Genomic DNA, 144179 nt, shown 5'->3' with positions numbered 1-144179 from the left:
TAGGGTCAACCACTTCCTCAGACACAATGGGTCTAGGATGGAAAGAAGATGGTTCTACCCCCACATCTGCCATCCTTTCCACATGTTCGGGAATGAAACCAGAAGTTAAAGGTATATCTAAAAAAGAAAGATTCTGAGGTACACCAACTTTCATGGCAAATATATCCTAAAAGAATGTAGCTTCTTGAAGCTCAACAATAGAGTTTACATCTATGCCAGATATCTCAGACTTAATTACTAAGAATTTATAGGCATAATCGTTCTCTACATAACCCAAAATGACAACTTCTACGATTTTAGGACCCAGCTTCTTCTTGTTGTGCTCTAGGACAAGTACATTTGCAAGGCACCTCCACACTTTAAGGTATTTCAAGCTAGATTTCCTGTTTCTCGAGAGTTCAAAAGGGCTACTGTCTTTATGCTTCTGAGGAACTCTATTGAGAATATGACAAGTCGTATTTAGAGCATCCCCCCATATATAGGTAAGTAATCTAGAACTCTCATGTAGAGCATTTATCATGTCAGTTAGGGTTCTATTCTTTCTTTCTGCAATCCCATTAGATTGAGGAGAATATGGAGCAGTAAACTTATGAACTATGCCAACAGATTTGCAATATTCATCAAGTTTATTAGAGGTATATTCTCTCCCTCTATCAGACCTCAATCTTTTAAGTTTTCTATCAGTTTGTGTTTCTGCTTCATTCTTAAAAATAAGAAACTTATCAAAAGCTTCATCTTTTAATTTTAGCAGATACACATAACAATATTTAGTATCATTATCTATAAAAGTGATAAAATACTTTTTATGATTTCTGGTTAACACTCCATTAAACTCACAGATATTTGTGTACACTAGATCCAATATTTCAGAATCTCTAACAATCATATGAAAAGGTTTCTTACATTGTTTTGCTTGCACACAAATTTCACATTTTTTAATTTTATCAATGGAATGCTCAAGAATCATTTTCAAGTTCATCATGTGTTTCACATAATTGAAATTCACATGACCTAATCTATTATGCCACAAATTAGATGATTCTATGTTATATGCAACATTAGACAATGAATCAAAAGAAACATCATTCTCTAATTTATCACTGCAAACATGTCCAACACGAAGTTTAAACAAACCATCATCTAAATACCCCTTGCCAATAAAGGTTCTAGAATGTAAAATAACAACTTTATTACATTTAAAGTTGAATTCATAACCCTCTCTAACTAGACATAAACCACTTACAATGTTCCTTCTAACTACAGGCACATGGTGCACTCTGTGTAAAGATATAACTCGTCTTGAAGGACACTTCAGATCCACGCGTCCAATCCCTAACACCTTTGCAGTCGTTGAATTGTCCATAATCATGGATCTGCTTGCAACAGCCTGGTATGAGACAAAGACAGACTTATCAACACAAACGTGCACATTAGCCCCAGTGTCAACCAACCACTTAGTTGACTCATAAACGTGATAGATTTGCGGGTTAACAGAAACATACCCAGTACTGGTCCCAACGACCTCAGTCACCATGTTGACTTGAGGCGTTCCATCTGTGGTCCCATGAGCTTTGGCCTTCTTGGAAGGACATTCCTTAGCCTAGTGCTCAACCTGCCCACAGTTCCAGCATGGTTTGTTCTTTGCCTTTTTCTGAATTTCGGCCTTAAGTTAAACTGTTTTTTCATTGCAGATTTTGATTTTTGTCCCTTGCCCTTAAAAGATTAGGTCATCATATTTACTTTAGGTTGTTCAATTGGCATCACAACCTATTTCTGGCTCCTATGCATTTCTTCAATGACAATGGCTATCATAAGATCATCTAGGGAGATCTTCTCTCTACGGTGCTTGAGAGACCTACCAAAGTCTACCCAAGACTTAGGAAATTTCTCCACGATGGTCATTATTTGAAACTTCTCAGGAAGTTTCATATCACCCTCAGCCAAACTGTGGAGCAAAAACAGAAACTCGTGTGCATGCTCAGTGACCGACATGCCTTCTACCATCTGATATTTCAGAAACTTGGCAACCTAGTACTTTTCAAGACCTTGGTCTTCGGGATTGTATTTCTTATCAAGTTGATCCCATAGAGCCTTAGCAGTGGTAGACGAGGAGCAGTATACATCGAACAATGTGTTGGACAGAGCCAACAGTATGCAACCACGACATAAATTGTCCTTTTCTTTCCACTCTACAGCCGCAGTGACCGCAACAGGGTCGGGGTCAATATCAGAAACTGAATGGCAGTCGAGTTCCAGAACAGATAACAACCCTATCGTAGTGAACCAGATTTTCATACATTGCTAACAACGCTTGAAATTCTGACCGACAAATTTTTTCAGCATACCAGACATGTCCACTTTTGGTACAAAAGCGGAAGAGCTCGACATGCTTAGAATCTTCTCTAAGACTGTTGGATCGTTTTTCAGATCACACAGTTTCACAATCAACAACATGATATGATTTAACAAATTAATCAAGATAAACAGTTGATCGAAACATAAACCGGGAGCAAGCATGTCGCTTTCTGCATAAAACCAAAATTCAAACCATAACACATGAACAAACAGATGCACAATACACAATAAAAACAATGAAAGCATGTTAATACTGTATAAATGGCTAAGGCGTACGAAAGTACTCCCCTTAGAGAAGATTCGACCCCACATACTATGCAAATAGGGTCCGACGTCCTTCCCCTAGGATACAATAGCCTCGACAATCAAGATCGGTGCACTCTGACGGATCGTCCTTCGAAGACAACCTCTACGAACCGCTGTTGCAGAAAAAAACCCTTTTCGGGATAACTCAGGAGAGAGAGAGAGAGAGAGCAACAGGGAAAGAGAAAACTGCAGAGCCTTTCTTCCTCAGAATTATGTGTAAAGCATATCTCCTCTTCGTAACCCCAGCCCTAACCGCGTTTTTATAACCCACGAACGGTTACGAAAACGTGAAAGGGATCTGTTACGGAATCCGAGGAGCCGAGTCCCGTTAACAGAATCTGAAGAGTCGAGATCTGTTAATGGAATCCGAAGAGCCATTAACGGGCATAGACTACGAGGAGTCGTGACCCGTTATCATTTCTCATAACCCATTAAAGAATCCAAATATCACCCGAACCCGAGCCTGGCCCGACCCGGCTCGGCTTGGCTCAGCTCGGCACGGCACGACGGGCGAGCGAGCGAGCGCGTGTGTGTGTGGTAGTCATCCTAACCCCTTGTTTTTAGGAACAAGTGTAAGAGTTTACATGTGGGTTATAAAGCGCACAACAAACTCAAACCTCATCAATATGGGACTATTTCACATCATCAAAACCAAACTTTTTCCAAACAGCCAATGTTTCTTCTTTTGAATTCTCTCTCCACTTCCTTCTTACACCTAACACACCATTCACATTACCACAATACATCCAACAACAGAATATTGGATGAGAGAGGAACATAAGAGTAAGACAGCCACAATCTAGATGGTGATCGTGCACAGTTCAAAATACAAGCAGATCCAACCCCCTGTCTCTACTATGTAATTTAAGAGCCAGATACACATCAGCCACAATCTAGATGGGGACGAATGGCATACTGAACTGGGCGTCGAAAGAAGGGAATCAGGTAGACTACCATATTTTTGCCTAACAAACGTAGCCCAAGGAGATGAAGATGTGGAAGCGACCTAGGCCCACCTCAAGACTAAAACAATGTTCTTCTTTCTCAGAGCCGGAATCTCCAAACCGTCTTGCTGCCTGAGAAGAATGATCTGTTGTCAAGAAACAAGCGGGTACTTTTTGTGAGACATATTTCTAGACCAAAAAAAGTGCGAAAGCAAACGATTAATCGTTCGTTCTACTGTCGTTGACATAATGAACATGCTCATACAGAAATTTGGTAATCGAGCCAAAATATAACGACTTAGCGTCAATCGTCTCACAAGATAAATATTAGGTCTTTCAAAACTGCAATTTTCCTTACACCGTAGACATCCAAGACAAAGTTCTCGATGACTGCACTAAGTGCAATGATAAACCCAAAAAATTATCAAGGTCGGATATGGGCAGCTGAAGACCGAGACCGGAATCACTAGATTTTGCCTAATAAAGCTGCTTTTCAAAACCACAGTTGGGTGGGACCCAGATGCATGCTACATTGCTACCTGCTGACAGCCTAATCGTTGATCCATGGACAAATATGGATGCCTTTTTTCAGGTTGACCATTAATGTGGGGTCCACATTTCTGTCATCTTCCGCAACCAGGCTTGATTGATGTTTTAGAAATTTCCCTAATTGCTGGCCCAAAAAGAGGGGCAAGTATTCAACATGACAAATTTCATCACTGAACGTTGACAAAGAACAGGAAACTCATCATATGAAGCATAAAGTAACCAAATTATAATGATACCAATCCACGCATGCAGCATGTGGTGTCCATATTATGCTTTGAACGTGTTAAGCATTCCGAAAAATATAAGATTTTGTACATATTGGATGCATTGTCATGAGGCACAGGTAAATGTGGCTTGGTCAGCTTTATGTAACCATACAGGTCTGCCCAGATCTCAAATTGAGGCATTACCTTGTGGGACCCAGTCACTGTGATGGATTTGAAAATAATTATAAGAAACAAAGGATGTGGATGTCATATCAAGTAAGCTTTCAGGTAGTTCTGGGAAACGACATAAGTTGCCCGGGCTGGGCTCATGTTCGGCTTGTAAAGGGCTCGTTTCAACTTGTGAAATAGGTTCGGTAAGCCCAACACCAACAACCAATATTCAGCTGGGCTCGACTTGTATAGGGTGGTTGATTAAAATAAACACATTTTACATATATTTGATGCCATGCATAGATTAGAGATGGCTGAAGTGTTTGGCTTACAAGTTTGAGACAATTATTTTATTTGTAAATGAGTCAGCTCAAGCTTCATTCAATAGACTTATAGTCCAAATTCTACCATTTTCAAGTCTGAAATGTACTTTTTTTTTATAAACCAGCTAACTCAAGATGGGCTCATTTAGCTGGGGCTCTTAATTAGTGCAAGCCTGCAGTTGTTGGTCCAACGCTCTTCAGACATTTTCTATATGGTCTGTTCATTCTAATATGGTCTGTTTATTTGGCAAAATATTGGCTATACTTACCAGTACCATACTCTCTGGTACGAACCACCAATCCTTTATTTTTTAGAATCAAGCCTTATACATATGATCTATGTGGTTTGTTGGGTAAAAATATTGTTTAAAATCATCTGATTGTGTTGTGTCTTCAACAATCAACGGGCACACAATTCCCAGAAGGTTCGAGATAAAAAAATGTTATTTTTACATCAAAACCATTCAATTGAAATTGTGATCATCAGTAGGTCAGACTGATCATGAAAAGCTTGAACCCATGAGTTTTTGCTAGTCTTGTACAGCCAAGTGCAGGGAATAATTCCCTGTTTATGATTGTGGTAGTATCCATCTAAACCGTTTGCTTTTCTATATCAACATTTTGGCAAAATTGGCAACGTTATGTCTGAACTCAGATATAACCATGCATCACCATTAGCCTTCATACTAATTTGGATAAAACTTAGCAAATAGACATCATTTTTATTTATTTTCTTATTTGATTTTTTCCATTAATTTCTCAATTGTTCATTCACAGCTCACATACAAATGCATGAAGAGGCAGTATGCTTAATAAGATGTGACCGAAATTGAATAAATACAATAGTTTTTAGGATGGCAGTTTTGTGGTTAATTACATCTAGTTTAGGAAGCCATTGGAGCACCTTGGTCTTTCCCATATATGTATTCTATATTGTTCAAACCACCCTCAAACACCCAGATGTTGAGTGGTATAGTGACTAAAGAATACTTTGACGGCCAATTTTTTTTTATTTTTTTCTCATTGCGTATATATTTTTTTCTGATAATAAAGCTGGGGTTTCTCATTGCCTATAGGGGGGAGAGAGAGAGACGAAACAGAGTTGAACCCAAAGAGAACAAAAACAGAAAAACAAAAACAGAACAGAAACAATTAGCAGGAGCAAAACAAACAAAAAACAAGCAACACAGGAGCCGCAAAACCAATAAGGTCCGAAGGGAGCGGAGCGACAGCAGGAGACATTAGATCGGGAAGATGAATACGCAGAATCGCGTAAACGTCCACTAAAATTTAGAGTTGCATTTTAAGAGAGAGAGAGAGAGTTGCATTATCTTTTTCAGACACTAAAAGCTAGGCAGGCTTTGGACTTTTGAATTTTAAGATGAGATCAACAATATTAGCTTAGTAAACAATGGGAACCCTCTCAAACCTTTGGACTAGAGGGTCCATTTGTTTCACGAGAAAACGACCCATGTTCGTATGAAAGCCAGTCAATTTTCAATTGTAGGTGAAAGAAACATGTGTGCCCCAGTATACGCAGGCTCCATGTTTTCATAAGAAACAAATTGTTTCTTTGTGGCAACGCGATCAGGTACGTGATTGCATACTTTTAGTGGGCTGCTGCACTTGATCACCCTTCATCTTTGAGATACAATTACACCCGATCCTTTCTCCTTCCAACAGGGGGCGGGGTCATACCTTTCCAAAGGGAGCGTACCTTTCATAGGAAAGGCATACCCCTGGAAACAAACGGGCCTTAAGCGATTTTTTCACACGCTTTTCAAGGCCCACTGTTTATGCACCTACCTCCCAAGGGCTACAAGCTTAAAGTCAAATTATTAGGAGAGAGAGAGAGTATGATTCATTCTTTGAAATTCGTCATAAAAAATTTATTCTTTGAAATTGAATTCCTGATGCGAACTCTTTGTTTGTATACAATATGGTTACGTATATATATAAATGGCAAAACACCTAGGTCTCCACTTAGTGCCAGTGGAAGTGGGCAGTGGGACCCACCACAAAACGTGGCTTTATGATTGGAGCATCCACATTCATTTATTTTACTCAAAAGAACAATTGTGTACGTATGAAACCACGTCCACATGTGAAACCAAAGGCCAAAAAAACATCCATCATCATGTTCATCCTTAGAATAAGTAGTAACAAATATTCCACAAGAGCTAATGGAATTGGTTGTTTAAATGGGTTGGATGTTGCTTGGATCTGATAAGTCCTGGCTGGATCTTGGTTCATCAGTAGGCCCACTAAACAATAGAACTCTTGATCTTGGTTGGACCTGTGTTTAGGTCCAGATTTGGATTTAAGAAAATGGTAAATCTGTAACCCATATGTTTTGACATTTTTTTTGCATGGTTTTAGACAAGTTTCCTTTGCCGTAGATATGCTAAGTATGACTAGAAATACCACCGAGGTGGCATCTCATGTGGTAAGCGAGGTTCTGTGTCAAGCTGAATGCCCAGGTTCGAATCCCTCTGTCACATGGGGCTTAAGAGATATCTGGGGGAGGTCTGCCTAACCCCACCTTGCCTTTCAAAAAAAATGTATGACTCTAAATAATCTATTCTTCGTGATATGGTCATCATGTAGAATCAGCTTCAATTAAACCTGCTATAGACAACCAGGTCCTCCAAGTGTGTTGAACTGAGAGCTTTCAGGTCTGGGTCATTGTCAAATGTGTCACACCTGCAATAAGAGATCTAATCAGATCCATTAATGAGACCTGATCTGGATCTGGATTTTCATCTCATCAGAGAGCTGGGATGATTTGACACAAAAAATAAGAGAATGGGCCGTATACACAGGGTCCGAACAATGTTGTCAGTATCGGTGGGTATCAGAAAATCGATACACTTCACCCTTAATCAGTTATTTTTAAGTAAATGTAAAAAGTACTTCAAATTATTTTTAAATATTATTTTAATGTCTTTTACATGTGTCACGTACTGATTGATACATAATATTTTTTAATTATGTCACGTACTGATTGAGTATCAATATCCGCAGATTCACCTTTTGGCCAACAGCATTGGTCTGAACAACAACAGACATGACTACGAATCTGTCTTATCGGCATGGCAACAAAAGTTTAAAACGGGAATATAACACCTCTTCTTCATGAGAAATTGAATTTTTTTTTCTTGCATTTTATCTGTAAAATATCGGCAAAAAAATTAGTTACAAATAAAACACACAAATTTTTAAAAAGGAATAAATAAAAACAGAAAATTTAATTCCTGTCAATATTTACATCTTGTTATCAGCTAAGCAAAATACCACATTTTTTTGTGTTATTTTTTTTTCTAAAATATGCCAATATTTGTCACAATCACACCGCCTAGACGATACGTGTAATTCCACTTGTTTCCCTTTGCAGCCTTTTTCTTACTTTCCCACAACCGTTTTTAGTTACTTTTAGTTTTAGTCTATTTTGCAAGGGTAATCTCACCAATAAAAAATAAAGTTGACCCTTTATCACAACCATGATTGCTCCAATGGATGGTGTAGATTCGCCTATCCAGATCATAATCATTTCTTACTTTTCTAAGATTATGGGTATCATTTCTTTGAATAGATCATGGCTCCCACAAGGATCACTTTAATTTTGTATAGATAGGGTTAACAATGCGGTCCTTATTTTGGGGGCCAAATCAGATATGGTAGTTGGTGAATAGACCCACTTAGAGGCCAAATTAGCCCTTGATAAACCACAATGTAAGGTTGTAAAAACCTGAGACCAACCAATTTGAGTAGAACATTGGGTTTTAAGTCATACTCATGGTAAGTGGATTAAGCACCATGGGTGATGGATTAGATTGATGAATACAAGTCGGTGGAAATTTAAACTGATAAACAAACTGTGGGTATTAAAAAATTACAGCAGTATCTGTTTCACTACTTATAGTCAACTTTCAATGATTCTTTTGAAGGCTTCTAATTCATTATGAATAAATTTAAAAGTAGATCGACATGAATACTTTGGATAGAAAATGGAAAAATATCCTTTTCTGTTCAACATAAGATGTTCTGCTGCAATAGCAAGTTTGTAGAATATTTGAAGAATACTGAGAAAATAGCAGTGGCTTGGCCTAATTTAACCAACCCATTTTCAAGGCTAAATATCCCGTTTGTAAAGGATCTTTAAGAGGTTCACTATCTCAAGGGAAAAACCTGGCTTTGCTATAAATTTACAAGAAAGATTATGGTTAACTACCCATGACACTCAGTGTTCTTGCTATTTTGTGCATTCTTTTCTTTCTTCCAAGTCATCAGAAACAATCTAATAGCAGCTTTCAGATCACCATTGAAATTTCAAATGAATAATTTGCTCAAGATTCTTCAACACCAATAGTGTCAACTTTAAATAATGATTAGTGCCCAAAAAGAATAAAGAGAATCAAAGTTGAAGAGTTGCTGTAGAACACTCAACAGATGATAAAGGCACAAGAATCTTTTAAAGTATAACCTACAAATAAAAAAATTTAGAACCTTTTCTTCGTATGAAACTCCTTTCATAACCCCCATGATAGTTGCTTCTTGCAAGGCCTTCGTGAAGTTATCTCAATGTGCAACAATAACAACAATACACACCTGTCTGGGTTGCCTGAGTGGCAGCAGGTCCGGGGAGAAGGTACTGACCCCTTCGTCCGAGGTTCAACTCTCACCTGGTGCGCAGGTACCTTTAACTAGTGGGCTCAATAATAATAAAACAAAAAATAACAATACTACTACTACTGCTGCTAATAATAATAATAATAATGACCATCACTTTGATCATGGTGAAAGAGAAGCTATTGGGAAGATAAACACGAAACTGGGTCAGGGTCAGTTAACCTAGCCGCACTGAACAGACCTGCCGTGCTTACGGTTGCCTCATCACAGAAAACTCAAGGGCGCCAATACGGTCTTAAGACTAGCTAATAATCAAAGAGATGACAACATGCAGGGAAAGATAACCAAGAGATGAAGCTGAAGCGATCCTCAACTGATTCGTGCATGCCCTCTATATCTGCCAGGATTGTTTTTGTGATAAAAGTTTAGTTGCTGCACTTTGAGTAGGATGGCCTAGAGTTGGTACTGATAATCCTGATGACATTAAGCAGTATGAAATGATCAAAGATGGTAGAACAAGAAATACCAGCTGTAGGGAAGGTGTTGTGTGTTCTCCCCCGAAGATGCACAGTTTGCTACAGTGCGTGTTCGGGAGTCCGAATGAGCACCACGCATATAAGCACGTGGGGCTCGTATTCCCATGTGTACCGGCATCACTTAGCATCGGAGTCTGATGCGATTGCAAAGACTTAAGTAACCTTTCATGCTATTCTCGCCATGAAACGACGGTTCGAGAAAATGACAAAAATGTCCTCCATTCAAAAAATAGGAAAACAATGGTTCGAGAAAAGGACAAAAATGTCCTCCATTCAAAAAGTTGAGGATGATGTTAACTCTTCAAAGTCCAAACATTCCATTTTCGCCCTAAGCAGTAAACTTTTGCACCATCTTCTGTAACAGAAGCTCCCTTTGACGACGCACCCTTTACCGTCGTTTGCTGCCGCCGAAGCAACCTTTGCCGTCATCTCGAGTCCAGGTTCCCGCCTTGGTTTTTAGCTTGTGTTACAACACATTGCTGCCTTCTCGTTCCTGCCTTGTGTTATAAAACATTCCCGGGTTCGCGATCGACTGGTTCGATCATTGGTGGGCGTCATAGTGGCATTTGTTGGCCATCTCTTTTTACAGTCTTCTCTTCTTTTTCGTTGTCGTTAGGCAGTATGGGAGAAAGCAATGACGCACAAACATTCCAACAAGTGCCATTAAGGCGTCGTGAGTACCTTCCCATGTCATCATGCTATTGTTGAAGAACATATATCATCGTTTGTGCCATTAAAGCGTTGTTTTGTTATTACAGGTAAATCTTCTCCTTTCGACGATTGAAAACTTAACGATATTTAAAAGACGTTGGGACCTGTTGACAAGAATGCTTGTTTACAGATGCGAGGAGGGGCCTCTACCCTATTCGGTATCGTTCATTCACTCATTATATGCAATGTATCACAAATCACGCTTTTAGTAACATACTACCGATTTGTGAGATATCATTTTGTTTGTTAATATCGATTTGTAAGCTATTATGCTAAATTTTCGTATTGATTTGAAATATATTTTACGATATGTATATCGATTTGCAAGATATTATGTGTTTTGTAGTATCGATTTGTAAGCTATTATTATGAATTTCTGTATCGATTTATAAAATATTTTGCGATATGTATAGCAATTTGTAAGATATTATGTGTTTTGTAGTATCGATTTGTAAGCTATTATGCTGAAGTGTCATATCGATTTATAATATATTATGCGATATGTATATTGATTTGTAATATATTATGTATTTTCTACTATCGATTTATAAGATATTTGTAGAAAGAATTTTAAAATGTGTGCGTACAAAAATACATTATTGCGCACTTGCGGTGACAATTTTTGTATTCAAATCGTTGCTCATTTAGCGATTTCTATTGAATTCGCTTCACAGTGTCGTAGATATAATTAAATCGCTATCGTCAACACATATACGATAAATCATTTCTTTTATTGGTATGGTAAGTAATAACTCGATGCATAGTATAAGCAAATAAGAAATCGTTGTTGCTTTTATACTGTGATTCATTCAATCATTTCTTTCACTTGCTTAACCTTATCGATATCCGTTTAACACAAAATGGTATCTTGCTTATGACAATGGTGAGCTTATCACCTGGTTGCAATGAAGATGATTTATCGCAATCATTGGAAAGTTATGGAGAAGTGAACATGTTAACTAATGATCCACATGATAAGAAGGGTGCAGGCATTGGATTCACTCCTCACTTGAATGCTCCAACAGAAGAAATGCAATTCGATAATGAGGTAGACGATCATGACAGTACACTTGATAAAGATGCAGACACTGGAAATGAACATGATAGTACACTTGACTCTATTTTCGTAGACGGAACGCAGATTAATAATGATGAAGCTGCATATAAATTTTATAATGAGTATACCTTAAAACTTGGCTTCAGTCTTAGAAGGTATTCTTGGTCAAAAAATGCATAGGGTGTCATGGTGAGAAAGACATATGTTTGTTCTAAGGAAGGTTGGAAGAAGTCAAGTGAAAATCCAACAAGGAGCAAACCAGATTCAAGATGTGGATGTCCAGCAAGAATGGTGTTAAGAGGACTTTCGAATGAAAAATATGTAGTTCGTACTTTAATCAGTGATCATAAGCATGATTTATCTGCTTCATTTATGACTCCTATGTTAAGGTCACATCGTAAAGTAACTGAAGCGCATGCTTCAATTGCTGAAATAGCTGATAGCGCCGACATTGCACCAAAAAGGCATATAATTTGTACGCACACATAGATGGTGGTCGCGAGAATATGCCATTCACACCTATGGATCTAAGAAACCACTTGAAAAGGAAGAGGACAAATAACATGAAAAATGAAGACATATGTTCTTTAGTTGATTACTTACAGAAAAAATCAAGCATTGACTCTGGTTTCTTTAGTGCAATACAACTGGATGAAGATGGATATGTTATGAATATGTTTTGGGCAGATTCAAATTCAAGAGTAGATTATGAATGCTTCAATGATGTGCTTATTTTTTATACAACAGTGAAGATTAATACTAAATAGTGGTTATTTGCACAGTTTGTCAGAGTGAACCATCACTCACAGAGTTGTATATTAGGCAACTCTTTTTTGTATGACCAGACCAAGGAAAGCTTTGAATGGTTGTTCAGAGTATTTACACAGACAATAAATGTGAAGCAACTTGAAGCTGTACTTATAGATGATGATCACGCAATTGCGGCTGCAGTGTCTCATGTATGGCCAGATGCACATCATCGCCTATGTTTGTGGCATATCATTCAAAATGCAGCAAAGAATATAGGACACATATTTAATTAGAAGACAGGGTTTGACAAAAAGTTTACAAGGTGTGTATTTGTGATCATCGCAAAAATTTTCCTCTTGTGGTTTCTCTCTCTTCCTTTCTCTTTTCTTTTCTAACCTCTATTTTCTCCTCTTTGAAGGGGAAAATAAAAGGAAAAAAAAGAAGAGAGGAGAGAAAAGAAAAAAAAAAGAAAGAGGAATTCTTTTGCGAAGGTCTCACTTGACCTTAATTTTGAAAATATTTAGAAAAATTACTCGCCTCCGTTTTTGAAATATTGCAGGAAAAATGGAGAGACGGGATTCGCTCATCGGTACGAGGTTCGACCGTTCCTTGCGCCTTTACCAGAGGTAATTGAACCAAGGAACGAATTTATGCCTTTTTACAACAACAACAACAACAACAACAACTACGCCTTCATCCCAAAACAATTGGGGTCAGCGATATGAACCAAAAAAGAAATTCATTTTGGGTCTTCCACATGAATCCTTTTCCTCCAATCATTTCTATCCAACGCCATGTCCTCGGTGAGGTTCAAAGCATTCATAGGATATGACAAAGTTTTTATGTTGGCTGTCACAGGCCTACCGCAACCCTCCTCCTTTATCCGGGCTTGGGACCGGCAGTGTATAACTACACAGGCGAAGTTGAATTTATGCCTTTTTGCTTTACCTAAATATTATCTGAGAATTTAATCTATGTTTAAAAATGCACAAAGAATCGTGCTTGTGTGAATGCAAGAATGTATGCTCTTTTGAGAAAATGATTTGGAAATTTCCAAGTTTTCTGAGATGAACTTGATAATGGAGTGAAGAAATGATTCAATAGGATTTGAATTTAATTTTTGATTTTGAATCCAACTCAAGATTTGAAATAGATTTAGAAGAAATGACTTGAATTTCCAATGTGCTCATAGTCATAATGAAATGTACACATACCTATCTAAATGTGGTGATATGCTGGGGGTTGGAGAATAACATGGAAGATGGCAGCGAGTGGGTAGTGATTGAGTGAAGGTCATGAGGTGAAGGCGCTGTTAATGTGAAGACAATGGATATAGCAGCTAATGGGTGATGGCGGGAGTTAGATGGAGGAGGAAATATGAGCAGGTGATGATTGTTATAGAAGATGTAGGTATTGCTGCAAAATGAATACAGGAGATTGTAGCAGAGGGGGTGGATGATGTGAAGTGTATAGCAGTGAAGCTACAGGGGAAGATGAAATGTTACAGCAGCGGGTGTTATGTGAATGAAAGTGGCAGTGACATGAAAATATAGGTGAGGTGCTGCGTAACAAATATGAAAGGTGCTGAAGCTTATAGGGTATAGTTTATTGTTGTTCATGTGAAAGTGCTGGAACACAGGGAAGGTAAGGGTGCAGTGATAGGCTGGGATGCACTGCTATAATGGATGAAGTCAGGTGAATATTAGCATGAAGGTGAGGAAAATGACGAGGGGCAGCAGTATACTATGCTTATGGGTATTGCTGTTTGAAGGATAATGGAACTGGAGGTGTGGTTATTTGAAGATGGTAGGTGCGGCTGAAGCACAGAGGTTGCTGTGAAAGATGGTGCAATTGAAGATATGCAGCTGTTGGAGTATATGCACATGGGATGGAACCATAGTGAAGCAATGGATAATCGCATAATGGTGGTAATAGTGACAGTGAAACACAATTTAATATGTAGTGCATGCAGTGGATATGCAAAGTGAAGAAAGTGGGAGAAAGAACAGTAGCTGTGAAAATGGGGGCTGTAGGTGTTGTGGATGATATGACTAATGATATAAAAGGATCACAGTTAGATGGAGAAGGGGCTCACCGATCCACATAACCAGAAAGAAGACAAAATTTAAAACGATGAACTTAAATTCAGAAGACCAATCTTTTATATACAAAATTTAATATTGCCAACTTGAATAAAAAAAATGAGCTCATATAGAGTCAAACTAAGTGCCAACTGCTGCAAACTGTATCTAATGCCTGAACCATAACGTCATATCAGCATTATGCGAAGATGAAGTTCCCCAAAACAAACCTGCAAATTTCCTTGGATGCTTGTTGGTGCAAAAAAAAAAAAACTGGCAGCAGTAATAGAAAATGCTTTAAACAATGAATGCAACAGTGGTTGTTGCTAGCTGGTGAGGACAATGGTGACAGGTAGGTTGTTTAGGAAGAATAGTGTGATTTGCAGGAAATACATACAGGTGAATGATGGTGCTGGGGTTTGTGATGGTATTGTGAATGAGGGTGAAGTAGCTATTGTGTTTGTTGTGATAAATGGAGGAAGTGGATACACAATCTAATGAAGTGAGTGCAACGATGGAGAACATACCTCTTCAACAGCTTTGATTAATATGCAATAAATTATGAGTCTTAGCTAGAATGCCCATCTCATACAGATGAAGATGTAAATCACCAGCAACAGGCTAATTCCTGCAAGCTGGATCTATAATTTCTTGTAGAGGATTTACTGCTGGCAAGCATAACACCTTGAGAGCCTTTTTAGCTTGATGAAAGTCCGGTGATGACCAGACCACGCTCAAAGCTTCCACCAGTTGCAGTGAATCATACTTTGTAGCTGCTTCCTCCACCAACAACTTGCTAATAACATCGATTGTCCTTCTTAAGCCTCCAAGGCCCCTGATGATTGTCCTTTAGGACTAGCACGACAGAATGATCATGGTGACTCCTACCAATGGTGCATCCAGCTCTATCCTTTCACTGTGGTACCAAAACCCATCTAAGTGCAGGAATTTCCTGGGAATAAAATAAATCCTTGGGAATTTTAATCTCCATGAGTATATACCAAAGAAAGAAAACTAATGAGACAATTACTGTCGGAAAATTGACTGCCTAGGAGAGGCCGCTAATCCCCAGATTTATGCAGGAAAACAGAGGTAATAACAAAATTACTTTATCTAATTAGCGGATTTGAGCATAAGTTAACTTTGTAAGAAGAAGCAAGACAATCCGCCACAGACCCTAATTAAAACCTGTTACTATTCAAGCAATATGAAAATTTTGCAGTGGCCGAAAACATTACACAAAGAAGTAAAGGAATGATACATGCTTCCATGATATGCGAAGGCTATTGTAGAACTGACATTACCTTATGAGCTTAATGACTATATAAGAAAAATCACACAGGTTGCTGTAGCGAATGTTCCTCTCTGCTACTCGTTTGGGATCTCTATTAGTCAAATTACTGAAGCAGTTTGTAGGATTATTCTGTCACTAACACATCACAACACTTGCCCCTATGAGTTAGCTTTTCTGTATTACATTTTAAGCCTATATGTACCACATTCTTCAGGTATCTCTGGGATGGCCCGTGTGATCGAGGAAACGAGAGCCTCTGTCAATTTTATGAGAATACCAAATATGTCTCCCATATTTCCAACAAGTGCATTACTGACATCAAAGTTCTTCACCCCATATTCGACATCTTCATTACATGTTAGCTGGCAGCTGAAATATCTCTGACATTTTCGTAGTGACTCAGAGTAAATCTCATAATAAACGGAGTAGAATTTTGCAATGAGTCAAAACAGGAAACGAACCACATAGGTGATTCCCATCAAACCATGCCAATTTTTGTAAAAGCTCATGAGGGAGGGACTAAAACACGATAGCAAAGGTATACAGGTTATGGCATGGAATGGGTCCAAACCAGCTAAACCCCATAATGCTGACACTCGCGCAATGAATCAACAATCAAGATATGTGGAACAAACTTTTGACTGCTGCCGGACTGATGGATTCCAACTTTTTTTTATAACAATGGAAGGGGTCTCTTTATTGGCTTGCAGAAGAGACACCAGAGGGGGAGAAGGATTGGGGGCTCAGATGAGGCACAGAAATTCATTGAATCCGATAGTGTGAATACAATAAATCGCAGAACCAATAAAATAAATAAAACAGAAACTGGAAGAAATGTTGGAATAAAAAAAAACTTCCATCTGCTGTTGTGCAAGGTGGGTTGAGGTTCCCGTAGGCAGCTCAACGTCACCCATGGCGCGTTAAGGGAGTTGAAAACAGGAAAGACTAAAAGAGAATTCAGAAAACGGGGAAGAGTAAAGTCACTGTAGAGATAATATTGAAATTGAAAACGCGGACGAATCGGCGATGCCATCGCGAGGCATCGTCGATCATCAGAGTGTGAGGAAAGCAATTAAACCAAAATTGAAAATCCACCGTGAAATAATAAAAAAAAATAAATAAAATTAAACTATAAACATGTGTTTAAACCATGAAGATCAAAGAAATTTGTGAAATAAACGATGAAAGGGAGGAGGAAAGATGCATGATAACTTACCTCAACTTTGCAGGGTTCTAAAGGAGGGAGGTGTGCGAGGAGCACCTTTTCAGAGTGTTGCTGGTTTGCTTGTGTTGCCGGGGCTGAAGATCCGTGGCTTTTGGGATGGATCGCTCCTGTAGATGAAGCAAACTCCGATTGAGAGGGGAGAAGGATTCTCCTTAATGGCGGTTCGCACTTTCTTCAGAAAAGAGGAGAGAAACAGAGAGAATGAAGGATCAGGAGAAAGGGGGAAGAAGCGAAAGATCAGGAAGAGAGCGGAAGATGGTGGGGTGATAACGGATGAGAGATGGAGTCCCCTGTGCGCCCTATTAAGGAGGGGGGGAGAAGGTTCGGGAAAGGGAGGAGTCGTTGAAGATGAGCGGCTGGAGGAAGAGGGTGCGATGGAGGGAAGGAGAGCTCCTGCAGCTAACGGAAAGCTGTTTTTGGATGTTTCAAAAGGAAACCTCCGAAATTTTTCAAAATTTTCTAAAGGCTCTTAAAAGGTTTTTTAAAAGAAAAAGAGGTTTCTAGTAAAAAGGATCTTAAAGACTAAATAAAATTCTGAGTTTTTGAAAGAAGAAAACCCGAAAACATGAGGATTTTAACAGATTGGGCCAAAACGAGGCATTTGAAGTATTTTTACAAAATATTTGTTTTCAAATTGTAGGATTTTCTGAAAAATGAGGTTTCTGGGAAATAGCAGGTTAAATTTGAAAATTAGGATTCTAGAATGGATCTGAGCCCGATTTGGATCAAAAATTTGGGTCAAGAACAAAAATTGAGTTTGGATTCCAGTGAATCCGAGAAATGAATGAAATTTTGGTTAAAATTGACCCAATTACTCAGAAGACGGAGGTCCGGGACAAAGAAGGAATTTTTAATTTTTTTGAAAAATTTGGGGTGTTCGCAGTACTTGAGAGGGTAGACGATGTCACATTTATGTCTGATTGGGAGGAAATGATTCAGTTGTATGATCTTGAAGACTGCCTGTGATTACAAAATTTATATGCAGAAAAAGAAAAGTGGGCATTGGCATATGGAAGGCAATATTTTTGTGCAGGTATGATAAGCACACAAAGTGCTGAATCTATGCATGCCATACTGAAGAAAACTTTGTATTTATATTTAACAATATTTCGCTTCATGGAATAATATAAATTATTTGTAGACGGTCTTAGACAGAATGAGCTTGAACAAGATGTGAAATGCTTCAATACAAGCCCTGTAACTTTGGGCATGAAAATATTGATGTGACCTATAGATCTCTATACACTAACTGTATTTGAATGGATTAAGAGGGAGGTTATACAGGTCATGAATTGCAACATAGAAGAACGCATGCAAACCGAGAATATACACAAATACCATATTGTATGGGAGGACAAAGAGCATCAAAAAAGGCAAGAAGCATATGTCACGTATAATGTTGATAATGGAACAATTGAATGTATGTGCAAAAAGTACGAATTCAATAGTATTTTATGTCGGCATGCATTAAAGACACTTAATTAAGAGAAGATACAAAAAATACCTGAGTCATATTTAATGCAAAGATGGAATTGCTGGATACAGATAATGTCAATCAATCTGGTGTTGATGAGAAGTGTCGCATAGACTCCTGTTACCAACAACTGTGTAGGTCACTTATGCATGTTATAGATTTGACATCAAAAAGTGAAGAAGCCTATGTATGCATGAGAAAAGCGTCAAGGGAGTTACTTAAAAATGTGCAGTTAATTCACCATCAGTCTGTTTTATCTCATGAAGACCAGTCCAAGAAAATAGGAGCGAACAACGAAGGTAAAAAACATGCTTCTCTTGACACTCATGAGAAGTTGCATCAAAGCGTAAACATCATCTTCAACAAGTCAAGAGTGAACATTGTAGATTATGATGAAAAAAATCACCTAGCGAAGGGTATCAAAAGAAAACTTGTCTCTGATAGCAGTCGTCGGAGGACAAAGGGTGCACTAGAATTGGTTGGCAAGAAAAGGTCTAAGAAAAAGCTAACCTCTAAGCAAAAGCAACCAAGCCCTTCGCATGAACAGGTATGTAATACATTATATTGCTTTCCATGTAAATTGCATTACGTGCAGCTTATCAATATCTAACTTGTGTAATTTCGAACATGCAGCAATACCTTACAAACGTAATTTCCAACATTGTAACCTTCAATCCTCCCGATCAGTTTTTTTCGGAATGATAGCTTCAGTTTTACAAGTCTTTTGATATGTAATCAATGTTCGGAGGATGTTTGCATTTCTTGTGAAACTTAATGTAGTGTCTTATATTGTTTTGTATCATGACAGGCTCAGATCAATTCAAAAGTGAGTTATAGAACACAGGAATCGCGTGTGAATTTTGTTTAAGTCTTACCATAAAGTTAGATGTCATGTCTCTTTGTATGACCAAATTTCTACATTGTCAGATTTGTTAAGAGTTTAACAAAATAAGAGGTGAATATGCTTATACACTAGATGGTCTTATTAAGAAAGAGTTTTTGAGTGAAGCCATTTTTATGAATCGTGAGCCACAAAAATAAAATTGTTAATATTTTTGTGGACCACCGTTCATGAAAATGACTTCATCTAAAAAGCTATGGAACAAGTATGTTATACATTATATTGCTTCTCATATAAAGTGCATTACGTGAAGCTTATCAATATCTAACTTGTGTAATTTTCAACATACAACAATACCCTACAGACGTGCACTACAACATTGTAACCTTCAATCCTCCCAACCAATTTTTTTTGGAATGATAGCTTCAATTTTACAAGTCTTTTGGTATGTAATCAATGTTGGGAGGATGTTTGTATTTCTTGTGAAACTTAATATAGTGTCTTATATTGTTCTGTTTCATGACAGGCTCAGATCAATTCGAAAGTGAGCTATGGAACACAGGAATCGTGCGTGAATTCTGTTTAAGTCTCTTTGCATGACCCAATTTCCACATTATCAGTTTTGTTAAGAATTTAACAAAGCAGGAAGTGAATATGCTTATACACTGGAAAGTCTTATTAAGAAAGTGTTTTTGGATGAAGCCGTTTTTATGAATCATGAGCCACAAAAATAGAATTGTTAATATTTTTGTGGATCACCGTTCATGAAAATGGCTTCATCCAAAAAGCTATGGAACACAGGAATCACGTGTGAATTCTGTTTACTAATGTATCTTTCATATGTATAAATCGTTGTAATATGTATCATTCACATGTATAAATCGTTGTCTCATATACAAATTCACATGTATATCAATTTGTGAGATATTGTTTTGTTTGTTAATATCGATTTTTAAGTTATTATGTTGCATTTTCGTATCAATTTATAATATATTTTGGCATGTATATATCGATTTGTACAACTGGATGAAAACTGCAATGTGCATGACTACAAATCTTGATAAAAGTGTAAAGACAAATTGTTGCAAATCGACGTAAAATTCAATAAAAAAATTAAGTTAAATTCAAAGTGATTTACAGCATGATATCGATTTACGTTTTATACAGAAACAATATTTTAGTAACAGTTACAAATTGATGAGTAAATCACAATATTATATATCAATATCATTCACAGAGACAAACAAAGATATATCGTTGTCGCGTAGCTTCTTAAATACAAATCGACATTATTTACAACCACAATCATTTATCAAAAATATTAGTATCTAGTTACAATACATCATGACCAATGGCCGAAATGGCTGATTAATAAATGGTAAAAAAGAAAAACAATAAACAAAGCCACACGATGTATAGACTTAGTAAAGAACAAATCGAGAATCATTCAACGATACAAATCGAGGTAACTTTATAAATACAAATCGATTTTGTTCACAAAGACTAACAAAAGATATATCATTGTCGCGTTAACTTCATAAATACAAATTGATTTCGTTCATAAAGACTAACAAAGACATATCGTTGTCACGGTAACTTTAAAACTATAAATCGATGTGATTTACAACTGCAATCATTTACGAAAAAAACTAGTCTTTTTTACATGACCACAATGGTTTGGCTTAGATAAAAATACATGACCATCATTATCAAAAAAACAAATATCATCACCAGTAGGTAATTATCGGGATGTTTAATTGTACTTATGAAGTAACTACGACAATGATATGTCTTTGTTTCTCTATGTGAATGATATCGATATGTAATATCATGATTTACTCATAACATTTTGCAACTGTTACATAAATTGATTTATACTTTACTAAGTCTAAACAACGTGTTAATTTGTGTACACGTGCGTAAAACCCTGCAAAATGTAAAACCCTAATATAGATCTATATATAAAACCCTACCCTACCTGACCCGACCCATTGTCCAAGTCTAAAACCCTAATCTATTTAACCTCTCTTCCTCTTTCTTTTCTACGACAGCGCAACTTCTTCTTCTTTTTTCTCCTCCGCCTTCGTCTTTTTCTTCTTCTTCTTCTTCTTCTTCCTTGTATTTTTCGATTTTCTTTGTTCTTTTGTGTTCCTTCTACCTGTGCTTGATAAATGGGATTTGATGCTAATAACGTAGTTGTTTCATACCGTGAGGAAAGATTTGCATAACGACCATAATCATCTTCAATCATTGCCGTCATACCGAAGCAAACACAGATATTCTGCATGATAGGGGTGATGTTGTCAATCTATTTGATTTATTCCTACTGTTGGACCCTCCAATGTTCACAAACCATACTTCATAGTTGAAAAAATATCTGCCTAATTTTTTATATACTTCATGACAAATATGGTACAGTGCCTTAGTTGAAGTTTGTGAAGCATATTGTCAAGAGTGCACCAACGCTAGAGTCTCTAAGAATCAGCCTCAGTCCAAAAAAAATGGTATAATGGGCTGTCATTACTAATGAGCTCGTTTTCTTGGAAAGGAGGTATCCTCAGTTGCATATAGAATCACTTTTCAACAGGAAATGAACTCGACGATAAACGATATGGATGTTTTGGTGATCTCTTCTATAAAAATGGGAGTCTCTAAAAGATAAATATGTGTTTGACGAAAATGTCCTTTCATAGATATTGTCACTAAATACTAATATTTTTATATATGAATGTGGTTGTAAATCATGTGGATTTGTAGTTACGAAGTTACAGCAAGAACAATATGTCTTTGTTTGTTTTTGTGAACGAAATCGATTTGTATTTAAGAAGTTAACGCGTTTTATATCGTCAAAGTAAAACCCAAAATCCTTAAACCTAAACCCCAAATCCCCAAACCTAAACCCAAAACCCTCAACCCCAATCACCCATAAAAGCAATTAGAAAATATTGTTGACATAGACATAGCCTTCATACGACATTGTGTAAATCACGATGGTGCAACTGGATGAAAATTGCACTGTGCATGAGTACAAATCACTGCAAATGTGCACTGTCAATGTTTGTGCAAATCATTTCAGACTTATATAAATACCTGTTCAATTTTAATTTACGAAGGCCGATCTTTACAACGATTTGTTCAGTAACATTTATGTGCTACACTTATAGAATGTCACATTATAGAAAATAGCTCATTTCTAGTGTACACAACGCTAGTCACTTTTACGATTTTCATTTACGAAGGGCGAACATAACAATTATTTGCCTTTACAACAAATCAAAGTTCAACTTATTGGCATGTTTAATAAAATTGAAATTTTATTTATTTCAACCCAGAGAGATTTACATAATTTGTATACACAATCTTACAAAATTTGTATACAAAATTTGGTTGTACAGTCTATAAAATTTGTTAGAAGTAAATGTACGTTATATTACTCCTGGGGGGTCGCATCATTCGTTGCCTTCTAGATATTCTTGTCGGTTGAGTTTTTTTCTCTTTCACAATTAGAAACTCTATCAATTTTTTGCATAGTTATGTGTAGAATTCAGGTATATCATTCTGCAACAAAAATATAATATGACACCAATATATAAATTGAGTCCCCAATAATAGAAGATAATAAAGAGCATACAACGACGAAATTAGGTTATCGCCCATTGTATATTGCTTCAATATACTTCATTACAAATATGCCACAATCGACGCCATTATTTTGTAAAGGAGCATTGTATGTTGAGCGAAACCTCCACTCGCAAATGTTGACACCCAAAATGTCTTTGACAAATCCCACATGTGGTTAATGCAGAAGCAAGTAAATTTCTGACCACCGTACATGATACGATACCCTTATAGATGGAAACTTAACAAATACAAAATGTCACGATGTACACTAGTGTGAAAGTCCAATGAGTTGTAGCACCATATTCATTTTTTCTGTAATTCCATCACGTATAAGACCCAATGCTGAGCAGTTTGCCAGAGTGTAGGAATCAATATCTGTAAATCGATAAAATATCTTACAAATTGATAGTACAAATCGTGTTAAGATTGTTATGCCTAAACCTTGGATAAGAGGTTTCTTCACTTACCTTTTCACTTGACCAAAAGTCTCTGCAGTGATCATCGTTACCCCAGTATGGTAGTCCATCTTGAAATCCAATGAAGTATGGCAATCAGTGGACAAAACTCTGTTAAATGAAATAGTGATAATAGTAAGATTAAAACACAAAGCAACAAGAGTAAATAAAAAAATAAAATAAACATATAAGAGAACCAATATACCATGAAATAAGGAGTGACGATGCGTCTAGTATTGAATATTGTGTTGCTTTGAATATACATGACGAAATCGGATATAGTCTATTTGCAACAAATATGCACATATTGACATACATACCCATAGCATACGTAATATATAACTGATAGTGGTTTCATACATACAAAATTATTGATAGTGTTTCCTTCTGCAAATTCATTTTGCAGTCATTTGGTGTTATCTTGGAGCTTTTTGCTGAGTTTTTGGGCATCGCTTTTTGTGGATGTTCCACTGACATTAGCAAAATATTCAAGAAACAATAATGAAATTCCTTTTTACAGTACACAACACAAATCATCATAAAAGAGACAAATTTTGAAAAAACTCGTCATGAGGTTTAAAAAATATACGCCTGATTCACCATCGCTGGTCGTATAGCTGTCATCTTCTCCTTCCTCATCATCGATACCCCCTTTACGATGAAGCAGGTTATATGTTCGATTCATAAACAAGTTGTTTATAAAGGAAACGTCGGTTCGTTTGTTTCTTGTTCACGAAGCAAAGTGAAGTGACACCGTCCTAAACTTGTGTGACGTGTCATTCATATATAAAGGAAACGTCGTTTCACATACCGCCAGTTTTAAAAAAATACTGCCAGTTTTCAAAAAGTGTGAGCAAATAAATTGCATTACATATTAATTAAATTAAAAAATATCATTTCATCTGCTTTTTATAAAACTAGTCAACGTGATAGGATGTATCAAGCAAATCGCGATAGCGCGTATCGTTATAGTGAAATCGATTTACAACTAAGTCTTGATTTATAGTTTACTAAGTTTAAACATTGTGTTGATTTATTTATTGTTTTTCTTGACATATCATTCGCATTGAGAAAGCGCGATAGGAAAATCGTTCACATTACCAATAAACATCGTGTTGATTTATTTTTGTATCCTCTTTATTGCCTTTTAGCAGTCATTGCGAAAATCGCAATAGGACAAATCATTAGCATAGACAAAGCTCATCAAAGCAAATCGTGATACGACAAATCGTTACAGTGAAATCGATTTTCAACTGTGACTTAAATCGGTATCAAGTTATAAATCGATTTGTATTTAAGAAGTAACCTCAATTTTTACTTTATCTATTCTAAACAATGCCTCAATTTTTTTATTGTTTTATTTTTTCTCCTTTTATTAATCAGTCATTATGTAAATCGTGATAAGATATATCATGCACATAGACAAAGCTTATCGACCCTAAACCTAAACCCCAATCCCTAAAGCCAAAAACCCAAAACACAAAGCTCTTCAATAGCGATATTATATATCAATATCGTTCACAAAGACAAACAACGACCCTAAACCCTAACCCTGCAACCTAAACCCTAAACCCTAAAACCCTAAACCTAAACCCTAAACCCTACAACGTAACCCTACAACCTAAACCCTAAACCCTAAACCCTAAACCCTAAACCCTAAACCCTAAACCCTAAACCCTAAACCCTAAACACTAAACACTAAACCCTACAACCTAAACCCTAAACCCTAAACCCTAAACCCTAAACCCTAAACCCTAAACCCTAAACCCTAAACCTAAATCCTAAACCATAAACCCTAAACCATAAACCATAAACCATAAACCATAAACCATAAACCATAAACCATAAACCATAAACCATAAACCATAAACCATAAACCATAAACCATAAACCATAAACCATAAACCATAAACCATAAACCATAAACCATAAACCATAAAACCTAAACCCTAAACCCTAAACCCTAAACCTCATTCCCTAAAACATAAAACCCAAAAACCTAAACCCTAAACCCTAACTCGTAAATCATGATAGGAAATCGTTCACATAGACAAAGCTCATAAATGCAAATCGCTATAGGACAAATCGTTTTCACTTTATATCAATTGTTGTATTGATCGTGATAGATTTATAAAACAGTGATAGCGATTTGCAACTTTTACTTAAATATTTATATCAAGTTGTAAATCGATTTATACTTTACTAAGTCTAAATGTCGTGTTGATTTGTGTACACGTGGGTAAAACCCTATTCTATGTAAAACCCTAATATAGATCTATGGAAAACCCTATTCTATGTAAAACCCTAATATAGATCTATGTAAAACCCTATTCTATGTAAAACCCTACATGACCCGACCCATTGTCTAGGTCTAAAACCCTAATCTATTTAACCTCTCTTCTTCTTTCTTTTCTGCGGCAGCGCAACTTCTTCTTCTTTTTTCTCCTCCACCTTTGTCTTCTTCTTCTCCTTATTCTTCTTTTTCCTTGTATATTTCTCTCTTCTTTGTTCTTCTGTGTTCCTTCTACCTGTGCTTGATAGATGGGGTTTGATGCTGATGACGCAGTTGTTTCATGTCGTGAGAAAAGATCTATATAATCTTCGATGATGATTATGGTTGTTATCTGTTGTGTATACATCGATATATTCATGACACATACGACTGTGACCTATTTGTCATGAAGTATATCGAAGCTTATATAGAATATAATGACCATAATCATCTTCAATCATTACCGGCATACCAGAGCAAGCATAGATATTCTACATGATAAACAAGGGGTGATGTTGATGTTCATCGTTGTTGTCATACCGGAGCAAGCATAGATATTTTGTATGATAGACAGTTGCACATAGAATCATTTTGAGCTCATTTTCTTGGAGAGGATGTATCCGCAGTTGCACATAATGGTAATTTAGATTTTGATGTTAAGATACTTGGTAGAAGTGGATGTCAAAGGGCAGCTGCATATCTTGGAAAAAGTCCATGCATGGGAAAAGTCAAGCAACTCTTATACATTAGGAGGAACACATGGGAACAAGTATATGCATAATCAAAAGGTACAAATGTGCTGCAAAAAAAACTTGCAAAGAGATAAGGACCTCCATTGGAAGATAGATTTGCCTTCTATCATTCCCAGTGACTAGCGAAGGTCATGTATTGTAACTAAATACTCATATATTTTGTAAATAAAGGTGGTTGTAATGTATTGTTGAAGTTAACTCGATTTGTTTATTGTTTTTCTTTGCCGCCTTTTATGAATCAGTCATTGTGTAAATCGCGATGGACATATCGTTCACATAGATATAGCTCATAAAAGCAAATCACTAGAGAAAAAATATTATTATATTATGATACTTAAAGAATTGTGGTTCTAAGTAGATTTGTATTTATTCGCCTTTTATCAGTCAGTGTAAATCGCGATAAGACAAATCGGTGTACATATAATGTATCTAAATCATTATACCAGATATTGTCCCATCGCGATTTACACAATAATGTCTGTATATTTGAAGTTAAATCGATTTGGTCTTTACTAAGTCTAAATAACGTATCGATTTGTGTAAATTGTGATGAAAGGTATCGTTTGCTTAGACAAAGCTCGTAAAGGCAAATCGCAATAGGATATTCAAACGGGTTTGGTTCAATTATTTGATGGGTTTTTGTGGCATGGTTGTACAAAATGTGATGTAGCAAATCACGATAGTAAGTAGTGTTTATATATACAAATTGTTTTATTATTTTATCAATGTTTGTATAAATCGTGATATAAAGAATGCTCATAAAAGTAATTCATAATTTGTGCAGTACACAATGCTAAACGCTTATTTAATTTTTTTTTTAATGAAGGTCGAACATTATAACGATTTGTTCAGTGGCACTTGTGTGTTACGCTTATTAAAAAAAGAATTATACATTTATAGAATGTCACTTTACAAAAAAGAATTATAGAATTATAACAAAGAATTATAGAATTACAACAAATAAATCTCAAGATAAAAAAATCATATAATGTTTATTCAGTGGCACTTGATGACTCAGATGGACTTTGACATATAAATCGTCTCTTTCTTTTTCTTGATGGACTCTCTTTCCTCGGTGGCCTCTTGGTTCTCGCGATCTTATTAAAACCACCGGTAATCAGCTCTACCAGTGACCGCATTTGTCTCCCCAAATTTCTCACATGCTTTTGTAACTCCTTATTGTCCCTCTCCAGCATCTCAAACCTTATGGCGGAGTCTACCTTCTTTTTTGTGAGTTGTGTTTGCTCCTTATCGTGTACTGCAACTTAGGGAATCGTTGTTATAGCCGGAGTTATGAGCTGTGTTCGCTCTTTATCGTGTACTGCAACTGAGGGAATCATTGTTGTAGCTGGAGGGATAAGATAGACGTATTTTCTTTGCTGGAAGATGACATGATGGGGGACAAGAGGGATGCATGGGTTCCCAACATTTCCACGTTGCTTATTCTCAATCTTCAGATTTTGATGCATGGGTTTCCAATATTTTTTGAAATAGTTGGGGTCATATTGTCGTTCTTTATAATCATACGCTATAGCACAAACACCTCCTTTGTTCCAGCTATACAATTGTTCCCTGAAGTGATTGTGCCAAGTCACGTTCCTGGCCCCACCACTTTTCATCTTCCTTCTCACTTCCACAGGCTGCTTTGGGGTAAACTGTCCCAAGCCAGCTTAAGTAAGCTTCATAATTGCTAAACAACCAAATATCGTAAGCAGACAGTCTCGCAGTCTCAGCAACAACCTCTTGGTCCTCGTCCTCCCTATCTCCATACGGCCTCCACACAACCTATACATTGGAGATTATGGTTTAGGTATAGATATAATTATTCATGCTAATGAATGCTAAATATTAAAATAATTTATAATAACGAGTGCTAAATATATTACGATTGTTACTAATGAGAGCTTTGTATTAAAATGATTTACACTAATGAATGCTACATATTACAACGATTTACAATAACGAATGCTAAATACTAAAAAAATAACGCTTTGTACTAATGAAGAAATAATCTTGCAATGATCATTACTTAAGAAAGCTAATGATTACAATGATTTACACACGATAATGATTTGTAATAAGAAATACAAAATCCTGCACCAATCATTACTTAAGAATGCTAACGATTACAATGATTTACACTAATGAAAGTTAAATGCTAAAGCGATAACGATTTATACTAAGGAATACAAAATATTTCAATGATCATTACTTAAGAATGCTAGCGATTACAACGATTTACACTAATGAAAGTTATATGCTAAAGCGATAGCGATTTATACTAAAGAATACAAAATCCTATACCGATCATTACTTAAGAATGCTAACGATTACAACGATTTGCACTAACGAAAGTTAAATGCTAAAGCGATAATGATTTGTACTAAGGAATACAAAATTCTGCAACGATCATTACTTAAGAATGTTAAACATTAGAACGATTTATACTAACGAAGTAAAAATCCTGCAACGATGATTACTTAAGAATGTTAAATATTTCAACGATTTATACTAATGAATGATAAATGTTGAAACGATTGTAAACGATTTTAAACCATTTACCTCATTTAATTACAGACCATCTAAAATGAACTTAGCATTATCTTGCTTTACATTTATTTTAGCCCACCGACTGATCTTTGGAAAATCACAAATAGCAGGGCCATACTGAGGATGCAAGGCGACAATATGCTCCCACAACTAGGCCTACAAAATCATATATATTAGTAAGAATATAGCCTTCAACTATCTTAGTCTACAACTACAAAATATGTAATAAATAATTACCTAGACAAATGGCTAAAACCCTACAATGATTTTTATACCATTACTCGCATGGTAAAGTTGACTGTACAAGTGTGCGAGCATAGCAGCACACAATGCATAGTTGTCGACTTTATCTAAGTCTTCTAAGAATTGCAGTCACGGGTAACTTATTCTCAAACCAGACAAATTAGAAAATAAAGTAAGTCCAAAAAAATAAAGAAGGAAGTCGCGCAACTCTTGGTCATCTCTTTCAGATGCACATGTAGCAGACCGACCTTCCCATTTATTATGAAAAGAATAAACTTTCATCGATGCGGAATTGCTTTCACCAGAAATACATTGCCTCCAGTCTTCCATCAACATTCCTAGAAGGGCCATGCACTTGTCCCTTGCGGTATAGTTTGAATCCTGTAATAGGACAGTACTTCCATGACACTTAAGGCCCGTAATCCGCACCATATCTTCTAAGGTCATGGTGATCCCAAAAGAATCAAACTGGAATGTGTTCGTCTTATTATTTCACTTATTTACCAGGTGGGTCATGGTGTTCCAACACGTTTCAAAAGAATGCTGGTCCAGAAGGCCGCCAAAGTGCATATTTCGCAATCGATCCTTCTGATATTCACTCAGTTGTCTATACCATGACAGAACTATAGGCCACTGACATCGCCCTCTATGCTTTTCACCTGGTGCTCTACTTCTCTTGTGACTTCCCTGTAACACAAAATAGCATATTATTCGTATCAAATCAAAATCAGTCCTATTTGTACTTCTACATGTCATTGTACACAGTAATCGCTATAAATAATAATCGTTGCACACTCGCTATACATAGTAATCGCTATCACAGTAATCGCTATACATAATCATACTTATAACAGTAAATCGTTCATAGTAATCGCTATCACAGTAAATCGTCCATAGTAATCACTATCACAGTAATCGCTATCAGATTAATCATTATACATAGTAATAACTATCACAGTAAATCATGATAGACAGGATCGATTTATGTACCTTAGTTACATTTTTCTCCTCTTCATCCCCTCCCTCCATCCTCTGACTTTCTTCTTCCTTCCTTCGCTCCTTCGGCTCCCTACTCTGCTTTTCAATTACTTCCTTCCTTTCCATTTCCTTTTTTTCATTCTCCTACTTTTTCCTTAACCTTTTCTTCTGTTTCTCCTCCTGCTTTTTTCTTTCTCTTCCTCCTCTTGCTTTTTTTTTCTTTCCTTCTCTTCCTCCTCCTGCTTCTTCCTTTTCATTTCCTTCTCTTCCTCGTCCTCCTCCTTTCTTTGCCTTTCCTTCTCTTCATCATCCTTCTTCTCCTTCTCCTTCCTTCGCCTTTCTTTCTCTTCCTCATCCTGATGCTTCTTTCTTTGCCTTTCCTCTTTCATCTTCATCATTTGCCTTTCCTTCTCTTCCTCCTCCTCCTTATTCTTCTTCAATTGTCTTTCATTCTCTTCCTCCTCCTCCTTATTCTTTCTTTGTCTTTCCCTCTCCGCCTCCTTCTTCCTTTGTCTTTCCCTTTCCTTCTCCTCCTTCATTTGCCTTTGCTTTTCATTATCCTCCTTTACCTTTCCTTTTCTTCGTCATCCTTCTTCTTTTTCATCTTTAGTTCTTTTTCATGCTCTCTTTGATCTTCAGCCTCAATATCTGATGGATATTGCTTTGCATAATATAATTTCAATGCTTTGTCCCTCTCTTTATCATTCACAATCTTCAATATAGTTTGGTACCTTTCATAACGCTCATATAGATGGGAATGGCGGATCATTTCATTAAGTCTCATGAAATTGAATGGTAGGAGATTTCTTGTCTGACGAGCTTTAGACATTGCTAACATGCACAACACATAAATTTAACTGTATCATTATATGTTATAGCCGTCTCCCCAAGTATATAATATTACAAATTATCTCATTCATTAAACAATCAATCACCAACATTAAAAATCATCACAATATTTGGTTTTATAAGTAAACATCGTTGTAAGATTTAGCAAACATAAGTACAAATTGAGGTAACTTCATAAATACACATCGCTATTGCTTCAAACTTACAAATCGTTGTAGCAATCACAACCTTCATAAGTACATATCGTTGTAACATTTGGGCTTCATGCGTAAATATTGATGTACGATTTATCAAACTTAAGTACAAATTATGGTAATTTCATTAAATCATTATTGCTTCAAACGTATAAATCATTGTTGCTTCATAAGAATAAATCATGCTAACTATTTTTCGATGCCCAAAAGGTGGATAGGTATAAATCGATTTGTTTCAGTATGAAAATATATGTTATTTAGCATGAATAGTAAAATCAGTTGTAAGATTTAGATTTCAGATTTACAAATCGATTTGTTTGCATAACAAAACCTTACACAAAACGCATCAAAACAATACGAGTTTTGGTAATCCAACAGTGGAGGAGAAACACTCAGAAGGTAAATGCAGCCGATGGTGGCAACGATGTTGTCACTGCACAGACGATGGCAAAGGATGCTCCAGTGGCAGCAGACGACGACAAAGGGTGCTTTGGCGGTAGCAAATGAAGGCAAAGGTTGATCTAGCGGCAGCAAACAACAACAAAGGGTGCTCCGGCGACAGCAGACGATGGCAAAGGGTGCTCCAATGAAAGCAGACAATGGCAAAAGAAGGTTTGGTGGCAGCAGACAATGGCAAAGGGAGCTCCTGTTACAGCAGATGGTGCAAAAATTTACTGCTTAGGAAAAAAATGGAACGTTTGGACTTTGAAGAGTTAACATCATTCTAGAACCGGCGTTTTCACTTTTCTAGATGAAGGATCTTGAACTGTCGTTTCACTTTTTTTTTAATGGAGGATATTTTTGTCCTTTTCTCGAACCATCGTCTCTTCGCGGGAAAGGGTACTTAAGTCTTTGCAACCGCACCGAACTCTGATGCTAAGTGATGCTAAGCTTATATATGTGGCGCTCATTCGGACCCCCGAACACGCACTATATCAAACAATACGTCTTCGGGGTGGGGGGGCGGGGGCGGCATATAACCTGCTTCGCCAGCTGTAGACAAGAATGACATGTTTAGTTAACTATATTTATTTTCTTTATAAAGGGCGGGAAAACCACCATCGAGATCCGAGACCTAGTTGTGTTGGCTTAGTCTGCCATACTTAAAGTTGCCTTTTCCAATGGTATAAACCCATGGCGCACCCTTTGCCCCAAGGGAGTCACCCGAGGCAAGGGCTTATCCCTTGCCCTCATTAATGCAAAGGGTTTGACACTCATGGGAATGAAATCTTTACCACCAGTCTAGTGGCCAAAGCTCCTTCCACTGTGCCAAACCCCTTGGGGCTCTTTTAGCTAACGATATTGCTACATCCCATTTTCACTAGAGAGTAGAGAAAATAACTTTGCTTGTGTGACAGATGTATGGATTTTTACATGACTACATCCATACACCCATTGTAATAGATACAAATGTTCGCGACATTATTTTTTAAATGTGGAAGCTACATGAAACAAGATAATAAAGCAGATGATGCAACAACCGGATTGTAACGACCCCAACTCATACCCCTTGAAAATGCATAATATTTTTTTTTAAGAGTTGTGGAAACCTTCCCAGAGACCCGAGGTCCTCACAGTTCCAATTTCCATTGGATAGCCCAAACACCACAAACGAACTTGCAACGATCATCCATAAGATCCAAAACATTTTATTTATTTATGAATAAGAGTAAATTTCAGAGACAAGTTTTATTCGACTGAAAATAAAGAAACAACTGAAATAGTAAGAAGAACTAAAACAAAAGAAAGTGCCACTCTGTCCCCTGCTGAAGCTGTCAAGCTCAAGTATGACTCTCATCCATTCCCAGATGCCTGTCCAACTTCACTGTTCACCATTTCCTGTGAAAAACCAACAAAGTAGAGTGTCAGAACCGAAATTCTGAGCACAGCTACTTCTAAAGAAACCAGGTGAGATAAAGAACATGGATAAGATTTCATGTAATAATTTGAGTGAGTACAGGTATAACCATTTGCAGTGTCTAACAACTCGTACATGTGACATATTGCATCTACTCATCAGTCAAGAACAGTAAAGCAATACCATAAATCAAGAACTAAATAGCTAAACCTTGCAGCATACTTTCAAGAAGTATATTACATATCACCACCATCTCATGTCATGATATAGAAAGCAATTCAAATATATATGATCTAATGCATGATTATGTGCAATGCATGATTCCTTTTGTTATCTTTCATTTAAATTTCATCTTTCCATATGCATGCCCTATTAAATACACGCAACCTTAATTTCTTCTTTTTAATTACTGTGGCCCGCGGATACACCAAACGGGTACAATCCTCGAGGTCAAGTAGGTTCTCAGGGTAGCTTAGCACACAATTTGTATTTTATTACTGGGTTCCAGCTTAGCCCTCGACCGATATCAGGAAACAACACCATCCATCGGAACATTAGACCTCCACATCTAATGTCGGAGACACAAGGGACACCCCACGCCCACAAGTGTCATTTCCGTGATACCATAAACTCACAGTTGTGACTAACACACCACTCCCGGATAAAGTGGCGGACTCTCCCTAAAACTGTGGCCAGGAGAAAGAACCTCAATATCGGGTTTAAGAGACAAAATTACAGCACACGGAGTTTTTGTATCCTCACAGTCTTCCCAAGACCGGATCTCTAAGATTCTCATACTCCAGATGAGATATCCCAGAAAGTATATTACATTGTTCTTATACATTATATTTTTATTAAAGTCAATTCTTTAGGTTTGCAACACCATATGCAAAAGTAAAGTGAACACCCGCATCCTCCCTTGCGGGGACCCTTACGGGACTCCAGCCCGTATAAACAACTAGAATAATGTAGTAATGTGTCAAACCATCTTATGTGGTTTAAGAGATGCAGTAAAAAACATACGTGAAAAGAAACCAAACCCACGACTCTCCAGGCCGATGATGGTGCATTTAGGCCATCGATGCATCCCATAACAAAACCAAAATAGTGTTTTATTCCTAACACTGGGCAAAATTGCCAAATACATGTGTTCAACATCCATGTGCAAGTGCTTTCATGTATTCACTTAACGCACTCGCATTCATCCAAAATTTCATAAGTACATGAGAATATTTATGCATGATTATACATGCCAATACACCTCGATCCCATATATGCACATGCACTTGAAACCAAACCATACATGCACAATAATTAAACATGTCTCATAAATGTAGATACATGAAACCTTTCATTCCTAACATGTGTTATCATCCACACACATGCACATAAACCGGATCTAGAAATTGACATTTCATGGTTGCACGCATTCATATCATGTATGCACCTCTACCAAACAAACTTTGCAATAACATAATAACAGAACAAGACATTCAAGAAAAGGTATCTCAAATATTCATAATTAGGGAAAGGTAAACGATCTGGTGTAACCTAATACAAAACCCATAGTCAATGTTACTTTAATCAAGTGAAGTCAATTCCTACTGTTTCAAGAAAATCATAGTTGTGAAAGCACTTCATAATGGTGCAATAAAAATCAGTATGGCGAAAGCAGGTCATACTGTTGCAATACAGTTCAACTATATCTAATCAAAGGATAACAGGGTATGCTAGTATAAGAGGGTATGATAATCAAAATATCACCAGGTATACAATTTCTATTAACTGATCAACATACACCAAGATATTCAATTGACCCATTAATGCTTACTAACAAGTTTAAATAGTTAGTCCTGCTTCATTTTATTCATTTAATGTCAATAGATTAGAAATCTCAGGCAGATGTTTTTTATTTGCAGCAATGTCGATAGATAGTGTAAGTTCTATTGTTACAAGGTTTTCTACTTGGGGCAACGGCACGGGGCCCATGACCCATGACTTAGAGTTGTTAGTGCACAGGTGTTCTTCTTAGCCCAAATGATCCAACCCCTAGCATACCAACAACTTGACTATATTCATGACATAGTCCACAAACCTGACGACTATGCTTAGTTCATATTGAAATACAAGGCTACCACAAGAAGTGCATGAGCTTAGAAGGCCTTCAGAATTTGAGCAAGGCAGGTTCTGGTGACTAGTCGGGCGGTAGCTCTATGGGATGGATAATGGCCTAAGGAATTGAACTTTAAGGTGGCAAGATAAGGCATGACCACAATATGGGGGCATCAAAGTGCCTAGTTAGGCCATAATTCAAGTAACATCAACAGTTCATAAAAAAGCATCCGCAGTTCAAAAAAAATCACAGCTACTACTCCTAAATCAGCAGAGTTTCTTTCCTCTCCCTTTTCAAATGATAGAAGGCATTTTCAGCAAGTTCAAATGAAGCTTAAGAGAATATAAACAAATATTTCTGAAAAAAAAAATACTTTGGTATGTTAAGAGGTGCGCTTCCAAGTAAGTTCCAGGAGAACATTTTACAACTATTTAATTTGTTGTGAAAAAGATGCATGTTTGGAAACAGCACTGCAAGAAGCCAAAAATGCAATGCAAGCATAATAGTTTTTGCTATTCACGGTAACCCACACACACGAAATCGAACCCCTGTTCGATCCCTCACCTTGTTTCCAAGAAGACCCGTACCTTATCCGGCAATTTTTCCGGCGATCGAAGGCGGGAGACGTGAAGGCAGGGTCGGCTGGTGTCGCTCCACTCACTGCCGTGACAGAGAGAGCTCGAGGAGGGTTTCGATGAAATGGAAGGCGACGCGACTTGTCAGTTTTTTACGAAGCCTCACGCAAACAAGAGAGAGGAGAGTAGGCTGTCGTGTGAGGTCGCTAGCGGCGTCGGACGATCGTCGAGGTACGCCGGACGGAAGGAAGCAAGGGAGACACCCTCCTCGACCGACATCGCACGCAGGGAATGAGAGAGAGAGGAGGAGGCGACGGCAACGTGAGTCCTCCCTCCCCTCTGCGTTGCTCTTAAAGAGCTCAGGGGCGGCGGCGATTGGGGCTGTTTAACGAGAGGTGAGAAGGAGGGAGTGCGGCACAAAAAAAAAGGGGAAAAGAAGGGCTTAACGAAACCCTTCACCCCGCAACCCCTTTAAACCCTAGCGGGTTACAGATCCGAGTCGGGTTCGAATTCGACCCGGGTCTGAAAGGATCCTCTTTTTTTCTTTTTTTTCTTTTAACCACTTAACAGTAACGGGGCACGACCCGGGTCTGGGTCCGAGAATCTATCACGATCAGGGTCAATGGATCCTGCTGATTTGGGTTCGTGAACTGGATCCATGACTTGAAATGTGGATTCAGTGGTTGGATCCAAATGGATTCAATTGTGGATCCCTACACTAAATTTTATATTTATTTATTTTTTTATAATAACATTATCCTCATTTATATTTATATATATATATATATATATGTGACCCTTTATGGGTCCTGGATCCGAAATACGAATCCTAGGCCCATTGTGCACATTTCGCATTATTTTATAAAGGAAACAAACGAAAAAATTCGGTTGTTACACGGATAAAGTTTCACTTCTTAATATCCAAGTTTAAAGGGAAAGGATGTACATTAGTGGCTGATGCTACAACCCAGGCCTGACCCGAGTTTCGACTAAGATCTGCAAATTTTCAATGTAAAAATGATAAAAAATTATTATTTTATCGGGTATGGTCCAGGTCTAGTTCATGTAATCCTTATAGGATTCGGGTATGGTTTTTCTTATGATGGGTTCAATTGGACCCAGGTCCAGACCCGGTACCAGTATCTCAAATCAGGTCTGGGTGATCTGAACCAAACCTGACCTCGGTGATACCCTTTATATTAATGATACTTCTCCATGGGATTTGGCATAGTGGGATGGAGCCTAGGCCTCTAGGCAGGTGGTCTAGGTTCAAATACCATGAGTGTCATCCCTACGCAAGCTGAAGCATGGCGACTCCCTGGGGCAAGGGATACGCCCTCATGTTTTACACTTTAAGTACGGCAGGCAAAGCCAGCGTGACTAGATCACTGATCCTGGGACAGTCTCTCCGAGTAAAATAAAAAAATTATATATTGATGATACCCATTTAGGTAGATGACAGAAATTAACTCCAACTCCCCATGCTAAGTTCGACATTTTCATAGTTTTTTTCAATAGGCAACAGAGGCAAAAGATGGGCCTCCAATGAAAACTTTCCTAGGAGAGAAAATGATGGCACTGAAACCAACCTTATATGCAATATACGCATTGATTGTAAGGATTCAAACCAACCTTATATGCAATATACGCATCGATTGTAAGGATTCAATTTTAGAAGAATGGAATATTTTCTACATTCACAGTCATCATCTTGATGCATCCTACATTGACTCAAGATCTCTTTTAGACTGCTTTTTCTTTTTCCAATTTTTAGCATTCATTGATGCTCTTTATTTGATGTTTCTTACCAATCTTCCTCTCAGAAACTCCCATTTCAACCAAGATTGGAGTTGTTGACACAACAGATGGAATCTTAGGACGGAATCTCTTCCATTTTTTTTTCATGCTTGATGGATTAAGCAGGGTTTAAATCAAGGCTTTCTCACTTCACTTCTACAGAAAATTGAGCCTACTAACATCAATAGTGTATACAATATGACAGAAATGTTTAGATTAGACAAGCGAGGAATGAAAGGAAGATTCCACCATTTGGAGGTGTTTCGTATGTTCCATGATCAGGCAATCTTACCAACTTCCCGTTGAGATAAGCAAACTTGTAACCATGATTGTGTTTTCACCTGCAAAAGCTGTTTTCTCTGTGGATGTGCGTGCATGGGAGCAGGTATGAGTTTGTGTTTGGAGGTCTGGAAGCAGATGAGTTCATTGCCCGCGCAAACAAAGCAACAAAGTCTAGGGACGGTACGTGGTAGAGATGATCAGTCCTCTGTGTTGGAAGCAAAATAACAAACTAGAGAAGAAGAATGTTCTCTAGAGTGAAAACACACACAGAAATGGTGTTAGAGAAAGAGAAGGCTACAACAGGATTCAAAACATTCCAAAATGACTTGACTGAATGATGATACATGGCTGCTATATATATAGCATTCAAGCCCAACCAGAATTTAATTACATAGTAAATTCCTAACATAGAGAAACTAAAAAGACTATTACATTTTCAAGGAGAAAAAATAAATGGGAGAGGAACCCAAAGAGTTTGCATAGAAAACTGCAGATAGCCTTAATGAAAAAACAGGTTCTTAAGACAAGTAAATGAGGGGAGAAAACGATGAGTCTTGCTTATAATTCTAATAGCCCCTCTTAAGCTAGACTATGACGACACCTAATTTCTCTCTTAATTTGTTGAAAGTTTCATTCTTCAATGCTTTTGTAAAGATATCAGTCACTTGGTCTTGGGTCTTGCAAAATTTGACATTGACATCTCCAACTTTGACCAAGTCTCTAATAAAATGATACTTGATTCGAATATGCTTGCTTTTGCCATGAAAAACTGGATTTTTGGTGAGTGCTATGGTTGAACTATTGTCACAAAACAGAGGAGTGCTTTCACATTGAGGATGCTTCAGCTCATGGAGAATCCACCTTAGCCAGAGAGCTTGACAACTAGAAAGAGCCAATGAAATATACTCAGCTTCGGTTGTGGAGAGAGCCACAACAACTTGCTTCTTCGATGCCCACGAGATTGCACCAGATCCAATGTGAAAAACGAAACCTGAAGTGCTTTTACTATCATCTCTGTTTCCACCCCAATCACTATCACAAAATCCTATCAATCTTGAATCTTCGACACTTTTATAATGAATTCCATAATCGATAGTGCCACACACATACCTCAAAATTCTTTTGCCTATGTCCCAATGAGTATTAGAAGGAGCTTCCATGAACCTGCTAATCATGCTGACAGCGAACATAAGATCAGGTCTTGTAGCAGTCAAGTACATAAGACTACCAACAAGACTTCTATAGAGAGATGCATCGATCTTTCTTTCACCATCATTTTTGCTAAGTTTCAATCCAACTTTCATGGGAGTATTAAGAGGAGTAGCACCCCCCATTCTGAACTTATTCAATATATTTTCAGCATACCTTTTTTGAGATATGAATATTCCATCTTCAGCTTGCTTTACCTCAATGCTCAGAAAAAAAATGAAGAAGCCCCATGTCAGTCATTTCGAATTCCTGCATCTTATCCTTCTTGAAATTTTCACACATGCTTACACTAGTGCTGGTAATTATTAAATCATCAACATATAAGCATATGACTAAGAACTCACCTTGAATGCCTTCTTTGATAAAGAGAGTATGCTCAAAAGGACACCGTTTGAAACCATTCTTCAAGAAATATCCATCAATGCGACTATACCAAGCCCTTGGCGCTTGTTTTAGTCCATATAAAGCCTTCTTCAATCGACACACTTTGTTTTCTTCATCCTTCTTCACATAACCCGGAGGTTGATCAATATATACTTCTTCTTCAAGGAGACCATTCAAGAAAGCCGATTTAACGTCCATTTGATAGACCTTCCATTTTCTTTAAGCAGCCAAAGCTAACACCATGCGAATTGTTTCAAGGCGAGCCACAAGAGCAAAAACTTCATTAAAATCGATGTCATACCTTTGCTTGTATCCTTTTACCACCAGCCGAGCTTTGCATTTTTCAACCTCTCCATTTGAGTTGAATTTTGTTTTATATACCCACTTGACGCCAATAGATTTATGTCCATTTGGGAGCTCAGTCAACTCCCAAGTATGATTTCTTTCGATGGAGTCTATTTCTTGATTCATAGCAATTCTTCACTTCTCTTCTTGGGGTGCTTCTTCATAAGTAATTGGATCGGCGTCCGCAAATAAAGCAAAATTCACCATATCTTCCTCAAGATTTCTTCTTGCTGTTTCATAAATTTCTTGAAGACTTCTTGTCTTCATAGGAGGAGATTGACTCTCCTCCTTATTGATGAAATGTGAATTTTTATTTTCATTCTTGCCATCCCAATTCCAAGATTCTTCTTTATTGAATTTTACATCTCTGCTTATGATAATTTTCTTGGTGATTGGATTGTAAAGCTTATAAACCTTTGAGCATTCACTATACACAACAAGGATACATTTTTCAGATTTATCTTCAAGCTTGCTACTTCGTTCATCGGGAATATGAGAATAACATATGCTGCCAAATACTTTCAAATGAGCAACACATGGTTTTCGCCCACTCCAAGCTTCTTGAGGAGTTAGGTCTTGAACACTTTTAGTGGGGACACGATTAAGAAGATAGCACATGCCACTGATTCAGCCCAGAATATGTTAGGCATACCTTTAGATTTCAACATACTTCTTGCCATCTCCATGATCGTGCAATTCTTCCTTTCTGCAACGCCGTTTTGTTGAGGTGTGTACCGAGTAGTCAACTGATGACGAATGCCCTTCTCTTTCAAGAATTCCTCGAACTCATTTGACATATATATTCAGCCCCACGATCAGTACGCAAGGCTTTAATAGAGAGATCGCTTTGCTTTTCAACAAATGTCATAAATTGCTTAAAATATTTGAACACCTCAGATTTTTCTTTGAGAAAATAAACCCATGTCTTCCGACTGAAGTCATCAATGAATGTTAAAAAATAACGATTACCTCCAATAGATGTGGTGCGCATAGGTCCGCATAGATCAGAATGAACCAACTCAAGTGGTTTTGATGCTCGCCAAGATTTTCCACTAGGAAAAGAGTCTATGTGATGTTTCCCAAGAACACAACCTTCACAGATTTTGTCTTGCTGATGAATATTAGGCATGCCTCTGACCATATGTTTTTTGCACATGAGAGATAAAGAACTAAAATTTAAATGCCCATATCGAAGATGCCATAACCATGATGGATCTTTACTAATAGTATTGAAGCAAGGAAGAACTGCACTTTGAAATATAAATGGAAACATTTTGTTTTGAGTCATTTTCACCTCGGCTATGAGAGTATTTTTTTTATCCTTGATTTCACACATTTCTCCTTTGAAATGAAGATCATATCCTTTTAGAATAAGTTGCCCAACACTCAAGAGATTGTGTTTGAGGCCTGGAACATAGGAAACATCGGTAACATGCTTGTTGCCAAGGTTAGTTTTAACAAAAATATCACCACATCCCTGGACCGCAAGTCTATTATCATCACCTGTTCTAACTTCAGTTTGGACCATTTCATTTAAGTCCACAAATAATTTTTTGTTTCCAGTCATGTGGTTACTACAACCACTATCAATATACAATACTTCATCATGTGTTTCTTCTTTAGTATCACAAGCAAGAAAGAGGATATCATCATCAAGAATTTCATTTTTCTCATGCATGAAAGTTACCTCATTTTGGTTTTCTTCTGCCAATCTCTTTCTATAGAACTTTATGGTGTGACCATACTTTTGACAATAAAAGCATAGAACTTGTGAGAGGGAGCGACCACGTCCTCGCATAGAATAGGATGAATCAGAATCATCTTCTTTCGTCTCTTGATTTCTACCACCTCCATATCCTCTTTCTCTTCCTCTTCGTCCTTGAGCACCACCACGAATAGCGAGTTGTGTCTGAAAAGTTTGCTCGATTGGAGGAGAATCAAATTGCTTTATACGAAGTTCATGGGATTGAAGTGATACCATTAAACTATCAATGGACAAGGTGGATAAGTCTTTAGATTCTTCTAAAGCAACAACAATATGCTCAAACTTGCGAGTTAAGCTTCTCAATATTTTTTCAACAACTCTTTGATCTTCAAGTTTTTCACCATTTACTCGCATTTGATTAACAATGGAGAAGACTCGATTGAAAAATGCTTCAATCGTTTCAGATTCTTTCATTTTTAAAGAATCAAATTCACTTCTAAAAGTTTAGAGTCTCACCATTTTTACCTTGTCTTCTCCTTTGTAGGTTGTATAGAGAGTATCTCATGCTTCCTTTGCCGATTCCGACGAAAATATCCTTTCGAAAATGCCTTCATCAACAACTTGATAAATATAGAACAATGCTTTAATGTTCTTCTTTCGATTTTCTTTCAACTCAGTTTGTTGTCGTTGAGTGATGTCCTCCACATTGTCCATCACATCGAAGTCACTTTCAACAATGTCCCATAGATCTTGAGAGCCAAAGAACGCCTTCATTTGAATACTCCACTTGTTATAATTTTTTCCAGCAAAGCAAGGAACTTGTGGTTGCACCATATTGTTAGAAGCCATCCTAGTTCTGATACCACTATGTTGGAAGCAAAATAACAAACTAGAGAAGAAGATTGTTCTCTAGAGTGAAAACACACACAGAAATGGTGCTAAAGAAAGAGAAGGCTACAAAAGGATTCAAAACATTCCAAAATGACTTGACTGAATGAGGATACATGGCTGCTATATATATAGCATTCAAACCCAACCAGAATTTAATTACATAGTAAATTCCTACCATAGAGAAACTAAAAGGACTATTACATTTTCACGGACAAGAAATAAATGAGAGAGGAACCCAAAGAGTTTGCATAGAAAACTCCAGATAGCCTTAAAGAAAAAACAGGTTCCCAAGACAAGTAAATGAGGGGAGAAAACGATGAGTCTTGCTTATAATTCCAATACTCTCCAACTTGAGCGGTTATCCCTCACTGGAGCAGGCTTCACAAGCTGAAATTCCATGGGTGATTTGGTTATGCTTCCTATGCCCATACACTCTAAAATCGACCAGCAAAGTAACTTGACTCGGCAGGGGTTGAGAGAAGTTGTTGAAGTCGCTGAGCCTCACAATCAAGAAGCAATTGTTGCAAGCATATCACAATCACAACAGTTCTCATGACATAGTTTTCACTATTTTCCAAGAAACGCAGTTAATTAGGTCAATAGTTTTCACTGTTTTCCAAGAAACATGGTATATTAGGTCAATTTTACTTTGACTTCAATGGTAGTAGAGACCATGAGGTGAAAAAATTCTCTGAACAATGCTTCATTTCTAGCCGCTTTGATGGATGGATCTAACATGTGAGCCCTTGCTACTCTCTGACCAATTAGAATGTATTTTAATTTATTCTCCACCCACTCTTTGCAACCAAAATAGCGGTGAAGAGAGGTTCATCCATGTCTAATGCCAGATGCGACCACTTTTGGGTAAAGCTGTGGATATTAAATGGGTTGCCAGAGGTTAGCAAGAACTGCCTGGTTATTCTACCCATAGTGACAAATATCGTGAGATTTATAAAAATCTTGCGATAATATCACAAGAAATTGCCTGAAAGTTTAAAACAGCAATTTCCCGCAAGATTTTCAAAATCTCGCAAGATTTATGAAAAAACATAAATACCACTATTTAAACGCGATATTTATGTTTTAAACGGCTATTTATCACAAAAAAACGTGTATTTTTATTTTTAAATAATTTTTATTAATATTTTCTTATAAAAAATAAATTTTATATTTTAAAATTTATTTTTTTTATTGCCAAGATTTTGCCAAAAATGCAAGATTTATAAAAAAAATCAATTTCTTGCAAGTTTTTTTGAGAAACGAAAAATTGCCGCTTAAAAGGTTTGTTACTATGATTCTACCTATCCTTCAATAGAAGGAATCAGGGGTCATTCAAGTTAACTAGGAAAAGCAAATATTTAGATTAACTATTCAGAACAGATATTGAAAATAATGCTGGAGCTACGTATGAACAACTGCAGTAGGTGGGAAAATAGCAGTATCATTGAAAAATGGCACAAAATGGACTACATTCAAAAAATTTCTTTACCACATTTCATGAACAATGTTATATGCCTAATGCCTAGAAATGAAGGCAAACATACATTTTTGTAAAAGCTATGGTCACCAAAACTTAGATCTGTTCCATGGAAATGCTGGGTATGAACTTTCAAACATGGAAACTTACCAAATAGCGATTTTGATGGTCACAAAATGACAGATAAGGAGCAAAGCTTGCCATACTAGTGTCATGTTGCAAAGAACAGATATACAAGTCCCTTCAGATACTCAACAATCTCAGACCCGCCAAGCTTTGAACTACCATATACCCTATCAACAAATGTAATTGGCACCTACAGATAAGAAAAACATACAGAAATGTCTTCATCAACCGCACTGTTGAGAACTGCCTTAGTTAATGCCATAAGATACTAATCACTACCTCTTCAATGCGGTAGCCTTTTCTGGAGGCTCGGACAATCATTTCCATTTGAAAAACATATCCTTTACTCACACAGGAAGTAATCAGATCTTCAAGAACTGATTTCCGATATAGCCTGGGACAAAAAGCATTAATCTCCAGGAGTGCAGGAAATAATTTACGATTAATTTGGTTACAATATGAGTATTATACCTGAAAGAACCTGTCAAATCTGAAACACCTGGCCAAAGAAAAGTCTGAGCAAGCACATTGGCTCCCCTACTAGTAAGTTTGCGCATGAACGTCCATCCATGCACACCACCACCCCTTACATACCGGGTTCCTGTAACAATACTTGCACAAGTCGCCATCTGCTTCCTGGAAAAACAAAATGAAAAGACAGATCAGTGAAGCTAACAAAAAAAAATCCAATAATTTTATAACAATGATGAATAAATAAATATATATTTATGGATAGAATTTGCGACCCACATGGGTAAGGAACTCCCTAGTTGGAACTCATGGGGGGAGGTTGTTTTGACCAAATCTGACCTCATGAATGTGTTCAATATGGTCAAAATAGTAGGAATCAACCCTTGAATCATAGTTGATTGATGTAAAATATGTTTTTTTTGTGGTTTGAAAATTTGGTACATTGTAGTGTTAAAATACATGTAATTCATATATATATATATATATATATATATATATATATATATATATATATATATATATATATATATATATATATATATATATATATATAATACCCGATAGGGGTATTTTTGTCATTTCACAAGTACCCGATAGGGGTACTTGTTTTTTTTATTTTATTTTTCTCTTTATTTTTTGTAAATCATATTTTTTTATTTTTTTTATTTTTGCTCACACAAAAGGGGCCCCACCATGTAGTCGATGGGGCCCCCAACGGTCACATTTGTGACCGTTGGGGGCTCCCAATGACTACATGGGGAGCCCCCTATGTGGCTCTCCTTTTAAGGCCTCTTGGCCCTTCCCCTCTCCTTCCCTTGTGTATAAATAGGGGTGAACCCCTCTTGTATTTTTCACTCTTGAGAGCTCTCTCTCTTTCAATAAGAGACATTTATATTTTTATACTGTGTTGTCTCTTGTGGGTTTGGGTATTAGCCCTTGTTGTTTGTTCATTAGTGGATGTTGTAAGTGCCTAGTGCACTCTTTGCTTTTCCGCATATTTCATTACATGGTATCATAGCCTTGTGTATGCTCTTCTTCTTAATATAGCTAGTTGTGTAGCTATATTTTTTTCTTGTTATATCTCTCTTCTTTTTATCCTCTTGTAAGTGATTATTATGGAAGGAGAACAAAAGATTGATCTCTCCTTCAAGCTCAATGGCTCCAACTACATGATGTGGGCCGCCGCCATGGAAAACAACTTCAAGGGGAAAAAGCTTTGGAGATACGTTATGGGCACTATTCCGGAACCGCAACTTCAACTAACTAAGATGGAAGGTGATCAAGAGAAAGCTCTTGAAGGAGATGCCCGCAACAAGGCCATTGAAGATCACCAATCTAAAATAGAAGATTGGGAAAGTAAGCATGCCAAGATTCTTGCTTGGTTCATGAACAATGTGGAGCTCAAGATTTGCGCCAACATTGCCAAATTTCGGATGGCAAATGAAGCATGGTTCTTCATGAAAGGTATGTTTACCCAAAAAGACCTTGCTCGTCAATTCTTTCTTCAAGAAAAAATCCGAACTATCAAGCAAGGAGAAATGAGTGTTAGGGACTACTTTAGCACTCTTGGCCCTCTATGGGATGAGCTATCTTTACTAGAACCAAAATGGGTTTCTAGTATAGATGTGGAATTAAGAAGAGAACAAATGGAAAAAGAACACTTTTTCCAATTTTTACATGGGCTTAGGCCCGAATATGAGCAAGTTAGATCCTCCCTCTTACATAGATCAAAGCCTCTTCCCTTGGAAGATGCCATAGCCGAAATATGCCAAGAAGAAACCCGTTTTGGCATGATTAAAGGAGAAGATGATGTCTTGGCCGTATCAAAACCCGGCAACCACATGAAAACTTACAAACCTCCACATTTTGGAAGACAAAATAACTATAATGGCAATTATAGAAAAGCCATTTGCCATCATTGTCAAGAACCGGGTCATATAAGACCTAATTGCCCTAAGTTGAATGAAGCACCGAAAAATAAGGTTGCTTCCGTTGAAGAAGCTACTCAAAAGAAAGAGGAAGCAATCAAAGGAAAGGACTCTTTTTCTCTTGCTCAACTATCGGAAGCACTACAAACTCTACTCAAGATTCCATCAACTTCGGGTGCCGCCGTAGCTTCCTCCTCTCCTCCAGGTATGTCATCTTGGATCCTTGACTCTGGAGCTTCCTTTCATATGACCCCTCTTGAAAATGAGTTTTCCGATTTATGTAATAATTATAAAAACTCCTATGTTTCAACTGCCGATGGTACATCTTTACAAGTAAAAAGTTTTTGAACCTTAAACTTTTCAAAAGATTTCTTTGTGCCAAACGTGAGAGTTGTACCTCAACTTAATTTAAATATCCTCTCTGTTGCTCAAATATGTGATCATGGATGTAAAATCTCCTTCTCAACTAAGGATTGCTCTATACAGGATCTCCGGTCCGGGAAGCTGATTGGGCAAGGCCATAGGAGGGGAGATCTCTATTACATGAGCAACTTGAAACTCCCCACTAACTCTTTTTGTAACCATGTCCAAGATAAAAATATTGATATTTGGCATCAAAGACTTGGACATCCAAGTTTCTAAAAAATGTACTCCTTTCCATTTGGAAAGAAATTTTATAATGAGAAACATTTTGTTTGCAAGAGTTGTATTTTTGGCAAAATGAAATCTACTCCTTTTCCAAACCGAACCTTTGTGTCCAAAAGACCTTTTGAGTTAGTCCATTCGGATGTTTGGGGTCCTTCTCCCGTCATGTCTAAAGGAGGGTACTCCTATTACGTCACTTTCATCGATGACTACACTAGGTATGTATGGATCTACTTTCTCAATTTAAAATCCGAAGTCTTTGACTTTTTCAAAAAAAATCATATGATACTTAAAAATCAGTTTTCAAGTAATATCTCTACTCTTAGATCTGATTCGGGTGGAGAATATTTATCAAATGAATTTCAAAACTATTTAGAAGTAAATGGAATTTGTCATCAAAGATCGTGTCCTAGGACTCCCCAACAAAACGGCTTGGCCGAAAGAAAGCATAGACACATCATGGAAACCACTAGGACACTCCTTATTTCCAAAGAAATTCCAAAGAATTTTTGGGTCGAAGCGGCCTTAACCTCAACTTACTTAATAAATATAATGATATCTTCATCCTTACAAAATACATCTCCATACGAATAACTATTTGAAAGAACACCCGACTTCAATAGATTAAGAGCCTTTGGATGTAAATGTTTTGTCCTTACTCATAAACGGGACAAATTATCTCCTAAAGCTATTGAATGCGTTTTCTTGGGTTATGGAGAAAATCAAAAGGGTTTTAGATGTTTTGACTTGAAAAATAACAAACTCTATGTATCCAAAGATGTAACATTTTTGGAAAATGAAAATGGTTTTGTGAAAACTAAAGATATTGATGAAAGTGAATATACTTTTTTATTTGATCTTCTATCTCAAGAAGATGAGACTCCTCAAGAAGAGGAAATCTCTAATGTGTCTTTAAATGACCTAGAGGAAATTCCTCTTGATAATGTTATAGATGAGAATAATAGACCAATCCAAACATATGTTAGGCGTGGTCAACATTCTCAGATGAGCGCCTTAGAAAAATACTCTCAAGGATCCAACATAGAAGAAACCTCTTTAAGGAGATCCAGTCGGATCTCCAATCCTCTTAATAGGTTTGTTTCCTATGAGTCCCTAACTCCAAGATATAGAGCATGCCTAATTGCGTTGCATTCATTTCATGAACCCTCACACTATAATGAGGCCAAAGATATTCCCCAATGGGTTGAAGCCATGAACTTAGAGCTTAGTGCTCTTGAAAAAGCAAAACTTGGGAAATAACTTCGTTACCCACTGGAAAGAAATCAATAGGATGTAGATGGGTCTTCAAAATTAAACCAAGAGTGATGGTTCATTAGAACGTTATAAAGCCCGGTTAGTAGCTAAAGGATATGCTCAGGAATATGGAATAGATTATGAAGAAACCTTCGCACCTGTTGCTAGAATGACTAGTGTTAGGACTCTTATTGCTATTGCGTCAGTGAAAAAATGGCCTATCTATCAACTCGATGTTAAGAATGCATTTCTAAATGGCGAATTAAATGAAGAAGTTTACATGGATCCCCCACCTGGAGTATGTATTGGTAAAAATAAGATTCTCAAACTTAAAAAGGCATTATATGGTTTAAAAAAAGCCCCAAAGGCTTGGCATGATAGATTTAGTAATGTAATGACAAGTTTGAATTTTCGTTCATGTTATACTGACACTGCTTTGTTTGTGAAAAGTGCAGGGTCTTCAGTAGTTATTTTACTACTTTATGTTGATGATACGATCATCACAGGAAGTGATGAGCAAGGCATTAATGATATTAAAAAGGTTTTGAAAGAAAATTTTAATATGTCTCACCTTGGTTTCTTAAGATATTTTTTAGGAATTGAAGTGGCGTACTCTCCTCGAGGGTACATTCTCTCTCAGATGAAACTTGTTGCTGACATTTGTTCCAAATCTGGTATCTCCGATGATAAGAAGACAGAAACCCCAGAAGTCATCAATGCAAAATTAAGGTTGGAAGATGGAACACCTCTCGAGGATCCTACTCCCTACCGGCAACTTGTTGGGTCTCTAACCTACTTATCCATCACACGACCAGACATTGCTCATGCCGTCCACTCTGTCAGTCAGTTTCAACATGCACCTACAACAGTGCACATGAGTGCAGTCTTAAGGATTGTCAGATATATCAAAAATACCATAACTAAGGGAGTTTTTCTTTCTTCTGCCTCGTCACTTGATTTAATTGCTTATACTGATGCAGATTGGGGAGGAAATCCCAATGACCGAGTCTCAACTACCGGATTTTGTGTTTTCTTAGGTGACTATGATTTCGTGGAGATGCAAGAAGCAACACAAAGTATCCTTGTCCTCGACGGAAGCAGAATATCGTGCTATGGCCACTACAACCATGGAACTTGTGTGGCTAAGAAGCCTCCTCAGTGATATGGGCATTGTCATCTCTACTCCTTCGAAGATGTGTTGCGACAACAAAAGCGCAATCTATATTGCAAGCAATCACACCTTCCATGAGCGTACTAAGCATATTGAGATGGACTGCCATTACGTTCGTGATGAATACCTAAGAGGAACTATAGCACTACCTTACGTCACATCAGAGTACCAGTTGGCGGACTTCTTCACTAAGGCTCTTGCGGCTCCTCGGTTTTTGTTTCTTCTTAACAAGCTTTAGGTTATATCCCCGTAAAGCTTGAGGGAGGGTGTTAAAATACATGTAATTCATATATATATATATAATACCCGATAGGGGTATTTTTGTCATTTCACAAGTACCCGATAGGGGTACTTGTTTTTCTTATTTTATTTTTCTCTTTATTTTTTGTAAATCATATTTTTTTATTTTTTTTATTTTTGCTCACACAAAAGGGGCCCCACCATGTAGTCGATGGGGCCCCCAACGGTCACATTTGTGACCGTTGGGGGCTCCCAACGACTACATGGGGAGCCCCCTATGTGGCTCTCCTTTTAAGGCCTCTTGGCCCTTCCCCTCTCCTTCCCTTGTGTATAAATAGGGGTGAACCCCTCTTGTATTTTTCACTCTTGAGAGCTCTTTCTCTTTCAATAAGAGACATTTATATTTTTATGTTGTGTTGTCTCTTGTGGGTTTGGGTATTAGCCCTTGTTGTTTGTTCATTAGTGGATGTTGTAAGTGCCTAGTGCACTCTTTGCTTTTCCGCATATTTCATTACATGCAGATCGTTGGTTTTTCAACCCTCGTAAAATCTGACATTTATGTCAGTAAAACATGATCCAAGGGTCACTTTCCACTGAACTTAATATGTAGAACACATCTAGAAGGTTAGATGTACAAAAAAAAGGGATACAATAAAAAATTACATTTTTCCACTAGGAGGTTTCTTACCAATGAGGATAGTAACCATTACTACATACACATACACATACACATACACATACACATACACATACACATACACATACACATACACATACACATACACATACACATACACATATATGGATTAATCTAACATTAAACTATAGTTGTATTTAACATTAGATGGATTCAACATTATAAATTGACTAAATACCCTTAAAAGAAGGGCATTTTTAAAAAAATGCATGGTTAATTTTTTAGTTCATAAAGGTAACTTGATAGATTCATAAAGTTACTTTTTTGGAAAAGGTGTTTGACCTTTTATTTCCCTCCAAGTTCAAAAGAGATAAAATGCCCAAAAAGTAACCATGCATTTTAAAAAATGTCATTCTTTTAAGGGTATTTTAGTCATTTTATAATGTTGAATCCATCTTATGTTAAATACTAGTTTAATGTTAGATTAACCTTATATATATATATAGAGAGAGAGAGAGTAAGAATTTACAAAATAAGGTATGAGGAGAAAGTCTAATCTCAATTAAAGAATTCATGACACAAGAACGGAATATATCATGCATATGCTGACCTGATGAAGCTTGGTAGATATTTAGGCTGTAGGAAAAGGAAACAGAAAACAAGGAGCTTCAGATGCCAATTTGATAAGCTTCTGAAATAGAGAACCAAACCACATTGTTTATGACTCTAAGTTGCAAATACATGGAAAAGAAAACTCACATGATGAGACAAATCAGCATCCATGATTACAACAAAATCCCCAGATGCAGACTTCAACCCATGAAAATAAGCAGTTCCTAACAACAATACAAGGTTAAGATACTAACTTTGGTCAACTCAATTGAGGATTAAATGATTAGAGCAATACCTAGCCCAAGCTTCCTTGGCCTTGGTCGTAATAACTAAAACAAGGAAAAGCTGGAAAGTTAATTATGCAACTCAAGGAACTTCAATTTGTGATGAGAATGTTTGAAAGCACTTGAAATATGGTCTTCACCATAAGCTTGCTGCAGCTGTCTTACCACATCTTGGGTACCATCAGGACTTCCATCATCCACAATAATTATTTCAAAATCAAAATCCCTGAAGAAAGAAGCAAAACAATTATTTCTATACACGGTGTTCATGCATGCCTAAAGCTTGAGAGATCATATATTTCTATTACAATTTCCATAGAAGACAGAATTTAGAAAAACATTCACAAAATTATAACCATTTCAGCAGAAACCAAGCAAGCAAATGCATGCATCACTGCAACAAAGAACACATGACATGTAATGTCGATGTAATAACAACTGTCAAGTGCTACAAGGCAATGCAACAAGAAAGTAGAAGCACTCCCTGCAAGATATCCTAACATCATAACCACTGTGAGGTGATGCACGGAAATGCAGCAAGAAAGTAAAAGCTTTCCTGCAAGATAGATACTCTTTTGGTTTTCATGCCAAATAATAACTAGATGACCCAAAGGTACATGGGCAAATACATCTTAATGTCACATGCTTCATGCACAGAAAAGTGGGTATTCATGTTGCACAGAAGTGTGATTTTACACATGAAAAAGAAGAGATAATGTCATACAAAGACATCCCACTATATATATATATATATACATATATTGGAGTTGAACACTAAAATGCAAGTGACCGAATCCCTCTTTGTAACCAATCACAAGAATACAACTATTATTGTTCTTATTTTTATCACATTGTTTTTCCCATTTTCATTTAATTTTTTATTTACATTGGTGTACGTATTCTATAATTTACTTTCTTTCCTTTCTCTCAGTCCACGAAACGTCCAACCCCCTCTCCCCCTTCACCCAATACATTTTCCTTTTTCTAATTTCCATTTTTGGTTAAAAGCAATATTCACATACTTGAGGTGGTCATACGTAATTTAGAACAATTACGTATGCCTACGTGTAATATTACTAATCACCTATTTAAATAGGTGATTAGGGTTAATGAAACACGAGCTCTCTCTCCTTCTCTTTTCTTTCTCTCTCTTTTCTTTTCTTCTTTTGTTCACGTTAAGTTCACCAATCTGGTAACGTCAACATGGTATCAGAGCGGGTCTCGCTTCTGGGATGACGCTGCTGCTGCTGCTGCCGTTGCTCGTGGATGCTGATGGTTGTGAAGGGTGAAGAAGTGGGTGATCGGCTCGTGAAAAAATTCTGATCGTGGATCGTGATCAGGTTGCTGGTCGTGAAAGGTGAAGAAGAAGTGGGAGATCGTGGATCGTGATCAGGTTGCTGCTTAGTGGAATGGGGCCTTGGCTACTTAGCATGATCAAGCTGCTGCCAGTCGTGAAGGGTGAAGTAGAAGTGGGTGTCGCTGATCATCGTGATCGGATCGTGGATTGAAAAAAAAAGGTATTTCTTTTCAGGGGCCTTGGCTGCTTAACGTGATCAGGCTCCTGCCAGTCGTGAAGGGTGAAGTAGAAGTGGGTGTCACTGATCATCGTGATCTGCTCGTGGATTAAAAAAAAGAGGTATTTTTTCCAGATTGTGTCTGATCATTGTGACACATAATGAGAAGCACGCAGATCTGAAGACTGCGATTGGATCTGAATGGTGTTGTCTTGATATTGTTTTTATCGTTGTTGAATGTTTGTGATCAGATCATTACCGTTGAAATTAAATGATGATCTGATCGCTATTCAGATCTAGAAGCAAACTGCGTAAGAGTCTCTTTGTTGAGCAGCAATATCTGAGTTATGGTTTTTTTTTTGTCTAGCTGTTCTTAGTGAGCAAGTTTTTTATTATCATGGCTCAGTCACATGCTCAAGATAATGACCAAAAAGAGAGGGTAGTCTGTGAATATAAAGCCTTTGCGAATCCATTTTCGTATGGATCTTCAGTTAAGCTAGATAATACTAATTATGCACGGTGGTCTCGCACCTTCATGATGTCGGTTTCGGGTCATAAAAAAAAACATGTTCTGTTGGAATTGGAGCCTACTAAAAGAACCAGAAAATATGTCACATGGGATGAAGACAATGACATTGTGATGTCATGGATAATAAATAGTGTACAGCCGCATATAGCCGATGGACTGATTTATTATACCTCAGCTAAACAAATGTGAGATAATCTTCGTGATACGTATTCTCATGAAACCAATGTGAGTCGTATTGTACAAGTTGAGCAGAAAATTTACCAGCTGCAGCAAGGAGAACAGACTTTGGCCCAATACTATGCTTTTGTTAAATCTGCCTTTAAGAGGCTGAATGCACACAGACCCTTATGCTACACCAAGCAAAAGACCCATCAGGAGCAGACTATGGTTGCCCGGTTCCTTACTGGGTTATCATCTGATTTTTCTGTTGCCAAAGTTCAAATGCTAACCGGGTTTGATGTTCCTACTCTTGCAGAAGCCTACAATCGTCTGAGTAGGCTTGTCATCACTCTTCCTCAGACTCAATCAGAATCACAGGCATAAGCTCTAGCTATCTCCTCAGGTCGTGGAAGAGGTACTTTCTTGAATTTTCGAGGTAGAGGTCTCGGTCGCAGTATAGGAGGAAGAGGAAGGCTTCAATGTACATATTGTGGTAAACTCGGACATCTTGAAGATAGGTGCTGGGATAAGACTGGTCGACCTCCTATTCCATCGCCCAAACCAAATGTGTCCAAGGCTCAAGTTGTTAAACTCGAGGCAGAGACTACCACTACATCCTCAAGCGATCCAGTTATCCTTAGTCGTGCAGAGTACGATGAATTGTTGTCTCACCGGCTTCCTATTTCGAGTGCTCCTATGCATGTTGTTGATGTTGCATGCTCTACAGATGATAGCCCGAGTTATCAAGGTAGTAGATGGATTATAGATTCAGGTGCCTCTAGACACCTATGTGGGACTCCCTATAATTTTTCGAAGTTACATATTATTGCTGAACCTCGCAATGTTATACTTGTGGATGGGAGGTATTCTCATGTTATAGGCCAAGGAAACATATTTATATCCCCCACACTTCAATTGACAAATGTCTGTCATCTTCTTTATTTCCTCAGAATTTACTGTCTGTCTGTCGTATTGCTAAGGAGCATAACTGTAGGGTGATTTTTTATCTTGTGTTGTATTTTTAAGGACTTGCTGACGGGGAATAGGATTGGTGGAGGACATGAGGAGGGTGGTGTCTACGAATTCTCTGTCTGAAACATCTTCTAGTTCCTATCAGTGGCATCTCCATCTTGGTCATGTTCCTTTGCCAAAGCTTCGTAGACTTATTACTCAGATTTCTAAGTCTGACTCATTCCAGTGTGACGCATGTCAATTCGGCAAACATCACAGAAGCTCCTTTCCATCTAGTCAGAGTCCAACGAGTCAAGGATTGTTTGAGATTTTGCATGCTGATGTATGGGGACCTAGCAGAGTTCCTAGTAGATCTCAGTGTCGTTATTACTTAGTTATTGTTGATGATTTTTCTAGATTGTCATGGGTTTCCTTAATAAAAGAAAGGCCAGAGGTTGCCTCCATTCTTATGTCTTTTGTCATTGAAATAAATACTCAGTTTCATTCTCTTGTCAAGATTATTCGTACTAATAATGCTCTTGAGTTCAAGTCAAATGAATTGTTACCTATGTCACATGGGTGCGGGTGCGACACGGGTGTGGCGCGATTTTAAAATTTTTGAACACGGGGACTCGGCTATATATATATATATATATATATATATATATATATATATATATATATATATATATATATATATATAATGCAAAGACACAACACAGTCACACAGCACAATCCACTGTTGTGCACTGTGACTGTGCATAACACAGCCTTTTTTATATATTTGTTTAAATAAAAAATATTAAAAAAACATTTTTTTTAGTTTTTCACCCTACAAATGGACATTTTATGACCGAGTCCAAAACAAGGATGTACTCGAACTCGACTCATTGACCGAGTCTGACTCGACGTTGACCTAGTCCAGGTCGTGTCCGAAGCCGCACCCGTGTCCGCCAGATTGAGAAGCAGAAAAAGAATCCATAGGCGATTGAAGGCGAAAGCAAGACTTTGAAAAAACAACAAATAAAAATCAGAACTAAGAACAAGTTTCAGAGAACTCGCTGCGCCAGACACATGCTGGACATGTGGAACGCAATGCGGGTTAAACTCATCAAGTAAGCCCCCCCCCCCCAAGGGTTTACTTTGCTGGGGATGGGCCCATTAAGTGACCCGAGCCTGAGTTGCTTAAGTGGTAACCGTAATACCGAAGGATTTTATTAGATAAATAAACTTGAAATTTATATCCTTAAGCTGGTACAAGGATATTTTTAGTGTCGTATTTGTTTATTCGTATTTGGATCTCGGATATCCTAGTTGGATCTTCAATGTTGGATCCCTAATATCTTGTTCGGAACTTCGATATTTCATTCGAATCTTAGATATCGGAACGCCAACCTTAAATTGGATATTTAATAATAGATTTCGGTCAAATGGATCAGATATCGGGTTCTGGATCCTCAATATCATAGTCAAATTTGATATTAGATCCACGATGAATCGAGTAAGTCCATGAAGTCTCAATCAAATGTTAACCAGAAAATTGTCTATATTGAACCTACAACACTTTATTAAGATCCGTAATAACCTATGCGATGTTTGGACCCACATTATTTCATTTATATCCTGGACACCAGAGATTTAAATATGGTTAAGATCCAATTAAAATTCTCCTTGGATCCAAAATAAAATTGCTTGGAATCCACAATAGTGTAATTTGGATCTATGAATAATTTTCTTGGATCCATGGGTCCAAATCATAGTATGAAGAAAGTTCGAATCCTTAGATCCGGATTTTTCTTATGGGGTTTTATGAACTCAACGGATCTTGGATTCATAATAAGTTACTTGAAATCCATATAAATTAAGTTGGATCCTTATTTGAAATTTTATTAATAAAACCTTAAAAAATTCGAACCCACGGATGGATCCAGGACAAGTTCCAAAAGGAGGACCCAAACAATAAGTAGGTCACGGGTCACGAGTTCGGTCGAACCAAACCCGCACCCAATGGGGCGTTAAAACAAAAACATGAAAAAAAATACACTTGTTAAAAACTAAAACACGTTAAGTGGTGAGAAAAAAATTGTAAAACCTAAAATCGAAGTTTACTCCTAAGGTGAAAAAGGGAGGGGCTGTGTGAAATCTCATTCACGCAGCCGGATGTGGATGAGGGAGGATGGGTAATCGACCCCTCTCCCCCACGATCTCTCGTCATTCCCCGATTTTCTTTCCATTTCGCCTCCAACTCTCTCTCCCTCACCTCTTTAAAACCTATCTTCCTCTCCTTTTTCTCCCTCTCGGTATTCCCCTTTTCCTCTCTCTCTCTCGTTACCTCCCTCAGTACTCTCTCTGTAGTTTTCACGGAGCAGCGTGAAGTGTGCTTGGATTCAAGGCAATGGGGAGGAGGAAATCGATAACAAATTGGGGATTTGTGATTCAAAGTTCGGTTTTTACGGTGGTTTCTGCAGTGTGCATGTCTCAAGCATGCCAGTTAGTGCTGCTCAGCCCATTTACGTGGGCTTAACCGGTGTAAATACGGTTCTGCATGCATATGCAAATATTATTGGTTGGGCCTATGTCGAATTTAGGAAAAATCAGCTTGGAATTACCTGATTAACCTAACTTTGGGTTTGTAGGGTTCCTCCGATGTATTGTGTTAAATGTTTCAAGGATGTATTGATATGCATCTTCAATGCACACCAGTAACTACAAGTTGTGGCCTCTGTGTTGCCCCTGAACATTTTTGTTTGTCCAGCGACTGGAATAGCATCTTGCGTGTTAGTACCTTTGAAGTTTTATTTTTGTTCTGTACATAATCACACTCTAGCATTGGGTGAAGATATGGGTTAAATTGTAGTTGGAGTTATTTATCATCAGTATCTACTAAATTCATTAAGGGTCAGATTCCTTAAACCTATGCTATGAGATTGATTTTCCTTGCTTAAATTATCACAGGTGTTAACATTTTAATGTTCAGATTATAGCATGTTCTGATTATTTTCCATGCTAACTTTACCACATGTCCTGAAATTATAATTGTATGTTCTGATTATTTTCCTTGCTTAAACTATCGCAGGTGCTAACATTGTAATGTTCAGATTATTGCATGTTCTGAGTATTTTCCCCTACTTAAATTATCGCATGTTCTAAATTTTTAATACTCAGATTACCGTGTGTTCCAGATTGTGGGTTAGCACATGTCAATTTTTTATAGCATAAAAAAAATGTACAGAATGCATAGTTGGTTAATCAAAGTATAATAAGCATGTGTCTGTGTCTTTAGATGTTAATTCCAATTGTATGTCTGCATTTTCTGCATCTTCATACATACTGAAAATCAATCTTCATTTTTAGCATTTGAAACCACAGTGATAGGTGTTACATTTTTTTTGTAAATCCAGCCATGTGCCTGCATTTTCAGCACCTAATATATCTTCCCACACATGCCTCTACGCACACATAAACATGCACTTTCATGATGAAAGTGTCTGCACATTCTACTTCAGGTCCAATATATATATATATATAGATATATATATATGTCTCTGGTTGTATATTGCCGCACTTATGCACTCAGATTATGACCTATTCAATTGTACATGATAGTGCACAGAAATATACATGTAGTTGCTGAAATCCTAAATAAGAATGAAGCAAGGCTGTAATACAGTTTTCTTCACGAACTTGGGGTTTACACAAAAACAATTAAGCATGTGCTCACTATGATGCTTTAAGAGAAGTAACTTGGGTTTCGCTTATTTGGCAAGAACTGCCAGCGCACGCCACCAGGAGTTGGGACGTTGCAAGTGTAAAACCTAATGGTAGGTTGTGGCAACTTACCATTGAGAAAAGAGTTTATCTCTTAACTAAGCCTGCGAGTCGGTTGATGGTAGGCACATAAGTGTCAAGCCAGAGTCACACGCTAGTCCTCGAAATTACAAAATGAATACAGATGTAAATTCAAACATATATGAATATTTTTTTGCCTGACTAGTTTAAAGGTACTGAGGCAATCGTGCTTGACGGTTCAAAGGTACCGGAGCACTCTGGGTAGGTCTGCACAATTAAATGGACAAAGGTTGGTTAACATGCCTATTTAAGGTAGAAACGGTTGGAGATCTACTACGAGTCTACGACTGTGGTATGATTCAAAAAAATTTGAAGAACTCTAGTGTCTTTGAGCTACTAGGTTCAAATCAGGAAAAAACCCTGACAAATCAAGAAATACCAATTTAACAAAAGATCAACCCACTGAGATTCGGGCTTACCTTGGAGAGGGTAGGTGGTACACAACTTCGGAGACGTGTTTCTTGCTTCAAGCAGCAATGGCTCGTTGGTCCCCAGTTCTCGGAATTAAGGAACTCGGACTACTAAATTTGTCCTATGCGGTAGCTCCACGTTCTTCTTCAGAAGTTAGGGATGTATCCTGTTGTTTGGGCCTTTGGGAGGTTCTCTCGATTATTCAACCGCTCCCTTAAGATTTCAGTTTCAGTTAGACATTCGGGTTACTAAATCATCAAGCATACCCCCAAATGTTCTCTTCTGTTACGATTATCTTGACATGCGAGTACCCACAGGATAATTCAAGAAAAACTTAAATTAAACATTTTTGTGTCTATCACTTAGATAAAATATTGTGAAAATCTGTGACTTGACATGTTATTAGTTACTGAGCATGTTATGAATTATTTAAACTTGTGATTATTTATTTGATCATGTAATTATTCATGTTGTACTAGTTAGTGAGTTAGCATTGTGATATGCAATGGATTGAATTCTCTGTTACTTGTTCAATTATGTCATGCTTAGTATCATACTTTATGATTCCTAGCTAATCAATTACATTACATGCTTGTTACATGGTATATCTGCAAAATCATATTATTCTCCTACGCAGACTGGTTGTAATCTGGCATAAATTATTTTACTATTTTTCAGGAGAAGAGTAAAAGATAAAGAGCGGTTGTGGGATGGTGTGTGGATCAGAATATATGATATATTGTGTTCTCGGGATGTTAAATGTTAATTTGGTTATTGTAATTATGTAATTTAGTTATTCCAAACTCTGATATTATGTTTTAAATTTTTATTAGAAATGAAATGAATGTTAGTTGCTTTGATGATTCTTGTAATGTGCCTGAAATGTTTAACCTGGTTAATTTGAATATTTTTGTTGTTATAAAAAAAATTAAATTTCCTTAAAAATTTGGGTTAAATTTCGAGGCGTTATAGTAACAAACTTGGGGAGAAGGTGCAGACCCCTTTATCCCATGTTCGACTCCCACTGGGTATGTAGGCAAACATTAATTGGTTTTCATAAATTCAATATACACCTCTCTCTCTCTCTCTCTCTCTCTGCATGCTACAACCACGTGTGACACCTAAAAATGAAGAAAATTTTTGAAATTTAATAAAAACCTCATTCTGATAAGTTATGTGAGTGGTTTTTATGACATGCATCATGCAACAAAGGCATTGAGAAGGAACATCTTCAGGATGCCACAAATGAGTTTTAGGCTTTTAGCATTTAGTCCTATGATAAAAGACTTCACTAGGGCTATGGATAAATAAGGACACTTTTGTGGCAATTTTCCTTTGTGAACTTATTGACATATTGGTTATAAAAGCAAACATAACATGTCCTTCAAAGAATCACATGACAGTAGTTGATACAATAACAAGTGACTGTAGTATAGGGTAATCCATCTTATGGGTCTACTTCATGTTTCAAGGAAATAAAATACCATAAACAACAACAACAACAACTACGCCTTCATCCCAAAACAATTGGGGTCAGCGATATGAACCAAAAAAGAAATTCATTTTGGGTCTTCCACATGAATCCTTTTCCTCCAATCATTTCTATCCAACGCCATGTCCTCGGTGAGGTTCAAAGCATTCATATCCTTTCCTATCATCTCCATCCAAGTCTTCCTAGGCCTACCCCGACCTCTTTTAACTAATATATTTTCTCATTTCTCCAACCTTCTAACTGGAGCATCATTAGGCCTTCGCCGAATATGTCCAAACCACCGTAAACGATTCTCTCGCATCTTATTTTCAATGGGTGCAACACCTACCTTCTTACGTATCTCTTCGTTTCAAGGAAATAAAATACCATAAAATTAATAGAAATATTTTTTCAGTAGCTGGACTTCTTGGCCTCAACACCAATGTTTTTGGTAGAAAGAATATCCATGCATCTTTTTCAGGGATACCTGCCAAAAAGTATTTTGCACTCTCACATAACTGATCAGTGATGCAATTAAGATAAAAAAAACTCAATCACTGGCTGATCAGTCATGCAATTCAGATCAAAAACTCAATCACTGGCTGAAGTTCAAATTTATATGGCATGGTTAGAAATTTCATGTGTGCAACAAGACAATTAAATCCCATCTGCATAAGACTAAGTAATTTAGACAAGAACACTATACACAAAAAATCCAGCATCATTCCATATAAGAAAGACATATAAAGCACAATAAAAACATTACTGAAATTGGGGTCAAAGGAACACAAATTCTACATACACAAAAAAAACATCAGTTTTTCTCTCTCAATCGCGAGGGAAAAAAAAGATACAGAATCAGCCATGGGAAACCAAACAACTAAAACAAAGATCGCAATAAATGAAGGAATCAAGTGACAAAAGGATAGATGAATACTTGAGATGCTTGAAAATGAGGTAGACGAGGAGTGCGATATTGAGACGTTCATTGTAGGTAGGAACAATGATGCTGTACTTGTTACTTGCTGCCATGTCACAAAGTACCTTCCCTTCGTTTTCACTTTGTATTTGATTGCGCTGCAAACCAAAAACCAAAAATGTTCTTCAGTTTCTCGTTGTCAGTAAACACTTACATTCGAAGCACATTCCGACAGTGCTAACCTAATATGCACAGATACAGTAGCAAGGCCCTGTTGGATGACAACGACAAGCTTCGATAACCTGGTTTTAAACTTGATTTCTGAAACACTCTGAAAACCTGGTTTTTCCTTTTGGATGACGATTGTTAACCTGAATGGAACCTGGTTATCTGAAAATTGTTGTTTTGATCATAGTAAACCTGGTTTTTGTAATTTTGTTCACTAAATTAACTTATAACATTTAACTCTTAAGTAAAAATTAATTGTCGCATGAGCCAAAAAACCGCCCTTCACACAATAAAACTTGGTTCTTCATGGCTATACAGAAATAATCAGTTTTTTTTATTGTGAAACATCACTACAAGAATACTTTATGAGTATTTTAATGCCAACACTAGCATAATATCTAAAGCACATAAGATATTCATAACAAAAAAACAGACAGACTACTGGTAGTGTCTATCTAATCCATATAAACGTGTCATTAAACAGGCAACTAAACAAGTAAATAAACCATGACCATGTACAAGACTAGTAACAGGCCATAAATCCAACCTTCAAAGTAATGAAATCATAAGAACAGTAAGAAGCTAGGATAATCTGCAATGTCCAACATTAAGGGTGTGTTTGATTTTTGTTGAGGACTGCTGGTTCAAGACAAGCTTGCCTTGAACAAGATGTCATTAACCTTTTTTTTGTTTCGTGTTTGAACAGGCAGACAATTAGCATTGGACTAATAAATCTTTGTTTGAGTACTCAGGACTTGTTCTGGTAAAGAAAATTTTGATAAAGAAATTAAACATTGGGACATGGATGCATATTTTTGAACAATGTTGTCGAAATTGAATTCTGAACTGAATCAATTTATTTTAAAAACTGAATTTGTTTAATTTAAAAATTGCAATATAAAAAAATAACATAAACATACCAGAAAATGAAAAAATAAACAAAAAAGGCTAATTTTAAAAATTGATTTGTTAAATTTAGAAACTTAAATAACAACAAATTTTTAAAAAATAAAAATTGGAAAAATTTTAAAACCCAAAAAAATCAAGAAGAAAAATGTAAAAAAATAAAATGAGGGAAAAATTAGGAAAGAGCATCTCGATACTACAAATGGATTCATCATCTATTGTAGGATGAGATGCATTTGAATAGAAATCAGAAACATACAATCACAAAGAAAGAATGAAAAAATACGGCAAATACGTTCACGCAAATGATCAAACCATGGGAAGAAGATCCAATCCCGCATATATATATATAGAAACCACCAAGAGATCATGAAAAAACCCAAAATAAAACCCAACAAAACTCTACATAGAAGACCCGAATGAAATTGATCCATCAAAAACTCAAATCCACAAGAAGGGGAGAAAAGGGAAGGATTGAAATTCAGGGTTGGAGTTGTGGATTTAAGCAGAGAGAGAGAGATCACACCTTGAGAAAGCACCCTTCGAGCCCTTTGTGATTTTCTTCTTTGACTTGTCTCTTTGCGTCTCTGCTACCAACAAAAGTTCGTTTGGATCTGAGAGCAGGAAGGGTTGGGAAAGTCAAAGACTAGAAGTATGGGATTTTGGAGGATTAAGACTGCCAATGTTGTTAAAATCGATCAATAGGTGAATCAGATTCTTAAAAAAATCTCAGAATAGAATTGAATTGATTGGCTTGTGAATCGTACATTTAAAATTCATTTTTATTAAAAAATAAACAAATATAAAATAGTAAAATACAAAAAACGAAAAACAGTTTTTTAAATAATTGTAAAAATTACAAAACAATATATATCATCCATAAGATGCATATATAACATCCTCATAGAATATAAGTCACTAGAATACGAGAACTATAAATATTGGCATTTCCAAGACTTTCTTTTTGCAAAGTGTGCTTAGTGGTAAACTAAATTTCTTAAGAAAGCTCTTCGTCAAGTATTTTATGCAATATCCAATATAACATATAAGCCATGTGTGGGGGACATCATACGTTAAACCTGCATGTCTATCTTAGATAATTGTAAGTTATAATCTCTCTTTATAATCATTGAAGACAGAGTACTATTCCTTCGCATGATTCAAAAACCACACTTATAAATCCTTCGTCTCCTTATCCACAACTACAACAACAACAACAACAACTACGCCTTCATCCCAAAACAATTGAGGTCGGCGATATGAACCAACAAAGAAAATCATTCTGGGTCTTCCACATGAATCCTTCTTCTCCAATCATTTCTATCCAATGCCATGTCCTCGGTGAGGTTCAAAGCATTCATATCCTTTCCTATCATCTCCATCCAAGTCTTCCTAGGCCTACCCCGACCTCGTTTAACTAATATATTTTCCCATTTCTCCATCCTTCTAATTGGAGCATCATTAGGCCTTCACCGAATATGTCCAAACCACCGTAAACGATTCTCTCTCATCTTATTTTCAATGGGTGCAACGCCTACCTTTTTACGTATCTCCTCGTTCCGAATCTTATCTTTTATTGTATTTCCACACATTCATCTAAGCATACGCATCTCAGCTACAGTCATTTTTTTAATATGATGTCTCTTGGCAGCCCAACATTCTGTACCATATAGTAAAGTGGGTCTAATAGTCGTCCTATAAAACTTTCCACAACTACAAATGCCACCAAAAAACATCTCACATAACTATGGGTCAACAAAAATATACCAATGTAACTTCATTTTAGAAAATATGTCATCTACCATAAAAACTAGAGGGCATCCTTTCAAAAACCCAACGATATATAGACAAAATGATAAAAACATGTACTTAAATAGATCTTTCTGATCGGTCTGAATGTACCCTAGCGATACTCGATTAGCTTTAATCAAGTGATTCAAATAGGTGGGAAGCACTCTGAAGGACTGTTCAAATAAACCATATAGTGACTCCCTCGTCCGTTCTCATCCATGCCATGCTTGTAAGTAATCTCACGCCTTCCTCACAACCGATGTGATTCATGATTTCTCTTCGGGTCATCGTGCATGTGTTTGTGAACAACACCTAAAATCCACTTGGAAGACACTTTTTTCACTATAAGGTTGCATATCACAGTTCAAACTCTAGAAAAAATGTCAAATCCTTGCTCTTGGATTCAAAAGTCAAATTATCCAGTCAATGGAGTTTTCCAAGTCAAAGTGATGCCTATGGAGGTGATGTGGCAACTAATGTGGCTCTTCTCATAGAAGAAAAGTCAATGAACACATCTTCACACCAGAAAGGAGAATAAAGGCTTATGGAGCCTATAGGGGGCACCAACTTGGAAGGAGGAGACCGTCAAATTAGTGGGGCCCATAGGGGGCCAATTGGAAAGACAAAAAAAAGGAAACAAGGAGGTGTCTCCCCATCTTTCCCTACTTTCCAACAAGGTAGGGTGGGACGTCCCACCCTCCTTTTTACTTTTTTACACTTTCCCAAAAAGTGTGTATGGGTCCATCCTAAGTAGGTTTCCTATTTTTGAATTATGTTTTTGGTATGTTATAAATCTAGTTAGGGAGGAACTTCAGTCAGTCCAACTGACCCTCTTCCTAGTCTAGTTATGATTGTCAGTTAGGTCACAATTTTGATAGTTAGAGGGTATATGGGCTAAACAAGTTAGATTTATTTTTTGGATTGGAATTGGGTACTAACCAGAGTTACCGGAAGCGCCTATACTATAGGGGAAGCACGCTTCTCCGATACGTGCTTCAAAAGCGCGGAACGCGGTGCTTTCAAAATGCACGGAGAAACGCATGCTTATAACAAAAAGATGTGTACCCCATTAAAGGGGGATGTGTACCCTTTTAATGGGGTACGCATTAGCGTTTTACCATTTTACCCTTTTTTTTAAAAGAAAGAATTTTTCCATTAAGGGTAAAATCTAAAATTTTAAAAAGTCATGAAAAATAAAACTTAAAAGAGGCTTAGGTTTTTTTTTCATGCCTCTTTCGAGCCCTTTCTTCCTCCCTCTCTCGCTCAGCCGATTTGGCAACCTTCTCCAACGACCTTTACGATGCCATTTTCGACGACATTTTCAACGTCCGGCGACCTCTACCGACCAGCAATGACTATATTCAGGTACATTTATATCCTTACTCATTGTTAGTCGCTCCTACCGATTGAATGGTCTGGTGTCGGATCGTGGTGATGGAGGCAGTTCGTTGATTACGACGTCACGAAAAGTTCATTGAATCTTAGCATTTAGAGGAAGGAGAAGCTGTAATAGGTTTCCATAGGTATTGCTACTCTTTCTCTCTCTTTTCTTGATTCGTTGATCGGTTGGATCTGTCTCTTGTTGATCCACTTTTTGTGATGTCTCTGATTTGTTTTCATTTTTTAATCTCGATCACGAACTTCTATAGGTTTTTTCTTTTGTTTTTCTTTCTCGACTTGTTTTTCGTGTTCAGGTCATCGCAAAATGGCGGTTCTCGTTAGGATTTTGGATAGTAACGGTTTCTTTCTGTGTTTTTCCTTTTTTTATCTATTGCGATCGGGAAGATGTTGTTAATATGTGTTTTCCAGGGGCGCATCATTTAGATCTATGTGGTTTTTCTTCCATAAATGGTAGATTTGTTGTTGTTGTTGCGTTGTGGTGACGATACTTCAAGATTTAGGGTTTTGCTGGTTGCAGGACTGGCTTGCGTCGTCATTCCGTGTTGTTCTATTGAAATTTTGAATGATCTGTGAGAGTATGGTGCTATTTCGAGTAGATCTGTGGTTGTTACTGTTGTTGTTGTCTCCTTTTTGTAAATGATCTGATAGTGATGTTATGATGATTGTGATGATGATGATGTGATTCTTATTTTTCTTGCTCACTTCTAGGTTTTCATGGCTATATGAGAGCATGTTTTCTGAATAGATCTCTAAATTACTTTTCCTGATTTTGCATTCAGTTTGCTAAAATTGGCCTAGTTGAATCTCCACAATTGAGTATTTCAACCTCTAGTCTAAGGGCATTCTTATTGCTCAAAATAGTGAATAACATCTCCACAATTGTTTCTTCTTCTTCTTTTCAATTGAGTGGTCCTGATCTTTTGTGTCACAAGTGTTTTCCCTACGATATTCTTAATGTGTGGAATATGGAATGTGGTTTGGCCCCTGCTCGTAGCCCACGTATCTGCGTCAAACTAGGGAGAACACATAACTGAGATATTAAAACTCACCGTAGGAAAATATAAAAGTCAAATTAAGACCCCGACTGCTTCCTCCTCCGAAAAGATCTTTTGTGTTCCTGAAATACATAGAGTTTGCAGCATGTCATGGATTCTGGCATTTGTTTTCCTATATGCGGTTATTACCTCATTTCTTTCTTCACGTATAGCCTAATTTCTATTTTTGCTGATCATTGTGATTTACATAGTTGGGAAGCTGGTGCTTTCTGGATGAAGTTAGCACCCTCTGATGACTATGTTCATACCCATTTTCAGATCACCTAGATTTGTCTCCTCTACCCTTTTCATGATTGGTATTTCTTGAGAGTTATGTTTATTTAGGTTGGGAGTTATGTTTTTTTTACGTTGACCTTTTCACAGTTTGAGGTGTAGGTTAGGGTGTGGACATGGTGAGCAAACATGGTCTCTCCTAATTTTTTATCTCTAGGTAGAGATGTTCAAAAATTCTAAAATTTGGACAGTAGGTTGTGGATGGGTGTAGGAAGACAGTGTACAAATTTCATGGTGAAACTCCACAGATTTCTTGAGATACAAATTTTTAAACACGAACAACAAAGCATGCTAAGGTTCTGTCTGGTATAGAATGAGACAGGGGGGTTTGGGTGAAATTTTTTTATCTCCCCATACGAAAATCAGTAAATTTTGAAAATTTGCCAAGACTTAGGGAACATGTGAGATTATGTACATACCAAAAATCATTGGTTACCTCCTTACATATTAAGAGAACCAGATTTTTGAATCTTGGCTAAAATTTTGAAATAACAAGATATAATTCAATGGGTCTAACACACTCACTAAATCTTACTCTCATTTGCTCTGATGGGCAAGTACAAAAAAGGATAATGATATCTTAGATGGTGCAATGCTCGCGCTTGAAGTCATATCTGCTGGAAATGAAGAGCTCTCTATATTTTATATAGGTCACAACTTGTGGCATTTGCATCAAGAAGTGAAAGATTTAACTGAAATGCAGCAAGAATAAATGCATTGAATCCTATAATGATGGTCCTTAATTGGTGGCATTTTTATGGTGGTGATACACCTGAGTTGAGAGCATTAGCTATTAAGGTTTTATTTCAACCTATTAGCACATATTCTGCAGAAAGCATGCTCTCATATAGCCATGAAAACCCAGAAGTGAGCAAGAAAAATAAGAATCACATCATCATCATCACAAACATCATAACATCACTATCAGATCATTTACAAAAAGGAGACAACAACAACAGTAACAACCACGGATCTACTCGAAATAACATCATACTCTCACAGATCATTCAAAATTTCAATAGAACAACACGGAATGACGACGCAAGCCAATCCTGCAACCAGCAAAACCCTAAATCTCGAAGCATCGTCACCACAACGCAACAACAGTAACAAATCTACCATTTATGAAAGAAAAACCATATAGGTGTAAACGATGCGCCCCTGGAAAACGCATATTAACAACATCTTCCCGATCGCAATAGATAAAATAAGGAAAAAAACAGAAAGAAACTGCTACTATCCAAAACCCTAACGAGAACCGCCATTTCGCAATGATCTGAACACGAAAAACAAGCCGAGAAAGAAAAAACCAAAAGAAGTTCGTGATCGAGATTAAAAAATGAAAAAAATCAGAGACATCACAAAAAGTGGATCAACAAGAGACAGATCCAACCGATCAACGAATCAAGAAAAGAGAGAGAAAGAGTAGCAATACCTCTAGGAGGTCTGTCAGCCTAGGTGTATGCCTTCTCCCTTCCGTTTCTTCTCCCAGAGAAGAAGGAGAGGGCTCCAATAATGAGAGAGAGAAAGAGAGGAAATGGAAAAGAGCATCTAGTGCATGTCATTGTCACGTTGTTGGGACGTTCCAAGTTCAAAACCCAAATGGTATAATTGTATATCTGGTAGTGGTCTACCCAACCCTAGCTTGCCATATAAATGTTTTAGTTTATCTCTTATAAATTCATTTAGTCCCAATATTGTTAGAGGCGAACGCCAAGCCCAAGATCAAGGAACTGAGGCATTGTATGAGGCCTTTGCAGGCTTGAAGTGTACACTTCACATGGGTGAAGGGCATGCCTCGCATCGAGGCGCGCTTCGCTTCTAAGGTGTGTGCATCATGTAGTCTGGTGCAAGCACAACAATATCCCTACACCTTCCCCTCGCTCCTCCCAATTCCCATACCTCCATTTTTTTCCATCAACAAGGCTTCCTGGAATTCATCCCCCTGCTCCGTCCAAACAGCGGACAAGAAAAGAGTTCTTTGATCTTTTCCTCTCGTTTTGCTCCCTCCCCTTTCGGAACAGAGGAAGGAATCCCCAAACACTGTGCTCGATTTCATTTGGAAGGAATGGGAGGTTGGGAAACGTTTTCCTCCGGATCAATGGCAATGGAGTCAAAATCAGAGGTGAGGGAGGTGGTGCAGTCGTTGATCAACCTCGTCCGGGAAATCTAAGCCGTGTTGGAAAGCTGTCGCGGCCCCTTGAAGAAGCAGGCCTCCGATCTGTCGGGGAGGGTGAAGTTGTTGAGCCCTCTCTTCGACGAGCTGAGGGAGAGGAACGGTGTCGTCGGCCTAGATGTCGTAGTTGGCCTCGTCGCCCTCAAATCGGCGTTCGAATCGGCCAAGGTCCTCCTCCAATTCCCTAACGAGGGCAGCAAATTGTTTCAAGCAATTGTCTTTTTCCTCTTCCTTGCTATTTGTTTTCTTCTCTGTAAGCGTTAGTTAGTTCTTGGTGTTCTTTTGGTATCGTATCAGAGACGAGAAAATGAGCCTCTTGTTTTTGTGTAATTGACCGAATTCGATTTACTTTGATGCTTAAATTGAGGGAACGGCTTGTAGTTTTTCAGCCTTATATTGATCTTCGATTGAAATTTACACGGTTGTTCTTGTGCTTCATTTTTGTCTCTTTTTCTTTTGGTGATTAGTGTATATTGATGTTTATTAGTGGTTCTTATTTAAAATTTTTATTATTTTATTAATATTATATATTTTATTGTTTTGATCATGAAGCTTACGCTTCAACGCCTTGAGGCTTACGCCTGGCTTCATAAGAGGCTCAACGCCTCACTTCGCCTCATCGCATTTAACAACCTTGATTTCACATGTATAAAATTAAAACGAATAAAATGTTAGGTTTGCTAGAAATAGTTTTCTAGTCTTAAATCTTGGTGTTCTCTTCTTTTTTAACAATGACTTTTTTTTCTCTAAAACAAGTCAGGTGCAACATTCAAATCCTATTACATTAATGATCTATTTGGGAGCCTTCCATTGAGATGGAAAATCCGATCCATGTAATGCCAAAATATAGTTTCCATGTGGCGTTGAAATGGGCCATTGATCCCATCATTTGAAACAGCGTGGGGTTTCTTAGGATTGAATGTAAGATGAAACTCATTATATTTAAAAAATGATGGGATCAGGGTGTTGGCCGAAAAGCGGTGTTGGAGTTGCCAACTCCATTCTCAATCTATTGTTTTAGCAATACCACTGCTCCCTAACAGCAGAGAGCATGAAAGTAGGGGTGGCAAAACCTGACATGACCCGCCAACCCGCCTCTTAGGTGGGTTCGGGTTTGGCAAAAATGAACCCGTTTAATAAACAGGTTGATCCGCCTAACCTGTTTATTAAACGGGTCGGGTTCGTGTTAGGGGTATGCCAACCCGCCAACCCGACTGACCCGTTTAATAAATGGGTTAGGCGGGCAGGTCACCGCCAACCCAACCCACCAACCCGTCCGCCAACCCGCCCGTCAACCTGACCCGCCAACCCGTTTACCCAACCCAACCAGTTTATTAAGCGGGTTGGCAGGTCGTGTCGGGTTACCCATTTAATAAATGGGTCGGGTTCGGGTTGAGGTATGCCGACCCGCCAACCCGACCCGATTGCCACCCCTACATGAAAGCGCTAAGAGAAACTGCAAATCACCTACAATTATATGCTCCCAAACAAAGCCTTACCTGCAAAACAATGTATTTCTTTATAAATGAACCACCTCAAACTCAGGCTTGTTCAACTCGAGCTTGTGAACTCACATTCCGTTTTTTTTTATTCATATCCCGAAGAAACCACAGCCGACATGAAGGCCTGGTCGTGCTGGCTCAGCCTGCCATACTTACAGTCGTTGTGCTGATGGCCTAAAACTCTAAGGCTACCTTCAGAGCTTATACTAGGCATCGGCTTGCGCAGAATGAAAACGCCCATGAGAATCGAACCTTGACCACCCGACTAGTGGCCAAGGCCTCATCCCACTTCGCCAACCCCCCTTTGGGGGCAATTCACATTTGGCTCACATGGACTAAACGAGATCCATGGGTGTCAGTCCATATCCATAACCACCGGACAACCCGCTTGAGTGGGTCATCACACGATCACCATTGAGCTCATGTCCAAATGCAGCCCAGTGACAACAGGCTCATGTCTGTGCTCGAGCCTTGGCTAGGTCTATGAAACTCACTAAGCCAGCAGTTGGGCCTAGGATCCATAACATCCTGATAAGATTTATATGCTCGTACTATAGTAGATTCATGTGTGTGGATGAATCCAAAACAGAGTTGGCACGTATCTAATTAACAAGACCGTATCTGTCATAATAAAACACATCTCCGACCCAAATTAATCGCAGTTCATGTTCGGGTGCATGGTTTCTGAACTTGGATCTCAATTTTGACATGGATTCTACACACGTGTAGCACATAAAACCTATGTCACAAGGACACGGATAAAAGATATGTCACACCATTTTTGTATACTTTTCTATTAGAAATAATATACAAAGAGACATGACACGAAGGCAAGTTGAATAATCCCTGTGACAGCGGAAAACATTAGCCAAAAGCTCATACCTTGATATTATGATCCAGATATGGATCTCTGTGGGTCCAAACCCATTTACTATTCTTTCCTTGCGGGCCAACAACTTTGTCATTACAGGTGCTTTTTACAAGGAGAAAAGAGTGGACACAAAACAAGATGCTAGAAAAGGTCTAATGGGTTCGGGTCAAAGGCGTGACATGCAATCTTAACGACAATGAACGAACGTGGCACATTTCACACACCATATAAACATATAAAGTGGGATGATCAACGTTCATCCCGGAGAACGAGCCAGGGGGTGGTTGTGAGGGTGTTGAGTAGGGATGGCAGTGGATCAGGGGAGGGGGAAACCGGCCCTGCCCGACCTCGCCTCATTTGGACTGGAGATGGAGGACATGAAACGGGAATGGACCCAGGATGGAAGTTAAAATCAAAACCAGTATGGGATGGACTTACTCTTGCCCCCGCCTTGCCCTGCCCCGCCGCACCATCCCCGTCTCCGATCTCTGTTAAGAAAATTACTATTTTATATATATATATATATATATATATATATATATATATATATATATATATATATATATATATTCCTAACCCTAACATAAAACTCTTTCTCGAATCTGTCATTTCTCCTTCCTTTAATGAGTTGCGTGAGCTCCCATTTCTCTTATCTCCTTCCTCTTATAGTGGAAACAGGGTCCCGCCCTGCCTTGCCGCATTTGGAACGAAGATGGGGGACATGAAATGAAAAATGGACTGGGGATGGCGGTTAAAATCAAAACCCGTCCAGTGATGAAAAGCAAGATTTTGAGACGGGTGAGGTGGAGACATTGTCCCCTCGCCCTGGTCCAGGGCCATACCTAGTGCTGAGATGAAGGCACCATATCAAACCCCTCGGGTGCAGGGGAATATCTATAGCTTTCAAAGGTGAGCCACGTATGACAGGATAGTCGTGGAGCCCCATCCAAGGTTTTCCTTGCTTCAGTGAGGGATCCTCATCATAAAAAAAACCACATCAGCTTGCCTATATCTAGGGATGTAAACGGTTCGGATTGGTTGCTGTCAAATACCATATTCGACTAATCAGATGTTAGCAAAACATATTCCAATTTCAATGGTGAAGAACTCATAACAGATCCACTTTTTTACATATAAACAGATTCATATATTTGTCGGTCACTAAAAATAAAAACCACATATGCATTCCATCATAATTGGATATGGTTTTGGCTTACCAAATGCAACTAAACAGAATCGGATTTGGTCAGATAATAAATAAATTCTGACTCATTGACATCCCTACCTATAGATGGACCCGGAGTTAGGTTAGGGTCTAGGGAGCCCTTATGAGGGCATATGCAGCAAAAATAGAAATTATGCTATACGTGAAGAAAGAAATCAGGTAATAACCACATACAGGAAAACAAATACAGAATCCATGACATGCTGCAAACCCGATGTATTTCAGGAACACAAAAGATCTTTACCTTGGAGGACGCAATCGGGGTCTTAATTTGACTTTTATATTTCCCAACGGTGAGTTAAAACTAATATCTCAGTTATGTGTTCTCCCTGGCTTGAAGCAGATACGTGGGCTACGTGCAGGGGGCGAACCACATTCCATATTCCACACATCAAGAATATCGTGGGGAAAGCACTTGTGACACAAAAGATCAGGACCGCCCAATTGAAAAGAAGAAGAAGAAACAATTGCTTGACACAAACATAAGTGAACTCCCAAGAAACGTGCAGAATGAAGATGATATTTACTATTTTGAGCAATAAGAGTGCTAAACTAGAAGTTGAAGTACTCAGTCATGGAGATCCAACTAGGACAATTTTAGAAAAGTTAATGCAAGATCAGGAAAAGTAATTTAGAGATCTATTCAAAAAACATCCTCTCATATAGCCATGAAAACCCAGAAGTACGCGAGAAAAATAAGAATCACATCATCATCATCATCACATCACATCACTATCAAATCATTTACAAAAAGGCGACAACAACAACAGTAACAACCACGGATCTACTCGAAATAGCATCATACTCTCACGGATCATTCAAAAATTCAATAGAACAACACGGAATGACGACGCAAGCCAGTCCTACAACCAGCAAAACCCTAAATCTCGAAACATCATCACCACAACGCAACAAAAGCAACAGATCTACCATTTATGGAAGAAAACCCACATAGATCCAAACGAAGCGACCCTGGAAAACGCATATTAACAACATTGTCCCGATCACAATAGATAAAAGAGAAAAAAAATAGAAAGAAACCGTCACCATCCAAAACCCTGACGAGAACCGCCATTTCGCGATGAACTGAACACGAAAAACAAGCCGACAAAGAAAAACAAAAGAAAAAACCTATAGAAGTTCGTAATAGAGATTAAAAAATGAAAAAAAAAATCAGAGATATTACAAAAGGTGGATCAACAAGAGACAGATCCAACCGATCAATGATCAAGAAAAGAGAGAGAGAGAGAGAGTGTAGAAATACCTCCAGGAGGTCTGTCCGCTTAGGTGTATGCTTTCTCCTCTCTGTTTCTTCTCCCAAAGAAGAAGGAGAGGGCTCCAATAATGAGAGAGAAAGAGAGGAAATGGGAAAGACGCCCACTCCCACTTTATGATGCGGAAAGCAAAACCCTAATTGTTTTTTGCTTTTGTTTTTTGTTTGTTGTTTTTGTTTTTTTTTGTTTTTTTTTTTGTTTTTGGCTCTTCCGAACTTCACGCCCCGCCTTAAACCAAACACATTCCTTCCCTCACGTTCGGCGAATGAGGTCGTCCTTGTATTACTTCAGGGTCTATTTTTTATGAATTATTACAAAAACGCCACTAAGCCAGCGGTTGGGCCTAGGATCCATAACATCCTCATATGATTTATATGATCAGACTATAGTAGATCCATGTGTGTGGATGAATCCAAAACCGAGTTGTAACGTATCTATTTAACAAGACCTAATCTGTCGTAAGAAAACACATCTCCGACCCAAATCAATCGCAGTTCATGTTCGGGTGTATGGTTTCTGAACTTGGATCTCAATTTTGACATGGATTCTACACACGTGTAGCACATAAAACCTATGTCACAAGGACACGGATAAAAGATATGTCACACCATTTTTGTATACTTTTCTATTAGAAATAATATACAAAGAGACATGACACGAAGGCAAGTTGAATAATCCCTGAGAAATAGTAGAAAACATGAGCCAAAAGCTCGTCCCTTGATATTATGATCCACATATGGATCTCTGTGGGTCCATACTCATTTACTATTCGACCCTTGCGGCCCAACAACTTTGTCATTGCAGGTGCTTTTTACAACGAGAAAAGAGTGGACACAAAACAAATCGTAACTGCAATGAACGAACGTGGCACATCTCACACCACAGAAAGTGGGATGATCAACAATGTTCATCCTTGAGAACGAACCAGGGGGTGGTTGTGAGGGTGTTGAGTAGGGATGGCCCTGGATCAGGGAGGGGGAAACGAGGCCCTGCTCTACCTCGCCCTGTTTGGACCGAAGATGGAGGGCATGAAATTGAGAATGGACCCAAGATTAAGGTTAAAATCAAAACCAGTATCGGGATGGACTTACTCTTGTCCCTGCCTCACCCTACCCAGTATCATCTCCGTCTTCGATTCCCGTTAAGAAATTTATTAATATATCTTTATACATATTATAAACACACACACACACACACACATATATATATATAACCCTAACATAAAACTCTTTCTTGATTGTCTCTTCTCTCCTTTCTCTAATGAGCTGCACGAGCTTCCATTTCTCTTCTCTCCTTCCTCTAACAGAGAAAGACAGTAGCGGCAGAAAGATCAAGGAAATAGGCTCCTGCCCTGCCTCGCCTCATTTGGACCGGAGATGGCGGAAATGAAACAGGGAATGAACTGGGGATGGAGGTTAAAATCAAAACCCGTGCAGGGATAAAAGGTAAAATTTTTAGACGTGGCGGGGATGGGGACCTTATCCCCTGCCTTGGTCCACTGCCATACCTAGTGTTGAGATGAAGACACCAGATCAAACCCCTCAAAGTGCAGGGGGGTATCAATGGCTTTCAAAGGTGAGCCATGTATGACAGGATAGTTGTGGAGCCCCATCCATGGTTTTCCTTGCTTTGGTGAGGGATCCTCATTTTGCCTATATCTAGGGATGTAAACTGTTTGGATCAATTGCAGTCAAATACCATATTCAACTAATCAGATGTTAGCAAAACAGATTCCAATTTTGATGGTGAAGAACTTATACCAGATCCACTTTTTTACATATAAACGAATTCATATATTTGTCAATCACTAAAAATCAAAACTATATATGCATCAGATTATAATTGAATATGGCTTTGGCTTACCAAATACAACTAAACAGAATTGTATTTGGTTAGATAACCAATAAAATCTGACTCATTGACGCCCCTACCTATAGATGGACCAGGAGTTAGGTTAGGGTCCGGGGAGCCCTTATTTGCAAGGGCATATGCAGTAAATCTGTTTTACCATGGTTAACAAAAAATTATAAGCTGAATCCAGATAGGTCAACCCCAATTAAAGATGATATTTTGTGTCAAAAAAACTATAGTAGTGTAGCTTACATCCATTTTATTGAACTTTCATTCTAATAAATTATGACAAGCACATCCGCATGTTCGGATTAAGCAAAAGTAACCCTAATTATGATTTTTTTAATGGACCTGACGGAACCTAATGAAAACATTGAGATGGAACCCTAATAAAGAACCTTTCTTTATATAAATAGATTGACACTCTAAGTGTTGAAACATTCCACCATGGTGAACTGGATCCTATCAAAGCCATTGACTAAATAAGCATATAAACTCAAAGAGGTGTCCTTTTTTATTTTTATTTTAAGTTGATGGGTACCTAATATATATATATATATATATATGAGGTAGAGATACCGATCACCAAATCAAAGACAGCTAATACTAGGTACGTGAATGTTCAAATTCAAGTCAGATATTAGACCCAATCCAAATCTACAGGATCAGATTTGGTGACCAAATATAGATCCAATTAATAATCAGATATGAACTTGGTATCTAATCTTGCATCAAAGTTCGAGACCAAGTTGGAATAAAATTTGAATCCAGGTACATGTAAAAGTCAGATTTGAAGGTAGTCAGATCCAAATTCAATTTTAGCTGATCCCTATACAACTCCCAATCTGAATTCAGATCAGATTATGCTATATTCAATTATACCCGACTCAATAATGCCTAGATCCAAATTGAGTTTGACCCCTTTACGTCCCTACACACATTCCTGTAGGACACCAAATTCCCACGACAGCCAAAAGAAAATTAATGGCTAGAAGCTAGCTAAAACTACTATTTCAATAAGAATATGTATGAATTTTGCGAGTTGCTTCAAATGTTACATGCAGATATAGTCCATGAGAATATGTATGAATAGTGCTATCATGTATTCACTTAACGCACTCACATTCATCCAAAATTTAATAAGTACATGAGAATATTTATGCATGATTATATTCACTTAACGCACTCGCTCTCGCATTCTTCTTTTTCCTTGTATATTTCTCTCTTCTTTGTTCTTCTTTGTTCTTCTTTGTTCTTCTTTGTTCTTTTGTGTTCCTTCTCTTCTATATGTGCTTGATGATTTGCTAAAAGTCAATGTAAATCACACAAGGATTTAGGGAAAGACACAGTAAATTGCAATAGCGATTTACTGAAGGACGTCACAAATCAAATGACGATTTTGAAATTCAAGAATTTGAAATGAATTTAAAAGCATTGAAATCGAAGATCTGGAAATCGAATTCAAAGTCAAGCTTTTTTGAAATTTGAGATCTGAATTGAATAGAGAATCGAGATTGGGGTTTTGAGAGAAATAAAGAATAAAATTCAAAGTTGAAATATAAAATTCAAATATAGAAATTTAAAAATAAAATTGAAAATTGGGAATTGAAAATAGGTATTTGAAATAGGATTTAAAGTTCGAAAATGAAATTGAGAAATAAGATTGAATTTATGAAATGGAATAAAACAATAACTTGGAATTTAGGAATGAAAAACATTTTTGAAAATTATTTCAAAATTCACTTGAAAATTTGAAAATGGTTTGAAAGAGATGGAAAATGCTAATGCAATTCTATCTTAAATGATGAATGCATTAAAGGGAATTTGAAATTGGGTTTTGAAAAGCATATTTCATTCTTTAAGTGAATTGAAATAAGATTGAAGATATAATACATTTGTGACTATGGCCATAAAATGTATTATATAATAATCATATTTAAATTCATTTGAATAATAAAATATATTTTGGTGCCTTTATAGAGTTTAAAATGAAATTAACTCTCAATATATCCTGACTATGGTCATTGATATATGTTTTGAATTAATTTTAAATTAAACTCTGATAAAGCAAGTGCTTTCATGTATTCACTTAACGCACTCGCATTCATCCAAAATTTCATAAGTACATGAGAATATTTATGCATGATTATACATGTCAATACACCTCGATCCCATATATGCACATGCACTTGAAACCAAATCATACATGCACGATAATTAAACATATCTCATAAATGTAGATACATGAAACCTTCCATTCCTAACATGTGTTATCATCCACACACATGCACATAAACCGGATCTAGAAATTGACATTTCAGGGTTGCACGCATTCATATCATGTATGCACCTCTACCAAACAAACTTTGCAATAACATATTAACAGAACAAGACATTCAAGAAAAGGTATCTTAAATATTCATAATTAGGGAAAGGTAAACGATCTGATGTAACCTAATACAAAACCCATAGTCAATGTTACTTTAATCAAGTGAAGTCAATTCCTACTGTTTCAAGAAAATCAGAGCTGTGAAAGCACTTCATAATGGTGCAATAAAAATCAGTATGGCGAAAGCAGGTCATACTGTTGCAATACAGTTCAACTATATCTAATCAAAGGATAACAGGGTATGCTAGTATAAGAGGGTATGATAATCAGAATATCACCAGGTATACAATTTCTATTAACTTATCAACATACACCAAGATATTCAATTGACCCATTAATGCTTACTAACAAGTATAAATAGTTAGTCCGGCTTCATTTTATTCATTTAATGTCAATAGATTAGAAATCTCAGGCAGATGTTTTTTATTTGCAATGTCGGTAGATAATACCAGTTCTATTGTTACAAGGTTTTCTACTTGGGGCAACGGCACGGGGCCCATGACCCATGACTTAGAGTTGTTAGTGCACAGGTGTTCTTCTTAGTCCAAATGATCCAACCCCTAGCATACCAGCAACTTGACTATATCCATGACATAGTCCACAAACCTGACGACTATGCTTAGTTCACATTGAAATATAAGGTTACCACAAGAAGTGCATGAGCTTAGAAGGCCTTCAGAATTTGAGCAAGGCAGGTTCTGGTGACTAGTCGGACGGTAGCTCCATGGGATGGATAATGGCCTAAGGAATTGAACTTTAAGGTGGCAATATAAGGCATGACCACAATATGGGGGCATCAAAGTGCCTAGTTAGGCCATAATTCAAGTAACATCAACAGTTCAAAAAAAAGCATCCACAGTTCAAAAAAAAATCACAGCTAGTACTCCTAAATCAGCAGAGTTTCTTTCCTCTCCCTTTTCAAATGATAGAAGGCATTTTCAGCAAGTTCAAATGAAGCTTAAGAGAATATAAACAAATATTTCTGAAAAAAAAAATACTTTGGTATGTTAAGAGGTGCGCTTCCAAGTAAGTTCCAGGAGAACATTTTACAACTATTTAATTTGTTGTGAAAAAGATGCATGTTTGGAAACAGCACTGCAAGAAGCCAAAAATACAATGCAAGCATAATAGTTTTTGCTATTCACGGTAACCCACACACACGGAATCGAACACCTGTTCGATCCCTCACCCTGTTTCCAAGAAGACCCGTACCTTATCCGGCGATCGAAGGCTGGAGACGCGAAGGCAGGGTCGGCTGGTGTCGCTCCACTCACTGCCGTGACAGGGGGTGCTCGAGGAGGGTTTCGATGAAATGGAAGGCGACGCGGCTTGTCAGTTTTTGACGAAGCCTCACGCAAACAAGAGAGAGGAGAGTAGGTTGTCGTGCGAGGTCGCTGGCGGCGTCGGACGGTCGTCGAGGTACGCCGGACGGAAGGAAGCAAGGGACACACCCTCCTAGACCGACATCGCACGCAGGGAATGAGAGAGAGAGGAGGAGGCGACGGCAACGTGAGTCCTCCCTCCCCTCTGCGTTGCTCTTAAAGAGCTCAGGGGCGGCGGCGATTGGGGAAACCCTGTTTAACGAGAGGCGAGAAGGAGGGAGTGCGGCACAAAAAAAAAAAGGGAAAAGAAGGGCTTAACGAAACCCTTCACCCCGCAACCCCTTTATCCCCTAGCGGGTTACAGATCCGGGTCGGGTTCGAATTCGACCCGGGTCTGAAAGGATCCTCTTTTTTTCTTTTTTTTCTTTTAACCACTTAACAGTAACGGGGCGCGGCCCGGGTCTGGGTCCGGGAATCTATCACGATCAGGGTCAATGGATCCTGCTGATTTGGGTTCGTGAACTGGATCCATGACTTGAAATGTGGATTCACAGGTTGGATCCAAATGGATTCAATTGTGGATCCCTACACTAAATTTTATATTTATTTATTTTTTTATAATAATATTATCCTCATTTTATATATATATATATATATATATATATGTGACCCTTTATGGGTCCTGGATCCGAAATACGAATCCTAGGCCCATTGTGCACATTTCGCATTATTTTATAAAGGAAACAAACGAAAAATTTCGGTTGTTACACGGATAAAGTTTCACTTCTTAATATCCAAGTTTAAAGGGAAAGGATGTACATTAGTGGCTGATGCTACAACCCAGGCCTGACCCGAGTTTCGACTAAGATCTGCAAATTTTCAATGTAAAAATGATAAAAAAATATTATTTTATCGGGTATGGTCCGGGTCTAGTTCATGTAATCCTTATAGGATTCGGGTATGGTTTTTCTTATGATGGGTTCAATTGGACCCAGGTCCAGACCCGGTACCAGTATCTCAAATCAGGTCTGGGTGATCTGAACCAAACCTGACCTCTTGATACCCTTAATATTAATGATACTTCTCCATGGGATTTGGCATAGTGGGATGGAGCCTAGGCCTCTAGGCAGGTGGTCTAAGTTCAAATACCATGAGTGTCATCCCTACGCAAGCTGAAGCATGCGACTCCCTGGGGGCAAGGGGTACGCCCTCATGTTTTACACTTTCAGTACGACAGGCAAAGCCAGCGTGACTAGGTCACTAATCCTGGGACAGTCTCTCCGAGTAAAATAAAAAAATTATATATTGATGACACCCATTTAGGTAGATGACAGAAATTAACTCCCACTCTCCATGCTAAGTTGGACATTTTCATAGTTTTTTTCAATAGGCAACAGAGGCAAAAGATGGGCCTCCAATGAAAATTTTCCTAGGAGAGAAAATGATAGCACTGAAACCAACCTTATATGCAATATACGCATTGATTGTAAGGATTCAAACCAACCTTATATGCAATATACGCATCGATTGTAAGGATTCAATTTTAGAAGAATGGAATATTTTCTACATTCACAGTCATCATCTTGATGCATCCTACATTGACTCAAGATCTCTTTTAGACTGCTTTTTCTTTTTCCAGTTTTTAGCATTCATTGATGCTCTTTATTTGATGTTTCTTACCAATCTTCCTCTCAGAAACTCCCATTTCAACCAAGATTGGAGTTGTTGACACAACAGATGGAATCTTAGGACGAAATCTCTTCCATTTTTTTTCATGCTTGATAGATTAAGCAGGGTTTAAATCAAGGCTATCTCACTTCACTTCTACAGAAAATTGAGCCTACTAACATCAATAGTGTATACAATATGACAGAAATGTTTAGATTAGACAAGCGAGGAATGAAAGGAAGATTCCACCATTTGGAGGTGTTTCGTATGTTCCATGATCAGGCAATCTTACCAACTTCCCGTTGAGATAAGCAAACTTGTAACCATGATTGTGTTGCCACCTGCAAAAGCTGTTTTCTCTGTGGATGTGCGTGCATGGGAGCAGATATGAGTTTGTGTTTGGAGGTCTGGAAGCAGATGACTTCATTGCCCGTGCAAACAAAGCAACAAAGTCTAGGGACGGTACGTGGTAGAGATGATCAGTCCTCTCTGTTAGAAGCAAAATAACAAACTAGAGAAGAAGAATGTTCTCTAGAGTGAAAACACACACATAAATGGTGCTAGAGAAAGAGAAGGCTACAAAAGGATTCAAAACATTCCAGAATGACTTGACTGAATGAGGATACATGGCTGTTATATATATAGCATTCAAGCCCAACCAGAATTTAATTACATAGTAAATTCCTAACATAGAGAAACTAAAAAGACTATTACATTTTCAAGGAGAAGAAATAAATGGGAGAGGAACCCAAAGAGTTTGCATAGAAAACTGCAGATAGCCTTAATGAAAAAACAGGTTCTTAAGACAAGTAAATGAGGGGAGCAAACGATGAGTCTTGCTTATAATTCTAATAGCCCCTCTTAAGCTAGACTATGACGACACCTAATTTCTCTCTTAATTTGTTGAAAGTTTCATTCTTCAATGCTTTTGTAAAGATATCAGTCACTTGGTCTTGGGTCTTGCAAAATTTGACATTGACATCTCCAACTTTGACCAAGTCTCTGATAAAATGATACTTGATTCGAATATGCTTGCTTTTGCCATGAAAAACTGGATTTTTGGTGAGTGCTATGGTTGAACTATTGTCACAAAACAGAGGAGTGCTTTCACATTGAGGATGCTTCAGCTCATGGAGAATCCACCTTAGCCAGAGAGCTTGACAACTAGAAAGAGCCAATGAAATATATTCAGCTTCGGTTGTGGAGAGAGCCACAACAACTTGCTTCTTCGATGCCCACGAGATTGCACCATATCCAATGTGAAAAACGAAACTTGAAGTGCTTTTACTATCATCTCTGTTTCCACCCCAATCACCATCACAAAATCCTATCAATCTTGAATCTTCGACACTTTTATAATGAATTTCATAATCGATAGTACCACACACATACCTCAAAATTCTTTTGCCTATGTCCCAATGAGTATTAGAAGGAGCTTCCATGAACCTGCTAACAGCGAACATAAGATCAGGTCTTGTAGCAGTCAAGTACATAAGACTACCAACAAGACTTCTATAGAGAGATGCATCGATCTTTCTTTCACCATCATTTTTGCTAAGTTTCAATCCAACTTCCATGGGAGTATTAAGAGGAGTAGCACCCTCCATTCTGAACTTCTTCAATATATTTTCAGCATACCTTTTTTGAGATATAAATATTCCATCTTCAGCTTGCTTTACCTTAATGCTCAGAAAAAAATGAAGAAGCCTCATGTCAGTCATTTCGAATTCGTGCATCATATCCTTCTTGAAATTTTCACACATGCTTACACTAGTGCCAATAATTATTAAATCATCAACATATAAACATATGACTAAGAACTCTCCTTGAATGCCTTCTTTGATAAAGAGAGTATGCTCGAAAGGACACCGTTTGAAACCATTCTTCAAGAAATATCCATCAATGTGACTATACCAAGCCCTTGGCGCTTGTTTTAGTCCATATAAAGCCTTCTTCAATCGACACACTTTGTTTTCTTCATCCTTCTTCACATAACCCGGAGGTTGATCAATATATACTTCTTCTTCAAGGAGACCATTCAAGAAAGCCGATTTAACGTCCATTTGATAGACCTTCCATTTTCCACTCAAGTGGTTTTGATGCTCGCCAAGATTTTCCACAAGGAAAAGAGTCTCTGTGATGTTTCCCAAGAACACAACCTTCACAGATTTTGTCTTGCTGATGAATGTTAGGCATGCCTCTGACCATATGTTTTTTGCACATGAGAGATAAAGAACTGAAATTTAAATGCCCATATCGAAGATGCCATAACCATGATGGATCTTTACTAATAGTATTGAAGCAACGAAGAACTGCACTTTGAAATATAAATGGAAACATTTTGTTTTGAGTCATTTTCACCTCGGCTATGAGAGTATTCTTCTTATCCTTGATTTCACACATTTCTCCTTTGAAATGAAGATCATATCCTTTTAGAATAAGTGGCCCAACACTCAAGAGATTGTGTTTGAGGCCTGGAACATAGAAAACATCGATAACATGCTTGTTGCCAATGTTAGTTTTAACAAAAATATCACCACATCCCTTGACCGCAAGTCTATTATCATCACCTGTTCTAACTTCAGTTTGGACCATTTCATTTAAGTCCACAAATAATTTTTTGTTTCCAGTCATGTGGTTACTACAACCACTATCAATATACCATACTTCATCATGTGTTTCTTCTTTAGTATCACAAGCAAGAAAGATGATATCATTATCAAGAATTTCATTTTTTTCATGCATGAAAGTTACCTCCTTCTGGTTTTCTTCTGCCAATCTCTTTCTACAGAACTTTATGGTGTGACCATACTTTTGACAATGAAAGCATTGAACTTGTGAGAGGGAGCGACCACGTCCTCGACCTCTACCTCGACCTCTTCCTCGCATAGAATAGGATGAATCAGAATCATCTTCTTTCGTCTCTTGATTTCTATCACCTCCATATCCTCTTTCTCTTCCTCTTCGTCCTTGAGCACCACCACGAATAGCGAGTTGTGTCTGAAAAGTTTGCTCGATTAGAGGAGAATCAAATTGCTTTATACGAAGTTCATGGGATTGAAGTGATACCATTAAACTATCAATGGACAAGGTGGATAAGTCTTTAGTTTCTTCTATAGCAACAACAATATGCTCAAACTTGCGAGTTAAGCTTCTCAATATTTTTTCAACAACTCTTTGATCTTCAAGTTTTCACCATTTACTCGCATTTGATTAACAATGGAGAAGACTCGATTGAAAAATGCTTCAATCGTTTCAGATTCTTTCATTTTTAAAGAATCAAATTCACTTCTAAGAGTTTAGAGTCTCACCATTTTTACCTTGTCTTCTCCTTTATAGGTTGTATAGAGAGTATCTCATGCTTCCTTTGCCGATTCCGCCGAAGATATCCTTTCAAAAATGCCTTCATCAACAACTTGATAAATATAGAACAATGCTTTATTGTTCTTCTTTCGATTTTCTTTCAACTCAGTTTATTGTCGTTGAGTGATGTCCTCCACATTGTCCATCACATCGAAGCCACTTTCAACAATGTCTCATAGATCTTGAGAGCCAAAGAACGCCTTCATTTGAATACTCCACTTGTTATAATTTTTTTCAGCAAAGCAAGGAACTTGTGGTTGCACCATATTGTTGGAAGTCATCCTAGCTCTGATACCACTATGTTGGAAGCAAAATAACAAACTAGAGAAGAGATTGTTCTCTAGAGTGAAAACACACACAGAAATGGTGCTAGAGAAAGAGAAGGCTACAAAAGGATTCAAAACATTCCAAAATGACTTGACTGAATGAGGATACATGACTGCTATATATATAGCATTCAAGCCCAACCAGAATTTAATTACATATTAAATTCCTACCATAGAGAAACTAAAAAGACTATTACATTTTCAAGAAGAAGAAATAAATGGGAGAGGAACCCAAAGAGTTTGCATAGAAAACTGCAGATAGCCTTAATGAAAAAACAGGTTCCCAAGACAAGTAAATGAGGGGAGAAAACGATGAGTCTTGCTTATAATTCCAATACTCTCTAACTTGAGCGGTTATCCCTCACTGGAGCAGGCTTCACAAGCTGAAATTCCATGGGTGATTTGGTTATGCTTCCTATGCTCATACACTCTGAAATCGACCAGCAAAGTAACTTGACTCGGCAGGGGTTGAGAGAAGCTGTTGAAGTCGGTGAGCCTCACAATCAAGAAGCAATTGTTGCAAGCATATCACAATCACAACAGTTCTCATGACATAGTTTTCACTATTTTCCAAGAAACGCAGTTAATTAGGTCAATAGTTTTCACTGTTTTCCAAGAAACATGGTATATTAGGTCAATTTTACTTTGACTTCAATGGTAGTAGAGACCATGAGGTGAAAAAATTCTCTGAACAATGCTTCATTTCTAGCCGCTTTGATGGCTGGATCTAACATGTGAGCCCTTTCTACTCTCTGACCAATTAGAATGTATTTTAATTTATTCTCCACCCACTCTTTGCAACCAAAATAGCGGTGAAGAGAGGTTCATCCATGTCTAATGCCAGATGCGACCACTTTTGGGTAAAGCTGTGGATATTAAATGGGTTGCCATAGGTTAGCAAGAACTGCCTGGTTATTCTACCCATAGTGACAAATATCGTGAGATTTATAAAAATCTTGCGATAATATCACAAGAAATTGCCTGAAAGTTTAAAACAGCAATTTCCCGCAAGATTTTCAAAATCTCGCAAGATTTATGAAAAAACATAAATACCACTATTTAAACGCGATATTTATGTTTTAAACGGCTATTTATCATAAAAAAACGTGTATTTTTATTTTTAAATAATTTTTATTAATATTTTCTTATAAAAAATAAATTTTATGTTTTTAAATTTATTTTTTTATTGCCAAGATTTTGCCAAAAATTCCAGATTTATAAAAAAACTCAATTTCTTGCAAGTTTTTTTGAGAAACGAAAAATTGCCGCTTAAAAGGTTTGTTACTATGATTCTACCTATCCTTCAATAGAAGGAATCAGGGGTCATTCAAGTTAACTAGGAAAAGCAAATATTTAGATTAACTATTCAGAACAGATATTGAAAATAATGCTGGAGCTACGTATGAACAACTGCAGTAGGTGGGAAAATAGCAGTATCATTGAAAAATGGCACAAAATGGACTACATTCAAAAAATTTCTTTACCACACATTTCATGAACAATGTTATATGCCTAATGCCTAGAAATGAAGGCAAACATACATTTTTGTAAAAGCTATGGTCACCAAAACTTAGATCTGTTCCATGGAAATGCTGGGTATGAACTTTCAAACATGGAAACTTACCAAATAGCGATTTTGATGGTCACAAAATGACAGATAAAGAGCAAAGCTTGCCATACTAGTGTCATGTTGCAAAGAACAAATATACAAGTCCCTTCAGATACTCAACAATCTCAGACCCGCCAAGCTTTGAACTACCATATACCCTATCAACAAATGTAATTGGCACCTACAGATAAGAAAAACATACAGAAATGTCTTTATCAACCACACTGTTGAGAACTGCCTTAGTTAATGCCATAAGATACTAATCACTACCTCTTTAATGCGGTAGCCTTTTCTGGAGGCTCGGACAATCATTTCCATTTGAAAAACATATCCTTTACTCACACAGGAAGTAATCAGATCTTCAAGAATTGGTTTCCGATATAGCCTGGGACAAAAAGCATTAATCTCCAGGAGTGCAGGAAATAATTTACGATTAATTTGGTTACAATATGAGTATTATACCTGAAAGAACCTGTCAAATCTGAAACACCTGGCCAAAGAAAAGTCTGAGCAAGCACATTGGCTCCCCTACTAGTAAGTTTGTGCATGAGCGTCCATCCATGCACACCACCACCCCTTACATACCGGGTTCCTGTAACAATACTTGCACCAGTCGCCATCTGCTTCCTGAAAAAACAAAATGAAAAGACAGATCAGTGAAGCTAACAAAAAAAATCCAATAATTTTATAACAATGATGAATAAATAAATATATATATTTATGGATAGAATTTGCGACCCACATGGGTAAGGAACTCCCTAGTTGGAACTCATGGGGAAAGGTTGTTTTGACCAAATCTGACATCATGAATGTGTTCAGTATGGTCAAAATAGTAGGAATCAACCCTTGAATCATAGTTGATTGATGTAAAATATGTTTTTTTTGTGGTTTGAAAATTTGGTACATTGCATATCGTTGTTTTTTCAACCCTCGTAAAATCTGACATGTATGTCAGTAAAACATGATCCAAGGGTCACTTTCCACTGAACTTAATATGTAGAACACATCTGGAAGGTTAGATGTACAAAAAAAAGGGATACAATAAAAACTTACATTTTTCCACTAGGAGGTTTCTTACCAATGAGGATAGTAACCATTACTACACACACATTCACATACACATATATACACATATATGGATTAATCTAACATTAAACTAGTTGTATTTAACATTAGATGGATTCAACATTATAAAATGACTAAATACCCTTAAAAGAAGGGCATTTTTAAAAAAATGCATGGTTAATTTTTTAGTTCATAAAGGTAACTTGATAGATTCATAAAGTTACTTTTTTGGAAAAGGTGTTTGACCTTTTATTTCCCTCCAAGTTCAAAAGAGATAAAATGCCCAAAAAGTAACCATGCATTTTAAAAAATGTCATTCTTTTAAGGGTATTTTAGGCATTTTATAATGTTGAATCCATCTAATGGTAAATACTAGTTTAATGTTAGATTAACCTTATATATAGAGAGAGAGAGAGAATAAGAATTTACAAAATAAGGTGTGAGGAGAAGGTCTAATCTCAATTAAAGAATTCATGACACAAGAAGAGAATATATCATGCATATGCCGACCTGATGAAGCTTGGTAGATATTTAGGCTGTAGAAAAAGGAAACAGAAAACAAGGAGCTTCAGATGCCAATTTGATAAGCTTCTGAAATAGAGAACCAAACCACATTGTTTATGACTCTAAGTTGCAAATACATGGAAAAGAAAACTCACATGATGAGACAAATCAGCATCCATGATTACAACAAAATCCCCAGATGCAGACTTCAACCCATGAAAATAAGCAGTTCCTAACAACAATACAAGGTTAAGATACTAACTTTGGTCAACTCAATTGAGGATTAAATGATTAGAGCAATACCTAGCCTAAGCTTCCTTGGCCTTGGTCGTAATAACTAAAACAAGAAAAAGCTGGAAAGTTAATTATGCAACTCAAGGAACTTCAAATTGTGATGAGAATGTTTGAAAGCACTTACAATATGGTCTTCACCATAAGCTTGCTGCAGTTGTCTTACCACATCTTGGCTACCATCAGGACTTCCATCATCCACAATAATTATTTCAAAATCAAAATCCCTGAAGAAAGAAGCAAAACAATTATTTCTATACACGGTGTTCATGCATGCCTAAAGCTTGAGAGATCATATATTTCTATTACAATTTCCATAGAAGACAGAATTTAGAAAAACATTCACAAAATTATAACCATTTCAGCAGAAACCAAGCAAGCAAATGCAAGCATCACTGCAACAAAGAACACATGACATGTAATGCCAATGTAATAACAACTGTCAAGTGCTACAAGGCAATGCAACAAGAAAGTAGAAGCACTCCCTGCAAGATATCCTAACATCATAACCACTGTGAGGTGATGCACGGAAATGCAGCAAGAAAGTAAAAGCTTTCCTGCAAGATAGATACTCTTTTGGTTTGGAAAACATTTGCGCAAGTGAAGAATTCATGCCAAATAATAACTAGATGACCCAAAGGTACATGGGCAAATACATCTTAATGTCACATGCTTCATGCACAGAAAAGTGGGTATTCATGTTGCACAGAAGTGTGATTTTACACATGAAAAAAGAAGAGATAATGTCATACGAAGACATCCCATTATATATATATATATATATATATATATATATATAAATATATATATATATATATATTGGAGTTGAACACTAAAATCCAAGTGACCGAATCCCTCTTTGTAACCAATCACAAGAATACAACTATTATTGTTCTTATTTTTATCACATTGTTTTTCCCATTTTCATTTAATGTTTTATTTACCATGGTGTACGTATTCTATAATTTACTTTCTTTCCTTTCTCTCAGTCCACGAAACGTCCAACCCCCTCTCCCCCTTCACCCAATACATTTTCCTTTTTCTAATTTCCATTTTTGGTTAAAAGCAATATTAACATACTTGAGGTGGTCATAAGTAATTTAGAACAATTATGTATGCCTACGTGTAATATTACTAATCACCTATTTAAATAGGTGATTAGGGTTGAGTTCATGTTGAACCTCTTCAGAAGTTCATGAGCATATTTAGATTGATTGATGAAGACTCCATCCTTGGTTTGCTTAATATGCAGTCCAAGAAAGTAGGTGAGTTCTCCCATCATACTCATTTCAAATTCTTTCTATATGGACTTAGAAAAATCTTCACAGAGATTGATGTTAGTAGATCCAAAGATGATATCGTCCACATAAATTTGAACAATTAGGGTATGATTATTCACTATTTTCACAAATAGAGTAGAGTCTGCTTTGCCTACAGAAAAACCAGTTTTTAATAAAAAGGTTTTGAGTCTGTCATACCAAGCACGAGGTGCTTGTTTTAATCCATATAAGACACGTTTTAGTTTGAAAACATGATCTGAATATTGTTCATTTTCAAAGTCTGGAGGTTGTTTTACATAAATTTTTTCATTTATAAAACCATTTAGAAAAGCACTTTTAACATCCATTTGATATAGTTTGAAATCCATATAGCTTGCATATGCTAAAAACATTCTAATAGATTCAAGTCTAGCAACAGGAGCAAATGTTTCATCAAAGTCAATACCTTCCTCCTGGTTGTATCCTTGAGCTACTAGTCTTGCCTTGTTTCTTATAACATTACCTGTTTCATCTAGTTTGTTTCTGAAGATCCATCTTGTCCCAATGATCTAATGATCCTTTGGTCTTGGTACAAGATCCCAAACATCATTTCTTTGGAATTGATTCAGTTCTTCAGTCATGGCTAGCATCCAGAACTCATCGATGATGTCTTCATCAATCTTCTTTGGTTTAAGTTGAGAAATGAATGCCATGTTTGCAATCTGTTCCAGCTGAGCTCTAGTTTGAACCCCCTTGGTTAGGTCTCCCAAAATCTGCTTTTGAGGATGATCTCTGATTTCAACAAATGTTCTTTGATGATCATCTTCATTAGATTTAGCTGTGTTATCTAGAAATAAATTCGTACTTTCAACATCATCATCGTTAGTCTGCTTAAGAACAAATTGATCAATAGATTCACAAAAACTGACATGCATATATTCTTCAACAGTATATGAACTCTTATTAAAAACTCTGTATGCTTTACTATGACTTGAATATCCTAAGAATATGCCTTTAACAGATTTAGCATCAAATTTATCTAGGCTATCTTTTGTATTAAGGATAAAGCATTTACATCCAAAGACTTTAAAATAGTCTATTCTTGGAGTTCTGTCATAGAATAATTCATAAGGAGTTTTATTTAATAAGGGCCTAATAAGAACTCTATTTGTTATATAGTATGCAGTATCAACAGCTTCTATCCAAAAAGATTTAGCAAGATTATTATGCTGGAGCATAGTTCTAGCAGATTCCTGAATGGTTCTATTCTTTCTTTCTACTACACCATTTTGAGGTGCAGCTCTAGGAAAGACAAAGTTATGAGAAATACCATGCAAGTTACAAAAATCTACAAAAAGTTCATTATCAAATTCTCCTCCATGGTCACTACGGATTTTTATAATAGAACAAGATTTTTCATTTTGTAACTTTTTACATAAAATTTCAAATTCACAAAACGAATCACTTTTGTTTTTCAAAAATATAACCCAAGTAAATCTTGAGTAATCATCTACAATGACAAAAGCATATTTATTATGATTAAGACTAGCTACTCTAGAAGGGCCAAAAAGATCCAGGTGGAGAAGCTCTAAAGGTCTTTTACTTGAAACAATATTTTTTGATTTGAAAGATGATTTTCACAATTTTCCTAGTTGACATGAATCACAGAAATAGTCCTTTTTAAAAGATATTTTAGGTAACCCACGTACTAACTTGTTTTTAGCTAATTTAGACATGTACTTGAAGTTGACATGACCCATTCTCATGTGCCATAAATGTTGAGTTTCATTATTAGCTATAAGGCAATGTTCAATAATGTTTTCTAGGTATAATTCATATATATTATTTCTTCTTATACCTTTTAAAATGATGTTTTCGTTGGTGTCTGCTATAAGACATGCATCATGTTTAAAACTAACATTATAATCTGTGTCACACATTTGACTTATACTTAGAAGGTTATGTTTTAAGCCTTTAACAAAGAGAACATCTTTGATAAGAGGTTTATCAATATTGCCAATATTACCAATACCAATTATCAAACCTTTGTTGTTATCTCCAAAGGTGACAGTTCCTCCTTCTTTATGATGAAGAACAACAAAAAGATCTGGATGTCCTGTCATGTGTTTTGAACATCCACTGTCTAGTATCCATCTGTTCTTCTTCTTTGGAGCCTGCAAAAAATCAAGTAAAAATCCTTTGTGGTACCCAATCGGGTCCCTTTTTGTTAGACTTAGGAACCCATATCCATTTTGATTTGGGTTTGTCTACAACTTTAGAGGAGTACAAGGATTTAAAATAATACTCATTTTTAGGTTCAGAAGAACCTTTGACAAAAGTGATCTTTTGATTCATACAAGAAGGTTTGTTAAAATGAGAGTAGCCAATACCATTCTTGTCAGAAAGAAACTTTTTGAGAGGATAGGAGTTTATCCAGGTTCTCTTTTCCTTTAGTAAACTTGAAAACCGTTTTCATAAGGTTCTCAGTTTTATTTTTTAATTCTGAAATTTCTACTTGAAGATTTTTAGTCTTGGAGCTAATAGAAGAGATTTCAGAAGTAATCAGAAAATTTTTCTTTTGTATCTCAGAATTTTCAATATTTAGTTTTTCATTTCTCAATATAAGCTCTAGATTTTCAGATTTCAAATGTTTATTTTTTAGAATCGTTTTTCTTGATTCTTCAAAAAGTTCCTGAAAAGCATTTTGAAGATCTTCAAAGGAGAAATCAAGGGATTCACTTACAGAGCTTTCTGCCATGAAGCACATGTTGGCGGTTTCAGCTTCATCATCACTTGACTCTTCACTTGTGGATGGTTCTGAATCATCCCATTGAGCATGCAGAGCCTTTTTCTTGAAGAACCTCTTCTTTGGTTCCTCAGTTTTGGATTTTCTTTTGAGAAGAGGACAATCACGTCTCAAGTGACCTGGCTTATTACACTGATAGCACATGGAATCTTCCTTAGAGTCTTTTCTTTCCTTGTGCTTATTTGGAAGCCAATTCTTTCTCATGAAGCGCTGAAATTTTCTGGTGAGTAGCGTAATTTCAAATTCTTTTTCTGAGTCCTCATTCTCAGAAAGAGCTGGGAAGGCTAGAGTTTTCTTTGTAGGTTGTTCCTCTTCCCTTCTTTCCTTCATATGGACTTCATAGGCCATAAGATTGCCTATTAAGTCGTCCATGGTAAGTTTGGATAAATCTTGAGCTTCTTCAATATTTGTAGTCTTTTTCTCCCAATCAGTTGTGAGAGATCTCAAGATTTTCTTCACCTTATCTGTCTGAGAATAGGTTTCTCCCAGAGATTTCAGGTCGTTGGTGATGTTGGTGAATCTAGTAAACATCTCTGTGATGGGTTCATCTTTGTTCATCTTAAACAACTCATATTTTCGAACCAGAGATGAGATTTTGGCTTCTTTTACTTTGTCTGTTCCTTCATGAATAACCTCTAAAGAATGCCAAATATCATAAGCAAATTCACAAACGGATATTCTGTTGAATTCATTCTGATCAATGGCACAATATAATGCATTCATAGCTTTTGCATTTAGATTTGCCATTTTCTTTTCTTCATCAGACCATAAGCTATAGTCTGCAGATGGAGATGTGTATGGATGCTCAACAATTTTCCATACAACAAAATCTATGGACTTGAGAAATATATCCATTCTGCATTTCCAGTATCCATAGTTGGAGTCGTTGAAGAAAGGAGGACGAGATGCGTGTTGACCTTCAATATCACAAGCATAAGAGGTAGATGTCATTTGTGCTGAAAGACTTGTTATGTCGAAACCAGCAAACCTGCTCTGATACCAAATGAAATACCACTAGAGGGGGGGGGGTGAATAGTGAAATACTAAATAGATCGATAAATTAAAAATAGAATGCAATAAGACACAACACATAAAACACAGAATTTATACTGGTTCAGTCAAAACCCTGACCTACATCCAGTCCCCAAGCAAACCACTTGAGCTTTCCACTATAACATCCGAGTTACCGGATAAATAGTACAACACCCTCTTCCTCAGAGGTCTTCTTCTCTCAATAGAGAAGGGGCACACCCTCTTTCACAGAGGTCTTCTTCTCTCAACAGAGAAGGACAACACCCTCTTTCACAGAGGTTTTCTTCTCTCAACAGAGAAGGACAATACCCTCTTTCTCAAAGGTCTACTTCTTTCAACAAAGAAGGAATACAGTGAATAACAGAAAGTTACAATACTTCCTATAGAACTTTCAGAATGATATGAATGCACGAATGAAGGATTCTCAGAATGTTCTGTTCTTTTCACTCAGAAGATACTATTTGTCAAAGAGCTATTCTTGACTTTTTCTCTTTCTTTTCTTTTTCTTTTTCAAGGCTCTCTTTCAAATATCGAATAGGAATTTTTCTCGTTGTAAGCTCATATGTCCATGTGAAATGATTAATTTGATTGTGTTTATATAGCCTTGGAAAAATAGTCGTTGCCTTTTTGAAATGATAGTATTTTTGGAATGTGAGATGTCAAGTCATTTAAAAAAACATCTTTATGGATTTTCGAAAAAGTCTTCTTTCTATAAAAGTAGTATTTGGGGTACACTAGTCATTTTAATATTTTAGGTATGATTTATTTTATGTAAAAAGTCTTTTTCTTATAATAGTACATTGGACATTGGATGTGTAAGCCATCATGTAGTTTTGTCTTTATTCTAATTAATGATTTTGTAGTACTTAAGTATTTTATTTAGAAATTGTCACTTCTTTACTTAAATGAGTGTAAGTACAATAAATGCTTTGAGATCTTTATTTGTAAATAGTCATATAAAGAATTTTTTTATGATGTGCTATTTAATGTCTACAGAGAGAATGAAGACTTTAAGCAAGTCGACATTCTTGAGTGGGATTAAAATAGTTATTTCTAAAAAGATTTTTAGAGGAGGTATTAAATGTTTTACAAATAGAATGATGACTTTAAGTAAGTCGACATTCTTAAGTTGTAAATAGGTAACTAAGGTCTTTTCTAAACATATTATATTTGTTTTTCTTTGTCTAGCCGATTTCTATGTTTTATCTTTTTCTTACATACTTGAAATCATTTCTTTTTATTTCTTTTCAAGTTGTCTTATACATGATAGAAGGTACAATTATTGCTCTTTGAAATCATGAGCTAATATATTATGTCAAAATACCTTTTCCATAAAGGTTTGTAAGAAGGTACAATTATTGGTTTTCAAAAAGGTGCTTTTTGAAACTATCGTATACTTTTATGAAATATAGCTTTTGGGAATGAGTGACTTTTATGATAAAGTATGTAATATGCAATATGCATGCTTCTGAAGGTTCTGTTACATATGACTCTAAAGAAGAAAAAAATCTTCATCTTGAGGAAGCCGATCTCTTTAGATGATCTTTAAGAATGCATGACTCATCAAGCTTTTTCTTCAAGAAGTATGATTGCACCACGGTTGTACTTGAACATGAGGTCTCCATCCTTTTGGGTGAGATATCCTTGCATCAAATACTCGTTAGATACATGGCAAAGCATATTCAATCATAATATAACATTTTTCAAGAGGACATATTATCATATCATATTAAATCAAATATGACAATGTATCATATTGTGTGTCATCAAAATATAGTTTCTCAACAATTTTTATGTAACCTAAGGTTCTTGCGGTCCCCAATCGATGGTCCCCAAACCTCTTCCTTAGCAGCAAAATTTTTGACAACTATTTATGATGAAACACACATCAACGATACTTCATCGGTGACTATTTCAGCCAATCCTTCAAGTTTTTTCGGTAAGATAAATTTTCACGAGTGAATCAAGTGCAAAAACAATGTGTGAATATATGTTTAAGTGACAATTAAAGAAATGAGAAAGAAGGCTCGCATACATTTTAGGAAGACCTCATGAAGTCCGCATAAAATATATGTGAACTATTATTTTGTAAGTAATGAAATGTCATTTTGTAAATATCGAAGCATCATTTTAAATACCAAAGCATCACATTTAATGCTAGTAAGTGAGGAGGGTCGTATTTAATATTTTTGAAAAGAAAGTTTGTTTTTCGAAAAATGAATATGCTTTTTATATGCTGCTTTCCTGAGGAATTTGCACATTTTCCTATATATAGCAAATAATAGTGATAAATATAATGTAAAATTCTTTCATATTTAAGAATTTTTGTACAAGCATGGTATAAAAGCAAAACTAAGGTTTTGCATAAACTAAGATTTTTGTGATTTCCAAGTAGTAAAAAATTATAGTTTTTTTTTCAACATCAAGCATCAGCGGTGAAAAGATTGATGGCACTTCATTGGCGACAAATATTAGGCAAATCACACATACAAGCAATTGCACAAATACTCCAAACACATTAATTGATTTTAGCCAGTAGTAGAGCAGCGCTGAGACATAGACACAAATGGCAGGAGAATTGAGCTTGTCCCTCCAATCTGCACCACCTGCTTTCCTTGATTTTATATAGCATGATATAATCATCAGTTGGCAGATCTCTACTAATTCCTGCAGCACAACAGCTATCAGATGCCACTCCATACCATGCATGTAAACAGAAGCATGATTTCCCCAGGTTTTTAAGCATGTTCTGTTTAGCATCTTAAGACCAAATTCTATATGACGTTATTATTTCATACATGCTAGGTAGAGTCACAGATCAAACAACTATGCAGCTGAGCATTAGAAATACCGGGTTTATGATTGCTGTAAAATATGTCAGAACCGTCCAATCTCCAAAAGGCACTGTTTGGAAACTTGTAGATGGGATGGGATGGGATGGGAGGTGGCATTTTAAGAAGCAGCAGCTGCCAAATCTTACCACGTAACAGTCAATTCCATGCTTTAGTGTAAATACAATGCCACTTCTCATCCCAAATGCATTAACTCCCATCCCAGTTATCACTTTTCAAACAGCCAGCAGGTGGTAGTTTGACCAACTTTTTTGTCAAATGCCTTAACTTCTATCCCAGTTCCTAGATTCCAAACATGCCCTAAGCGATTTTGCAGATATTTTTTTTTAGTGAATGATGACATCTGCACTATTTTGGCATATAACTTTTATCTAGGGATGGTCGAATTAAGAAAATGTGCAATGTGATTGCACAATTTAACCTAATCACCCACCATCTGTTGCTGGGCCTCACAGTTGACAGACTGTATATCAAAGATGGGGTTGGGATTAGGTGTTATTAAAAATCACCACCGGTAGGAGTTGTTAATGCATGTCCCCCCCAGCTTGTCTTCAAAAAAAAAAAAAAATCATTACCAGTGGTGATTATTTCAATATCGACCATGGGGAGTGCGCTCCTCAAGGGCATTTCCCTAACCAACGGGTAGGTGCTCCGCGTGATTGGTAGGAGCTGTCAGTGTGGGTCCTCTTGTGGTGGGATGCTCAAAACCCAATGGGATGTTGAATAACTGGTGGGGTCTGTTCAAAACCCAATGGTACGTTGAACAACTTGCCTTTAAAAAAAAAAAGCAAGAGACTAATCCTTTATGTGTTCTGACTTCACGAACATGTTTTCCACTTATGATTGAGCCAGAGAATACTCGATTATGGCACATGAAATCCGTATGGAAGTCCTTCGTGGTGCATTCTTTTTTCTTTCAATAATCCAGTGACTTTAACATTTTAATTTTTTTATTAATAAAAATGGTGGCTCCAGTGTTCACCGGCCTTTATTTTAGGCAACAGAACTTAATACCCATAAGGCTACAAGCAGGACCATATTAATACCCGAGCCTGACGGGAAAATGAGTCATTTTCTCATTTACATGAGAATTAGAATCATAAGGGGCATCTTATGATTATCATTCACATTCATATGGTTCCAAATCAAATTTAATTTAGTCAGTGTGGTCTAGCAAATCAAACTTACCCGTGGTACCAATCTCCCATGTAGGTTCAGGTTTGTATTTACTACAGGACATGATGAGAGAGAGGGGTAGGTTTGTATTTACTACGGGACATGATGAGAGAGAGAGAGGTTCTGGTTTGTAAGAATTCTTGTCTGCTTATATGGTATTAGATTGTATTTAACCTAATTATTTGAGTACATTTCCATATTCTTTTTTAAGGGATTAAGTACATTTCTTGCTTCTCTTTCACTAATTAGATGCGTTTTTTATTTTACAAATAATTTTATGTTTAAAGTGTTAAAAAAAGAGCAGGTTTTCGAGTGGCCAAGTCACAAGTTGGAAACCGAACAATTTTTAATTGTTGAGTGATTAATTGGGTGGCCCGGCCAACCATGCCTATAATTATGACATGAACTGAATTATTGTTCTTCCATGACATGAACTATCAACATAATTAGGTGCAACCTTCTATATAAAGGTTAGCAATCATCTTCCCCTCCACAGCTTCACCCCTAGACGTGTAAAAAAATGGAGGCAACCATAGTGATGCTTCCCTCACCTGGAGTAAGCAATCTGGCCGGCATGATCGAGCTCTCCAAGAGGTTACAACAGCTCAACCATCAACTATCCATCACCATTCTCTTAACCTGCTCGCCCTTCTCTCCCTCTGATGGCATTCCCGCCGTTGATCGCGCTGCGGCACCGGGCCTCAATTTCGTCGAGATTCCCTACGTTGATGCACCGAGCAGCTCGACGCCATTGAAGCTCGAAGAACTAATCACCAGCTTTGTAGACAGACACAATCTCGTTGTTGCCAAGGCGCTGGCCTCCATCTCCTCCTCCACATCTGTCTCTGCTTTGGTCGCCGACATGTTCTGGACCAATATGATAGACGTCGGCAACGAGCTCGGCGTCCCGGCTTATGTCTACTTCTCCAACAGTGCTGCCGGGCTGGGCATGTTGATGTACCTCCACACCCTGGACCAGAAATATGAGAAGGAGTTCAGGGAGTACAAGGAGGGAATTGAGGTGCCGGGCATGTCCAACGTGGTGCCACCACTGGACTTGGCCTCTCCCCTTCAGGACAAGAAACGACCAACCTACACTTGGTTCCTTAACAGCTCTCGCCAGTATCCCAAGGCCAAGGGTATCCTGGTCAACACTTTTGATGACTTGGAGCCCAGAGCCTTGGAAGCCTTGACCCAGGGTCTATACCTGCCCGGTCAACCAAGCCCACCGGTGTACCCTATCGGACCCTTGATCGAGCTCGACAAGCAGTCGGGGATCGCTGGCCAACCCTGCATCAAGTGGCTCGATGCACAGCCCGAATCTTCGGTCATCTACCTGTGCTTCGGCAGCATGGGAGCGTTTCCAGTCGAGCAGACACGAGAGATCGCTCACAGCCTCGAGCTGGGGCAGTATAGGTTCTTGTGGTCGGTCAAGGTCCGGTCGGACCCAGGCAAAGTGGATCCGGAAGAAGTGCTGCCGGATGGGTTCGTGGACCGGACAAAAGATATGGGTTTGGTCTGGACAACATGGACCCCTCAGATGGCTATTCTCTCACACCGGGCGGTCTGCGGGTTCGTGTCACATTGTGGGTGGAGCTCGACCCTCGAGAGCGTGTGGTTCGGGGTTCCCACCATAGGTTGGCCGCTCTACGCAGAGCAGCGGCAGAATGCGTTCGTTCTATCGAAGGAGTTGGGGTTGAGCCTGCGTGTGAAGAAGGAAGAGGACGAGGATCACGAGTTAGTGAGTGCGGAAGAGCTAGTGAAAGCCATCAGAAATTTAATGGAAGGTGAGGAAGGGAAGAGGTTGAGGGAGAAGAGGAAGACATTGAAGGAGCTGGCAAGGAAAGCTGTTAAGGAAGGTGGATCTTCACATGCTAATTTGACATTGCTGGTGGACCAATGGGCCACTAAGAGTTAAGTGCTTTGCTAAGCAATATGCTCTCCGATCCTTTTCCTTTTCTCTTTTTTTTTTTTTTTCTGAGTTAAATGTTTGTTTTTCTTTTTCTCCCTTTTTTGGGGGTTCACAAAGTTGCTAAGAACCATGATTTAGTGATTGGAGTGATGGCATTAGCGGGGGCTTCTGCTCTTTTAATAAAAGTAGTGAATGCCATTCTCACTAAGCTTTTTGTTAAACTAGTTGTCTTCAAAGACTTTGTTTGGGAGCCAACCATTCTTAATAATTTGAAACTTCTTTTCAGTAATTGGTTGGATTGAAACTTGGAGGCGTGCCACAGTAACACTTTCTTAAAACAAACAAATGTTCCATCAAAATTAAAATTCAGGTTCTGAAGGGTAACGATTGAAGACAACCTCGCTTTTAAAATACAACCAGGCCTGCACCTCATGTGCCACTCTTGACCCTGATTAGACTAGTCACTACAACATAGTTACCCTGAATAGCTTCGTATAAAATAACAAAGAGGGAGAGAGAGCACGCGAAGAAGAAACTCGTAGATACATTGACCTTGCAGGAGTTTATATATAGACCTCATCAAAAAAAGGTCTGAAAGACCGTTTCTATGATTTCATATAGAAGCCCATTAATAATGGATAGCATCCACCCATTAAGACCTAAATGGACATCCCAATGTCCGTTGACATGTTGAGGCTAGCCATTAAAGGTAGGTGTCTATCCTTAATAAGTTTGCAAATGACCTTTGACTACTATGGTGAACCACCAAAACATTTTAAGAGAATTTTATGTGGTACAATATTGTCTATAATAAGTGAAAAAAAAAAAACGTCAAAGTCAAACTAGGACCAAGATCATGATTAGACCAAACTAAATTGAGCTTTGAATTTGAATCTGAATCCAAGTCCGTTCAAAGCCAAATCCAAATCTAAAGTCAAAGCCAATCCAAATTTTATTCTAAAGCCAAAACCAAAATCTAAAGTTTAAAGTTTAATGTTTAATTGACAATCTTTATAGCGGACTTGCCCTCTAAGTCAATTACACATTTTGAATTTGTATTTATAAAAAATATTCAATGTGAGACTACACATTTTTCATAAACTAGGTTTTTTCCTCCAAAACAAATTTCTCATAAACTAGGAAAATACAGCCAAAGACTTTTGTTCAACAGGGTATAATTTTAAGCCAAATATTAATCACCCATGTGAGATTGAGAACTATAGTAATTGAGAAAGAATGTTGATAGAGTGGTTGTTATCAAGAGCATGAGAACCATAGTTGAGCATACATATTCATTCTTTTCATGATGCTTTGAACAATGGGGTGTTCTTGATTGTGAAGTGGTTGAAAAAGTTTGTGCCTCAATAAGACTTTATTTTGTAGAAGTGTGGTCAGTATTATTGACACTGTTGCCACCAGATTGGATCTATACCAAGTAGTAATTTGGTGATTGCTGCTATTTATACTAGCGAAAACTACTGGTTCTTAAAAAAAGGTACGTTGTGACTTTTCCGAGCCTCATATAATAAATTATTGACAAGATGCGGGTCAAGCAGTCTCTAAATGCCAGCATTAAGTTTCTACTATCGGTACATATGTTTTACTAGTGGCAAATGGCTTCTGCTAGTACGACTTAAAGACATGGCATTTAAAGGCAAGCTGGGGTTAGACGGACCCCAACCAGTTCTACAACGGTACCATTGGGTTTTGAACTTGCAACGTCTCAACACAAGGTGATGTGCACTAACTGCTCGTACCAGACAGGTAGAGCCCCGTTGCTACTAGTAGACGGGATGAGAAGTGGCATTTCAATAAGTAGCAGCTGCCTACCGTTAATTTCATGCTTTAGTGTAAATACAATGCCACTTTTCATCCTAAATGCATTAACTATACCAGTTTCCAAACAGCCACCAGGTGGTAGTTTGACCAACTTTTTGTCAAATGCATTAACTCGTGTCCCATGTCTCAGTTCCTAGGTTCCAAACAAGCTCTAAGCATCTTGGAAATAGTTTTTGTAGCAAATGATGACATCCACACTTTTTTGGTATATAATTTTTATAAGTGATGGTACCTGTTTTCGGGCGGCCATGCTTTTCACCTTTTTGCTTTAATGTGTATACCTCTTTGGCACTTTCGAGTGCCCCACAAGGCCTTATGGTTTAAGAACCATGTGTATTCGGATCCTCTCTTCCCCTCTTGATGTACTTTGCTTTCAAGTATCTATAAAGAAGCCTTTTGCATCCTTGCCTTTTTGTGGTTGTGCATGCACATACTCTTACTTTTGCTCGTGAGCGTGTGTTGCTTGTGTTCTTAAAAGGCCTGCTTTCGGTGTTTGCAAATTTTTGAAGCTACGTCGCGGGGGCCTTCACTTCTAAGCCCGTGACAAGTTGGTACCAGAGCCTTGTCGACATTGGGAGTGACAATGGCACCAAAGAAAATTGCCATGACTCCTTCAGGCAATATGGTTCCTGCTGAAGAAGATTTCATGGCCGATGATCGAGTGTTAGTCATCTCGCGCAATATTGCAGAGCTGACTGAGACAGTGACCAACATGGAGAAGTTGGTTAATGAGACTTGTATGACTTTTAAGGATCTCAATGCTGAGATCAAAACAACAGTAGAGGGAGTGAAAGACTCGGTAGAAAGTCTTGCCACTAAACTTTACTACTCGATGGAGCACTTTGCCACCAGATTTAATGATTTGTTGGGTCGATTCAACATCATGGTTACTGAATTGGATGTTGTTCGATGAAAGAATGAACAGTTAGAGCGGCAGCTGAGGACTACCCCAGCTGGTGGCGTTGCGACATACGTGGATAGACCACGTTACAAGCTACCTGAGCCTACAAAGTATAAAGGCACGCGGGACTCAAAGGATCTCAAGAATTTTATCTACGAGATGGACCAGTTTTTAGAAGCTGCAAGGATAGAGAATGATGCAGATAGGCTGCGAACCACAATAGTGTACTTTGCGGATGAAGCAACTCTGTGGTGGAGACGTCACTTGAGTGATGTTTGACGGTGTTTGGTTGTGATAGTCTCATGGGAGGACTTCCAAAAAGAATTGCGAGACTACTTTCTGCCTAAAAATTAAGAGAAAATGCCCCACAAAAGGTTGTTGGTGTTGAAACAGACAAGGTCAATGCATGACTATGTTAAGGCATTCTCTTCGATAATGCTGAAAGTTAAGAGAATGGATGATCAAAATCAGTTGTTCTATTTTGGCAACAAGTTGTAAGGATAGGCAAACCAAGAACTCATTCGGCATGACCCTGCAACGCTAGCTGAGGTGCTTGTGGTTGCATAGAAACTTGCTGAGCTTGACAGGAATGACCCTGCATTTCAAGGTAGACAACAGGAAAACGATCACAACAATCAAATGGACAACTGAAGGAATGACCAAGGACAGAATGCTGATCGGGGAAACCAGTAGAATCATGGCCGACATGATGGCCAAAACAATAATCAAAATTAGAATAACTTTCAGGGCGACAATTATCATCGCCGTGACTGCTGTATCTGTCATGGGGATCATTGGTAGGATAGATGTCCCAACAGAAATCGTGGTCAAGGAAATGAAGATAACCGCACACCCCGAGCTGCGAATGTCGTTCAGGGTGAGGAAGAAGATCAACCTGCAGAGGCGCCAACAGTTGACGCAATGCAGATGATGAATGCAGTAAAGGTCACAACTGTTGCGGAATCAACAATATGTAAAGAGTTGATGTACTTGGAACTTCTGCTCAATGAAAGACTTACTAAGGCATTGATAGACACTGGTGTCACGCATAACTTCATCTCACGTGAAGAAGCAGAACGTTTGGGATTACAGTGGGAACAAAAAAAGAGCCACATGAAAGTTGTTAATTTGGAGGCTAAAGCCATCTACGATGTTGCTCGTGATGCACCAGTGCAGATCCATAACTGGTCGAGAAGGATCATGTTATCAGTCACACCTATGGATGATTTTAAAGTCATCCTCGGGATGGAATTCTTGAGAAGCAACAAGGCAGTGCCGATGTCCCACCTCAACGTTGTCAGCTTTAAGAGTGAGAATCAGCCTTGCATGGTTACTGTGATAGCAGGGAAGCCTTGTGAGTGCTTGGTGTCTGCGCTCCAGTTGAAGAGAGGCATGAAAAGCGGTGATGAGACTTTTCTTGTCACAATCTGTGCTACGGATGAGGCAGAAGAAGCCGCAGATGTCCTAGAGGCCTTAGCGCTAGTATTGAAAGAGTTTGGCGATGTTATGCCCGCTGAGATGCCGAAGAAGCTACCTCCAAGGCATGAGGTAAACCATCAAATTGAACTAGTATCAGGTGCACGACCACCCGCAATGACTCCTTATCGCATGGAAATTCCTGAGTTGTAGGAATTACGCAAACAACTTGTAAAACCCGCAAAATTTTGACAATTATCAAACTAAATAAAGGATAAAATCCTTTGAAATAAATACGATAAAATGATGTTGAGTTGATCCAAATGGATCTTAAAATCCAAACTGGATCAACTGGATCCAATATCTGGATTCGGATACGATGAATGAATTCGGATCCTGGATGGATCCGAAACCCAATTAGAATCCAATTGGATCTAAAGGGATCCGAATAGGGTCGAACCATAATTAAGATCCAGAAATGTAGTTAGAAAGTTCATCAGATTTAAAATATAATTACTATCTAACTCATATTTGAGATTCATCGAGAATCAATACGTATATAAGAGAATTTTAGTTGCTAGAATGAGCAACTAAAAAGGAGTTGGTGTAGTGGTCAAGTTGATGTACTCACAGGGAAGAGATCCCCAGTTCAAATCCCTCCGTGTGTTAGAGATACTTTTTGCAAAAATATTTTATAACCAATGATTTTTTTCAGTAACTCCTCATTAAAGTGACTTTAATAGGAAAACGTGTTTTCAAGAAGTAAGAGGGGCTGGACAAATTCCCAAATGAGAAACTCAAAATGGCTATAATGAGAACTTAAATGTGGAGGGCGGTTTTCAAGAAAGACTAAAATCCCTACATTTTTGCTAAACTAAAAAGTAGGTGGTAACGTGAGGAGTTACCACTTACCAAAAAAGAAAAAAATTTAAATATCTAAGAAACAAAGATCTCTCCCCTTTTTCCCACGATTTTTCCTTTTTGAAAGACTTGCAACACAAGTATAGGAAGGGCACCACTAAAAAGAAAAAAAAACGGTTGACAAACCATATGCACATGAAGAAAAAGGGCAATATGGTACATTTGATTTAGAATGTAGAAAAAAGAGGAGAAAACGTGAATGGTGGATAGTTTCTAAAATTTTAGAAATTTAAAATTCATGCTTAAATGAAGGAGATTAATTAGGGAAAGTTGGGCCTTGAGAAAAGAAAAAAAAAAAAAACGTGAACTCATTTTGGGCTCCATCGTTTTCATCTCTCTCTCTCTCTCTCCTCTTCTTCCACTGTGAGTGTGAACCTCCTTTGCTGGACGTGTAGACCCCCGTTGCCGACGTGGTGTGCCGTTTCAATGGAGAAAACGAGGTGCAGTTGTTGCCATCTTGAAACTTTAAAGAGGTAAGAGGCAAGATATTCATTATGTATGTGTGATGTGCCCTGTAGTACAAATGTATTGCATATCCTTCACGAACATGAAGGAAACACCAACCATATATAACCATGGATTTTTGCCAGGGCCGATGAAGTGGTTTTCCTTGTATGTGAACATACTTGGATCTATCGACCCATTATAAATCAGTATTGTAGATCCAAGGTTTAAGACGAATCTAGAGGGAACGTAGATCTATGTACTCTTAGAAAATTTAAATGGCTGAAGTAAATGGTTAAGTCCAAGGGCTAGATCAAGTTTGTACCATACTGGTATGACCTGCATGATGGCCATCATTACAGCCCTGAAGATCAGCCATCAATTTTCTTTTCGTTCTATTCACGTTGTTTTACATGAAAATGGCACAAAGCTTTCTCTTCTGGTAGTACTGAATGTAACTAGCTTAAAGTGCTTGCTCATGGGTATGAGGTAGGACCAATTGGGGTCAACAGAGTAGTAGACATTAGATGAAATGAGTCTGCATGATTGATAAAGTTCAAATCCAGATTTGAAAACAAAAATACTACTCATGTGAAATGACCTGGCAACACCTAAAGTGTTGCATGTGGAAAATATATATATATATATATATATATATATATATATGTTGAGCCTGCACAAATAGGAAAAAATTGCAAATACTAACCATTTGGGATTGTCCCATTGCCATGAATATTATTCTAGACCTATATCCGATGTCACCTGGACATGGGTACTAGTCTGCCTTATGTCACACTTCTTAAAAAAAAAAAAAACAAGATCTAAGTGTGAGACGTTTCATACCTTGCTGCAATGGTATATAGTGGTGATTATTTTACCTTTATTGGCATGCAATGTTTAGGTTGTATGTTACATATTACAACCAACATATATAGTGGTGCTGGATGTCATCAGCCGTGCATTGATCCATCTTAATGTGGGGTGAACAATGACATCATGTAAAAAAAAAAAAAAAATCCACCCATGTCATGTACATCAGTGTGTTCTAAGGTAGTCTAAAACATATACAATCGGACCATGTTATCATGTATTCACGATAGCATATGAAATGTCAAAGACATCATGGTATGCTTACATAAACTAGATGAATATGAAAATGAAAGGTTTGTATTATGCTGTCATGTGCCCATGTTCAAACATGTACTGTTAAGATTTTCAAAAGGGTAATTTTGTTAGGTGCATCATTAATATACCAAGGGATGAACGAACCATGAAATGGTTATGTGAGTGACCAAAACAAAGAGGGATTTATGTTATATGCGTGACCACGATAGGACTGAGGATTTAGTTCTTTTACGTGGTATATATATATCAAGGTGGTTTGGATTATGCATATGTACCTTGGTCATTTTAGCAAACTGAAATTAATACGGTTGAGTATTGTTCTTTTATACGTGATAGTTGGGGGGTTCAAACTATTCTTTTAAACCATGCACACATTGATTGAGCTTATGCAAAAATATCTCATCTTCTGATGTCTTTTGTTTATGCATTATTGTTTTTACGACCCACTGATTATCGAGTTCAGTTTCAATTTATGGGAAGCTTCAAAAAGCCTAGGAGGTTCGAACCTTAATCGAGGTTTGAGAGTTCGAATTGGAATCCCAGCATCATTTCTAGTACATTAGCAATCTTGGACAGACCACACCACTCTGGTTGATATGCCTCCAGTCGACCTGGGTTGACCCAATGTGACCCAAGGTAGGTTGACGCTGTTGGTGACATGGGTTGCAGACCCATAAGTGTCTGCCATAGTTGGTAAGGTTTGGAACCACTGCCCATTATGACCCAAACCTTGGCCATTCACTTAGGAGTGCGGGGAAGCAAGTGTATTGATTAAGACTCAATCATATCAGGGTAACCATGGATAGCAAATTAATGAAATCTGGACCTCATGACTTGACCTCCTGTCTTGTACCCAAACAACCAGCAGGGTGCACCGCCCTATTGGTGTACCTATTTCGTGGCCGCGACGGGTTTGCACCATGCCCATGACTTGTCGCAACCCAACAACCGTCTCAAGAATATATATACATGATAAAATAATTTGAGAAGACAAAGGATTCAATATAGTCTTATAAGTAAAAATTTCTTGAAGGTTTTGGCCATCATGGTGTACACAAACACGCTTTTGCAAAAGTTGCATGTTTACATTGTTTGTTTCCGAAATGAATGTATATCTCATTCTCGAGTTGTGAAATGCCAATTATACTTGTTATTTTCTCTACAAATGAAGTGTTGCTACATTTGAGATTCACTATTATGCATATACTCAGAGTAGGTCTGAAATACACTGATGCACACGTACATTGGTTGTGGCAAAAGCTCATTTTAGTGCACAAGTCTAGATAGCATAATGAATTTATGATATGCTTATGAAAAGAGAGTTATGTGTTGATGAATGTAGCAAATGAATGAGATATCCATGATGTATTCATGTTACACATGGTTTTATAGGAAGTTAATATATGAGTGTGGTGTCCAATGTTTCAATGCATGAATCACCTGTTGCTAGATGCATATTGTTGTTATAATTGCACAAACAAGAAATATTACAAAGGCACGATAGTACAAATTGAAACTAAGCATGTCAAATCCTTGTGGTGCCATATGGGCACATATGATACTAAGTAAACTGCATATAATTGAATCATGATTTGTATGTAAATATTATGACATGTCTTGTGTAGATTGATATATGCTTGTTCTGCAAATATTTGCCTAATAAAGAGCATTTGTCTTCTCATGACCATGTGAAAGCTCAAAATGGAGCTTGCGGTCTTGTAAGACCAATGTAGTGTCATACGAGCACTTATGAAAAGTTATACTTTTGACATGCCTTATGAGTGCATGGTCAGTGGGGGTACGAAACGTACACCCGAGCTCAGAAATAAAACTTTAAAATGCTTAAATATAAGTACTCGCTCATAGTTGAGCCAAAATTCTGAGAAATTGTGGTGGATGCCTATGAGACATTCGATGGGTAATGTGCATACACGGAGATCACTCCGAGTGTGGGTTAGGATTTTGGAAATCCTCTGTGGTGCAGTGACTTGCATAGAAGATATGCACACATAACCTAAATGTGAGATTCTGGGTATACCTGAAAGACGATATATGTTACCGGTTTCCCGAGACACTGGGTATACCTAAAAATAGTACATGTTACTAGTTTCCCAGGGCTCTGGGTACACCTGAAAGATGATGTATGTTACCGGACTCATGGTCTAACTTAGAGAGGGTAGGTGGTACAAGCTTCGTGGACATTCTTGTTTTTGTGAGAGCTAGGCATCTCACCGGGTCCCCAGTCCATGGAGTTAGGGGGCCAGGACTACCAATGCATCCTAGGTGGTAGATCCAAGTCTTCTGCAGAAGTACAGGGTGCATCCTAATTCTAGTTCTAGCCATTGGGGAGTACTCTCTCGGTCGTGAACCGTCCCCTTTGGATATCCGTACGGCTAGTCATACGGGTTATAAAATAATAAACCCCCGTGTGGTCTCGGTCCGCTACGATGTCGAATGCCTGTGCGTACCCACAGGGAAATTAACAAGATGAAACATAAAGTTAGTGCATTAAGAAAGATCTTTAAGTAGTTGCATACTGCTCGATGTTAAAATTGTTGGAGTAAGTTGTGACTCCTGTAGAGCATGATTCAAATTAGTTTTCCGTTACATGGAAATTGTGATAACTTATGAATGATGTGTTGAATGTTGATGTTTGTGCTTTATACACACTTTACATTAATTGCTTTAGTTAAGTCAGGTGTACATCCTCATTAGCTCCAAAGTTGTTATTGCTTATATAAATATGGTTCATGCATATGATGTATCGTGCTTTGACGTTGATGGAATATATCATGAAATACTTGACTTTAGTGACCTGTGCATATTTCACTTGTTAAATGGTTATTAGTTCTATCTAAACATGTTGCACATATACTTGTATACGTGACATTGTGCACATTCATATGGATATTATGCTTCTTACTCAGACGTGGTAGTCTGACCCTTTCTGAATTAATGCTTTTTCAGGAAACTGAATGACGAGCAATTGCGGTCGTCGCTACGACAGTGCCATGTGACCATATCTTCTTCGGCTGTCCTGAGGAATATGACATGTAATAAATCATTAAGTTATAAATAATAACTTGTAGTATTTCAATGCAAGAATTTATTTTACTTAAATGCCTTGAGTCTGTGCTATTACTTGTAACCCGCCCAAATAATTTGACGAAGGATTTAATAAAGCTTTTCCACTGTTGTTTAGAAAAAAAAATTTTTATTCCAAAATTTTCAAGTTAAATATTTGAGGCGTTACACAACTGGATGATATGCTCAAAGCGGGGATCATCCAACCATCCAAAGCTCCCTTTGGAGCACCCGTGTTGTTTCAAGCGAAGCATGATGGGTCGAAGCGGTTGTGCATCGATTATAGGGCACTGAACAAAATGATGGTGAAGAACAAGTACTCGCTTTCTTTGATCGCGAACTTGTTTGATCAGCTTGGAAAGGCGAAGGTCTTCTCTAAGTTGGATTTGAGATCTGACTACTGGCAAGTCAGAGTTGAAGAAAGGGATGAGCCAAAAACTATCTGTGCAACGCGATATGGGGCGTTCGAATTTTTTGTCTTGCCCTTTGGCTTGACGAACGCACCTGCTACCTTTTTAACCCTAATGAATAAGATCTTCTACCTGCACCTTGACAAGTTTGTCATCGTGTACTTGGACGACATAGTGGTGTACAACGACTTGATGGAGCAACATGTTCAACACCTTCAGATTGTGTTTCATACTCTGAAGGACCATGAGCTGTATGTCAAGCGAAAAAAGTGCCTATTCGGCCAAAAGGAAGTCCATTTTCTTTGGCATATTGTGGGAGGAGGCACTCTCAAAATGGACCACAAGAAGATTGAGGTTATTCAAGCATGGGAGCTACCCTCTAAGGTTTCAGAGTTACACTCTTTCTTGAGGCTTGCAAATTATTATCGACGCTTCATTAAGGGATACTCTCATATTGCTACTGCGCTCACAGATCTGTTGAAGAAAGATAAACCATGGCTATGGTCTGATGCCTATCAGAAGGCTTTTGATGACTTGAAGCATGCCCTCACAGAGGAGCCAGTGCTGAAGTTGCCTGACTGTCAGCAACTGTTTGAAGTGCAGACCGACATGTCTGACTTTGCTATTGGAGGGGTGTTGCTCCAAGAAAGACATCCTATTGCATTTGAAAGTAGGAAGTTGAACGATGCTGAGCGTCGATACACTGTGCATGAGCACGAGATGTTGGCAGTCGTGCACTGTCTCCGCACATGGAGACACTACCTTTTGGGGTCGCAATTCGTTGTGTACATTGACAATATTGCGACAAGCTACTTCTAGACTTAGAAGAAGTTGAGTCCAAGGCAAGCTTGCTGACATGATTTCTTGGCAGAATTCGATATGGTCCTCGAATATAAGCCAGACAAAACCAATGTTGTGGCTGACACCTTGAGTTAAAAGGCGAAACTCGCAGCTTTGCTCGCTTGGGACAACAATGTGAGCCAAATGACGAGCGATCTTCTTGAACAAGTGCGAAAAGCTTCAAAAAGTGACCCGATGGCTCAATAATTGATCGCATTAGTGAAGAAAGGGAAGACGCAGAGATTCTGGCTAGAGGATGATTTTCTCCGCACCGCGGGCGATCGTCTATACATTCCGCAACAAAATACCTATAGGATGCGCTTGATGCACAAGTGCTACGATACTACTTGGGTGGGCCACCCAGGGCAACAAAGGACCTTGGCATTGTTAGAACGTGTGTTCTACTAGCCGCAAATGCGCGATGATGTAGATGCTTATATGCTGACTTGCTTGATTTGCCAACAAGACAAACCCATTAATCAGAGACCTGGTGGACTATTGGAGGCCCTAACTGTGCCAAGCCGTTCATGGGAGTGCATAACCATGGATTTCATTGTGAGCTTGCTGAAAGCACAAGGCCACAATTTGATTTATGTGGTTGTGGATAGGTTCTTGAAGTATGCTGTCTTTGTGCCTGCCCCTGTCACCTGCTCAGCTGCAGATACTGCAAAGTTGTTCATGCAGAACGTAATCAAGCATTGGAGAATTTTTGAGAGCGTCGTCAGCGATCCTGATGCATGCTTCACTGGCAAATTTTGGCGAGAAGTGTTTTGCTTAATAGAGACAAACCTGTATTTCAACACAAGTTTTCACCCCCAAACCAATGGACGAATAGATAGAATAAATGGTATGCTGGAGGAATACCTGTGGCACTTTGTGAGTGCCAACCAAAGGGATTGGGTTGATTTACTTGATGCGGCTCAATTCTGCTACAACCTTCAAAAGAGCGAGTCCTTCGACCACAGTCCATTTAAAGTCACAATTGGACAATAGCCGCAGACTCCGCACTCCCTTGTTGTGCGAGGATGTGGCAAAACACCTTATGCATACCAGTTCGTTAGGAACTGACAAGATCAGACAGAGTTGGCGAAGGCATATCAAAACAAGGCGACCAAGCGCATGAAGAAATGGGCAGATAAGAAGCGTCGTCCAGCAAAATTTCGTGTTGGAGACAAGGTGTTGGCCAAGCTCTTTCCCGACCGCACAACTATCTTTTGAAGCCACCACCGAGGCCTTATCCGCAAGTACGATGACCTCTTCACCATTATCAAACGCGTGAGAAACTTAGCATACTGGTTGGACTTGCCAACAAACTTTCAAGTGCATCCAGTATTTCACATATGTAACCTGAAGCCGTTACACGAAGATGAAAGAGATCCTCAACGGAGCATGCCTCAACGTGCTTCAATCCCACAGCGAGCACCCTCAACGGTCAGTGTACCATGCAGAGAACCAGAAGTCATCCTCAACCATTTCAACAACTATCTAGGGGAAGTCAAAAAGTACTTAATGCAGTGGAAGAGATTGCCACAATATGAAGCCACCTGAGAGAAGGCCAACAACATGTTTCAACATCGACAACTTGTAGAAGACTACCATGAACAATTGGCGTCGAGGACGGTGCCAACTTAGGTAGGGGAGCGTGTTCCAGACCGCCATGATTTTCACCTTTTTGCTTTGATGTATATACCTCTTTGGCACTTTCGAGTGCCCCACAAGGCCTTACTGCTTAAGAACCCCGTGTATTCGGACCCTCTCTTCCCCTCTTGATGTATTTTGCTTTCAAGTATCTATAAAAAAGCTTTTTGCATCCTTGCCTCTTTGTTCTCTTTGTGGTTATGCATGCGCATACTCTTGCTTCCGCTTATGCGCGTGTGCTGTGCGTTGCTTGTGTGCTTAAAAAGCCTGCTTTCGATGTTTGCAAATTCTTGAAGCTACGTCGCGGGGGTCTTCGATTCTAAGCCTGTGACAGTACCCACCTCTGTAATAAATATCTTGAGAAATTGCCTAAAAGTTTAAAATAACAATTTCTTGCGAGAATTTCAAACCGTGACAAATATCATGATATTTATGGTTTTAGCATATATTTATCATGAGATTTTTACTTTTAAATATATTTTATTTATATTTTTTTTATAAAAAATATTTGTTATATTGTTTAATTTATTTTTTATTGCCGAGATTTTGTCAAAAAAATACAAGATTTATGATTTTTTTTAAATCTCCCTAGGTTTTGACTCCCACGATTTTGTTGTTTTTAACTTTTGTCACTACGTACCTAACAGTTGTTGTTGGGTGACAAGCTGTATCACAAAGATGGGGTTGGGATTAGGTGTTATTAAAAATCACCACCAATACCAATGAGGTTCCCCGTGGTTGGTAGGAGCTGTCAATGCATGTCTCCCTATAGTTGGATGTTGCAGGTTCAAAACCCGAGGTGTGATTGAATAATAATTGGTGGGATCTGCCTAACCTGAGTTAGTCTTTAAAAAAAAAATTATCTGCAATGGTGATTATTTCAATCTCCACCATGAGGAGCCCTTTTTGTGCTCCTCAAGGGAATTTCCATAACCAACATGGGTGCAATGCATGATTGGTAGGAGTTGTTGGTGCACGTCTCCTTGTGATGGGATGTTGCAGTTTCAAAACCCAATGGTAGTTGAATAACTGGTAGGGGTCTAATCAAAACCCAATGGTATGTTGAACATCTTGCCTTTAAAAAAGAGAGAGAGAGAGCATTTCCGTACCACCAGGACATCTTGGTGATAATGACATGCCTTCGTGGATATTGAAAATCACGTGATAGCAACCTGAAGATGGTGGGTGACTAGGTGCAACAACACACTAATCACACTGAACTTGATCCTCCCTCTAACCTAACTGAAATCACATAGCTATGAGACCAAGCAAAAAAACAGGTGGTGGTGTTTGTTTGTTTTTTTGGTCCATGTTACCTTCCATTTCTGAAGCAGGTTATATGTCCCCCCCCGGAACATGCAGGTGTGTGTTCTCGGGTCTGAATGAGCACCATGTATATAAGCACGTGGGGCTCGTTTCCTCGTGTGTGTCTGCATCACTTAGCATCAAAGTTTAGTGTGTTTGCAAAGACTTAAGTACCCTTTTCTCGCCATTAGCGCCATGAAACGATGTTTCGAGTAAAGGACAAAAATGTCCTCCCGCCAAAGTTTGCAAATACTTAAGTACTCTTTCCCGCCATTGGTGCCATAAAATGATGTTTCGAGTAAAGGACAAAAATGTCCTCTCGTCAGAAAGGGTTGAAATCATCATCGTTTTTGCCCTAAGGAGTAAACTCCTCTGCTTTAACATGAGCTCCTCGCAATATGTCGCCCTAAACATTCTGGATCACACTTTGACGATGCTGATCTACTGTAATAGGAGCTCCCTTTGACGATGCAACCTTTGTCATCGTCTGCTGCTGTCAGAGCACCCTTTGCCATCGTCTGCTGCCGTCAGAGCACCCTTTGCCGTTGTCTGCTGCCGCCGGAGCGTAGTTGGAGCACCGTTGCCACCATTGGCTGCATCTACCTTCTAGGTGTTTCTCCTTCATTGTCGGATTAGCAAAATTTGTGTCCTAGAAGGTGTGTTTTGTGTAAGTTTTCGTTATGTAAACAAATCGATTTGTAAATTCGAATGCTAAATCTTACAAGTGGTTGTACTATACATGCTAAATAACACCTATTTTCATACTGAAACAAGAGTCGTGAAAGGCAACAATATGTACTTATGAAGGCTAAATTTTTACAACGATTTGTAAGTTTGAAATTAACAAAGAGTTATACATTTAATACAGTAGCGATTTGTTCGATGCAACAACGATTTATACGTTTGAAGCAGTAGTGATTTACAATTTATGATTCATGATTTATACATTTAAAGCAGCAACAATTTATACATTTAATGAAATAGCGATTTATCATTTACAATGATATATATTTATGAAGGGTTTGATTTCTACAACGATTTATACGTTTGAAGGAGCGCTTTGTACATTCGATGCAGCAACAATTTATACGTTTGAAGCAGCAGTCATGTGTATTTATGATTTATGAAAGTACCACGATTTGTACTTAAGTTTGCTAAATTGTACTACGATGTTTACTTAGGAAGCAAAAACGTTACAACGATATGTACTTATGAAGGGTGTGATTTGTACAACGATTTATACATTTGAAGCAACAACGATTTATATGTTTGATATAGTAGCGATGTGTAATTATGAAGTTATCTCGATTTGTACTTAATTTTTCTAAATCTTACTACAATGTTTATTTATGAAGCCAAATATTACGACGGCTTGTAATGTTGGTGATTATGTAACAAATGTGATAATTTGTAATAATATATACTTGGGAAAGCGGTTGTAACATACAATGATGCAGTTAAATTTGTGTGTTGTGCTGGTTAGCAATAACTACAATTCGTAAGACAAGAAATCCTTCACCGTTTGAGGGGATGACTTTTGGAGAAATCATCCGCCAATCTGATATATATGAGGGTTATGTAAAGAACATTGAGAATGAAAAAGACATGAACAAATTGTTGGATATTTATTATGCAAAGCCTGATCCATCAGATATTGAAGATGAAAAACAAACAAAGAAAGATGAGGAAGAACTAAAGATGATGAAGAAGAAGAAGAAGAAGAAGAAGAAGAAGAAGAAAGATGATAAAGAGAAAGAAAAGCAAAGGAAAAAGGAGGCAGAGAATGAAAACTATGCGCACTTATGAATCAAAAGGATTTCTTCTTGCCGACCATACAAAATTAAATCTATATACACATCATTCTTAATATTATCTGTCATGATCGTCAGTTGCATCGCACTACACTATACATCGAGTTGTTATTTACCGTGCCAATAAAAGAAACAACTTATCGTATATGTGTGTTGACAATAGCGATTCAAGAGACAATAATTTAATGACATCTACGATGCTGCAAAGCAATTTCAATTTTAATTGCTAAATGAACAACGATTTGAATACGCACATCGCCACCACAATCGTACAACAATGTAAATATCGCGCGCACATGTTTCAATATCATAATACAAATATCATACAAATCGACACTAGCAAACACATAATATGTTACAAATCGATATACATATCGCATAATATATTACAAATCAATACAAAAATTCAGCATAATAACTTACAAATCGATATTAACAAACAAAACAATATCTCGCAAATCGATAGTATGTTACTACAACCGCGATTTGCATTATACTATTCCAATATTTTCTATACAAAGGCAAATCATTGTTGCTTACATAGACGTCATTGCTTAAATCACAAACATCACAACCGAAATCTAGGTCTCACAAGGCATATCAATTTTTGACAACGAGCGGGATGTGAAACGGCGTTTCTTTTACAAATGAATGACACATATTTTTGTAACAAAGGCAAATCGTTGTGGCGACTTATGATTCATGATTTACACATTTAAAGCAACAACGATTTATGCATTTAATGCAGTAGAGATTTATGATTTATAAAGTTAGCAAGATTTGTAATCAAGTTTGCTAAATTGTACAACGATGTTTAATATTGAAGTCCAAACATTACAACTATATGTACTTATGAAGGGTGCGATTTCTACATTGATTTGTACGTTTAAAGCAGGAACCCTAAAACCCTTAATGCCTAAACCCTAACCCTAAAACCTAAACCCTAACCCTAAACCCTAAAACCCTAAACCTAAACCTTAACCCTAAACCCTAAAACCCGAAACCCTAAAACCCGAAACCCTTAACCTAAACTTTAAACCCTAACCGTAAACCCTTAACCTAAACTCTAAACCCTTAATATCTTACTAAACCCTAACCCTAAACCCTAACTGTTATCGTCACTAAATTTTTCCCTCGTCTTCCCTTCCTTGCGGAAGAGAGAGAGGGAAACGCTTTCGCGCTTCAAACTTGACCGGATTTTGGAAAATGGTTTTGAAATACTCGCCTCCGTTTTGAAAATTGTGGGAAAATCCATGGGATGGGGCTCGACCTGTCGGTACGAGGTTCGACCGTTCCTGCCGCCTTTAACAGGGGTAATCGAACCAAGGACCAAAATTGTGCTTGACTTAGTTAAATCATCAAAATTATGTTCTATCCTAAATGCACAGAGAATTCAGGCATGTGCTATGAAATTTCGGAAAATGCAGCTTGGGAAAACATGATGTATGCTTGGAAAATATTTGAAGTTGAAAAGAATCTCTCAGGAAAAAGGTCAATTTCTCAGGAAACTCAGATGAAAAAGAGTTTTTGAAATCATGAGAAAGTTTATAAAGACTTGGGAAAATCATGAATGATTGGAAGTCCTCAGAAAATGTGAGTAATTCTTAGGAAAAGTGTGAACAGTTGAAGGGAAAATGCTTGTCAGGAAAACTCCAGCTCTGAAAATTTTCTTTGGAAAAATGATTGAAGATTCATAGGAGAACTTTTGGAGTTGAAAAGCATTTCTTGGGAAAAGGTGAAAGTCGATTTCTCAGGAAACTCAAATGAAAGGGGTTTTGAAATCACAAGAAAGTTCATAAAGGTGTGGGAAAATAAAAAATAGTTGAAAATCTTGGGAAAATAGAAGTGATTCTTGAGAAAAAGGTGAACCTTTGAAAAGGAAAACACTTCTTAGGAAAACTTGGACTTTGCGAGTTTTCTTAGGAAAATGATGGAAAATTTATAGGAAAACTCATTGGAGAAGGAAATTCAAAACTTGGGAAATTGAAATCCTTGGAATTTTACCCTTGAAATACTTGGAAATCGATTTTGATCTTGGAGAAAGATTGGAAAACTCTTTTGAAGCTCTTAAGAAAATAACATTTTCCAGGGAAAACTGTGGAAAAACTTGACTTGGGAAAACCGATTTTGGAAAATACTTAGAGTTTCTTGAGAAATCGATTTCTTAAGAATACCACTTTCTTAAGAAAATCATGAGAAAACCAAGGGTTTTATGATGCCAATGATATGAGTGAATGAATGCACTTTGAAAAGATTTTCTGAGGAATTGGTTGGAAAAATGTGCATTAAGTCAAAATAAATCCTTCACATATTCTGACTGTGGCCATGAATATGTTCAGAGTTTATTTGATTTAATGCACATGATTTTGAAAACTTTGGAAATATGATGTGCATTTTCAAGATAGCCTAAGAGTGTAGGCTCAATGTGACTAGTAGAAAGATGATGGATCTGGGTCTCGTCCATATTCCGACTAGGGCCGTAAATATGGATTCCACCGAGTTCATCAACTCCCTAAGAGTTGGTGCACGTGCCATTCGTGAACATCCATAGTGCTTTTGAAATAACAATGCATGAATCATATAAGCAAGATATTGCATAAATTTAAACTATATGATATGCATCCTAGTCTAAGCAGGAAATTAACTCTCTTATTCCAAAATTTACATTATTACATCACTAAATAAAGAAAATAAAAGAAATTTGCAGACTTCAGCTCCTTCTTTTGATTGTTCCTGCCAAACTTGAAATAGGGTTAGCTCAAATATATGGGTTTTTCCAATATTTTCCAATAATATTATGAAATTATTAGATTTAATTGGATATAAACCCTATTCTCATGCTTCCTTGATACTTGAAATGATGTAAATGCAGGGAATTCAGTGGAAAACAGTTTAAAATTCGGAATTGGGGTCAAAATGATCAAAATACCCCTAAAATTAAAGTTACACCTTTAAAATCAGGGTTTTTTTGAAGGAAAACTTGGTAAAATTGAGATTTAAATGACTTGGATCAACAAAGGAGAATGATGAGTTCGAGTCAGAGCTCGAATAAAATACAGAGATGATGAGTCGGAACCCGGATCAACAAAAGAAAATGAAGAGCTCGAATCAGAGCTCGAGTAAGATAATGAGATCACGAGTCGGAATCCGGATCAACAAAGGAAAATGAAGTGCTTGAATTAAGGCTCAAATAAGATAATGAGATCACGAGTCAGAACTCGGATCAACAGAAAAAATGAAGGGCTCAGATCAGAGCTCGAATAAGATAATGAGGTCACGAGTCGGAACTCGGATCAACAGAGAAAAATGAAGGGCTCAGATCAGAGCTCTAATGATGTAGAGAGATCACGAGTCGGAACCCGGATCAACAAATGAAAATGAAGAGCTTGAATATGAGCTCGAATGAATAATGAGATCACGAGTCGGAACCCGGATCGACAAAAGAAAATGAAGAGCTCGTATCTGAGCTCGAATGAATAAAGAGATCTCGAGTCGGAACCCGGATCAACAAAGGAAAATAAAGAGCTCGAGTCATGGCTCGAACAAATAAATAGATCTCGAGTCGGAACTCGGATCAACAAATGAAAATGAAGAGCTCGAGTCGGGGCTCGAGCAAGATGATGAGATCACGAGTCGGAACCCGGATCAACAAAAGAAAATGATTTGCATAAAAAACTCGAGTCGGAACTCGGTTTTCTGAAAAATTGGGATTTTGAAAATGTGCCAGTTTGAATACTGGATTTTGAAATAATACCAGTTCGAGCGCTGGGTTTTGGTTCAGTATGGGTGATGACCTCTCAATTTTTAATCATTAGGAATTGTGATGGGACTGTTTGTTGAAATCCCAATACTGACCAGATTGTTGTTCATGCAGTTGAATGCAAATGAATATGAATTGATGCACATGAATGCACAAGTGCGTGAAATGAGGAATTTGTTTATCCTGCCTACATACAGAGCAAAATTTTAAAAATGCCCCAGTGTAACTGAGAGAGAAAGTTTGATCATTATTTTGAAGAAAATAGGAAGGATTACAAGAGGAGAATAAATGTTTCAAGTATAAAACTTTTTCAAGTGTCGAGCATTAATAGGATCTAGCAATTCTACCCCATCGGCATTGATGAGCCGATATGAGTTGCGGGGTAATGCTTCTTTGACAACATAGGGACCTTCCCAATTTGGCGACCATTTGCTGCCGGGACGATGCTTGAGATAAGCTGTGGATCGAAGTACTAAATCATTGACTTTGAATCTTCTTTCGATGATAGATTTCGCATATTGCCTGGCTACTCTCTGGCGATAGGATTGAGCATGCTCTGCTGCTTTTAGCCTTCTCTCGTCGAGTAAGTCTAGCTGCACTAGTCGCTGCTGCTGGTATTGATCAAGAGGTAATTGCAGAATTGAAGCAAATTTCAAAGCGGGCTTCTGAACATGTAGCGGCAATACTACTTCTGTCCCATAGACCAGTTCTGATGGGGTAGCCTTCGTTGGAGTGCGAACGGTGGTCTGATAGGCCCATAGTGCATCGTGGATCTTCTCATGCCAGTCACGACCTGTTTCTACAGTTCGCTCCAAGATACGAATTAAAATCTTGTTGGTGGCCTCTGCCTGACCATTCCCTTGAGGATAATATGGAGCGGAAAAATGGTGATAGATCTTGAATTTTGAGCAGAATGTCTTCATCTTTTCATTCTTGAAATGACTGCCATTGTCTGACACAATGTCATGTGGGATGCCGAAACGGCAAAGGATGTTCTTGTGAATAAAAGAGACCACGTGTCGACCTTCAACTGTGCGAAGAGTGATGGCTTCTACCCACTTGGTGAAATATTCTGTTGCGACAAGGAAGTATTTGTGGCCATTTGAAGCTGAAGGAGTGATGGGACCTACGACATCGAAGGCCCACATGGAGAACGGCCATGGAGAAACAACGGATTGTAAATATGTTGCTGGCGCATGGATAGAAGGTGCGTGTATCTGACATTGTACACACTTCTTCACATAATGATAACAGTCTTGTTGCATAGTCTTCCAGTAGTAACCTGCTCTGATGATTTGCTTGACAAGGGTTTGGTAGCCGACGTGGCCGCCACAAATGCCTTCGTGTGCTTCTCGCACGACTTCTTTGGCTTCGTCTTCATCTAAACATCTGGAATACTCTGAACTGAATCCACGACGATAGAGGACATTGGCCAAAATGAAGTATCAAGTAGACATACGCTGGATTGCTCGTTGCTCTTTCTTTGAGAGTTCTGGAGGAAATTCACCAGTTTCTATGAAAGTTTTGATATTGTAATACCAAGGCTTCTTCCTTTGCTCAGCCTGGTTTACCTGTTCCGCTGGAATGAAAGCAGGTTGGTCAAGTCTGCCAATTTCAAAAGAGCGACAAGATTCTCCATTTCTGAATGTCATAATGGAGCCTAAACTGGCTAGGCTATCGGCCACTTGATTGAAATCTCTCTTGATGTGGAATAACTGAAATTCTTCAAAATTGCGGACAAGCGCTGAAACAATTTTCTGATAGGGAAATAACTTCTGATCTTTGACCTGCCATTCGGCTCGAACTTGATTGACGAGTAATGAGTCACCGTAGGCATGTACTCACTTGACATTGAAGTCTAGTAGAATCTTTAAACCTTGAATCAGGGCTTCATATTCAGCCATAATGTGGGTACATTGAAAATCTAACTTGAGAGAAAACGGAATCATCTCTTTTTCTGGAGTGATTAATAGGATTCCGATGCCTATTCCCGCCATATTCTTAGAACCATCGAAAAATAAATTCCAGACTGGAAATTGCTGGAAATTGCTGGATATTGCAAATTTGCTCACCAGGGAAGTCATCTTCGGTTTTCACTTCTTCGGCCAGAGGAAAATCCGCCAATTGATCTGCAATTGCTTGGCCTTTGATTGATTGCTGCGAGACATATTCTAAGTCATACTGCATCAGTAAGACTTGCCATTTTGCGACTCGTTCGCTGAGGAAAGGCTGCTCTAAGATGTATTTGAGGGGATTGAGTTTAGACAGGATTTTGACCTCTGATGCCAACAGGTAGTGTCTTAGCTTCTGACACATCCATACCATAGCTAGGTAAGTCTTCTCTATTTGAGAGTATCTCTTTTCATAATCTATGAAAGTCTTACTCACGTAATAAATGGCGTGTTCTATCAGGCTGCCTTCTTTGTATTGCGCCAAGAATCCACCGCATGCGACTTGATTAACTGAGATGTATAATAAAAGAGGTTTTCCCAATTCTGGCGGCTTCAGGATGGGAGGATTAAGAAGATACTTCTTGATTCGATAGAACGATTGCTGGCATTCTGGCCCCCATTTGAACTTCACTCCTTTTCTGAGTAAGTGGTTGAAAGGTTCACATCTCATCGCCAAGTTGGAAATGAATCGCCGGATTGACTGCATACGTCCTTGAAGGCTGCGTAGTTCTTTGAGATTCTTCGGGGGTGGCATATCAATGATAGCCTTTGCTTTGGCTGGGTCAATTTCAATTCCCCTTTTGCTGACCAGAAAACCCAGCAGTTTGCCTGATTCGACTCCAAAGACACATTTTTGAGGGTTAAGCCTTAACTTGTAAAGAATGAGTCTCTTAAAGACTTGATCAAGGGCTTCGAGGTGATCTTCTCCCTCTTTAGATTTCACGAGAATATCGTCAACATACGCATCCATGATTTTGCGCATCTGATCGTGAAAGATGACAGTCATTGCCCGTTGATAGGTTGCTCCAGCATTCTTGAGCCCAAAAGGCATAATTGTATAGCAAAAAGTGCCCCAAGGCGTGGTGAAAGAAGTTTTGGATTGGTCACGGGCGGCCAACTTAATCTGATTGTAGCCGGAATATCCGTCCATGAAAGAGAACATGGCATGTCCTGCCGTGCTATCGACTAGAAGATCGATGCTTGGAAGTGGATAGTCATCCTTCGGAGTTGCCTTATTGAGGTCTCTGAAGTCTATGCAAATCCTCACTTTGCCATTTTTCTTTGGGACAACGACGATATTGGCTAACCAATCCGGGTAGTCAATAGCTCGAATAAATCCTGCTTTGAGCAAATCTTCAAGTCCTTCCTTGACTTGTTGTTCTATTCTTGGATCCATTTTTCTCAGCTTCTGCTTAACTGGTTTAGCATCTGGCTTTAAGACAAGACGGTGTTCGACCAATTTGGGGTCTAAGCCTGGCATGTCTTCATATGTCCATGCGAACACTTCTTTATGCCGCTTGAGAAAATCTGTAAGCCTTTTCTTTTCTTCCGGACTCAGACTGGTTCCGATCTGGAGAATTTTGGGATCTTCCTCTGAACCGATATTGACACCTTCAGTTGGATCTTGTACTAGAGGAGATGGTTCATCTTGCTTCTGAACAGCGGCGAACTCTGGTAATTCCTGAAGAGACTGATTGTATTCTGCACAATCATCTGACTGCTTTGCAATCTTATCATTTCCGGTGCTTGCTTTGATTCTGTGAATTGTTGTCGACTTCTGAAAGGCCTTGGGATTGAGAACGAGCTTCTTGATTGTCCGAGAAGTCATTCTGAAATTTTGGAGAAGAAATCTGGTTCAGACAAATCGGCTTATAGTAAGACAAGCAATTATTTGAAGAGAACCATGCATAAAATGGCATTGAATTATAAAATGATGAGACAGACAGAAAGGGAGTAGATGGCATCCGGATAGACAAAGAAACTTGGAATTTTATTGATTTATCAATGACATCTATAAAATGAGACATTTATTTGGAAAAGAATAGAAAGACAATAACAAATGGTCTTCATTGTGCCCCTTTGACAAAAACAGTCTCCTTTGATGAGCTTCCGCCGACAAACCCTAGTCCTGCTCTGTGGGGACGATGTTTCTGGATCATTGGCTCGATGCGGCCATCTTCGTTCTTGCCGAGTCCCTTGAAGGGTTGATAGCCATGCTTCAGAAGTAACTCAAATCCCTTTCTTGACTTCATGAATTGTGGAAACAATGGGTGATCCTTAATGGTGCTGTAGTCGATTCGGCCTCCAACCTTGAAGAATTGAGGACCTTTCCATCGGGTCGTGGCTACTGTGTGCGGAGATAGTTCTGAGGATGCCTGGAGTATTTCTCGATTTTCTCCGTGACTGATCTCTTCACTTTCCCTGATGCTGGGAATATCTGCATTGAATGATGGCCGGGGAATCATGGGTTGCGGGAGCCTTTCTTCTGGGTCTTCTCTCAGTATTGTGGTAATCATTCCACCTTTTGACCACTTCACACATTGATGTAGAGTGGAAGGCACTGCATTTGCATTGTGAATCCACGTCCTTCCGAGCAGCAAGTTGTAGGTGGGTGGTACGTTAACCACATGGAAAAACACTGAATGCACTGAATAGTTGATGAACACCTCCAGGAATATCTTCCCTTTTGCCGTCTGACCATGGTTGTCAAACCCATAGATGGTGATAGGGTCTGGAATATATTCTTCATCCTTGATCCCTAATGCCTTTGCGGTCATTTCGGGACATATGTTGAGGCTACTGCCTCCATCGACCAGTACATGGGAAACCGTCATTCCTCTGACTCGAACGACAATGTACAAGGCATTATTATGAAAGGAATGAGGCTTTGGAAGGTCCTCATCTGAGAAGGTGATTGGCGCATTGGTCATGGCAGAGTTCACAATCTGTGTCATGTCTTCAGGAGTGGTACTGGGCTTAACTTTGATTTTTCTGAGCAGATCCTCCAGTACTTGTCGGTGCTTGCTAGAATTTTTGGCCAAATCAAAGATGGAGACATTGGATAGAACGGTCAGAGGCTTCTGACTTGAATTCTCTGGCCTTGGTCTAACGATTTGCTTGAAGAAGTCAGGAGTTCCTTTTGATTTGGGGACTGACTTCACAGGTGCTTCAGAAACTTTCATTTTGCCGAATGCTGAAATTAGGTCCATCTTCTTAGAAGCTGGAGCTGCCTGTCGTAGCACCGACACCTGATGCTGAACCTGGAAATCTTGCGCAGAACACGGCTTGATGTGCTCGTGCGGTAGGAATGGCTGTGCCGACACTACTGCTGTGGTGTGTGGAGGAAATGGATGATTGAGAATATCCATCTTCTCTTCTTCTTCTCCTTCCACTAAAAGATTTTTTTCAATGAGATCCTGCACGATGTTTTTGAGAACAAAGCAGTTCTCGGTGTTGTGCCCCACTGTCCTGTGGAACTTACAGAACTGATCTTTCCATTTCCCCATGGGCACAGGGGGATCGGCCAATCTGGGCAACTTAACCATCTCTTTTGATAGCATATACTCGAGTACATCCTCGAGTGTTTGGTCAAGAGGAGTAAATTTTCTGTCGTAACTCCATCCTTCATGTTTGGTCTTCTCACGCAGTTTCGGCCCTTGATCCTGTTGAGGAGGCTTGCTGTACTGAGGAGCAGGCTTTGCTTTTTGGTTCTTGTTGTTTGAACTGCCGGTGCCGTAGCAGTAATCTTTCTTCTGCCCTTTGTATCGATTTTGGCCTTTGTTGCTGTTGCTGGCAGAATAAGTGAAGTGAGCTTTCTTTTTCTGCTCACCTTGGGAGTTGTTCTTGGAAAAGGTAAAGCCTTCATAGACTCCATTTTCCACACTTAGTTCGAGCCATTCGGCTCGTTCAGTCAACTCAATGAAGGTCCTGGAAGGCGCTGTGGAGATCAATCCTCTTAACGGCTGCGAAAAATTGTTGAGGATTAGGGACAATGCATGCCTTTCCGAGATAGGATCTCTCATCTTATTACAGGCTGATCTCCATCTGTGAATGAAGTCCCGTGCTTTTTCATTCTCATTCTGCCTTAAATTGCAGAGATGACTCAGTGTAGGCAGCGCTTCTGTGTTGAACAAGAAGCGTTCAATAAAGAGATTCACAACTTTGTCGAACTCCTTGAGCTCGATGGGGTTGATATGCTCAGCATACCACTTGGTTGCAACTCCTTCCAAGCTGCGGGGGAAGCATAGAACAATGCTCGGTTGTCCCTTTTGAACCGAGAGCATTCTGCGAAGAATGTGGCGAGATGCGCTTTTGGGTCGCCAGAACCATCGAACTTGATGAATTTATGGGGGAGATTCTCTAGATCATCATCCCCTTCTAAGCCGTCATAGAAGTCCTCACTGGTGAAGACTTTCTTGCCCTTGTCGCGGGCTTGTAGATCCTTGACAACTCGGGCCATTTCTTTAAACTGCGCTTGCAAAGGCTCTTCTTTATCTCTGCTCTTTGATCTGCGACTTTTACTTTGGCCACGCTTCTGAAATGCCGGAGGCACCTCATATTCTTCATCTGTATCTTCAATGGAGTCTGATTCATCTGAGATTTCCTCTGGCTGGATCCGCTTCTTGGGAGCCTTCTTACTCCTGCGACCATGGAACTTTTCTCTAAATGGATCCCTTTCTGAGCTGGTCCCGGGCTGTTCATTCATCATCTTATTCATCATTTTTCTGAACATGGCATACATTTGAGGGTCTATGCCATCATCTTCTTGCTGCTGCTCTTGACTCTTCTCGGATCGAGGGGAACCCATTTCTTCTTCCGAGGCTGACGAGTACTGGGATGCCGTGGTTCTTTTGCCTGATCTTGTCTCAACCATCAAATGATATGGATGCTCTCTGCAGGGCAAAGACCTGATTAGATTATGAAGGAATTGGCTTTTGGAAGAAATATTTGCTGAAAATATGGTAGACAATTTGGAAAAGATGTCCCATTACTAGGGACTGAGTCGTCGTGGGAATCACGACAATTGTGTTGTCATTCCTTCTGCAAAAGAAATAAACAACGAAAATATGCCTTGTTACCTAGGCGAGGTCGTCAAACCACAATGGAAAGAGAGACAATTTTATAGAAATGAGAAAACATGACTTTATTGATCTTGACAAAGAGGTGGGGGACAAACAATTTGCCACCATTCATGATAGTCGGCAGACACTCTAGGACCTGGAAAGATTTTAAGAGAGACAAAGGAATCCCAGCTGTAGCGGGCAGAATGATATGCCCCGGACCATTGTGCGGAAGTGAGATCAAACTCTGCCATAACTCCTGATAACAGTCGGGCTTCGACGTACTGCTGCCTCTGGGAGAATTGCCGAACACATCTCTCTGGTTGGTAATAAGTGCAGAAGAAAGGTCCTAGCAACTTGAACCACTTGCCATAAGCGTAGGTATATTGGGGAGGAGACAGCTGCCGATCAAAATAGTCCCAGACTACGTCATCCTCTTGAATGTTGTTGATCATAGACCGGTACTGCGCCACTGGAAGAAGTTCTTGACCATTGTATCTAAAAGAGCTTGCTCGGGCTGGAACGTGTTGGAAAAACCAGGACTGAAGTGCGTAGATGCATCCTTCAACTAAAATGGATTCTCCAAGTGAGAATCGAGTCAGACCTCGATATAGGAAGGCGAGTGCTGCCATGATTACAAAGAGGCGATTGGTTTGCCGACTTCCCCATCTTCTCATAAGCTGGATTATTCTGATGTCCATGTAGTTTTGTCCATCTGGGAAGAGGGATAATCCTACAGTGCATAGAACCATTGCATTCTGAATCCTTTCTTTGGCTGTTCTTGATAGCGAGCTGACTTCGACGAAGGTCCCGTACTGGCGGTATAACTCAAGTAGGTCAACATATTCATTTCCTTCTAACTGGATCAGGGGCCAAGATCGACGGCTTGTCATACGAGCTAAGGAGTCTCGGGGGTCCAAACCCTTGACATTGATAAGGAATTGATGCTCTAATGGGTCTCTTGGTTGACCGGCTGGTTCCGACAACCCCATGATTTCTGAAAATTCATCCATTAAAACGGTCATTTCTCCCCATGGGAACCAGAAGGTGCACGTTCGAGGATTCCATCGCTCCGCCATTGCATGGATCAGGTTGCCATTGATGGTCTGCTTTCCGACTGCTGACGCCAGTTCTAATCCGCACTCGCTCAAATGGTCCGGGAACATTCGGGAAAAGCTTTTTAGCTAGGAATAGTACCACCGGGGAATGAAAGTTCCGGTGCTAAGGGCTCGATGTTCAGGACGACCTTGTCGCACCTCGAAGGAGATGTGACCTTCAGGAAAGATAGGATCGACTTGACTGGATGCCATCGAACTGAAAACAGAGAAAGACTCAGAATGAGACTTAGGGCAATGTGGGAAATTGATTTTTTTTTTTTGCAGGCAGGATAAAAATGCAGCTAGAAATTCGAGATCCAGTAGAAAAGTAGAATGGAAAATCGCCTGGGGTTTTGAAAGAAATTGGATATTTGAGAAAATCCTCCAGGGTTTGAGAAAAAAGATCTTGTGGAAAATAAGGATATTTTAAAAAAGACCTAATGAGTTGAAAAACATTGGGAAATATAAAGAATTGAGAAAATCATACATACAATCACATCCTGCACAAACATTTATGCACATTCAGCACTCCCTAAAAGGCTGACTCTAGATGCATCAATTTGAAAACAGTTGTAGGACCTTAATCCTAACTCTAAGTTCAGATCATCTTTATCCAATCCAGTTATGCCGATATACTTGAACCGAAATATGAGGTACATGGCATAGAATTTCAACTCCGGTTCTAAGGTAAGGTTTTCCAACATCCTTGAGCGCCTACCGATATACTTCGGACTGTGGCCCGCGGTACGTGGTAGGGGGTGTTAACCCAAATAGTTGGCCCAGTTGTGAGGCTCTGTCCCGAACTAGGGTTCTGGAAGAGAGCCCAGCAAAGTGAAGACCGGGTAATGATAGGTAATTGAGGTTTGAAAAAAATGATCACATGCAAGAAATAGAGGGCTCTAAGTCCTAGAGAGATAGATTTTGAAAACTTTGAAGAAGCATACATTGTTTGCATTCAGATCCTAAATTGAGGAGAGTTATATTTAGACCTAAGTCTATGAAAATATCTCCTCAATCTGGTCCTACCAAACCATGCCTAAGCTATATGCAATCAATGTCAGCTAGGTCAGAATCTAGGCTCCTAGGCTCACATGATATTGAAAGTAAAAGAGCCGACATTTTGTGAACATAATTTCGATAATTAAACTAAGTCAAGCATAATTTTAATCAGACAAGGACAGGTCCCATCACGGTCGCCAAACCAGTTATCGTCGCGAAATTTTTCCCTCGTCTTCCCTTCCTTGCGAAAGAGAGAGAGGGAAACACTTTCGGGCTTCAAACTTGACCGGATTTTGGAAAATGGTTTTGAAATACTCGCCTCCGTTTTGAAAATTGCGGGAAAATCCATGGGATGGGGCTCCACCTGTCGGTACGAGGTTCGACCGTTCCTGCCGCCTTTAACAGGGGTAATCGAACTAAGGACCAAAATTGTGCTTGACTTAGTTAAATCATCAAAATTATGTTCTATCCTAAATGCACAGAGAATTCAGGCATGTGCTATGAAATTTCGGAAAATGCAGCTTGGGAAAACATGATGTATGCTTGGAAAATATTTGGAGTTGAAAAGAATCTCTCAGGAAAAAGGTCAATTTCTCAGGAAACTCAGATGAAAAAGAGTTTTTGAAATCATGAGAAAGTTTATAAAGACTTGGGAAAATCATGAATGATTGGAAGTCCTGAGAAAATGTGAGTAATTCTTAGGAAAAGTGTGAACAGTTGAAGGGAAAATGCTTGTCAGGAAAACTCCAGCTCTGAAAATTTTCTTTGGAAAAATGATTGAAGATTCATAGGAGAACTTTTGGAGTTGAAAAGCATTTCTTGGGAAAAGGTGAAAGTCGATTTCTCAGGAAACTCAAATGAAAGGGGTTTTGAAATCACAAGAAAGTTCATAAAGGTGTGGGAAAATCAGAAATAGTTGAAAATCTTGGGAAAATAGAAGTGATTCTTGAGAAAAAGGTGAACCTTTGAAAAGGGAAACACTTCTTAGGAAAACTTGGACTTTGCGAGTTTTCTTAGGAAAATGATGGAAAATTTATAGGAAAACTCATTGGAGAAGGAAATTCAAAACTTGGGAAATTGAAATCCTTGGAATTTTACCCTTAAATACTTGGAAATCGATTTTGATCTTGGAGAAAGATTGGAAAACTCTTTTGAAGCTCTTAAGAAAATAACATTTTCCAGGGAAAACTGTGGAAAAACTTGACTTGGGAAAACCGATTTTGGAAAATACTTAGAGTTTCTTGAGAAATCAATTTCTTAAGAATGCCACTTTCTTAAGAAAATCATGAGAAAACCAAGGGTTTTATGATGCCAATGATATGAGTGAATGAATGCACTTTGAAAAGATTTTCTGAGGAATTGGTTGGAAAAATGTGCATTAAGTCAAAATAAATCCTTCACATATTCTGACTGTGACAATGAATCTGTTCAGAGTTTATTTGATTTAATGCACATGATTTTGAAAACTTTGGAAATATGATGTGCATTTTCAAGATAGCCTAAGAGTGTAGGCTCAATGTGACTAGTAGAAAGATGATGGATCTGGGTCTCGTCCATATTCCGACTAGGGCCGTAAATATGGATTCCACCGAGTTCATCAACTCCCTAAGAGTTGGTGCACGTGTCATTCGTGAACATCCATAGTGTTTTTGAAATAACAATGCATGAATCATATAAGCAGAATATTGCATAAATTTAAACTATATGATATGCATCCTAGTCTAAGCAGGAAATTAACTCTCTTATTCCAAAATTTACATTATTACATCACTAAATAAAGGAAATAAAAGAAATTTGCAGACTTCAGCTCCTTCTTTTGATTGTTCCTGCCAAACTTGAAATAGGGTTAGCTCAAATATGTGGGTTTTTCCAAGATTTTCCAATAATATTATGAAATTATTGGATTTAATTGGATATAAACCCTATTCTCATGCTTCCTTGATACTTGAAATGATGTAAATGCAGGGAATTCAGTGGAAAACAGTTTGAAATTTGGAATTGGGGTCAAAATGACCAAAATACCCCTAAAATTAAAGTTACACCTTTAAAATCAGGGTTTTTTTGAAGGAAAACTTGGTAAAATTGAGATTTCGAAATTCAAATTGAATCCAATGATGATGAAATGCAGTATGAGGCATGATGACATGCTGCTAAATACATTAAGACTGTAAAATCAGAATTTGACATTTTGCAATTTATCCAAAATAACGAATTTCGCTTGTTTTTCGCTTGGATCTGGGTCCTGCGGGACCCTATTTTGGTATTATGGATAATCCGAACCTCAAATGGATTCTAAATTGCACCAAATTGGGTATGAAGCATCTACTTATTCCGATAAACAGCCTAAAATGCTAAAAATCACGAAATGATATGATTTAAATACTAAAATTTAAAGAAAGTCCTAAAATGGTGGATTTTGCCTATGGATCCGAACCAAATGCAATGCTTAATATGATAATGCAAAATTTACACCATGAAAACTTTTGATATTTGGCAGACTGTTAAAGGACCTGAAATGGAACATTTTTGGTTTTTACAGCCTCGGGATTTGAGCCATGGTGAGTTCAATAACAGGGATTTAGTTCTGACAGAGGTAAAAATCACCCTAATCTGATGTAAAATGCTAAAACAATATAAAACAGCCATGGAAATTTATGAAATTAATCAGAGCTACTCACGACACCTACATGAACAACTTTTATGTTCGTGACTTCAGTCTTTGATCAACAGAAACATGGATAAAAATATAACTTTGTGTTCCTAAATTGACAGAACAGATCAATATAACCAAACAGGGGACTGACAAGAAAAATCTGAAGCAGGTATCAACACTGTTTCAAAAATCACAGGCTTTCATATGAAAGCAGAGGACACCTAGTACATAACTTTCACTTTTTACAGTTTTGGATTTGGAGCGACACACAAAGAGAAACCATAGCCCTAAGTCGATCCAAGATCTCAGAGGCCCAAATCAGGCTCTGACACGTGTCCCGAACTCTCGGATTTTTTTCAAACATAATAAAAAGCCCGAAAAATCTGATAAAATCAGGGTAAAAACTAGACATTCTCCCGAGTTCATAACATTTTTTGGATCGAACATCGGATCTCCCATGAGGGATATCTTGATTTTACAAGTCGGAAAATGATTTTCAAAACGCATCCCGGGTAACAAAACACGACTTGCCATTTTGAACGTTTACTACAGTAAACAAATTCAAATGCCTCCGAATTTTTGACACAATTCTAGGGACACCTAAGGTCGCATTCTGTGATTTTTTTAGGATTTTTAAATAAAAATAAATGCATGAAATGACGTGTGGACTGACTGAAAAAAACAGAGACCTACTGAAAATGAGCAGAATTGAAATAAATGCTAAATTAATCCTAATTAATTCATGAAATGTGCTAAATGAATGAAATAAAATGCAAATTAAACCTAGCTAAATACATGAATGTTAAAAATCATCAAGGAAGCATAATTGAATATTTTTATGTATGTCGTTTTATGAGAATAGCTCAATCCATATCTCGGATGAGGTCTTTCTTCAAACGACTCCCGAATCGAATTATGAAATCAAATCAAGAGGAAAAGAAGTGCACCTTGCTTCGTTAGGCAGCGTTGAAGCTCTTGAAAGGGGCGGCTATCGCGAGCTTCCTTCGTCCTTCGCTCCGGGCTTCGGATGGTTCACCAAAATCGACCCACCGTCTTCTTCACGGAGCCACAGTGGGCGTGAATTCCAAAATTCAAATTCGGACCCTCAAGAGGATAGGTCGAATTTTCAAGTTCACAAGAGCTAAAAAAAATGGTCTCCTCCTCCTGCTGAGCGTGGAGCCTTGTTTTTATAAACTTTCTGAAAAAAATTCGAATTTCAAACAGGCTCAATCTAAGCCCTCCATGTGGCGCCATCTCAGGGGATGCTATTTTGATTTTTGAGAAAATAAAAATGAGAATTTTTGTGGGTGAGACACCTCAGCAGGATTTGAAATTTTTCAAAATTTGGTTTGCTTGATTTTCTCTGCAGGAAGCTTCCAGATGGCGCCACCTCAGAGGGTGCTCTCTTGGAGTTTGAATTTCAAAATCAACTTTTGTAGGGAGTCCTCAGGTGGCGCCACCTCATGGTGGGCTCCTTTTTTTTAAAAATAAAATGAAAAATACAAATGAAGCCAAGTGGGAGTTCTGGAATGGTGCCACCTCAGAAGGTGTTTGACACATGTCAGAAGAACAGAACAGTGGGCTCAGAAGGCGCCACCTCAGAGGAGTTTGAATTCTACTTTTTCTGATGAAAGGAGATCTGGACATGTGGCAGTCCAGGATGGTTCCATACCTGACAAGTGTCAGCCTGCTGGAGGAGGTTCTTCAGATGGCGCCACCTCATGGAGGATTTGAATTTTAAATGGAGGTTGGCCCTGGAGGAATGGGGGATGGACATGTGGCGCCACCTCAGGGTGGCTCCTACAATGCCATGTGGCAGGAGGGATAGGCAAGGGACATGTGGCACCCTCATAGGCCATCTGGAAAAATCAGAGCTCAAGATTTGCGCCACCTAGGCCTTGTTTGAATTTTTGAATGGTTTGCTTTTTCTGAAGAAAGCCAGAAGTGACATGTGTCTCTTACTTTTCTGAGAGAAGTAGGGAGAAGACATGTGTCCTCTACTTTTTCTGAAGGAGGTAGAAGGAGACATGTGTCACCTGCTTTTTCTGAAAGAAGCAGAGAATGACACGTGGCAGAGGGGAGAGAAGGAGGGCCAAGCCATGTGGCGCCATCTCAGACAACATGGAAAAGGTGAAGTTCAGGATCTGCGTCACCTATGAGGAGATTTGAATATTTGAATTCTAGCTTTTCTGAAGAGAGCAGGAAATGACACATGACATCTACTTTTTTTGAGAAGAGCAGAGAATGACACATGTCACCTGCTTTTTCTGAAAAGAGTAGAGGATGACACATGGCATTTGCTTTTTCTGAGGAAATGAGAGATTGACATGTGTCCTCTGCAGGAGACACACTCCAAATGGCGCCACCTCAGAGGAGACAAGCCTACCTTTTCTGGAGGAAGCTAGGAGTGACACGTGTCTCCTACTTTTGTGAGAAAGGTAGGGAGAGACATGTGTCAGGCTACTTTTCTAAAAGGAGGGAGAGGTTGACACGTGTCCCCTGCAGGAGACACACTTCAAGTGGCGCCACCTCAGAGGAGACAAGTTCCACTTTTTCTAGACAGGACAACCTATGACACTTGGCATCTCCTGGTAATCTTGGAATGACACATGGCGCATGATGGATAGGGTGACACATGGCAGATAAATGGGATGACATGTGGCGGCTTCTTAGGGTAGCCCCACACTGACACTTGGCCTGGAAATGGGAGGAGAGAGAAAAGACAAGTGGCACCAATCCAGGGGACAAGGCTCCTATATTTTTGGGTTTTTCAAAATTCAAATTTTCAAAAGAAAAGCTTGTGTGACACCACCTCAGTGTGGGTCCCACATTGCTTCTTTACTGAAATAAGGATAAAACAACAACTTCTTTTTGGAATTTTCATAAAATCTGGACTAATTGGTAAAACAGGAATTTTTGGAAAGAGTTGGCCCCTGTAGGGCAATTTTGTAAAAGGAAGATATTTGAAATTGTCAAAAGGGCAAAATCTGAGGTGAAGTGGCTGAAATCCATATTGAAAACTATCCAGATCGTTTTCCTGAGAAAATATTTTGAAATTCAGAGTCCTGGGGGTAAAATGGGAAGAATTGATAATTTTGAAGACCCAGGGTTTTGAAATCAATTTTGAAAAGAGTTGAAATTCTAATCTGGATTGAAAATTTTGAAATCAAGAGTTCTGGACCTCGAAATGATATGCTGTGCAGTGCAGTGATTTGAAATGCTCATGTAATGATATGCAATGTCATGTCTTATGCAATAGGATCTTAAACCAAGACTTTGGAGATGTCTGTCTCCTGTCAGGAATAAAATTTTGAACCTCTGAGATAAAAATAGAGAAAATTTGAGAGTTGTAGATGCAATCTGAAATTTTGCAGGTTCCATGCTCAGAAAATGACCATTTTGCCCTCTGGCGATCCCAGAGGTTGAATGATGGTGCTTGGTGGAACTGTCGGGGAGGTGAGTGAAAATTTGGGGTGTTTACACTAACCCTAAACCCTTAATATCTTACTAAACCCTAACCTTAAACCCTAAACCCTAACCCTAAACCCTAAACCCTAAACCCTTAATATCTTACTAAACCCTAACCCTAAACCCTTAATATCTTACTAAACCGTAATGCTAAACCCTAAACCCTTAATATAACCCTAAACCATAAACCTTAAACCCTAAACCCTTAATATCTTACTAAACCCTAACCCTAAACCCTTAATATCTTACTAAACCGTAATGCTATACCATAAACCCTTAATATATTACTAAACCCTAAACCTTAAACCCTAAACCCTAACCCTAAACCCTAAACACTTAATATCTTACTAAACCCTAACCCTAAACCCTAACCCTAAGCCCTTAATATCTTACTAAACCCTAACCCTAAACCCTTAATATCTTACTAAACCGTAATGCTAAACCATAAACCGTTAATATATTACTAAACCCTAAACCCTATAAACTAAACCCTATACCTAAACCCTCGATTATGAAGATGATTTGTTATATCAATTTATAAGCTATAAATAGGAATTTCCATATCGATTTGTATGATATTTGATCATCGATTTGTGTTATACTATGGCAATATTTTTGTAACAAAGGCAAATCGACTAAACATTACAACGATTTTTATGATATCAATAGGATTTGCCATATTGATTTAAGAAAATGTTTTGATTCTTAATATCGATTTAAGATATTGTTTTGATTCTAAATATCAATTTTTAAGATATCAAAACGAATTTTCAAATCGATTTAAGATATTGTTCTGAATCTTAATATCGATTTTTGTGTTGATTCTTAATATCGATTTAAGTTATTGTTTTGATTCTCAATAGGAATTTACATATCGATTTAAGCTGTTGTTCTGATTCTTAATATTGATTTATATGTTGAATCCTAATATCGATTTAAGATATTATTTTGATTTTTAATATCAATTTCTATGCTAATTCTTAACATCGATTTTTAGATATTGATTCCTACATTGTGGCAATCGAAAAAGCATTGGGTCTTATACGTGTTGGATGTACGAAAACAAAAAATATGGTTATACAACTCCTTGGACTATAACATTGGTGTAGACCATGACATTGTGCATTTGGTAATTTTTTATCTATAAGATTACTGTATCTTCTATCGTGGCCTGAAATTTACTTGCTTTTGAATAAACCACAGATTGGATTTTTTAGAGACATGTTGGGTGTCGACATTGGCCTGTGGAGGATTCACGTCGTCGAGGATGCTCCTTTACAAAACAATGGTGTCGATTGTGGCATCTTTGTAATGAAGTATATTGAAGCAATATACTATGGACGAGTACCAGAATTCACCACTGTATGTTGTACACTTCAACATGTTTTATTATCCTATATTATTGTTGACTACATTTCTATATTGGTCTGACTATCGATTTTTATTTTTTCAGGATGATATTTTTAGATTTCGCACGGAACTACGCAAAAAATTGATGGATTTTCTAATTGTGATGGATACAAAACCCGAGACTGCAAGAATACCTAAAAAGCAACGAAGGACGTGAGGCCCTCAGGAGTAAGAGGAAGCCATTTTAAACATCTACCTGTTCTCAAGGATAACGTGAAGAGGGTTACGTTCTACTGCTGAGAGAGAGAGAGAGCAATTTTTGGTTCAACATTCAATTTCCTAAACATGATTTTTTTTTGTGTACAGACATTTGTAACAGATTTTGTAGACTGTGTATACAAATTTTGTAAGACTATTCAAAATTCACATTGATACATAAACCAATATTATGCACTGGCATATGTGTGTTGAATACACAAATCGCCACTTCAAGCGCACAAATCGCAACAATGTCAATTGCACAGGCATACATTTCAAAATCATAATACAAATATCTTAAAAATTGAAACATCTTACAAAATTACGCAACTAGCACTTGTTAATATCGATTAGTAAGCTATTATGCTGATATAGTATCGATTTGTGAGATATTGTTTTGTTTGTTAATATCGATTAGTAAGCTATTATGGTGAATTTTTGTATATTGATTTGTAAGATATTATGTGTTTTCTAGTGTTGATTTATAAGATATTGTTATGTTTGTTAATATCGATTTGTAAGCTATTACGCTGAATTGTGGTATATCGATTTGTAAGCTATTATGTGTTTTCTAGTGTCGATTTGTGAGATATTGTTTTGTTTGTTAATATCGATTTGTAAGCTATTACGCTGAATTGCGGTATATCGATTTGTAATATATTATGTTGATTTACCATACATCGATTTGGAAGATATTATGCTGAATTGTCGTAAATCGATTTGTAAGATATCAAGCCAAAGCGAAGTGAAAATTCTTATGAGCTTTCTTAGAAATGGTCACTTTTAGGTCATTAATTGATGAAATAGGGAAAGATTCATCATCAGGTTCAATCTTTGGCTTCTTAATGCCAGTCTGTTTACTATTTTTGTCAGCATACCCTCTCTTTTTTTGAGGAAATTAATGAAGCAAAACTGCATCCGCAACCCGCCTTTTTGAGAATGAAGCTTCCCGATATAGTGTCGATTTGTGAGATATTGTTTTATTTCTTAATATCGATTTATAAGCTATTATTAGTGAATTATCGTATATCGATTTGTAAGATGTTATGTATTTTCTAGTGTTGATTTATGAGATATTATTTTGTTTGTTAATAACGATTAGTAAGCTATTATGTGTTTTCTAGTGTCGATTTGTGAGATATTGTTCTGTTTGTTAATATCAATTTGTAAGCTATTACGCTAAATTGCGGTATATTGATTTGTAAGATATTATATGTTTTCAAATGTCAATTTGGTGATATTGTTTTGTTTGTGAATATCAATTTGTAATATATTATATTGATTTGATGTATATCGATTTGGAAGATATTATGCTGAATTGTCATAAATTGATTTGTAAGATATCAAGCCAAAAAGAATTACGAGCTTTCTTAGAAATGGTCACTTTTAGGTCATTAATTGATGAAATAGGGAAAGGTTCATCAACAGATTCAATCTTTGGCTTCTTAATGTCAGTTTAATTACTGTTTTTGTCAGCACACCCTCTCTTCTCTTGAGAAAATTAATGAGGCAAAACCGCATCTGCAACATGCCTTTTTTAGAATGAAGCTTCTCGATATAGTGTCAATTTGTTGATAATGTTCTGTTTGTTAATATCGATTTGTAATATTATGTTGAATTGTCGTATATCGATTTATAAGATGTTATGTATTTTTTAGTGTCAATTGTTGAGATATTGTTTTTTTTGTTAATATTGATTAGTAGGCTATTATGCTGAATTGTCATATATCAATTTGTAAGATATTATACATAATTATTGTATATTGATTTGTGAGATATTATGTATTTTCTAGGGACAAGTTTTATGATATTTATAGTATGATTTCGATTGTAGAATTACAATATAGAATTATAACGTTATAACAAAGAATTATAGATTTACAACAAAGAGTTATAGAATTACAAGAAAGAATTATCGATTTACAACAAAGAATTATAGAATTACAAGAAAGAATTATCAATTTACAACAAAGAATTATAGAATTACAATAAAGAATTACAGAATGATAAATATTACAATGATTTACACTAATAAAAGTTAAATGCTACAAGTATTTTGTAGCTGAAGAATCAACACATGATTTCTGTGTTGTGTTGCTCACTTTTGAATTGAACTGAGCCTGTCATTAAACAGAACAATATCAGTCAATACAATAAGTTCAACAAGAAATGCAAACATCATCCCAAAATTGTTACATACCAAAAGTCTTGTCAAACTCATGCCATTGTTCCATTGAAATAGGTCGGGGGGATTGCAGGTTCCAACATTGCAATGCACGTCTATAGGGTATTGCTGCATGTTGGAAATTACACAAATTAGATATTGATAAGTTGCACGTAATACAATTTACATGGAAAGCAATATACTGTATTACATACCTGTTCATGTGAAGGGCTTGGTTGCTTAAGGGTTGGTTGTTTCTTACACATTTTCTTGCAAACCAATTCCAGTGAACCCTTTATCCTCCGACGACTGTGATCAGAAGCAGGTTTTCTTTTAATACCCTTCGCTAGGTGAATTTTTTCATCATAATCTACAAGGTTTACTTCTGACTTGTCGAAGATGATGTTGATGCTTCGACGCAACTTGTCATAAGAGTTAGGAGAAATGTGAATTTTACCTACGTTGTTCGATCATGTTTTCTTAGATTGGTCTTCATGAGCTGCAACGTACTCATGGTGAATTAACTGCATTTTTTCAAGTAATTCCCTTGACACTTTTCTCATACATACATAGGCTTCTTCGCTTTTCGATGCCAAATCTACAATATGTATAAGTGACCTACATAATTGTTGGTAATGGGAGGCTATGTGGCACTTCTCATCAACACCAGATGAACTGACATTATTTCTATCTAGCAGTTCAATCTTTGTTTGTCTTCGCATTATATATGACTCAGGTATTTCTTGTATCTTCTCTTGATTAGTGTCTTTAATGCATGACGACATAAAATACCTTTGAATTCAAACATTTTACATGTACATTCAATTGTTCCATTATCAACATTATACGTAATATGTGCTTCTTTCCTTTGTGGTTGCTCTTCGCCCTCCCATACAACATGATATTTGTGCATATTCTCATATTGCACATGTCCTTCTATGTTGCAATTCATGACATGTATAACCTCCTTCTTAGTCTATTCAAATGCAGTTAGTGTATACAAATCTGCAGGTAGCGTCAATATTTTCATGCCCAAAGTTACAGGGCGGGTGTTGAAGCATTGCACATCTTGTTCAAGCTCATTTTATCTAAGACCGTCTACAAATAATTCATATTATTACATGAAGCGAAACATTGTTAAACATGAATACAAGGTTTTTTTCATTGTGGCATGCATAGATTCAGTTCTTTGTGTGCTTATCATATCTGCACAAAAGTATTGACTTTCATATGCCAATGCTCACTTCTCTTTGTCTGCATATAAATTTTGTAACCATACACAGTCTTCAAGGTCGTACATCTAAATTATTTGCTATCAATCAGATAGAAAAGTGACCTCATCCATGCTCTCAAATACACATTTTCTAAACATTTTATCAAACCCTGTCTTTTGATTAAAAATGTGTCCTATGTTCTTTGCTGCATTTTAAAAAATATGCCACAAATATAGGCGATGATGTGCATATGACCATACATGAGACACTGCAGCCGCAATTGCATGATCACCATCTGTAAGTACAACTCCAGGATGCTTCCCATTCATTGCCTGTGTAAATACTCTGAACAATCACTCAAAGGTTTCCTTGATCTGGTCATAAAAAAAAGCGCTGCCTAATATGCAACTCCGCGAGTGATGGTTCACTCCAACAAACTGCACGAATGGCCATTGTTCTGTATTAATCTTCACTTTCGTATAAAAAATAAGCACATCATTGAAGCATTCATAATCTACTCTTGACTTTGAATCTGCCCAAAACATATTCACTGTATACCCATCTTCATCCAGTTGCATTGCACTAAAAAAACCAGGGTCATTGCTTGAATTCTTCTGTAGGTAATCAACCAAAGAACATATTCCTCCATTCTTCATGTTGTCTGACATCTTCCTGCTTAAATGATTTCTTAGATCCATAGGTGTGAATGGTACATTCTCGTGACCACCATCTATGGGCGCACACAAATTGTATGTCTTCCTTGGTGCAATGTTGATGCTATCAGCTATTTCAGCAACTGCAGCATGCACTTCAGTTACTTTACGATGTGACCTTAACATAAGAGTCATAAAAGAATGGGCTAATTCATGATTATGATCATTGATTAAAGTACAAACTACATATTTCTCATTCGGAAGCCTTCTTAACACCATTCTCACTAGACAACCACATCTTGAATCTGGCTTGCTCCTTGTTGGATTTTCACTTGACTTCTTTCAACCTTGCTTAGAACAAACATATGCCTTTCTCACCACGACACCTTGTGCATTTTTTGCCCAAGAATACCTTCTAACACTGAAGCCAGGTTTTAAGGCATAATCATTGTAAAATTTGTATGCAGCTTCCTCATTATTAAACTGCATTCCCTCTATGGGAACAAAGTCAAGTGTACTATCATGTAGACTTGAGGTGTCTGCACCTTTGTCAAGTGCATTGGCATGATCGTCTACCTCATTATCGAATTGCATTTCGTCTGCTGGAATATTCAAGTCTAGAATGAATCCAATGCATGCACCCTTCTTATCATGTGCATCATTAGTGCACATATTCACTTCTTCAGGTGCATCGATAGTACGGATGTTCATTGCTCCATGACTTTCCAGTGATTAAGACATATCATCTTCACTGCAACCAGTTGATATGCTCAACACTGTCATGAGAAAAACATCAATTTGCGTTAGCCAACACATACATTTACAACAATTCAGTAAAATATATTACAAATCGATAATAACAATCAAAACAATATCTCAAAAATCGACACTGAAAAACAAATAATATCTTACAAATCGATTTACAAAAATTCAACATAATATATTACAAATCGATATTAATAAACAAAACAATATCTCATAAATCGACACTAGAAAACACATAACGTCTTACAAATCGATATACGAAAATTCAACAAAATATATTACAAATCAAGATTTTCAACCGAAACAATATCTCATAAATGAATCCAGAAAATACATAATATCTTACAAATCCATATACGACAATTGAACATAATATATTACAAATCGATATTATCAAGCAAAACAATATCTCACAAATCGACACTAGAAAACATATAATATATTACAAATCGATATACGACATTTCAGCATAATATATTACAAATCAATATTAATAAATAAAAAAATATCTCACAAATCGATATACGTGTTACTACAACCGCGATTTGCGTTACATTGAATATACTAAGTGAATGGACGATACCGGATGGGGTAAAGGCCTTTGCTTGCATCTGTAACCAAGCATTCTTGTCAACAGGTCCCAACGTCTTACAAATGTCTTCAAGTTTTCAACCGTTGAAACGATAAAATCTACCTGCAATATCAAAAGAATGCCTTAATGACACTCACGACAACATACGTTCTTCAACAATAGCATGATGACATGGAAAGATACTCACGATGTGACCTTAATGGCACTTGTTGGAATGTTTGTGCGTCATTGTTTTTTTCCATACTACCTAACGAAAATGAAGAAGAAGAGAATACTGTAAAAAGAGATGGCCGACAAATCCCCTTATGACGCCCACCAATGATCGAACCAGTCGTTCAATTTATAGTTATCTCTACGAGGTTGGAACAAACCCGAAAAAGTTTTTTATCTAACACAAGGCAGGAACGAGAAGGCGTCCATGTGTTGTAACACAAGCTAAAAACAAAGGTGAAACGTTCAAATCTATATACGGGGAGCGGGAGGACATTTTCGTTCAACGCATATCTATCTTACGGAAGGACATTTCAGTCAAAAGCATATCTACCTTTTTTATATGTTATTTTATTATAAAGTCATCGTGTTGGCATACGAATTATCGTGGGTCCAAAGATATTCCTCTATACACACCGGAACACGCAATGGAGAAGACACAACACCCTCTCTTCTATTTCATTTGGTTGTAGTTCATTTTCAGAGTTAGCGAAGTACACCTAGCTGACTGTAACACCAAATTTCAGCCTCACGTCCCTTCAACTTGGGTCGTTCACCAGACCCAAGGTACCTTAGATTCTGTTCATCATCAAAATCAATGGTACCGAAAAAAATCATTCAAAGGACAAATTTCAGCTCTTCAGTTTTCAACCATTGATGTCATCCATTTAGAAAGTGAACGACATCCAAAAATTCTTGTGGGACCCATCTATGTGGTACCATAGTTTTGACAGCTGTATACTTTCTATGAATTATGGGTTTTAGGTTTGTACTGTTTTATGGTCGTGGATTCGAATCCCCTAGTTCCTTTACCTAACGTGTATTTTCGGATAAAAATGTCTAATTGATACTAGGAAAACAAAAGCAAAAATTTAAAGAGAACCTTACTAAGTGAACTATAAAAAAAAAGTTTATACAAATTTAAGTGGGGTCAAATTTCACTGAAAGATGAAGATGAGGTTGACCCCCTTTGACTATGGGGCCCAACTCATCCATAAAAGGAGATTACTTTCCTTTCTAGCCCTCGAAGAGAACCATCAGAGAGAGATGAAGGCAAGGAGGGTGGTTATGTTTCCGATGCCCGGAGAGGGCCAACTCGTCGCCATGGTCGAGCTCGCCAATATGATCCTCCACCCCAGTCCTAACCCATCACTGATTCCATATGAAGTAGATTTTTATCCATTTTTGTAGCCCAGCCCTGACTGCAACAAATAGTTTGGTTTGTCCATATGAAATAGATTTTTATTAATAATTGTAGCCATTTTTTATTTTATCTCAAAAAAAAAGTTGGGGGGGCGCTGCCCCCGAACCCCAGACTATCACACCAAATCCTAGCTACGCCCCTATCCACCACATCCCCAACCTCTCTGTCACCATCCTCCTCATCCACTCTCCCTTCATCTCGGTTCTATCCTCCTCCCACATCGAGGCCGTCGCCGCCTCTGGCCTCGCAATCGACCTCCCCCAACTCGACGCCCCGGAAGGCGAGGGCCTCATACAGAACCTCTGCTTCATAGAAGCATACAAGCCCCTCCTTTCAAAGACCCTCGCCTCTCTGTCAACCACCACCACCACCATCGCTGCCTTCGTCGTTGACATGTTCTGCGTCTCCGTCATCGGCGTCTCCGTCGATCTCGGCATCCTTACCTACGCCCTCTGCACCTCCAGTGCGACCATGCTCGCCTTCGTCCTCCACATGTCGACGCTCGACCAGAAGTACCAATCGGATTTTAAGGACCTGAGGGATGAGGAGACCGAGATTCCGGGTCGGGATCCGTTTCCGGCTTCTGCTGTACCGGTTGCTGTCAAAGAGAAGAAGGAGCCGATCTATCAATGGTTCGTGAGCTTAGCTAGGTTCTACTCTCGACTAGACGGAGTGCTGGTCAACATCTTCCATGAGTTGCAACCACGACCCATGAAGGCCTTGACCGACGGGCTCTGCCTGCCCGGTCTCCGCACCCCGCCCGTCTACTCCGTCGGACCCTTGCTCGGTCTCGGATCCGGACCCGAATTATCCAGCCACGAGCGCGTCAAGTGGCTCGACTGACAACCCGATTCGTCTGTGGTTTTCATGTGCTTTGGCAGCATGGGCGCGTTCTCCACAGACCAGATCCGGGAGATTGCATGCGGGCTCAAGCAGAGCGGTCACCGGTTCTTATGGTCGGTCCGACTCCAGGAGACCGAAGCTCTAAGGTTCTCCAAGCCGAGAGACGCGGACCTAGACCAGGTGTTGCCAGCCAGGTTCTTGGACCAGACCAGAGACCACGGGTTGGTTTGGCCGAGGTGGGCTCCATAGATCGCAATCCTGTCGCACCCAACGGTCGTTGGGTTCGTGTCGCATTGCGGGTGGAACTCTAACTCTCGAGAGCGTGCGGTTCAGCGTGCCCATGATCGCTTGGCCTCTGTATGCGGAGCAGGCGATGAACGCGATCGAGCTGGTGAATGATTTGGGACTCGATTTGGGTTTAAAAAGGGAGGGTGGGGGGCAGTGAGGCACTAGTGAAAGGTGAGGAGTTGGAGAGGGCAGTGAGGAGGAAGGCAAGAAGGTGAGGGAGAAGATGAAGGAAATGAAAGAGCTGGCAAGAAAGGAAATAGAAGAATAAGGGGGTGGTTCCTCACACACAAATCTGGCTTTGTTAATTGAAAGATAGGCCATTAAGTGATTCGGTTCTCGGTAGAGAGTTTTCCTTCGTCATCAAAATAATTTTTTTTTGAAGGATGGACATAGTATCCCAAAGAAGGACGTTCAACACTTTCGTCGGACCTTTAAGAGGTCCTTTTGTTTGATTTTATTTGATTTGATTTTCAAGATTTGACTCATTAATCATCAGTGCAACACGTAAAAAATCTATCCACTTGGTTTCTCTGTCATTGTTTGGACAAAAGAAAAACCTTCAAGTCTTGATCTAGAACTTGTATTACAAAAAGACCAGTCTCTGCTCATTTTACT

At 38.0% G+C, this 144179-nt stretch overlaps 2 protein-coding genes and 1 pseudogene across 2 annotated transcripts; 1 reads left to right on the top strand and 2 right to left on the bottom strand.

Moving 5' to 3' along the window:
- Positions 1-43952: 43952 nt before the first annotated feature.
- LOC149834579 (dolichol-phosphate mannosyltransferase subunit 1-like) lies at positions 43953-79571 on the bottom strand. The gene is made up of 9 exons (XM_090011490.1): positions 79328-79571; positions 61192-61331; positions 51491-51596; positions 51382-51415; positions 51234-51310; positions 51085-51110; positions 44600-44764; positions 44408-44522; positions 43953-44318 (listed from the first exon to the last, which is right to left on the bottom strand). Exons 2-9 carry the CDS (start codon positions 61284-61286, stop codon positions 44214-44216), a joined length of 723 nt encoding a protein of 240 aa, XP_089867616.1. The 5' UTR covers positions 61287-61331; positions 79328-79571; the 3' UTR covers positions 43953-44213.
- A 6908-nt stretch (positions 79572-86479) lies between these two features.
- LOC149834578 (dolichol-phosphate mannosyltransferase subunit 1-like) lies at positions 86480-97420 on the bottom strand. Its single transcript, XM_090009397.1, has 8 exons — positions 97401-97420; positions 88391-88490; positions 88276-88309; positions 88128-88204; positions 87979-88004; positions 86866-87030; positions 86674-86788; positions 86480-86584 (listed from the first exon to the last, which is right to left on the bottom strand). Exons 1-8 carry the CDS (start codon positions 97418-97420, stop codon positions 86480-86482), a joined length of 642 nt encoding a protein of 213 aa, XP_089865523.1.
- A 488-nt stretch (positions 97421-97908) lies between these two features.
- Positions 97909-99352, top strand: LOC149834577 (UDP-glycosyltransferase 88F5 pseudogene; annotated as a pseudogene).
- The last annotated feature ends 44827 nt before the right edge of the window (positions 99353-144179 follow it).

This window comes from Nuphar pumila, chromosome 6 (genome assembly GCF_984573655.1).
Source record: "Nuphar pumila chromosome 6, dmNupPumi1.hap1.1, whole genome shotgun sequence".
In the NCBI taxonomy this organism is placed as follows: Eukaryota; Viridiplantae; Streptophyta; class Magnoliopsida; order Nymphaeales; family Nymphaeaceae; genus Nuphar; species Nuphar pumila.
Note: the sequence above shows the minus strand (reverse complement) of the source record. Positions and strands in the feature narration are given on the sequence as shown.

Bases quoted from the DNA above. Each gene is read 5' to 3' on its own strand.
- LOC149834578 (XM_090009397.1), bottom strand. From the start codon at position 97,420: ATGGGAGATTGGTACCACGG. The intron at 88,005-88,127 runs GTGAGTTTTCTT...CTTTTTCTACAG, and splicing joins ATGCTGATTTGTCTCATCAT to CCTAAATATCTACCAAGCTT. The intron at 87,031-87,978 runs GTCGGCATATGC...TTGTTTTTTCAG, and splicing joins TATCTACCAAGCTTCATCAG to GAAGCAGATGGCGACTGGTG.
- LOC149834579 (XM_090011490.1), bottom strand. From the start codon at position 61,286: ATGGCAGCAAGTAACAAGTACAGCATCATTGTTCCTACCTACAATGAA. The intron at 44,765-51,084 runs GTCAGCATATGC...TTGTTTTTCCAG, and splicing joins TATCTACCAAGCTTCATCAG to GAAGCAGATGGCGACTTGTG. The intron at 44,319-44,407 runs GTAGTGATTAGT...TCTTATCTGTAG, and splicing joins AAGGCTACCGCATTGAAGAG to GTGCCAATTACATTTGTTGA.